General features: G+C 39.8%; 1 protein-coding gene across 1 annotated transcript; it reads right to left on the bottom strand.

The window, feature by feature from the left end:
- Positions 1-25,191: 25,191 nt before the first annotated feature.
- On the bottom strand, positions 25,192-120,671 carry LOC128653729 (calcipressin-3). The gene is made up of 5 exons (XM_053707193.1): positions 120,540-120,671; positions 119,303-119,551; positions 113,241-113,414; positions 46,896-47,067; positions 25,192-27,191 (listed from the first exon to the last, which is right to left on the bottom strand). The coding sequence occupies exons 2-5, from the start codon at positions 119,501-119,503 to the stop codon at positions 27,031-27,033; spliced, it is 708 nt and encodes a 235-aa protein (XP_053563168.1). The 5' UTR covers positions 119,504-119,551; positions 120,540-120,671; the 3' UTR covers positions 25,192-27,030.
- Positions 120,672-144,179: the final 23,508 nt, after the last annotated feature.

The following is a 144,179-nucleotide window of genomic DNA, read 5'->3' as shown; positions in this document are numbered from 1 at the left end:
TGTGGCACAGTCTGGTACTGGAAACACCTCCCCAGGTGAGGGAACATCAAAGTATCAATTTAATTTACTAGACTTTTTAGGGTTGACGATAGGCGTATTGGAGTAGTCCAAAGTAGCTAAAACCTCCTTTAACAAAACATGGAGGTGTTCAAGCTTGAATCTGAAGGAAACCACTTCAGCATCATAAGGAGGAATTATACTATCCGAATCTGAGATTTCATCCTCAGAGGCTACCGAAGTATCCTCCTCTTCCGACTTATGGGAAAAAGCAACTTGGTTAGCCTGTACAGGATCTGATACCTTACTATCTGATTCTCTAAATTTCCTCTTACATTTCCCCTGCAGTAAGGGAATGGCAGCTAGCGCCCAATATACCGCTGAGGACACCTGGCAGCGATTTCTGCCTTGAAAAACACTCCATTAAGAGATTGCGAAGAACCGCAGGGCACTGCCTGCGACGGTAATGTAACTTGGGGCACTAGAGGAGGAGACTGTGGCATTGCCTGAACAGTATCCATCTGAGAGAATGGTGGCTCAGAAACAAATAGTCTGTCTTTATACATCAGAGTTATTTCAATGCAAGAACTACAAAAAGGCAAAGGAGGTTCAACATGGGCATTCAAACAAATTTTGCACTCTATATTAGGCATATACTTGTCCATCTTGCAACAATAAGATTTTACCTCCCAAAAAAATACATTATTTTTAAATTATGTACTGTCCCTTTAACTGGTAACGTTAGATAAACAGACAGGACATTGGTTACAAAAACCACAGTTAAACAAGAATGCCTCTCTTTCGTACAAGCAATTATTTTTAAAAAACAAAACCCCACAATAACTTTTATTACAAAATGCAATGGAAAATAAACAGCCTGGCCCCTCTACACCTCAGCGCTAAGCTGAGGTGCCTACCTGATCCTTGACTGGCACAGAGCTCTGGAGAAACACGCTTAGCTGCTGCATGTGTAAACCGCCGTAAGTCGACAGCAGGGAAAAGGCGCGAAGTCACAGCGCGCCCTGCAGCTGGAACAAGCTCCGCCCCTCGTGACTTCACGGCCAATGCCGTTTAACAGACCGCAATTGCATGGGCTATTGAAACCGTTAAAGTAAAACAACTGCCCATACCAGCAGTCTAAAACACTGAGCCACCAATAAAATAAAAATATAACACATTACATTTTTTAATCTCTCTGACCCACCATTAGAGTGCCCTGCATCCTCTTAAATGTATTCTGAACTCAGGACAACTTAGCCCCCATAATGATGCAGCAGTTAATAAAGTGCCAGGATTTCTAAACGGTCTCCTTCAAAAACTAAAATGGCACTTACCTGCACCATTGACTGTCCGAGAGGACATCTCACCAGGTATGAAAGGAAGCCACTCCTCACAGAGACCTAAGGATTGAGGAAGGAACAGAATAAGCCTACTCTGGCATTCTGTTTGAGGGCAGCAACTTGTCTGGAAAACACAGAGGCACAATCCACAAGTTCCTGACTGCTTAAAAGCTACCACAGCCCTACTAAGGAGACTAATGTGGAGTACAGCTAAACCCAGTATGACAGGGAAGATCAGAGCAAGCCTGTTCTGGCTTCAAAATAAAAAAATCTTGATATAATCTTATACAGACACCTAAACTTCACCTCCTCCTTGCACTGAAGGCAAAGAAAATGACTGGGGGTTGTGGTAAGGGATATTTAACAGCTTTGCTGTGATCCTCTTTGCTGGCCAGGAGTGATATTCCCAGCAGTACTTGATGATCTGTAGACTAACCATGTCTTAAGAAAGAAAATGTTTTTGTTTCAAATTGAAATGCACCTTTATTTTTTTAACCTTTCTATTCTTTAAAGCTCTTGGTGTAGGGTGGTGATGAATTCCCAACAGTAAGGAAAAGTGCAAGAACATATATAGAAAATAGGTTTCAGATTTTATGGGGTGCCATGTTTGGGAGGTTTTAGTAAGGATTGGTAGTCTGAATCTGGTCCTGGGGGATAGTGGAAGCCAAAGACCCTTTTTCATCATTCGCTATTGTTATCCAATTATACCCATCTGCAACACTCAAAATGCTCCACTTTTCTGCAACCGGCTCATTCCTATTTTGCACAGATCGGATATATATTTGTTGGGTCTGTGTAGATTTGTGGCACTTACCTTGTCAAAGAATTTTCCATTCGTAGTTTGTTAAAGAATTTTCCATTTGTACTTTGTTCAAAGTTTGTTGGTCACCTCTGCTGTAATATATTAAATGGCCCAACTATGGTTAATTCTTCCAGAAATCTATTCAAGGTACAATGTACTGTAAAACTACCTTCCCTTTTAGGTGTACCCAATGATCAATTTTACCTGCTGCAGTTTATTAAATTATTTACATATAGCCCCTTTAGTTTGACTATTGAAATAGATGCTTGAATACAATAAATTCTTACCAGAGAAAATTGCCCATTAAGCAACAAAAGGACTTACTACTGGAATGATCTAAAAAAAAACATTTTCAACATGCTAACCTCGATTCATAAGGCATGGAAAGGCCTTGTGTGAAAAAGAATGACACTTCTATGCAGCCTATTAATAAAAGCATAAGAGATTTCTTTTTTATCTTGCTAACATCTACAGAAAAAATAATAGGTTTCTCGCACTACAGAGGCCTATTCATCCCTGCTGTGTTATGGCCAAATATGTTACAAGTTGTAACTGTAACTTTAGTACAATACCGCAAAGTGAAAAAGTTGCTAATCTATTGTTTTAACACACTGAACAAGGAAGTAGGACAATAAACTTTATTACATGTACATTGTACACATTGCAACACACTGTTTAGTCAATAACAAAATGACAGATTTATGACACAATGAATTAAATGTAATCATTTGCCAAAAAAATTTATGTAACTTTGTGGTGAAATTACTTTGGTTCATCAGATATTTTTAATGACAGATTTCCTGGTACAGTCTTAATATGATACTTTTGTAAAAAAAGAATACATTGCATTTTAATACAAGTTTGAAGGAGGTTAAAAACATTTTAACTCTAAAGGCACAGACAAAAAAGAATTGATAGATTACTAGAAGGCAGTTATTGACTATATGCACATTTACATATTTATAGATACTTTTATATAACATAAGGTCATGAAATCTGAAAACAAATCAAGGAATAAACATCCTCCAAATGTATTTGCATTAAAAAGTTAATCTAGATGGCTTGGTCAAATTCAATTAGTCCATTTATTGTGCAAAAATAAAACATAATTTATGCTTACCTGATAAATTCCTTTCTTCTGTTGTGTGATCAGTCCACGGGTCATCATTACTTCTGGGATATAACTCCTCCCCAACAGGAAATGCAAGAGGATTCACCCAGCAGAGCTGCATATAGCTCCTCCCCTCTACGTCAGTCCCAGTCATTCGACCAAGAATCAACGAGAAAGGAGTAACCAAGGGTGAAGTGGTGACTGGAGTATAATTTAAAAAATATTTACCTGCCTTAAAACAGGGCGGGCCGTGGACTGATCACACAACAGAAGAAAGGAATTTATCAGGTAAGCATAAATTATGTTTTCTTCTGTTATGTGTGATCAGTCCACGGGTCATCATTACTTCTGGGATACCAATACCAAAGCAAAAGTACACGGATGACGGGAGGGATAGGCAGGCTCATTATACAGAAGGAACCACTGCCTGAAGAACCTTTCTCCCAAAAATAGCCTCCGAAGAAGCAAAAGTGTCAAATTTGTAAAATTTGGAAAAAGTATGAAGCGAAGACCAAGTTGCAGCCTTGCAAATCTGTTCAACAGAGGCCTCATTCTTAAAGGCCCAAGTGGAAGCCACAGCTCTAGTGGAGTGAGCTGTAATTCTTTCAGGAGGCTGCTGTCCAGCAGTCTCATAGGCTAAACGTATTATGCTACGAAGCCAAAAAGAGAGAGAGGTAGCAGAAGCTTTTTGACCTCTCCTCTGTCCAGAATAAACGACAAACAGGGAAGAAGTTTGGCGAAAATCTTTAGTTGCCTGCAAGTAGAACTTGAGGGCACGAACTACATCCAGATTGTGTAGAAGACGTTCCTTCTTTGAAGAAGGATTTGGACACAGGGATGGAACAACAATCTCTTGATTGATGTTCCTGTTAGTGACTACCTTAGGTAAGAACCCAGGTTTAGTACGCAGAACTACCTTGTCTGAGTGAAAAATCAGATAAGGGGAATCACAATGTAAGGCTGATAACTCAGAGACTCTTCGAGCCGAGGAAATAGCCATTAAAAACAGAACTTTCCAAGATAACAATTTTATATCAATGGAATGAAGGGGTTCAAACGGAACACCCTGTAAAACGTTAAGAACTAAGTTTAAACTCCATGGCGGAGCAACAGCCTTAAACACAGGCTTGATCCTAGCTAAAGCTTGACAAAAAGCCTGGACGTCTGGATTTTCCGACAGACGCTTGTGTAACAAGATGGACAGAGCTGAAATCTGTCCCTTTAATGAGCTAGCTGATAAACCCTTTTCTAAACCTTCTTGTAGAAAAGACAATATCCTAGCGATCCTAACCTTACTCCAGGAGTAACCTTTGGATTCGCACCAGTATAGGTATTTCCGCCATATTTTATGGTAAATCCTTCTGGTAACAGGCTTCCTAGCCTGAATCAGGGTATCAATAACCGACTCAGAAAAACCACGTTTTGATAAAATCAAGCGTTCAATTTCCAAGCAGTCAGCTTCAGAGAAGTTAGATTTTGATGTTTGAATGGACCCTGTATCAGAAGGTCCTGTCTTAGAGGTAGAGACCAAGGCGGACAGGATGACATGTCCACTAGATCTGCATACCAAGTCCTGCGTGGCCATGCAGGTGCTATTAGAATTACTGATGCCCTCTCCTGTTTGATTTTGGCAATCAATCGAGGAAGCAGCGGGAAGGGTGGAAACACATAAGCCATCCCGAAGTTCCAAGGTGCTGTCAAAGCATCTATCAGAACTGCTTCCGGATCCCTGGATCTGGACCCGTAGCGAGGAAGTTTGGCGTTCTGGCGAGACGCCATGAGATCTATCTCTGGTTTGCCCCAACGTCGAAGTATTTGGGCAAAGACCTCCGGATGAAGTTCCCACTCCCCCGGATGAAAAGTCTGGCGACTCAAGAAATCCGCCTCCCAGTTCTCCACTCCCGGGATGTGGATTGCTGACAGGTGGCAAGAGTGAGACTCTGCCCAGCGAATTATCTTTGATACTTCCATCATTGCTAGGGAGCTTCTTGTCCCTCCCTGATGGTTGATGTAAGCTACAGTCGTGATGTTGTCCGACTGAAACCTGATGAACCCCCGAGTTGTTAACTGGGGCCAAGCCAGAAGGGCATTGAGAACTGCTCTCAATTCCAGAATGTTTATTGGCAGGAGACTCTCCTCCTGATTCCATAGTCCCTGAGCCTTCAGAGAATTCCAGACAGCGCCCCAACCTAGTAGGCTGGCGTCTGTTGTTACAATTGTCCAGTCTGGCCTGCTGAATGGCATCCCCCTGGACAGGTGTGGCCGATAAAGCCACCATAGAAGAGAATTTCTGGTCTCTTGATTTAGACTCAGAGTAGGGGACAAATCTGAGTAATCCCCATTCCACTGACTTAGCATGCATAATTGCAGCGGTCTGAGGTGTAGGCGTGCAAAAGGTACTATGTCCATTGCCGCTACCATTAAGCCGATCACCTCCATGCATTGAGCTACTGACGGGTGTTGAATGGAATGAAGGACACGGCATGCATTTTGAAGCTTTGTTAACCTGTCTTCTGTCAGGTAAATCTTCATTTCTACAGAATCTATAAGAGTCCCCAAGAATGGAACTCTTGTGAGAGGAAAGAGAGAACTCTTCTTTTCGTTCACTTTCCATCCATGCGACCTTAGAAATGCCAGAACTAACTCTGTATGAGACTTGGCAGTTTGAAAGCTTGAAGCTTGTATTAGAATGTCGTCTAGGTACGGAGCTACCGAAATCCCTCGCGGTCTTAGTACCGCCAGAAGGGCACCCAGAACCTTTGTGAAGATTCTTGGAGCCGTAGCCAATCCGAATGGAAGAGCTACAAACTGGTAGTGCCTGTCTAAGAAGGCAAACCTTAGATACCGGTGATGATCTTTGTGGATCGGAATGTGAAGGTAAGCATCCTTTAAATCCACAGTGGTCATGTACTGACCCTCTTGGATCATGGGTAAAATTGTCCGAATAGTTTCCATTTTGAACGATGGAACTCTTAGGAATTTGTTTAGAATCTTTAAATCTAAGATTGGCCTGAAAGTTCCCTCTTTTTTGGGAACCACAAACAGGTTTGAGTAGAACCCTTGTCCTTGTTCCGACCGCGGAACCGGATGGATCACTCCCATTAATAACAGATCTTGTACGCAGCGTAGAAACGCTTCTTTCTTTATCTGGTTTGTTGACAACCTTGACAGATGAAATCTCCCTCTTGGGGGAGATAATTTGAAGTCTAGAAGGTATCCCTGAGATATGATCTCTAGTGCCCAGGGATCCTGAACATCTCTTGCCCAGGCCTGGGCGAAGAGAGAGAGTCTGCCCCCCACTAGATCCGGTCCCGGATCGGGGGCTCTCGGTTCATGCTGTCTTTGGGGCAGCAGCAGGTTTCCTGGCCTGCTTGCTCTTGTTCCAGGCCTGGTTAGGCTTCCAGCCTTGCCTGTAACGAGCAACAGCTCCTTCCTGTTTTGGTGCAGTGGAGGTTGATGCTGCTCCTGTTTTGAAATTCCGACAGGGACGAAAATTAGACTGTCTAGCCTTAGCTTTGGCTTTGTCTTGGGGTAGGGCGTGGCCCTTACCTCCTGTAATGTCAGCGATAATTTCTTTCAAACCGGGCCCAAATAAAGACTGCCCCTTGAAAGGTATATTAAGTAATTTGGACTTAGAAGTAACATCTGCTGACCAGGATTTTAGCCACAGTGCCCTACGTGCCTGTATGGCGAATCCTGAGTTCTTAGCCGTAAGTTTGGTTAAATGTACTACGGCCTCCGAAATGAAAGAATTAGCTAGTTTAAGGACTCTAAGCCTGTCCGTAATGTCGTCTAGCGTAGATGAACTAAGGTTCTCTTCCAGCGACTCAATCCAAAATGCTGCCGCAGCCGTAATCGGCGCGATACATGCAAGGGGTTGCAATATAAAACCTTGTTGAACAAACATTTTCTTAAGGTAACCCTCTAATTTTTTATCCATTGGATCTGAGAAAGCACAGCTATCCTCCACCGGGATAGTGGTACGCTTAGCTAAAGTAGAAACTGCTCCCTCCACCTTGGGGACCGTTTGCCATAAGTCCCGAGTGGTGGCGTCTATTGGAAACATCTTTCTAAATATTGGAGGGGGTGAGAACGGCACACCGGGTCTATCCCACTCCTTAGTAACAATTTCAGTTAGTCTCTTAGGTATAGGAAAAACTTCAGTACTCGCCGGTACCGCAAAATATTTATCCAACCTGCACAGTTTCTCTGGTATTGCAACGGTGTTACAATCGTTGAGAGCTGCTAAGACCTCCCCTAGTAATACACGGAGGTTCTCCAATTTAAATTTAAAATTTGAAATATCTGAGTCTAATCTGTTTGGATCAGAACCGTCACCCACAGAATGAAGCTCTCCGTCTTCATGCTCTGCGAGCTGTGACGCAGTATCAGACATGGCCCTAGCATTGTCAGCGCACTCTGTTCTCACCCCAGAGTGATCACGCTTGCCTCTTAGTTCTGGTAATTTAGACAAAACTTCAGTCATAACAGTAGCCATATCTTGTAATGTTATCTGTAATGGCCGCCCAGATGTACTAGGCGCCATAATATCACGCACCTCCCGGGCGGGAGATGCAGGTACTGCCGCGTGAGGCGAGTTAGTCGGCATAACTCTCCCCTCGCAGTTTGGTGAAATTTGTTCACATTGTACAGATTGACTTTTATTTAAAGTAGCATCAATACAGTTAGTACATAAATTTCTATTGGGCTCCACCTTGGCATTGGAACAAATGACACAGACATCTTCCTCTGAGTCAGACATGTTTAACACACTAGCAAAAAACTTACAACTTGGTTATAATCTTTTTTAGCAAAAACGTACTGTGCCTCAAAGAGGTACTAAACGATTAAATGACAGTTGAAATAATGAACTGAAAAACAGTTATAGCATCAACTTTAAAACAACACAACTTTTAGCAAAGGTTTGTTCCCATTAGTAAAATAACAATAATTAAATTTGACATAAAAATACAAAGCAACGTTTTTATTCACAGTCACTCTAAGAATTCTCACAGCTCTGCTGAGAGAAATTACCTCCCTTCAAAGAAGTTTGAAGACCCCTGAGATCTGTCAGAGATGAACCGGATCATGCAGGAAATATAAAAGTAACTGACTGGAATTTTTTGATGCGTAGCAAAGAGCGCCAAAAACGGCCCCTCCCTCTCCCACACAGCAGTGAAGAGAAACGAAACTGTCATAAATAAAAGCAAAAAATGCTGCCAAGTGGAAAATAATGCCCAAATATTTATTCACACAGTACCTCAGCAATGTAAACGATTCTACATTCCAGCAAAAACGTTTAACATGATAAATAGTTAATAAAAGGATTAGTGACCTTTAACAGAGTAGTTCCGGTGAAATACTATTCCCAGAATACTAAAGTGTATACATACATGTCATTTTAACGGTATGGCAGGATTTTCTCATCAATTCCATTCAGAAATAAAAACTGCTACATACCTCAATGCAGATTCATCTGCCCGCTGTCCCCTGATCTGAAGCCTTTACCTCCCTCAGATGGCCGAGAACAGCAATATGATCTTAACAACTCCGGTTAAAATCATAGTAAAAAACTCTGGCAGATTCTTCCTCAAACTCTGCCAGAGAAGTAATAACACGCTCCGGTGCTATTGTAAAATAACAAACTTTTGATTGAAGTCATAAAAACTAAGTATAATCACCATAGTCCTCTCACACATCCTATCTAGTCGTTGGGTGCAAGAGAATGACTGGGACTGACGTAGAGGGGAGGAGCTATATGCAGCTCTGCTGGGTGAATCCTCTTGCATTTCCTGTTGGGGAGGAGTTATATCCCAGAAGTAATGATGACCCGTGGACTGATCACACATAACAGAAGAAATATAGATTTACAGTCACTGTGCTTTTAACCAGGGCGGTAACTGAGTCACTTGAAAAACAATATATGTGATTACATTAATTAAACTGTTCAGTTTTTTTATATATATTTATTTTGAACGCTAACATTTTTTCTTAGCAATCAGATGCAACCATACACATTTCACAGTAAGCTGGTACATTATTGAACTTCATTATATGTGAATGTAGGCCTCTATCTACTTTGTATTTGGATGCAAACTCTCATATGACAAACAGATCAACTACATATAACTAAGGAAGAAGAACATCACTCATAAGTCTTCTCATAACCCATGTAACGCATAAGAAAAAACACAAAGTGATGTTGGATCTCCATGGCGATGGTGGTCTGGCTTGTGTTGTTTCCATGGTAATAGCCAATTTTCAAGAACACAGCCTGGAAAGATTTAAACTAAAAGAAAGGGCAGTTTCCTAAAAGGAAATATTGAGCGACAAAACAGGTAGGCACAGACAATGTCACATAATTAATGCAACTAATTAGCCTTAAAACATGTAATAAATATAATAAATAATTCTTTAAACACACACACATATGGTAATTTAAGGGACATTAAACATATTATTTTGATTATGTGTAGGAAAACAACTTTGCAATATACATTCATTATTTATTTTGTTCCCTTTTCCTGTAATTTAATTCTGTGGGCTTTCTAATTCTTGGTAAAAGTGGAAGTGCAGGCCCCACACTTAACACTGCTATATTCTACACAGTCATTGGTTGCACACACTAGTGTCCCATTTATAACTGTCTCTAATTTGCCTCTGAAGAGAGGGAAACATATGTTAAAACATGGTGCTTTATAGACACCAAAACACATATTTTCAATTTCTAAATAATACAAATTTTAAAAAATACAGCAGCATATTAAGCTCAGGCTAATCTTTGCTTTTAATACTTAACTCTACCTTGCACTGTATGCTGTAATAGACAGACACAGTAGCAATGATCAGACAGTAATACATAACAATAAGAGAGAGATTAGGCAAACTATCCTAAAAATCATAAAGCAGAGAAAGAAGTTTTACAAAATCTCACTAGGATTTTACTTTGCCACTAGGCACCTTCGACCCTATTCATTGATCTTCTTGACTCAAGGCTATTGTCTTAAATGTAATTGTAATCATATGCCCTAATTCTCATACACACATATTTATTATATGAGAACACTAGTGATTCCCCGCCCAAGTAATCTGTTACAAGTACAGCATAATTATTTCGCTTTTTTTATTCAATCTCTTCTCAGTGAGCCTTATCTTTAATTACATTGCTTCAATTATAATACATATATGATGCTGAACAGAGCACTTCATCATTGGTACGCTTCCTTCTAATGTTTTATGACCATTTAACTAATCTCTCCATATTTACTACAGCTTGTTGTTTATTGTTATTTGATTTCAACTTTGTTTGAATAGTGTTTATCGGATAGTGATACCTCATATTTTGATGAAGGTTTGGTTACCTTGGTGGAGTGATGCTATGGCAACGGTATAATAGTTACGTTACCATGAAAAAAGTCACATGCTTTCCCCAGGAAAGTGATCTCCACAGAAAATACTATATATATATATATATATATATATATACATACATATATACACATATATACACACATACATACTGTATGTATATATATATATATATATATATATATAAAACATGCAAATATTATGGTTTAAGTTCAACCAAGCTTCTCAAATGCATTTAATAATTTTAAATGAAGTATCAATTTGATTTATTTTGAAAATACGAGACATTACTAAACAGCTGAAACGTTTTAGCTGAAATTTCGGAGATATTTTTTAAGATATTTACTTAGAAAGTGACAATTAAAAATGTGGAGTCACCCAGTGGAGTCTTGGTGTGCTGAGCATTACTGTGGGAAAATTTGACAAATTGGAATACAAAGAACCTAAAAAAAATATTATATTTAAACTTATCTTGGAAGAGCTTTTTCACCTTTTTCCGCACCATAATTTGTATCCCCCCCCCACATATTTATTACCTGGTCAAAATAAACACCACAGTGTTGGTACTTATACAGAACTTTGAAAACTGTAATCACCAAACCATTGGTGTTTGTATTTTTATTTAATTAAAATGTGGAAAACTTTCAAGTTCCAAGGTTTGTTGTAATATATATATATGTGACATTACTAGTGAATATATAAAATGCACAGAGGCATGTTAATTAGAAATGTTGTGACATTAAATGCACTCTATGGCCTATATTCAATGCAGTTTGCTATAACCGACTTATTAAAATAAAAAAATAGCTTTGGTAACTATGGATATTATTTTAGTGAAAATATATCTAAACCCTTTTATAAAGTTATCTACTATATAGTTGTATATGGTCACCATCTCACTGATCAGCAAGTTCCACAGCTTGGCTTATTCACTAAGAAAAAAACTTTATTATTCTATGTTGAAATCTCTTTCATTTTAGCCTCAAGGAGTAACCTCCTGTTACATTTAACATCCTTAGACAGTAATACAAACAATGCCCCACTGGCAACTCTCTATAAAACTTAAAGTAAAGGTCAATTTTGACGAATTAGTGCCCGGTTTTTAACAATCCTATTAAAAAGAAGGGCACTTTAAGTTATCAAAATTGACATTTCAAGCGTTTTCTTCAGAAACTTACCTTTTAATCCTGAGAGCCGCTGCAGCTATTCCTCCGTCCCATCACAAGCCCTCTTCGTGGGTCCAAAATGACGAATCCGGCTTCATCCAATCACGGCGTTCCCTCCGGCCATGATCCCCCCGGGGGTAACGCCGTGATTAGAGGAAGACGGATTCGTCATTTGTGACATAAGCAGAGGCTTCAGATAGCCGGGGGAATCGATGGAGCAGCTTTCAGGATTAAAAGTTTTTTTGAAGAAAACCCTTGAAATGTCAATTTTGATGAATTAAAGTGCCCTTGTTTTTAATAGGATTATTAAAAACTGGGCACTAATTTGTCAAAATTGACCTTCACTTTAAATATATTTATATAAGGCATTTCCTATCACCTCTTTTATAGAAAGGATTTTACCAATATGCCTAATATTTCCACTTAGCTTAAACCTTCAAACCCTTTATTAATGTTTTTTTCCCTTCTTTGAATCTTTTTGTAATTTTGCTATGCACATTTTAGAGAAGGGGTTCGCCTATTGCAATCTATACTGATGGCAATGTTGTATCAATGATTTATATAGTGGTAGAATTACAGTTTTATCTCTTGCATTTATATTCCTGTATAACATCCATAGATTATTTTCTGATTCCCCATTATTTTTTCCATTTAAAAGGAACACTATTCTCAAAATTAAAATTTAATAATTCAGATAGGGCATGTAATTTTAAACAACTTTCCAATTTACTTTTATCATCAAATTTGCTTTGTTCTCTTGGTATTGTTTGTTGAAAGTTAAGCCTTGGTAGACTCATATGCTAATGTCTAAGCCCTTAAAGACTGCCTCTTATCTCAGTGCATGTCAACAGCTTTTCACAGCTAGACAGCTCTACTTCATGTGTGCCACATGGATAACATTGTGTTCAGTCCCATGGAGTTATTTATGCACCAACACTGATTGGCTAAATTGCAAGTCTGTCAAAAGAACTGAAATAAGGGGGAAGTCTGAAGAGGCTTAGATACAAGGTAATCACAGAGGTAATGCAGGGGTGTAAGGGGCGCCTAAAATGGCTTAAGTGTGCAAAGGGCTATAGATTATATAAATGTGATAATATAAATAGTATACATTTATTAGAACAATAAGTTGCAGTAAAAGTGGAGTGTATATCACACAATGATACAATAAAGGAAATAAAGAAAATAAATATGTAGTTACATAATTGAAAATGAAAAAAATAGCGCGGAGGAAGTGGTATATACCAACAAAAATAAAAAAAAATAAAAAACAAGTGTATACTTAGGGTATTAATGACCCAAATCTACCCAAAAAAAGACAGAAGTAGAAAATATGCAAAAAAAAAAGATAAAAAGTGAGTGGTAATATATTAATATGGTATAGTGATTATAGTCCAGAAGGGATATAGTGATGTGATATCCAGATGAAAACTGTATCCAAAGTCAAGTTAATCGTAGATGTATCATAAATCCAAAGGATATACTTGGGGTAAATAAAAAGTGTGTGGGGTTAAAACCTTCAAAATTAAGTATCCTGGTTTTAGGCGGACCTGTAGGGAAGGAAACAGAAAAGCAAACAATGGTGCGAAATCCTTTAGATAGACTTGCCTAATATGAAAATAGGCTTACCAGGTCTTCTTTCAGTCAGGAAACTCGAGCTGGGTAGTCAATTGGTTGACGCGTTTTGGCCTTAAACAAGCTACTATTTTGAAGCTGGTATTGTAATAGTTGCTACTATTGAAGCTGGTATTGTCTTGATAAAAGCTTTGTTTAAGGTTGAAACGCGTGGACCAATTGACTACCCAGCTCGAGTTTCCTGAATGAAGAAGACCCGGTAAGCCTATTTTCATATTAGGCAGGTCTATCTCCATATCACATCATTGTTTGCTTTTCTGTTTCCTTCCCTACAGGTCCGCCTAAAACCAGGAGGACATACACTGACATACAAAGCCCTTAAAGTGCACTGCCCCCTCTATATCTCAGACCTTGTCTCCAGATACTCTCCCTCCCGTCCCCTTCACTCTGCTCACAACCTCCTACTCTCTTCCTCTCTTATTACCTCCTCACATTCCCGTTTACAGGACTTCTCTAGACTGGCTCCCATCTTGTGGAACTCTCTGCCTTGCTCCACAAAACTCTCCCCTAGTTTTGAAAACTTCAAGCACTCCCTAAAGACTCTACTGTTCAGGGATGCATACAACCTACACTAACCTTTCCTAATAACAGTTCCTCTCCTCCATTGCTATTTGCCATGAACCCCCTTAGAATGTAAGCCTAAGAGCCCAACTGCTTGCAGATCACCTTAACAAGTGCTGACTACAACAGTGTGACTCTAGACAGGGCCCTCTACCCATTTGATCCCTATAATTGCTACCTTGTATACCGCCTATGTTTATAGCGCTGCGGAATCTGTTGGTGCACAATCACAATACCATTAAAAAATATATATCCACTTACTTTTTATAAATTTTTTTGAATATTTTCTACTCCTGTCTTTTTTTGGGTAGATTTGGGTCATTAATACCCTAAGTGTACACTCTTTTTTTTTTTTCTCCTTTATCTTTTTGTTGGTATATACCACTTCCAACACACTATTTTTTCATTTTCTATTATGTAATACATATTTATTTTCTTTATTTCCTTTATTGTATTATGTGATATACACTCCACTTTTACTGCAACTTATTGTTCTAATAAATGTATACTATCTATACTATCACATTTATATAATCTAATAATAATCCCCATCATATGCATGAAAGAGCAGCAAATAAACATGTAGAAATATTTAGTTGCATGTAAAAAAAACATAATTTATGCTTACCTGATAAATTCCTTTCTTCTGTTGTGTGATCAGTCCACGGGTCATCATTACTTCTGGGATATAACTCCTCCCCAACAGGAAATGCAAGAGGATTCACCCAGCAGAGCTGCATATAGCTCCTCCCCTCTACGTCAGTCCCAGTCATTCGACCAAGAATCAACGAGAAAGGAGTAACCAAGGGTGAAGTGGTGACTGGAGTATAATTTAAAAGATATTTACCTGCCTTAAAACAGGGCGGGCCGTGGACTGATCACACAACAGAAGAAAGGAATTTATCAGGTAAGCATAAATTATGTTTTCTTCTGTTATGTGTGATCAGTCCACGGGTCATCATTACTTCTGGGATACCAATACCAAAGCAAAAGTACACGGATGACGGGAGGGATAGGCAGGCTCATTATACAGAAGGAACCACTGCCTGAAGAACCTTTCTCCCAAAAATAGCCTCCGAAGAAGCAAAAGTGTCAAATTTGTAAAATTTGGAAAAAGTATGAAGCGAAGACCAAGTTGCAGCCTTGCAAATCTGTTCAACAGAGGCCTCATTCTTAAAGGCCCAAGTGGAAGCCACAGCTCTAGTGGAGTGAGCTGTAATTCTTTCAGGAGGCTGCTGTCCAGCAGTCTCATAGGCTAAACGTATTATGCTACGAAGCCAAAAAGAGAGAGAGGTAGCAGAAGCTCTTTGACCTCTCCTCTGTCCAGAATAAACGACAAACAGGGAAGAAGTTTGGCGAAAATCTTTAGTTGCCTGCAAGTAGAACTTGAGGGCACGAACTACATCCAGATTGTGTAGAAGACGTTCCTTCTTTGAAGAAGGATTTGGACACAAGGATGGAACAACAATCTCTTGATTGATATTCCTGTTAGTGACTACCTTAGGTAAGAACCCAGGTTTAGTACGCAGAACTACCTTGTCTGAGTGAAAAATCAGATAAGGAGAATCACAATGTAAGGCTGATAACTCAGAGACTCTTCGAGCCGAGGAAATAGCCATTAAAAACAGAACTTTCCAAGATAACAATTTTATATCAATGGAATGAAGGGGTTCAAACGGAACACCCTGTAAAACGTTAAGAACTAAGTTTAAACTCCATGGCGGAGCAACAGCTTTAAACACAGGCTTGATCCTAGCTAAAGCCTGACAAAAGGCCTGGACGTCTGGATTTTCTGACAGACGCCTGTGTAACAAGATGGACAGAGCTGAAATCTGTCCCTTTAATGAACTAGCTGATAGACCCTTTTCTAAACCTTCTTGTAGAAAGGACAATATCCTAGCGATCCTAACCTTACTCCAGGAGTAACCTTTGGATTCGCACCAGTATAGGTATTTACGCCATATTTTATGGTAAATCCTTCTGGTAACAGGCTTCCTAGCCTGTATCAGGGTATCAATAACCGACTCAGAAAAACCACGTTTTGATAAAATCAAGCGTTCAATTTCCAAGCAGTCAGCTTCAGAGAAGTTAGATTTTGATGTTTGAATGGACCCTGTATCAGAAGGTCCTGTCTTAGAGGTAGAGACCAAGGCGGACAGGATGACATGTCCACTAGATCTGCATACCAAGTCCTGCGTGGCCATGCAGGCGCTATTAGAATCACTGATGCTCTCTCCTGTTTGATTTTGGCAATCAATCGAGGAAGCAGCGGGAAGGGTGGAAACACATAAGCCATCCCGAAGTTCCAAGGTGCTGTCAAAGCATCTATCAGAACCGCTCCCGGATCCCTGGATCTGGACCCGTAGAGAGGAAGTTTGGCGTTCTGGCGAGACGCCATGAGATCTATCTCTGGTTTGCCCCATCGTCGAAGTATTTGGGCAAAGACCTCCGGATGAAGTTCCCACTCCCCCGGATGAAAAGTCTGGCGACTCAAGAAATCCGCCTCCCAGTTCTCCACTCCCGGGATGTGGATTGCTGACAGGTGGCAAGAGTGAGACTCTGCCCAGCGAATTATCTTTGATACTTCCATCATTGCTAGGGAGCTTCTTGTCCCTCCCTGATGGTTGATGTAAGCTACAGTCGTGATGTTGTCCGACTGAAACCTGATGAACCCCCGAGTTGTTAATTGGGGCCAAGCCAGAAGGGCATTGAGAACTGCTCTCAATTCCAGGATGTTTATTGGAAGGAGACTCTCCTCCTGATTCCATAGTCCCTGAGCCTTCAGAGAATTCCAGACAGCGCCCCAACCTAGTAGGCTGGCGTCTGTTGTTACAATTGTCCAGTCTGGCCTGCTGAATGGCATCCCCCTGGACAGGTGTGGCCGATAAAGCCACCATAGAAGAGAATTTCTGGTCTCTTGATTCAGATTCAGAGTAGGGGACAAATCTGAGTAATCCCCATTCCACTGACTTAGCATGCACAATTGCAGCGGTCTGAGGTGTAGGCGTGCAAAAGGTACTATGTCCATTGCCGCTACCATTAAGCCGATCACCTCCATGCATTGAGCTACTGACGGGTGTTGAATGGAATGAAGGACACGGCATGCATTTTGAAGCTTTGTTAACCTGTCTTCTGTCAGGTAAATCTTCATTTCTACAGAATCTATAAGAGTCCCCAAGAATGGAACTCTTGTGAGAGGAAAAAGAGAACTCTTCTTTTCGTTCACTTTCCATCCATGCGACCTTAGAAATGCCAGAACTAACTCTGTATGAGACTTGGCAGTTTGAAAGCTTGAAGCTTGTATTAGAATGTCGTCTAGGTACGGAGCTACCGAAATCCCTCGCGGTCTTAGTACCGCCAGAAGGGCACCCAGAACCTTTGTGAAGATTCTTGGAGCCGTAGCCAATCCGAATGGAAGAGCTACAAACTGGTAGTGCCTGTCTAAGAAGGCAAACCTTAGATACCGGTGATGATCTTTGTGAATCGGTATGTGAAGGTAAGCATCTTTTAAATCCACTGTGGTCATGTACTGACCCTTTTGGATCATGGGTAAGATTGTCCGAATAGTTTCCATTTTGAACGATGGAACTCTTAGGAATTTGTTTAGAATCTTTAAATCTAAGATTGGCCTGAAAGTTCCCTCTTTTTTGGGAACCACAAACAGGTTTGAGTAGAACCCTTGTCCTTGTTCCGACCGCGGAACCGGATGGATCACTCCCATTAATAACAGATCTTGTACACAGCGTAGAAACGCTTCTTTCTTTATCTGGTTTGTTGACAACCTTGACAGATGAAATCTCCCTCTTGGGGGAGATAATTTGAAGTCTAGAAGGTATCCCTGAGATATGATCTCTAGCGCCCAGGGATCCTGAACATCTCTTGCCCAGGCCTGGGCGAAGAGAGAAAGTCTGCCCCCCACTAGATCCGGTCCCGGATCGGGGGCTCTCGGTTCATGCTGTCTTTGGGGCAGCAGCAGGTTTCCTGGCCTGCTTGCTCTTGTTCCAGGACTGGTTAGGCTTCCAGCCTTGCCTGTAACGAGCAACAGCTCCCTCCTGTTTTGGTGCAGAGGAGGTTGATGCTGCTCCTGTTTTGAAATTCCGAAAGGGACGAAAATTAGACTGTCTAGCCTTAGCTTTGGCTTTGTCTTGAGGTAGGGCGTGGCCCTTACCTCCTGTAATGTCAGCGATAATTTCTTTCAAACCGGGCCCAAATAAAGACTGCCCCTTGAAAGGTATATTAAGTAATTTGGACTTAGAAGTAACATCAGCTGACCAGGATTTTAGCCACAGCGCCCTACGTGCCTGTATGGCGAATCCTGAGTTCTTAGCCGTAAGTTTGGTTAAATGTACTACGGCCTCCGAAATGAATGAATTAGCTAGTTTAAGGACTCTAAGCCTGTCCGTAATGTCGTCTAGCGTAGATGAACTAAGGTTCTCTTCCAGAGACTCAATCCAAAATGCTGCCGCAGCCGTAATCGGCGCGATACATGCAAGGGGTTGCAATATAAAACCTTGTTGAACAAACATTTTCTTAAGGTAACCCTCTAATTTTTTATCCATTGGATCTGAAAAAGCACAGCTATCCTCCACCGGGATAGTGGTACGCTTAGCTAAAGTAGAAACTGCTCCCTCCACCTTAGGGACCGTTTGCCATAAGTCCCGAGTGGTGGTGTCTATTGGAAACATCTTTCTAAATATTGGAGGGGGTGAGAACGGCACACCGGGTCTATCCCACTCCTTAGTAACAATTTCAGTTAGTCTCTTAGGTATAGGAAAAACGTCAGTACTCGCCGGTACCGCAAAGTATTTATCCAACCTACACAGTTTCTCTGGTATTGCAACGGTGTTACAATCATTGAGAGCTGCTAAGACCTCCCCTAGTAATACACGGAGGTTCTCCTAATTTAAATTTAAAATTTGAAATATCTGAATCCAATCTGTTTGGATCAGAACCGTCACCTACAGAATGAAGCTCTCCGTCCTCATGCTCTGCAAGCTGTGACGCAGTATCAGACATGGCCCTAGTATTGTCAGCGCACTCTGTTCTCACCCCAGAGTGATCACGCTTGCCTCTTAGTTCAGGTAATTTAGACAAAACTTCAGTCATAACAGTAGCCATATCTTGTAATGTTATCTGTAATGGCCGCCCAGATGTACTAGGCGCCATAATATCACGCACCTCCCGGGCGGGAGATGCAGGTACTGCCGCGTGAGGCGAGTTAGTCGGCATAACTCTCCCCTCGCTGTTTGGTGAAATTTGTTCAAATTGTACAGATTGACTTTTATTTAAAGTAGCATCAATACAGTTAGTACATAAATTTCTATTGGGCTCCACCTTGGCATTGGAACAAATGACACAGATATCTTCCTCTGAGTCAGACATGTTTAACACACTAGCAATAAACTTGCAACTTGGTTATAATCTTTTTTAGCAAAAACGTACTGTGCCTCAAAGAGGTACTAAACGATTAAATGACAGTTGAAATAATGAACTGAAAAACAGTTATAGCATCAAACTTTAAAACAACACAACTTTTAGCAAAGGTTTGTTCCCATTAGAAAAATAACAATAATTAAATTTGACATAAAAATTACAGAGCAACGTTTTTATTCACAGTCAATATAAAATTCTCACAGCTCTGCTGAGAGAATCTACCTCCCTCTAAAGAAGTTTGAAGACCCCTGAGATCTGTCAGAGATGAACCGGATCATGCAGGAAATATAAGAGTAACTGACTGGAATTTTTTGATGCGTAGCAAAGAGCGCCAAAAACGGCCCCTCCCCCTCACACACAGCAGTGAAGAGAAACGAAACTGTCATAATTAAAACCAAACAACTGCCAAGTGGAAAATAATGCCCAAATATTTATTCACTCAGTACCTCAGAAATGTAAACGATTCTACATTCCAGCAAAAACGTTTAACATGATAAATACTTATTAAAAGGATTAGTGACTTTTAACAGAGTAGTTCCGGTGAAATACCATCCCCAGAATACTGAAGTGTATACATACATGTCATTATAACGGTATGGCAGGATTTTCTCATCAATTCCATTCAGAAAATAAAAACTGCTACATACCTCAATGCAGATTCATCTGCCCGCTGTCCCCTGATCTGAAGCTTTTACCTCCCTCAGATGGCCGAGAACAGCAATATGATCTTAACTACTCCGGTTAAAATCATAGTAAAAAACTCTGGTAGATTCTTCCTCAAACTCTGCCAGAGAAGTAATAACACGCTCCGGTGCTATTGTAAAATAACAAACTTTTGATTGAAGTCATAAAAACTAAGTATAATCACCATAGTCCTCTCACACATCCTATCTAGTCGTTGGGTGCAAGAGAATGACTGGGACTGACGTAGAGGGGAGGAGCTATATGCAGCTCTGCTGGGTGAATCCTCTTGCATTTCCTGTTGGGGAGGAGTTATATCCCAGAAGTAATGATGACCCGTGGACTGATCACACATAACAGAAGAAATGGAACAATTCAATTGCCTACAAATTGTGTATAAAAAGGAAAAAAAAGGATTCCATTAAAACTTTGTTGACTGGTACAATGCTTCAAATAACATTAACAAAAACATCTTTAAAAATGTAATGAGTCTTTAGCAGCAAAAAAAGAGGTAATATTGCTTTAATTCACATCTCAGCTCTTGCCTCAATTATTTCAACCTTAAAAGTATTTCTAAGACCAACATTTACCCTTTACAGTCTGTCATAAATGGCTCAGCCAAAGTCCCTCCCCTGAGCTTCCCGTTTAACTTTAGCCTTATTTCTCAACCAGCCCTTACAATGGCTCTCTATATGGAAAGAAGAACCTTCAAGACTGACCCCAAGCTATAAATAACCTTATACTCAACTATATTACCACTGCAAATTTACAAAGTCTAACTAAGTAACTTCTACGTCACACCAAAGACTGGTGCCCTTTTCTTCCATTATTACTTCTTGCCTCTCCCACCTTCTAAACCTCTTGTACTGTAACTAATTTGTGTAGTTCTTCCCTTCATGCAAACTGCATCCCACATTTTAATGATGTAATGTGTTTTGAAAATGTATCTATTTAGAGAGCTTACTACCTATACAAAAAAAACATAACACTAGTGCTCATCATTTATCAAACTCTTTTCTCAATGTCACTGCATCTATGACCAACCCTAGAGCAGCCTTCAAACGTTCTCTCTCATGACTAGTTAGCTATATTTTCTGAGAAATTACATTCTATTGTATGTGTGCACCAGATCTAACTAACTCTCCCATTTTTGCTTTTAAATATTACTGTGTGCTTGCTAGAGAGTGCAAGATTTTCTGTGTGTTTATAATATTGTTTTGTAATTTTACCTATGGTCTGGTTACCCAGGATGTTCGGGGGTTAACTGCCTGAGTTGCTGGAAACTGTACAGCTGTCTAAGTATTCAGGGCTGTGGGTTTTACAGTGACTTGGAATGTGTACCCAGTCCAGTCTGAGTGTGCAGTCCATTTCTGTGTTTTGTGTAAATATAGAAGACACTACCATAAGTTTAAAGAGTTGCACAAGAAGAATGGTACTTGCCTATGTTTCTTTTATTGCACCGTCTCCTCACTGTAATAGGGGAAGAAAATATATTTTGTTTCTGCTCTAATAACACTTCAAAATCTAAGCTATTTCTCAAACCGTATTCATATTTAAATCAAATGTTAGGTTGCTGTATTAATCACCCTCTTCTAGCATATAGACTATTTGGAGCAATAAAGGCACATTCCTTGGCTTATAATAAACAAACATTTAAACATTTTCAAGTATACAATTTCTTTTTAAATAACATATTTATCACTTTTAATGAATAGCATAACTGTTAAATGTGTTCATTCTGACTGACAGTTGTATTAACATTTTAAAAATGGGGTTATTACCATTATATAGAAGCTTAACTGTTGAATACAGAGAAAAAAGGTAGCATTTCTGCTTCACCGAGAGCTTAGTGATACAATAAAAATACTTGATCAAGAAACACAAGTAGGGACAGATAGAAAGCACCCTAGATACAGACTACTGACTAATACATAATGCAGATTTAAAGACATATAAGATATCATCAAATATAAAACTAGACACAGTTGTAAGGCATGAAAGATATTAATATATAAACCCTAATTCTTGTTTTAGAAACAGTAGGGCAAATTAAGAATATTCTTTCAGAGAGACCCTTGCAAGAGATAAAGGGATATAAAGCCTAAATATGTTCTTTAATGATTCAGATAGAGCATACAATTGTAAATAACTTTCCAATTTATGTGTATTATCACATTTCCTTTGTTAAAAAAACAGCATTGCACTTTTAGGAACTAGCTGAGCACCTCAGATGTGCCAATGACAACAGATATACTGTATACAGCATACCTATCAGCAGCTAGCTCCAAGAAAGAAACTGCTGCCCGCTGAGCCTACCTAGGTATGCATTTCAACAAAGGATACCAAAAGAATGAAGCAACTTGTATAATAGAAATAAATTAAGATATTTAAAACTTTCTATCTGAATCATGAAAACTTAATTTTGACTTTAACTTTCCATTAAAAAAAAAGAAGAAAAAAACAGTTGACAGGAGCACTTTCTGTATCAAGATGGGTAGTGATAGGGGGTTTGCATATTTTGACATATCAATAATAGAATGATGTCTAACATTCTTTCTGACATTCAAATCATATTATAACCTTGACACTTTTTTTTTTTTTATCTTACAATAAGAGCAGCCAAGCTGTGAAACATACTGACTTGTTACTGATGATTCTGTAAAAAAAGAGGGATTAGATATATTTTTGGCTTAAAACATTATAGACGGTTATGATTGTTAACAGATGCTTAACAATTCTGTGGGGACACGCAAGAAAGAAGGGCGCCTCCTAGTGTAATATAGTTTACACAGTATACAATCAAACACAATGTAAGACAGGTACTTACAATGGAAGCAGCACCCACTTGTGTTTAGTGACACCTACTGGGATCTCTCAGTGTCCCAGCTCACTGCTCCTTGGATCCTGCACACCTCCGTTGTAGGCATCTCCCCAAGGTAAAAACCCAGACTCTCAGTCAAGTGAAAGTATAAAATCCACTTTTAATAAAACCATAGGGTACAACAGTCACCACTATGTAATAAAATGTTGCAACGCATTTCTCAGCTTACACGCTGTTTCATCAGGCATATCAGTACCCCAGTAGGTGTCACTAAGAACAAGTGGGTGCTGCTTCCATTGTAAGTACCTGTCTTACATTGTGTTTGATTGTATACTGTGTAAACTATATTACACTAGGAGGTGCCCTTCTTTCTTGCGTGTCCCCACAGAATTGTTAAGCATCTTCCAACTGGATTGGGAAGGAGCAGCCGACAGTGGAGATTAAAGAACCCAAAAATATAAAGATAAAAAAAAACTGTCCTTATAATATCTGGCTAAACATTAAGGCCTAATTATTGTTTTTATTGATTTGCTATAATGTATTTTATATTGATATTTTGGTGTATTGCGCCCCCTGGAGTGGTGACGAGGGATTGTCACTAGGTTGTTATGATTGTTAACAGGGGGTCCATGAAGAAATTCAGTGTTATTATGGGCCTGATGGTCTAAAGCTCTCAGCTCAGGTGAGATGATCTAAGACGTCTCGTTAGTTCCCCAAGGTCCCTCAATTTTAGAAAGGCAAATTTTATACTGAGAGCAATTTGTCTCACTATATAGGGTTCTGGATGTGAAGGAGAAACACACACATTACAATGGAATGCTCAAAAATAGCCCCCAAAGATTTTGAGTAGTTTCTCTCCCTGCCGGCGAGTTTTAGATCGGGTGCTAAAAATTGATAAGGACCTTGCAGTCAAAGGGACATGAAACCCAATTTTTTCTTTCCTGTTTTATAAAGAGCATTCAATTTTAAACAACTTTCTAATTTATTTCTATTATCTAATTTACTTTATTATCTTGATATGCTTTGCTGAAAAGCATATCTAGATAGGCTTAGTAGCTGCCGATTGGTGGCTGCACATAGATGCCTCGTGTGATTGGCTCACCAGTGTGCATTGCTATATCTTCAACAAAGGATATCTAAAGAATGAAGCAAATTAGATAATAGAAGTAAATTGGAATCTTGTTTAAAATTGTATTCGCTACCTGGGGTTTAGTGTCCCTTTAAATGTGCCGTGTACTATCTGAGCTTATTCCATATAAATTTCATTTGTATCCATCTATATATATTTATACAAATATGGTTAGGGTAATATGACAAAAATATACTGAATAATATGCAACCATAGTTACGTATTGTCTAAAGACACAATATCTACTGGTAACTATTCTGGACTATTGTGTCAGGATAGCCTACACTGTTGTAGCCCTTATTTGGGTTGTCACATAGAATTGGAATGGTGAAACAATATTAAACTGAGCATAGTATCTAGCAGTAGTTCTAGTTAATATTAAAAGGTCTTTCTACTTAAAAGGACAGTAAACACCTTATAATTACAAGACTTTTCTGCAGTCTTGCAATAATTAAAATACTAGAGGCCAGTTTACAAGAAGCATACAAATGATATTGTGTTTATTGCGGCTATTAGCGTGCATCGGAAGTAGTAGTAGTTGAAAGAAAACACTCGTTTATGCGCAATAGAATTTAACGTGTGTCGGAATAGTGTGACCTCAGAGCTCTGGTTAAAGGGATACTAACCCCAGATTTTTTTCAGATTCAGAGAGAGCATGCAATTTTAAGCAACTTTCTAATTTACTCCTATTATCAATTTTTCTTCGTTCTCTTGCTATCATTATAAAAAAGGCAGGAATGTTAAGTTTAGGAGCCAGCCCATTTTAGGATCAGCACCTTGGATAGCGCTTGCTTTTTGGTGGCTATATTTAGCCACCAATAAGCACGTTTCCCCCATGTTAAATTACAGTGCCAAAATAAGTAATGAAAGTGTATTGCAAAATAGTTTTACTATACAACATTAAAGATTTTATATTACAATCTCAAAGTTGTTTAATATCACTTAAGGTCTCTGATGAAGCGTGGGTGTTGAGTTTCTTTAATGTGATCTATTCCATAATGTCCCTTTAACAGTATTTTTATTCTTACATACGTTTATTACATTTGTATTATAGTAATGTTTTTTAGAATGGCAAACGTATATATAAATAAAATCAGGGGTTGTAAAATCTTTTTCAAAAGTATGCCAAGGGTGTCTAAAAGCAAAAAGGTTGGGAAACACTGATTTAATGTAGTTAGAAAAACATACAGTTGCTTAAGACGTTTAATACACTGGCCACTTAAAAAGAATTTAAAACTTCTATACAACTGATTACATTGCTGTTTAACAGACTAATGGTTTTAAGTGGATGACAATGTCTCTTTACATATTTAACAAATGGCTATTCCAAAAATATGTACTATTTCAAGAGCTAAATCTGCAGTTAAAAAAGGCTTAATTTGTGCGTAACCACTCAAACAAACAAATCACAAAATACATAAGACAAATAATACATTTATAATACATTCTGAAATAATAAAGGTTCAAACAACTTACTAACAAATGGGGGATGAAGATGAATATTTTAGAAGCCTTAAAGGCCACATATAAGTTTATGGCTATTAAACACACAAAAAATTCCTTAGATGTCCAGTGGCTCAGGGTAAGATTTAGGTAAGGTTGTAGGGTACCCTAGATCTGCTGTCCTCCCCTCCCCCTCTTTTTAGCTACAAATGATAGTCCTGGTTTTTTCAGGGGCCGCAAAAACTATGGCACACATTAGTTCTACTTTCTCCTGGGGACCACTAAAATTAGTGCAGAGGGCTGTGTGAGGCCTTATAGCTGCCAGTTAGCCATCCATACGGTAGATAAAATAAATTCCATTTCAAGGAATAACCTGCTGAAAAAAACTATTTTCTCCAAATCCATTCCACGATGACTTCTAAAGGCCAAATAAAAAAAAATGGATATATGGCTTATAACTAAGAGGAAGAAACAAATACCAGGGTTAAAAATATTGGACAGCAAACTGCAATCAGTAATACGTCTTAGCTTAAAGGGATATATTACTAAAAAAAAAACTATCATACATACGAAAGAGCAGGATTTATAGTTCTTTTTGCCTGAAATCGGTTACGTAAAAACCGTTTAGAATGAATGTGAAACGTACAGAAAGTGCACGATTATGTAAGCCCTGGGATTCTACTGCTCACTGGGGGACAGGGACAGAAAAAGATGGATTTATTCACCACGGGAACGTCCATTAAAATGCATTTTGAAACATTCACTTTTAAATAGAACAAGAACATTTGAAGTGAATGTGGGAAGTGCAAATCTGTACTTGTCATTGACATAACACTAGACAATTTGTAACACACACTAAATATGGCTAATCTAGAATATTTTAACAGTAAGTCATTTCAATCTGCTATTATAATAAAATTGTGAGGTTGACAAACTAATTTAAAGTGTCCTTTCAAAGGGACTGTCCCATATAGCAGGGTAAAAAGATGTGATATTGTATAAAAAAACTAAATCAGACTATAAATATTTCAAAATATTTGTCTTAGTTCCTCCTTTCATTTCAAACAGAATCTGCCTTACAATATGGTGGGTAAACGATAAAAATCAGCAAAGAAAAATAGGATTCACATTCTGAATTTTTCTTTTTGAATTATTTTTCTCCAAAACTGATCTCATAAATACAATCAAAGATCAAAAAGGAGTTGTGCATATACAGTATCCATACACAGACACATTTACAGAAACGAGCAAACATCCTATACAGTAATAAAAAAACAACTCAAACTTCCCAGCTATGAGGAACTGCCCCTTTAAATTAGTTGTGTGGGTTACAGAGATGCAATTTTACTGCAATTAAAAACACTGATAGTGTCACACAAATAAAAACCTCAAAAGATCCATAAAAATAAATAAAACTTTTATATGACTTCTGATAATATGACCTAGATTGTCTTTAGCTATATACAATATATGAATAATGAATTCTACATTTCCTTTTTTAAAGATATGCTTTCTGCACTCTACAACTTCATTTACAGATATAAAGCTAGTTTAAAATGGTGGTGGGGTTAGCAGGACGCTTTGTATGGGCTATTTTCTGCTTAGGCCCCTTCATTTCGTCTTCATCCTCTTCCGTCTCACTTTCGCACACATGAACCACCACACTAGGTGTGGATTCAGTACCTGCATGCAGTTCATATTTCTCTCCTGAAAAAAGGATTAATCAAAAACAATAAATGAACAAACAACTGCTGAAACGGATAATACCAACCATTATCATATGTCCTTCCTTTACAAATACATCTATGAAAGACTCAATAATAACATTGCTAATCTCATGTACAAAAGATTCTGAACTAACACAATGATATTAAGTAGTATAAAAAAAAATGTCCTTTCATTACCTTGTGGTCATCCACATCAAAATTTTCTTTTTTATCTCAAGCACTAGTGAGAAATACATTATTGTGTTTCTATATAATACAAGACTTCAAATGCATTACAAAATATCCCTTTGTTCAAATAATGTTTATGTATATTAACAGCAAAAAAAATACCTGTATTGCTTGTTTCTTGCTACAGTTGCACTGTATAATCTAGGTAATGTAAGGAATACAGGATAGCGCCAAAGATAAAAGGACCTGGCTGTCACTAATGATTAACCCCTTCTAAGATAATCTAAATGATAAATGCAAAATGTTAGTGAGTGACAGCGCTAAAAGCATAGGTCAAAAAGTTTCTTATATATTCAGTGAGTTATTTGTAATATATGGTAGGTATAAATATATATGGCAGTAAAGAAAATTAAAAAATATAGAGCACTCTAGTGCGGTCAAATAGAAAATGTTTATCCAAATAGCATATATATTAGGTAGATACAAATCTGTGATATATAAAAGCAAATATGTGTATCTGGCGACAAAAAAATAAAGTATATAACACTCAAGTGTGATCAGATAAAAATAGCATATATTTAAAAACACATATTTTCACAAACATACATAAGGGACGTCTCCCTTCAATTAAAACAATGTAGCTAAAATGCCTATTATCAGGGAAAGTGGGCCACGATCTGCGCTCCTTTAATAGGACTCTTATCTCAAAAATGTTTTTTAACAACAGAAAAATATGAAAATAGGATATGAGTCCCAGCAGTTTCCAAATAATACGGGAAACTGATTTATTAAGGCAGTTTATATAGGTGTAAATATAGTTAATAAAGTACCTTATTGATGCAGTGTTTCCTTTAAGCAGTGTTGCGTTAAGCTTTTAACGAAAAAAAGAGATGGTATACCTTCAGCTAGCGTGATATTTCTTCTCTGCTTCCAAACAGCGATCTGTTTGGAGCGTTTATCAGCTAGCTCCCAGTGGTGCAGAGATGGAAGATTTGCCTTATTTATGCAGTGTTTCCTTTAAACAGCGTTGTGTTAAGCTTTTAACAAAAAGACAAAGATGGTATACCTTCAGCTGAGATGATATTTCTTCCCTGCTTACAAGCAGCGATCTGTTTGAAGCGTATATCAGCTAGCTCCCAGTGGTGCATAGGTGAAAGTTTTACCTTCACAGAAATATGAACATCATTCAAATGGATGCAATTGTGAATATACCTTCTAGGCGTTCTATTTCACAGTCCTTTGTGATGGAAGCAACAGGCGACTGTAACAACGGTATGTGCAAATGTAGCACTCTGTGAATGGTGGTCTTCAGATCAAAGGTGTATGCCACTAGTAGTGGTGTGATCATTCATACAGCAATTCCTGTACGATATTTGGAGAGCTGGATGCTCAGTTCGTGGTAATGAGGCTGTTTAGCAAACAGCTAAAAATTTGGATTCCAAAATCAGTAGTAAAAGCTGACTGTGATGCAATCAGTAGTTCAGAGCAAAGTTAGGATTAGTCCTTGACCAGGACTTTGCTAAACAGCCTCATTACCACAAACTGAGCATCCAGCTCTCCAAGTATCGTTCAGGAATTGCTGTATGAATGATCACACCACTACTAGTGGCATACACCTTTGATCTGAAGACCACCATTCACAGAGTGCTACATTTGCACATACCGTTGTTACAGTCGCCTGTTGCTTCCATCACCAAGGACTGTGAAATAGAACGCCTAGAAGGTATATTCACAATTGCATCCATTTGAATGATGTTCATATTTCTGTGAAGGTAAAACTTTCATCTATGCACCACTGGGAGCTAGCTGATATACGCTCCAAACAGATCGCTGCTTGTAAGCAGGGAAGAAATATCATCTTAGCTGAAGGTATACCATCTTTGTCTTTTTGTTAAAAGCTTAACACAACGCTGTTTAAAGGAAATACTGCATAAATAAGGCAAATCTTCCATCTCTGCACCACTGGGAGCTAGCTGATATACGCTCCAAACAGATCGCTGTTTGGAAGCAGAGAAGAAATATCACCCTAGCTGAAGGTATACCATCTCTTTTTTTCATTAAAAGCTTAATGCAACACTGCTTAAAGGAAACACTGCATCAATAAGGTACTTTATTAACTATATTTACACCTATATAAACTGCCTTAATAAATCAGTTCCCAACATTATTTGGAAACCGCTGGGACTCATATCCTATTTTTCTGTTGTTAAAAAACAGAATTTATGCTTACCTGATAAATTACTTTCTCCAACGGTGTGTCCGGTCCACGCGTCATCCTTACTTGTGGGAATATCTCTTCCCCAACAGGAAATGGCAAAGAGTCCCAGCAAAAGCTGGCCATATAGTCCCTCCTAGGCTCCGCCCACCCCAGTCATTCGACCGACGGACAGGAGGAAAAAAAAAACAGGAGAAACTATAGGGCGCCGTGGTGACTGTAGTTAGAGAAAATAATTCATCAAACCTGATTAAAAAACCAGGGCGGGCCGTGGACCGGACACACCGTTGGAGAAAGTAATTTATCAGGTAAGCATAAATTCTGTTTTCTCCAACATTGGTGTGTCCGGTCCACGGCGTCATCCTTACTTGTGGGAACCAATACCAAAGCTTTAGGACACGGATGAAGGGAGGGAGCAAATCAGGTTACCTAAACGGAAGGCACCACGGCTTGCAAAACCTTTCTCCCAAAAATAGCCTCCGAAGAAGCAAAAGTATCAAATTTGTAAAATTTGGCAAAAGTGTGCAGTGAAGACCAAGTCGCTGCCTTACATATCTGATCAACAGAAGCCTCGTTCTTGAAGGCCCATGTGGAAGCCACAGCCTAGTGGAGTGAGCTGTGATTCTTTCAGGAGGCTGCCGTCCGGCAGTCTCGTAAGCCAATCGGATGATGCTTTTAAGCCAAAAGGAAAGAGAGGTAGAAGTCGCTTTTTGACCTCTCCTCTTACCAGAATAGACGACAAACAGAGAAGATGTTTGTCTGAAATCCTTTGTAGCTTCTAAATAGAATTTTAGAGCACGGACTACGTCCAAATTGTGCAACAAACGTTCCTTCTTTGAAACTGGATTCGGACACAAAGAAGGTACAACTATCTCCTGGTTAATATTTTTGTTAGAAACAACCTTTGGAAGAAAACCAGGCTTAGTACGCAAAACCAGCTTATCTGCATGGAACACCAGATAGGGCGGAGAACACTGCAAAGCAGATAACTCAGAAACTCTTCTAGCAGAAGAAATAGCAACCAAAAACAAAACTTTCCAAGATAACAACTTAATATCTATGGAATGTAGAGGTTCAAACGGAAGCCCATGAAGAACTGAAAGAACTAGATTTAGACTCCAAGGAGGAGTCAAAGGTCTGTAAACAGGCTTGATCCTAACCAGAGCCTGAACAAATGCTTGAACATCTGGCACAGCTGCCAGTCATTTGTGTAATAAGACAGATAAAGCAGAAATTTGTCCCTTTAGAGAACTCGCTGATAATCCTTTATCCAAACCTTCTTGTAGAAAGGAAAGGATCTTAGGAATTTTAATCTTATTCCATAAGAATCCCTTGGATTCACACCAGCAGAAATATCTTTTCCATATTTTATGGTAAATTTTTCTAGTTACCGGTTTCCTGGCTTGAACTAGAGTATCTATCACAGAATCTGAAAACCCACGCTTTGATAGAATCAAGCGTTCAATCTCCAAGCCGTCAGCTGAAGGGAGACCAGATTTGGATGTTCGAATGGACCATGTACAAGAAGATCCTGTCTCAAAGGTAGCTTCCATGGTGGAACCGATGACATATTCACCAGGTCTGCATACCAAGTCCTGCGTGGCCACGCAGGAGCTATCAAGATCACCGGAGCCCTCTCCTGCTTGATCCTGGCTACCAGACTGGGAATGAGAGGAAACGGTGGAAACACATAGGCTAGATTGAAGGTCCAAGGCGCTACTAGTGCATCCACTTGGGTCGCCTTGGGATCCCTGGATCTGGACCCGTAGCAAGGAACCTTGGAGTTCTGACGAGACGCCATCAGATCCATGTCTGGAATGCCCCATAATTGAGTCAACTGGGCAAAGATCTCCGGGTGGAGTTCCCACTCCCCCGGATGGAAAGTCTGACGACTCAGGTAATCCGCTTCCCAGTTTTCCACACCTGGGATGTGGATCGCAAATAGGTGGCAGGAGTGATCCTCCGCCCATTGAATTATTTTGGTCACTTCTTTCATCGCCAGGGAACTCCTTGTTCCCCCCTGATGATTGATATAAGCAACAGTCGTCATGTTGTCTGATTGGAATCTTATGAATCTGGCCTTTGCTAGCTGAGGCCAAGCCCTGAGAGCATTGAATATCACTCTCAGTTCCAGAATGTTTATCGGGAGAAGAGACTCTTCCCGAGACCATAGTCCCTGAGCTTTCAGGGATTCCCAGACCGCGCCCCAGCCCACTAGACTGGCGTCGGTCAGGACGATCACCCACTCTGGTCTGCGGAAGCTCATTCCCTGGGACAGGTGGTCCAGGGTTAGCCACCAACGGAGTGAGTCTCTGGTCTTCTGATCTACTTGAATCACTGGAGACAAGTCTGTATAGTCCCCATTCCACTGTTTCAGCATGCACAGTTGTAATGGTCTTAGATGAATTTGCGCAAAAGGAACTATGTCCATTGCTGCAAACATCAACCCTACTACTTCCATGCACTGAGCTACGGAAGGACGAGGAATAGAATGAAGAACTTGACAAGTGTTTAGAAGTTTGACTTTCTGACTTCTGTCAGGAAAATCCTAATTTCTAAAGAATCTATTATTGTTCCCAAGAAAGGAACTCTTGTCGACGGAGACAGGGAACTTTTTTCTATGTTCACCTTCCATCCGTGAGATCTGAGAAAGGCCAGAATGATGTTTGTATGAGCCTTTGCCTTTGAAAGAGACAACGCTTGTATTAGAATGTCGTCCAAGTAAGGTACTACTGCAATGCCCCTCGGTCTTAGAACCTCTAGAAGGGACCCGAGTACCTTTGTGAAAATCCTTGGAGCAGTGGCTAACCCGAATGGGAGGGCCACAAACTGGTAATGTTTGTCCAAATAGGCGAACCTTAGGAACTGATGATGTTCTTTGTGGATAGGGATATGTAGATACGCATCCTTTAGATCCACGGTAGTCATAAATTGACCTTCCTGGATTGTAGGTAGAATCGTTCGAATGGTTTCCATTTTGAACGATGGTACTCTGAGAAATTTGTTTAGGATTTTTAAATCCAGAATTGGTCTGAAGGTTCCCTCTTTTTTGGGAACTATGAACAGATTTGAGTAAAATCCCATTCCTTGTTCCGCCATTGGAACTGGGTGTATCACTCCCATCTTTAACAGGTCTTCTACACAATGTAAGAATGCCTGTCTCTTTATTTGGTTTGAGGATAAGTGAGATATGTGGAACCTTCCCCTTGGGGTTAGTTCCTTGAATTCCAGGAGATAACCCTGAGAAACTATTTCTAGCGTCCAGGGATCCTGAAATCTCTTGCCCAAGCCTGAGCAAAGAGAGAGAGTCTGTCCCCTACTAGATCCGGTCCCGGATCGGGGGCTACTCCTTCATGCTGTTTTGTTAGCAGCAGCAGGCTTCTTGGCCTGCTTACCCTTGTTCCAGCCTTGCATCGGTTTCCAGGCTGGTTTGGTTTGTGAAGCGTTACTCTCTTGTTTAGAGGATGCAGAGTTAGAGGTCGGTCCGTTCCTGAAATTGCTAAAGGAACGAAAATTAGACTTATTCTTGGCTTTGAAAGGTCTATCTTGTGGAAGGGCGTGGCCCTTTCCCCCAGTGATGTCAGAAATAATCTCTTTCAATTCTGGCCCAAAGAGAGTTTTACCCTTGAAGGGGATATTAAGTAATTTTGTCTTGGAAGATACATCCGCTGACCAAGACTTTAGCCAAAGCGCTCTGTGCGCCACAATTGCAAACCCTGAATTTTTCGCCGCTAATCTAGCTAATTGCAAAGCGGCATCTAAAATAAAAGAATTAGCCAACTTGAGTGCGTGAACTCTGTCCATAACCTCCTCATACAGAGTCTCTCTACTGAGCGACTTTTCCAGTTCCTCGAACCAGAACCACGCTGCTGTAGTTACAGGAACAATGCACGAAATGGGTTGCAGGAGGTAACCTTGCTGTACAAAAATTTTTTTAAGCAAACCCTCCAATTTTTTATCCATAGGATCTTTGAAAGCACAATTATCCTCGATAGGGATAGTAGTGCGTTTGTTTAGAGTAGAAACTGCCCCCTCGACCTTAGGGACTGTCTGCCATAAGTCCTTTCTGGGATCGACCATAGGAAATAATTTTTTAAATATAGGAGGGGGGACAAAAGGTATGCCGGGCCTCTCCCACTCCTTATTGACTATGTCCGCCACCCGCTTGGGTATAGGAAAAGCGTCGGGGTGCACCGGAACCTCTAGGAACTTGTCCATCTTGCATAATTTTTCTGGAATGACCAAGTTGTCACAATCATCCAGAGTAGATAACACCTCCTTAAGCAGCGCACGGAGATGCTCTAATTTAAATTTAAATGTCACAACATCAGGTTCAGCCTGTTGAGGAATTCTACCTGAATCTGAAATTTCCCCATCTGACAAAACCTCCCTCATGGCCCCTTCAGATTGGTGTGAGGGTATGACAGAGCAATTATTATCAGCGCCTTCCTGCTCTTCAGTGTTTAAAACAGAGCAATCGCGCTTTCTCTGATATGCAGGCATTTTGGATAAAATATTTGCTATGGAGTTATCCATTACAGCCGTCAATTGTTGCATGGTAATAAGCATTGGCGCGCTAGAAGTACTAGGGGCCTCCTGCGTGGGCAAAACTGGTGTAGACACAGAAGGAGATGATGTAGAACCATGTCTACTCCCTTCATCTGAGGAATCATCTTGGGCAATTTCATTATCTGTGGCAGTATTGTCCTTACTTTGTTTGGACGCTATGGCACAATTATCACACAATTTTGAAGGGGGAGACACATTGGCTTTCATACATATAGAACATAGCTTATCTGAAGGTGCAGACATGTTAAACAGGCTTAAACTTGCCAATAAAGTACAAAAAAACGTTTTAAAACAAAACGTTACTGTCTCTTTAAATTTTAAACAGTACACACTTTATTACTGAATATGTGAAAAAGTATGAAGGAATTGTTCAAAAATTATCAAATTTTCACCACAGTGTCTTAAAGCATTCAAAGTATTGCACACCAATTTTCAAAGCTTTAACCCTTAAAATAACGAAACCAGAGCCGGTTACAGTTTTAACCCCTCTACAGTCCCAGCTACAGCCTTTGCTGCGACTTTACCAAACCCAGAGGGGAATACGATACCAAATGAAGCCTTCTAGGAACTTTTCCAACTACTTTGGGATCCTCACACATTCATCTGCATGTCTGCTCTCAAAAAGTAACTGCGCAGTAATGGCGCGAAAATGAGGCTCAGCCTACAACTGGAAGGCCCTTCCTGACTGGAAAGGTGTCTAACACAGTGCCTGACGTTAAAAAACGTTCCCCAAGCTTATAAGTGTGAATTACAAGCATAAACATGTATAAAATGCCCAAATAAAGCAATCGATTTTGCCCATAAAAGTGTCTATCAGTTTTATAGCCCATATTAAGCCCTTTATTCTGTTTGAGACTAAGAAAATGGCTTACCGGTCCCCATGAGGGGAAATGACAGCCTTCCAGCATTACACAGTCTTGTTAGAAATATGGCTAGTCATACCTTAAGCAGAAAAAGTCTGCCAACTGTTCCCCCAACTGAAGTTACTTCATCTCAACAGTCCTTGTGGAAACAGCACCCGATTTTAGTTACTGTCTGCTAAAATCATCTTCCTCTCACAAACAGAATTCTTCATCTTTTTCTGTTTCAGAGTAAATAGTACATACCAGCACTATTTTAAAACAACAAACTCTTGATAGTAGAATAAAAAACTACAACTAAAACACCACATACTCTTAACCATCTCCGTGAGAATGACTGGGGTGGGCGGAGCCTAGGAGGGACTATATGGCCAGCTTTTGCTGGGACTCTTTGCCATTTACTGTTGGGGAAGAGATATTCCCACAAGTAAGGATGACGCCGTGGACCGGACACACCAATGTTGGAGAAAACATTTTTGAGATAAGAGTCCTATTAAAAGAGCACAGATCGTGGCCCACTTTCCCCGATAATAGGCATTTTAGCTACATTGTTTTAATTGAAGGGAGACGTCCCTTATGTATGTTTGTGAAAATATGTGTTTTTAAATATATGCTATTTTTATCTGATCACACTTGAGTGTTATATACTTTATTTTTTTATCGCCAGATACAAATCTGTGATATATAAAAGCAAATACTGTATGTGTATCTACCTAATATATATATATGCTATTTGGATAAACATTTTCTATTTGACCGCACTAGAGTGCTCTACATTTTTTAATTTTCTTTACTGCCAGTAAACACATCTTTGCTTTCGTATATGATCACAGATTTATACCTACCATATATTACAAATAACTCACTGAATATATAAGAAACTTTTTGACCTATGCTTTTTAGCGCTGTCACTCACTAACATTTTGCACTGTATAATCTAGAGCAGGGGAGCCCAAACTCACTAAGAGCAAGATTTATCATTGATGTTCTCCTATATTTATGGCTAAATATATACGGTTGAGCATTAATGACCTTATTTATCATTTAAAAACGCACCTAACGCACTGATAAATTGATTTATTCTATGATACGAGTCCACGGATTCATCCTTTACTTGTGGGATATTATCCTCCTGCTAACAGGAAGTGGCAAAGAGCACCACAGCAGAGCTGTCTATACAGCTCCTCCCTTGACTCCACCCCCCAGTCATTCGACCGAAGGTACAGGAAGAAAAAGGAGAAACTAAAAGGTGGAGAGGTGACTGAAGTTTTAAATAAAAAAAATATAATCTGTCTTAAATTGACAGGGCGGGCCGTGGACTCGTCGTATCATAGAAGAAATAAATTTATCAGGTAAGCAGAAATGTACTTTTCTTCTATAAGATAAGATGAGGATTCTTCCTTTACTTGTGGGATACAATACCAAAGCTACAGGACACGGATGAACAGAAGGGACAAGACCTAAACAGAAGGCACCACTGCTTGAAGAACTTTTCTCCCAAAAATAGCCTCCGAAGAAGCAAAAGTATCAAATTTGGAAAAGGTATGAAGTGAAGACCAAGTCGCAGCCTTACAAATCTGTTCAACAGAAGCATAATTTTTAAAAGCCCATGTGGAAGCCACCGCTCTAGTAGAGTGAGCTGTAATCCTTTCAGGAGGCTGCTGTCCAGCAGACTCGTATGCCAAACGGATGATGCTTTTCAGCCAAAAAGAAAGAGGTAGCAGTAGATTTTTGACCTCTACGTCTTCCAGAATAGACAACAAACAAAGAAGATGTTTGACAGAAATCTTTGGTTGCTTGCAAGTAAAACTTCAAAGCACGAACCACGTCCAAGTTGTGCAACAGACGCTCCTTCTTAGAGGAATGATTAGGACACAGGGAAGGAACAACAATTTCCTGATTAATATTCTTATTAGTAACAACCTTAGGAAGGAATCCAGGTTTGGTACGCAAAACCACCTTAGAGTGGAAAACAAGATAAGGCGAGTCGCATTGCAATGCAGATAGTTCAGAAACTCTTCAAGCCGAAGAGATAGCAACTAAAAACAGAACTTTCCAAGATAGAAGCTTAATATCTATGGAATGCATAGGTTCAAACGGAACCCCTTGAACAACTTTAAGAACTAAATTCAAACTCCATGGCGGAACAACAGGTTTAAACACAGGCTTAATTCTAACCAAAGCCTGACAAAACAACTGAACGTCTGGAACATCTGCCAGACGCTTGTGCAGTAAAATTGACAAAGCAGATATCTGTCCCTTTAAGAAACTAGAAAGGACAAAATCCTAGGAATCCTGATCTTACTCCATGAGTAGCCTTTGGATTCACACCAATAAAGATATTTACGCCATATCTTATGGTAAATCTTCCTAGTGACAGGCTTTCGAGCCTGAATCAAGGTATCTATGACCGACTCAGAGAATCCTCGCTTAGATAAAATCAAGCGTTCAATTTCCAGACAGTCAGCCGCAGAGAAACTAGATTTGGATGCTGGAACGGAGCTTGAATGAGAAGGTCCTGTCTCAGTGGCAGTGTCCACGGTGGTAGAGATGACATTTCCACCAGGTCTGCATACCAAGTCCTGCGTGGCCACGCAGGTGTTATCAAAATCACTGAAGCCCTCTCCTGTTTGATTCTGGAAATCAGACGAGGAAGGAGAGGAAATGGTGGAAACACATAAGCCAGGTTGGACGACCAAGGTACTGCTAGAGCATCTATCAGTACTTCTTGGGGATCCCTTGATCTGGACCCATAACAAGGAAGTTTGGCATTCTGACGAGATGCCATCAGATCCAATTCTGGTGTGCCCCATTGATGAATCAATTGTGCAAACACCTACGGATGGAGCTCCCACTCCCCCGGATGAAAAGTCTGACGACTTAGAAAATCCGCTTCCCAGTTCTCCACTCCTGGGATATAGATTGCTGATAGATGGCAAGAGTGAGTCTCTGCCTATCGAATTATTTTGAAAACCTCTATCATCGCTAGAGAACTCTTTGTTCCCCCCTGATGATTGATATATGCTACAGATATTGTCCGACTGGAATCTTATGAATCTGGCCGAAGCCAGCTGAGGCCACGCCTGAAGCGCGTTGAATATTGCTCTCAGTTCTAGAATATTTATTGGAAGGAGAGCCTCCTCCTGAGTCCACACACCCTGTGGAATTCCAGACTGCACCCCAGCCCAATGGGCTGGAGTCCGTCGTCACTATGACCCATGCTGGCCTGCGGAAACACATTCCCTGGGACAGATGATCCAGTGACAACCACCAAAGAAGAGAGTCTCTCCAGATTTATCCGAGGAGATACATTTGCATAATCCCCATTCCACTGTCTGAGTAGAACCCCTGCCCCTGTTCTGTTTTCGGAACTGGGCAGATGACTCCCATGGTATATAGGTCTTCTACACAGCGTAAGAACGCCTTTTTGTCTGGTTTACAGACAACCGTGAAAGATGAAATCTCCCCCTTGGAGGAGAATCTTTGAAGTCTAGAAGATACCCCTGGGTCACGATTTCTAAAGCCCAGGAGTCCTGAACGTCTCTTGCCCAAGCCTGAGCAAAGAGAGAAAGTCTGCCCCCTACTAGATCCGGTCCCGGATCGGGGGCTGCCCCTTCATGCTGTCTTGGTGGCAGCAGCGGGCTTCTTGGCCTGTTTACCCTTATTCCAGGTCTGGTTAGGTCTCCAGACTGACATGGATTGAGCAAAATTCCCCTCCTGCTTTGCGGCAGGGGAAGAGGTAGAGGGACCACCTTTGAAGTTTCGAAAGGAACGAAAAATAGGTTTGGTCCTCATCTTATTTGTCTTATCCTGAGGAAGGGCATGGCCTTTTCCTCCAGTGATGTCGGAAATTATCTCTTTCAGTTCAGGCCTGAATAGGGTCTTACCCTTGAAAGGGATGGCTAAAAGCTTAGATTTTGATGACACATCAGCAGACCAGGACTTAAGCCATAACGCTCTATGCGCTAAAATGGCAAAACCTGAATTCTTTGCCGCTAATTTAGCCAGTTGAAAAGCGGCATCTGTAATAAAAGAATTAGCTAGCTTGAGAGCCCTAATTCTGTCCAGAATATCATCTAATTGGGTCTCAACCTGAAGAGCCTCCTCTAGAGACTCGAACCAAAAAGCAGCTGCAGTAGTTACAGGAACAATGCACGCTATAGGTTGCAGAAGAATGATGAATAAGTATTTTCTTTAGAAGACCCTCTAATTTTTTAGCCATAGGATCTTTGAAAGCACAACTGTCCTCAATAGGTATAGTTATACGCTTAGCCAGGGTAGAAATAGCTCCCTCCACCTTAGGGACCATCTGCCACAAATCCCGAATGGTGTCAGATATGGGAAACATTTTCTTAAAAGAAAGGAATACCTGGTCTATCCCACTCCTTAGTAACAATGTCCGAAATCCTCCTAGGGACCGGAAAAACATTAGTGTAAGTAGGAACCTCTAGATATCTATCCATTTTACACAATTTCTCTGGTGGAATTACAATAGGGTCACAATCATCCAGAGTCGCCAAAACCTCCCTGAGCAACAAGCGAAGGTGTTCTAGCTTAAACTTAAAAGCCGTCATATCTGAGTCTGTTTGAGGGAACATCTTTCCTGAATCAGAAAGCTCTCCCTCAGACAGCAATTCCCTCAACCCAACTCAGAACATTGTGAGGGTACATCGGAGATGGCTAATAAAGCGTCAGAGGGCTCAGCATTTACTCTCACACTGGACCTACTGCGCTTCCCCTGCAACCCAGGCAGTTTAGATAAAACCTCAGTGAGGGTAGTAGACATAACTGCAGGGTGAAAGAATTAGACGCACTAGTACTTGGCGTCGCTTGTGCGAGCGTTAACGGTTGTGACATTTGGTGAGAATTAGATGGCTTAACCTGATTCTCTTCTTACTGAGAAACATCCCGCGACATACTTTTATCAGCTAAAATATGTTCTTTGCAATTTAAGGCCCTTTCAGTGCATGAGGGACACATTTTAAGTGGGGGTTCCACAATGGCTTCTAAACACATGGAACATTGGCTTTCCTCAATGTCAGACATGTTAAACAGGCTAGTAATGCCCACAAACAGGCTTGAAAACACTTTATTTAGTGAAAAAATAACAATCTTAAAAAACGGTACTGCGCCTTTAAGAGAAAAAAAGCATTCAAGTTTTCCAAAACTGCTTTAAAACAATCAATATGATAGAAGCATCCAAACTATGCAGCTAAGTTTGCCCCACAAGGAAAGGAACACTTAACCCTTACCAGAAAAAACGGATAATTAAACCTACCTGCCCTCAGGGGTCTGCAAAACCAGGTTAAAGCTTCGATTTGGCCCAATACAGCTCACAAGGGCCCACCGGAGTTGGAGCTTGCTGCTTGCCTGACAAAAACAACTGCGCAACTGAGGCGCGAAAATAGGCCCCGCCCATCTCACTCAATGTCTCTCAGCCCAAATGAACCGCACCAGAGCGGTCTAAAACTAGCCATATGGGTTCCTAAACCCAAAAAGAAAGCCATGTGTACCCTCTCATTAAGCATAAAAAACGTTCCACATAAAAACGTTATCAGCACTCCCAGTTATGTAAACGTTTGCCCACAAACATTCAAAACTCAGTGTCAACCATTTTTTCTTAGCCCATATATGCAAGCTCAGTAATACCCCTCTATATATTTTAGGATTACTGCTTACCCTTTCCCTCATGGGGATACTGTCAGCCAATTCTGAAAACCCACAGTCTCTCCAGAAAAAAAATGACTGAACATACCTCACTGCTTATAGCATGAAAAACGTTCCTCACACTGAAGTTTCTTAAGTACTCCTCAGCCATTCTGTGGGAACTGATCTGGATCTTAGTGACAACTGTTAAGATCATCAGCCTCCAGGCAGAAGTCTTCATCTATCTGCTGCCTGAGGGAAAATAGTACACACCGGTACCATTTAAAATAAAAAACTCTTGCTTGAAGAAAATAAAAACTAAACATTTTATCACCTGTTTCACTTTACCCTTCCTAGTACTTAGAGTAGGCAAAGAGAATGATGGGGGGTGAAGTCAAGGGAGGAGCTGTATAGACAGCTCTGCTGTGGTGCTCTTTGCCACTTCCTGTTAGCAGGAGGATAATATCCCACAAGTAAAGGATGAATCCGTGGACTAATATCTTATAGAAGAAAAGGAAATTTATTCTTACATGATAAATTTGTTTCTTTTACGATACGATGAGTCCACGGATTTCATCCTTACTTGTGGGATATCGCCTCCTGGTCAGCAGGAGGAGGCAAAGAGCACCACAGCAGAGCTGTATATATAGCTCCTCCCTTCCCTCCCACTCCAGTCATTCGACCGAAGTTAGGAAGAGAAAGGAAAAGCCAAGGTGCAGAGGTGACTGAAGTTTAACAAAAATAAAGACCTGTCTCACAAAAAAAGGGTGGGTCGTGGACTCATCGTATCGTAAAAGAAACAAATTTATCAGGTAAGAATAAATTTCCTTTTCTTTTACAAGATACGATGGGTCTACGGATTTCATCCTTACTTGTGGGATACAATACCAAAGCTATAGTACACGGTTGAAATGGGAGGGACAAGACAGGGAACCTAAACAGAAGGCACCACTGCTTGAAGAACTTTCCTCCCAAAAATAGCCTCAGACAAGGCAAAAGTATCAAATTTGGAGAATTTGGAAAAAGTATGAAGAGACGACCAGGTTGCAGCTTTGCTAATCTGCTCAACAGAAGCATTATTTTTGAATGCCTATGAGGAAGCCACAGCCCTAGTGGAATGAGCCGTAATTCGTTCAGGAGGCTGCTGTCCAGCAGTCTCATATGCAAAACGGATGATACTCTTCAGCCAAAAAGAAAGAGAGGTAGCCGTAGCTTTCTGACCCCTACGTTTCCCTGAAAAAACGACAAACAAGGAAGCCGATTAACGAAAATCCTTAGTCTCCTGTAAGTAGAACTTCAAGGCACGGACCACGTCCAAATTATGTAACAGATGCTCCTTCTTAGAAGAAGGATTAGGACACAAGGAAGGAACCACAATTTCCTGATTAATATTCTTATTTGAAGCAACCTCAGGAAGAAAACCAGGTTTGGTACGTAACACTACCTTATCTGAATGAAAAATAAGATAAGGTGAATCACATTGTAATGCCGAAAGCTCAGAAACTCTGCGAGCAGAAGAAATAGCAACCAAAAACAAAACTTTCCAATATAACAATTTAATATCTATGGAATGCATAAGTTCAAACGGAACCCCTTGAAGAGCATTAAGAACTAAATTCAAACTCCAAGGAGGAGCAATTGGTCTAAACACAGGTCTGATTCTAGTTAGAGCCTGACAAAAAGATTGAACATCTGCCACATCTGCCAGACGCTTGTGTAACACAATAGACAAAGCAGAAATGTGTCCCTTTAAGGAACTTGCTGACAACCCTTTCTCCAATCCTTCTTGGACAAAAAAAAAAAAGACAAAATCCTAGGAATCCTAACCCTACTCCATGAGTAGGCCTTGGAGTCTACCAATAAAGATATTTACGCCATATCTTATGGTAAATCTTTCTAGTAACAGGCTTACGTGCCTGAATCAAGGTATCAATGACCGAATCAGAGAACCCTCGCTTCGATAAAAACAAGTGTTCAATCTCCAAGCAGTTAGCTGCAGAGAAACTAGATTTGGATGATGGAAGGGTCCCTGAATGAGAAGGTCTTTCCTCAAAGGAAGCTTCCACGGTGGCTGAGATGACATGTCCATCAGATCGGCATACCAAGTCCTGCGAGGCCACGCAGGAGCGATGAGGATCACCGAAGCCCTCTCCTGTTTGACTCGAGCAATCACCTGGGGAAGGAGGGCAAATGGAGGGAACACATAAGCTAGGTTGAACGACGAAGGCACTGCCAAGGCATCTATCAGTTCGGCCTGGGGATCCCTGGACCCGTATCGCGGAAGCTTGGCATTCTGACAAGATGCCATAAGATCAGGATTGGCAAATAACTCCGGATGGAGTACCCATTCCCCCGGATAAAAAGTCTGTCTGCTCAGAAAATCCGCTTCCCAGTTTTCCACTCCTGGAATGTGGATTGCAGACAGATAACAAGGGTGAGCCTCCGCCCACTGAATTATCTTGGCTACTTCTGTCATCGCTAAGGAACTCCTTGTTCCTCCCTGATGATTGATGTAAGCTACAGTCATAATGTTGTCCGACTGGAATCTGATGAACTTGGCCGAAGCCAACTGAGGCCAAGCCTGAAGTGCATTGAATATTGCTCTCAACTCTAGGATATTGATGGGAAGTAGAGACTCCGATTGAGACCATACACCCTGTTAATAGGACAGCCCTTCCAGAGCCCCAACAGATTAGGAATGCACAGTCAATTCTGAGATATGCTGCAACCCCAGAAAGAAAGACTGCACTTACCTCTATGCTGAGTAATAGCATGAAAGTTTCACAGCTCCAAGAGGTCTTCTTCTCCCCTGCAGCTCTGTGAACACATAAGGGCCTCAGTTAATATTCTCTGAAACCATCAACATAAGGGCGGCACAAGTATGGGAGGCGCAGTGAGGCAAAACCCCACCAGTTCCCATTGCTTTAAAGCCACCTGTAGCTCTACTCTAGAGGCTGACAAGAAATACGGCTAAACCCTAAAGTAAAATAGCACACTTTGGTACCATTTTAAAAATAATAAACTCTTGATTGAAGAATCTAAACTAACACATCACTTTACCTCTTCCTAACACTAACACAGGCAAAGATAATGAATGTAGTGGGAGGGAAGGGAGGAGCTATATATACAGCTCTGCTGTGGTGCTCTTTGCCTCCTCCTGCTTACCAGGAGGCGATATCCCACAAGTAAGGATGAAATCCATGGACTCATCGTATCTTTTAAAAGAAAGGGTTGAATTAGATTGTCTAAGTCATAATTTCTATAGTACGCCTTATCACAATGATTAGTTACTTATTTATCTTTTTTTTGCGCCTATTGAGAACTTAAAGTTGTCCTACAAATGCATGCACTAAAGTTCTCCATAAGTACTGTGGAGAACAGAATTAGAAATTATTTCTTTTGAGCTTGTGTTGTGTGCACATCATGGAATTCTTATTGATGTTAGCAGGAATTTCTTTTGCAAGGCGCCTGGAAAGGCCAAAGGAGGAGGAAGATTTTCCCCTGGAAAGACTAATAATATACACTTCACTAATATGCTTTGTTTTATTATAGATGTTAAAGTAAAATCGATAAAGGTAACCTGTCTTAAAAAAGTAGAAGTAAATAACATGCTTTGTTGTATGGGTATTTCTGTAAGCAAGGTTTACACATAACTAGCGATTCAGCTTATTTCAACTTATAAATTATGTGCATATACTAATTCAACTGTATCATTACTTCAACTGAGCTTGCCTTTGGAAAAGCACAAAAGATTTGGGTGCACAGATGCGCTTCTCCAGAGGGGTGCCGAGGAGAACTCATAGGAGAATAAAAAGAATTGTGATAAATCTTCCTCTAACTGTGAGGTTGGTTGAGGGCCATATTACATTAAATTCATACTTATGCGAAAGCCTCAAAATAAAATGGTTATCATCGCATTTTGGTTAAATATAAAAATTGCATAGGAAACTGGTGACTACCATTTACTTTAATGGTATATACTACTCAAATTCACAAAATGTGACATCTTTACTTACCTTTAGATTGTGATATATTTTATTTTGCATAGTAAAACAACTTTACAATGTACTTTACAATATAATATGTATTATTTATTTGTCCCTTTTCATGTAATGTAAAATGGACATGAAACAATGTTGTTCTTTCATGATTCAGATAAAGTTTATCATTTTAAACAACTTCCCAATTTACTTCTAATATCAAATTGGCTTAATTTTCTGGGTAAGCAATAAAAAGAGGCATATATTTGCAACCACCAACCAGCTTCAATTAGTGCACGGTTGCTCTTGAGCCTACCTAAGTATGATTTTCAACAAAGGCCGCTTGGAAGTAAATTGGAACGTTGTTTAAAATTGCATGTTTTGAATCGTGAAACTTTAATTTTGAATTTACTGTTCCTTTAAAGTTTTGGCTTTTCAAATTCTGAGAAAAGTACACATTGCAGACTTCTCTAGGTTAACCCATCTGTCCCTAACTGGTCTCAGCAGAAATGATCACATAACATAGTGCAAAATAATGCAGGCTTTGCTAATATAATGACCCTGGCTAACCTTGTCGTCTACTCTGATGACAAGCCCGGATTGGCTCCTCCAAATAAGGCAAATGGTGGGTGGAGTTTTTCTATTGAAAAACAACTGCAGAACTGTGTTGATTTGTTCTGAAAAATGTTTACATTTGGTCAATATGTTGTTCTACAGCAACACAACAGAAATGTCTTCTAATTAGAAGTTGTTTCGTGTATGTTAATGGAAAAAAAGGGGAGCTGCTTCCTGGATAGGATATCACTGATGTCTGTATTCTGCTCAGTGTTGCTGAAGGCCACATTAAAAAACAAAGAAACAGATGGCCAAATGCCCAAATGCTGTAGTTTGAGCAACCCTGGGGCTCCATGTACTAAGCCGTCAATCCGACATTGTAGACGCGGATAAACTCGCAGTTACTCGCCACGTCTAGCCCGCCGCGAGCAGTGGCGGATTATTGATAAATTTGATGCCTCGCTCGCCGCGACTAAGCTAATGTACTTAAATGTCAATAGAATTGTATTGCCAATTATTAACACGTGACATGCAAGGTGTCAGAAACGTCATAGTAGTCGCGGGAAAAGAATTTGGCTACTATAAAAGTGCAACTTTTCTAAACAACTTTATTTGTGTTCCAAATTTTTGGAACAGTGACTACATTGCGTTATTTTTGTAATATTGTAACATGGGTACTGTCTATGGCCCCTAGGACATTGGGCATCCCAACCATCCTATAGAAATTTGACTTTATAGATTGCCATTCTTCTGGGGTAGATGGCAAACAAACATATCAAGGAAAAATAACCATCATAGCCCCTATGACTTTTGATAAGTGGCGTGAAAATGCTGATTGACTTATTCCAATAATGACGCTAGAAACTGCCTGAAAGGAGCCTGTTGCCATAAAATGCAATTCAGCTAATAGTTTCAATAGTCCCGGAATAGCTTGTGAACGAGCCGTCATCGGATCTAAATAATCTTCAATCTCTCGATACAGGTGTAATATGGATTCACGATCAAGCGGGAATCTTTGTATGATCTCTCAGTCAGAAAAGCCATGCAAACCAATCTGTGGAAGGAATACACGGGGGACACAAACTTTCCTTCTTCTAACCAATCGATTAGAGACATTTCCAGTATTCTGTCTTCTAAACCGGATTTGCATCACACTGAGAAGAAACAAATACAGAAGTGTCTCCATAGCTGCTGAAACCAATAATGTAAGTACAATGCTGATATTACTGCCTTTTATATATGTCTAGACTGGTGTCTACATTGAATTTCCTATGGTTTTGTACCTTGCCCGCCACGTAAAAGTTGTTGAGGCAAAAATAACGAGGTGGGAGCGGAAAATGTAGCGAGCGGACAAATAGATTTTGTAGTACATTAGTTTAAGGCGAGTTGGTGGTCAAATGTGTCTATTTACAGTGAAAAATGGAGAGGTAGCGAGGTTTGGCGGATAAGTACGCTCGCAATTTTAAATATGCGGGTTTGAACATAGTTGACGACTTTGTACATATCAGTTTGCGAGTTTTGATGCAAGATTATTTGCGGGTAGCTCGCTGACTGATTAGTACATGGAGCCCCTGGTCTAGAGTCTAGAATTCTATCAAGTGTACCATTACATAATTCTTACAGAATTATTAGACCAAATTAAGTTTTATATTAAATGATTTATTGATAGACCAATAAATGTGTTAACATACCTGGGCCAAGTTTGGAAACAGCACACAGTAAATCATAGTTGATAACTGGAGTTGGATCGTCTCTCTGCTTCCATCCTACAGGGGGAGATGCTGGTGGAGATATAAGAAACTGCTTCACTGGTTGTGGGGGGAGTAGGAAAGACTTTTCACCCTCCTCTGTAGACACCTGTGCCTAGGAAGGGCAAAAAGAATGTGAGCAAAGCAACATGTTTATGGGTTTTAGAGAAAGGTAGTCTTGACACATTAAAGGGGTTTGTAAACAGTAATTTATCATAACTTGAATAAATACATGCTCAGTGTGAAACACCAGCAGTAGGGGTCATGGTTAAATTATATATATATATATATATATATATATATATATATATATTCTCCACAGAAATTGGTAGCAGGGTGGCATTAGTCAGTGGGTGGGGGCAAAAAAAATCAGCAGGGTCGTGTGCCCATTAAATAGGCCCTGCTGAGAACACTGTGTGTTTATATATATATATATATATATATATATATATCTATCTATATCTGTGAAAAGTCACATTTTTACTCGGCCAGGACTAGCGGAAATTTCAACCCATATATATATATATATATATATATATATATATATATATATATATCTCCAAAGAGAGCACTCACCGTGTTACAAGTAGTGTAGTGTTTAATCCATATTGTTTTATATATATATATATATATATATATATATATATATATATATATATATATATATATATATACACACACACACATTTGTATGTATATGGCAGAACCTTTGTTCTAACAATATGGACTAATATACAATGAACTTGACTGTACTATAGGCAAGAGAAAGAATGAAGAGATGCACGTTGTAATGAGATCTAGTTAAAATGTAGAGATACAATTGTTTCTTTATTTAATCCTAACATAATATATTTTTTTGTACAAACCTAGCTATAGTGGATATGAGATAAATGTATCTTTGCAGTACAAATCATTACTTTTCTTACCCGTTATATTGCAGCGGTGAGTGTGTTGCAACAATAATTTGTTATTACCTTAAGCCCTAAAAAAACTCCAACCTTTAATAGGTATTCACATGCTCATTCAAATGGTGTGTCTTGTGGATTAAAGTACAAGACTTTCAAAACAAAAACAAAAATAAAAAGCACAACATATAAACACCCCTCTAACAAGCCATCAAAAAAGCCAAGACTCCTTGTCTAAAGGCCCCTTTTAAAAATAAAGCTGTTATATAAGTTTTAATAGCCAGGTAATCACTGTGGTAATAGTGAACACCTGGTTTGAATAAATGTCCATTAATTTGCCTAGAGGGTCATTGGAGCCCCTATGTGCAGGTCAGAGTTACATAACTATACAGAAAGACCCTTATTTATATGAAAATAACCCTTTTAAAATAGTTTAGGGAAAAACACACACACTATTGTTTATAACCTTGTTTATAAACATTTTAATTAAAAATGCATTTCTCACACTTTTTGATGCAAGTTTCTTACATATCATGATCTTTACATAATATAATGGTATTGTTTGAATCTGCAGGGTCTCCAGAAAAATCCCCAACAACAATATATAATGTGTCTGGGTTTCCCACTGTAAAATGACCTACAGTGGGGCTTAAACGTGAGAAGCATCTAAAAACTGCAAAACAGCTCAGCACAGGGGTGAAAATGGCTCAGCAGTTAAAAAAATTAAGCTAAAGTTAGCCAATATTAAAAATGATCAATGTTTATTGTAAACATTATCATTCAATACATTTATGTTAAATTAAGAAATAATTTTTTTGCGTTGGATAAACTGTATATAGCTTTTGCTACTTCATAATGTTACCTGGCTGGCAAAGTTTTCTGTGGAGAAAATTTGTTTTGTAATTTTCCCTAACTGCCTTGCACCCAGACTTGTATGGCGTTAACTGCCTAGGAATCTGGGAAAGGTACAGCAACCTGTGAGTGCTATTGAGCACCCAGGGCTGTGCATGTTGCAGGGTCATAGGATGTTTACCCAGTCCAGTCTGAGAGTGCAGTCCTCTTCAGTGTTTTGCAATTGTCTAGGGTGGTTACATAAGTCTGTTCTCAGTTTGATTGATTAAAGGGACACTAAACCCAAATTTTTTCTTTCAGGATTCAGATAGAGCATGCAATTTTAAGCAACTTTCTAATTTACTCCTATTATCAAATTTTCTTCATTCTCTTGGTATCTTTATTTGAAATGCAAGAATGTAAGTTTAGATGCCGGCCCATTTTTGGTGAATAACCTGGGTTTTTTTGCTGATTGGTGGATAAATTCATCCACCAATAAAAAAAATGCTGTCCAGAGTTCTGAAACTAAAAAAGAAGCTTTTTCAAATAAAGATAGCAAGTGAACGAAGAAAAATTGAGAATAGGAGTAAATTAGTAAATTGCTTAAAATTGCATGCTCTATATGAATCAAGAAAGAAAAAAATTGGGTTCAGTGTCCCTTTAAAAGCTTGAAATGTTTGACTGATTTAGGGACCCAGGTTTTGGGACAGACCTTGACGTGGTACCTGGGCTTTTCCCTGTTGGCCAGATGCGGTAACTAACCCTTTCATTTTTGCTTTTAATCTTAGCTGAGAGCTTGCAAGTGAGTGCCAGACTTCCTCTGTCTGTTGTGTTAATTTGTTTTGTAATTTTCCCTATGGGCCTTGCACCCAGATTAGTCTGGGGTTAACTGCCTGGGACGGTACAGCTACCTGTGAGTGCTATTGAGAACCCAGAGCTGTGCATGTTGCAGGGTCACCCCAAGGCAGAACATAGTGCGATCTGCAATATCGCAGAAAGTGGAGCCTGCCTGCAGAAAGAACGGCCAGGTCTGTTAAACAGATAATTTTTTCTTCAACAGGATTTTTTTTTCTGGCCAGTGCAGTGCTTTCAAATGGACAACCGGCACATTTTTAGTGCAGGCAGTACTTTGAAATTATTGGCTAATGGCTGCTCTGCTCCTGAAATTGATACTTTTTTAGATGCCTATGCCCCTCAGCCTTAGGACCGCCAGAAGGGACCCTAGCACCTTTGTGAAGATTCTTGGCGCCGTGGCCAACCCGAAGGGAAGAGCTACAAACTGGTAATGCCTGTCCAGAAAGGCAAACCTGAGGAACTGGTGATGATCTTTGTGGATAGGAATGTGTAGATACGCATCCTTTAGATCCACAGTAGTCAAATATTGACCCTCCTGGATCATTGGTAAAATAGTCCGAATGGTCTCCATCTTGAAGGATGGAGCTCTTAGGAATTGGTTTAGGATCTTGAGATCTAGAAATGGTCTGAAAGTTCCCTCTTTTTTGGGAACCACAAACAGATTGGAGTAGAAACCTTGCCCCTGTTCTGTTTTCGGAACTGGGCAGATCACTCCCATGGTAAAAAGGTCTTCTACACAGCGTAAGAACGCCTCTCTTTTTGTCTGGTTTACAGACAATTGAGAAAGATGAAACCTCCCCCTTGGAGAAGAATCTTTGAAATCTAGGAGATACCCCTGGGTTACAATTTCTACGGCTCAGGAGTCCTGAACGTCTCTTGCCCATGCCTGAGCAAAGAGAGAAAGTCTGCCCCCTACTTGATCCGGTCCCAGATCGGGGGCTACCCCTTCATGCTGTCTTAGTGGCAGCAGCAGGCTTTTTGGCCTGTTTACCCTTGTTCCAAGCCTGGTTAGGTCTCCAGGTTGGCTTGGATTGAGCAAAGTTCCCCTCTTGCTTTGCAGCAGGGGAAGAGGAAGCGGGACCACCCTTGAAGTTTCAAAAGGAACGAAAATTATTTTGTTTGGTCCTTGTCTTATTTGACTTATCTTGAGGAAGGGCATGACCCTTCCCTCCAGTGATGTCTGAAATGATCTCTTTCAGTGCAGGCCCGAATAGGGTCTTACCTTTGAAAGGGATGGTCAAAAGCTTAGATTTAGATGACACATCAGCTGACCAGGACTTAAGCCATAACACTCTTCGCGCTAAAATGGCAAAACCTGAATTCTTTGCCGCTAACTTAGCAAGATGAAAAGCAGCGTCTGTAATAAAAGAATTAGCCAACTTAAGGGCCTTAATTCTGTCCAAAATATCATCTAGTGGGGTCTCCATCTGAAGAGCCTCTTCTAGAGCCTCAAACCAAAAAGCAGCTGCAGTGGTTACCGAAACAATGCACGCTATAGTTTGAAGAAGAAAACCCTGATGAACAAAAAAATTTTTAAGAGACCCTCTAACTTTTTATCCATAGGATCAATGAAAGCACAACTGTCTTCAATAGGTATAGTTGTACGCTTAGCCAGAGTAGAAATAGCTCCCTCCACCTTAGGGACTGTCTGCCATGAGTCCTTTATGGTGTCAGAAATGGGGAACATTTTCTTAAAAACAGGAGGGGGAGCGAACGGAATACCTGGTCTATCCCACTCCTTAGTAACAATGTCCAAAATCCTCTTAGGGACCGGAAAAACATCAGTGTAAACGGGAACCTCTAAATATTTGTCCATTTTACACAATTTCTCTGGAACGACAATAGGGTCACAATAATCCAAAGTAGCTAAAACCTCCCTGAGCAATAACTGGAGGTGCTCTAGCTTATATTTAAAAGCCGTCATATCTGAATCTGAGGGAACATCTTTCCTGAATCAGAAATCTCTCCCTCAGACAGCAAATCCCTCATCCCTACCTCAGAACATTGTGAGGGAATATCGGATATGGCTACTAAAGAGTCAGAAGACTCAGCATTTGTTCTTAACCCAGAGCTACTGCGCTTCCCTTGCAACCCTGGCAGTTTAGATAAAACCTCTGTGAGGGTAGTATTCATAACTGAAGCCATATCTTGCAAGGTGAAAGAATTAGACGCACTAGAGGTACTTGGCGTCGCTTGTGCGGGCGTAACTGATTTGTGACACTTGGGGAGAACTAGATGGCGAAACCTGATTTTCTTCTGTCTGAAAATCATTTAATGCCAAATTCTTATAAGTCAAAATATGCTGTTTGCAATTTATAGACATATCAGTACAATTGGGACACATTCTTAGAGGGGGTTCCACAATGGCTTCTAAACAAATTGAACAATGAGTTTCCTCAGTGTCAGACATGTTTAACAGACTAGTAATAAAGCAGGCAAGCTTGGAAAACACTTTATTTAATGAAAAAAACACAATTTGCAAAAACGGTACTGTACCTTTAAGAGAAAAAGAGGCATACACAAACTGCAAAACAGGTTAAAATAGCTTCAAAAATTCCGAAATTTTAACAGTGTAGCCACTAAGCTTTAGAAGGATTGCACCACAAGTAAAAAAAGCAATAGACCCCCAAATGAAAAAAACGTATTGATAAGTGTCTAAAACCGGTTAAAACCCCCTAAAGCACCTTGCCACAGCTTTGCAATGGCCCTACCTGCCCTTAGGAAGCGATAATATGGGGTTTAAAGCTTCAATTAGTCCCTCAGAAGACTCTCAGGACCTCAGGAGAAGTTGCTTGCTGCTTGTAAATGTAGGCCCCGCCCACCTCACTCGATGTTGCTGGGGCCTACACAAAACTAACAAACCCTGCCTGAAAGCCATGTGGGTTATAAACAACCCCAAAGAACCCTCAAGCAAATGTCCCATAAAACAGAAAATGTTACTCCCAGACACAAAAACGTTTGTCACAAATTCACATAAACTGAGTGCCCACAAAAAATTAACCCTTTATGCAAGCTAGTAAAAACCTCTGATAACACTAGGATTACTGCTTACCCTTCCCCTAATGGGGACACTGTCAGCCTTTCTGAGTTAACACAGTCTCTGCAGAAAATATGACTGAAGATACATCATTGCTGTATAGCAAGAAACCGTTCCTCACACTGAAGTTTTCCTGTACTCCTCAGCTCATGTGGGAACAGCAGTGGACCTTAATTACAAATGCTAAGATCATCATCCTCCAGGCAGATATCTTCATCTATGTCCTGCCTGAGAGTAAATAGTACAACACCGGTACCATTTAAAAATAACAAACACTTGATTGAAAATAAAATAAAACTAACAGTTTAACACCTCTTCTCTTTACTCTTCCTGCTTAGAGCCAGCAAAGAGAATGACTGGGGGGTGGAGTTAAGGGGGGAGCTATATAGACAGCTCTGCTGTGGTGCTCTCTTTGCTACTTCCTGTCAGGAAGGACAATATCCCACAAGTTAGGATGAATCCGTGGACTCGGTACATCTTGCAAAAGAAATAAGCAGGTTGGTTGATAACACCACGGAAGTGTCAACGTATCCACTGCTTCCGCCTGAGGATCCCTGGACCTGAACAGGTACTTGGGAAGCTTCTTGTTTAGATGAGAAGCCATCAGATCTATTTCTGGAAGACCCCACATCTGAACAACCTGAGAAAACACATCTGGATGGAAGGACCACTCCACCGGATGTAAAGTCTGACGGCTGAGATAATCCGCCTCCCTATTGTCGATACCTGGGATATGAACTGCAGAAATTAGACAGGAGCTGGATTCTGCCCAAACAAGTATCCGAGATACTTCTTTCATAGCTTGGGGACTGTGAGTCCCACTCTGATAATTGACATATGCCACAGTTGTGATATTGTCTGTCTGAAAACAAATGAACGGTTCTCTCTTCAACAGAGGCCAAATCTGAAGAGCCCTGAAAATCGCACGGAGTTCCAAAATATTGATTGGTAATCTCGCCTCTTGAGATTTCCAAACCCCTTGTGCTGTCAGAGATTCCCAAACAGCTCCCAAACCTGAAAGAAATCTTAGCACAAACTTATTTCACCACCTCCATAGGAGGCAAAGTTTGTAAAACTGAATTGTGGGTGTGGTGAGGGGGTGTATTTATAGGCATTTTAAGGTTTGGGAAACTTTACCCCTCCTGGTAGGATTGTATATCCCATACGTCACTAGCTCATGGACTCTTGCCAATTACATGAAAGAAAAGAATAACCAAGTCTTTCTCATTTATTCTTAATAATGTTCGCCATCTTAACGGAACTGGGAAAGTCTGTGGTACAACCCTGTCCTCGTAGACCTTATCTAATTTAGGAATGCAAGGTTCCTCAGGTAATTTAGGTTCTGGAAACTCTAAAGTAGCCAACATCTCCTTTAGCAGAAAACGTAAGTGTTCAATCCTAAATCTCCACAGCTGGAGGCTTAAAGGCAGCAGATTCCGACCCAGAAAGAGCATCCTCTGAAGTATCAGAGGCGTCTTAATCATCGGATAATCCTGTATCAGATAATAGCAATAATTTAGTAGATGACCCCTGGAAAGAATAGCAATATTTAACCTTTCGCTTGCACTTACCAGGGCGAGGTAAAGCACTAAAGGCCGCAGACACTGCCGTCTGTAACTGCTTAGTAAAGTCTGGCGGTAAAAGGGCACCTCCAGATGTAGGCATAGAAGTGCTACGGGAAGCTGCATGTGTATTAGGAGAAGAATGTAGGGTGTGCACCTCATGAGATGGAGACTCCTCAGAGGTCGAAGGCTCAGTAGTACTAAACATATTGGCTTTCTTTGATAAGATTACTTTATCAAGGCAAGAGGAACATAATTGAGCAGGCGGGTATACCGTGGCCTCCTCACAATACAGACAGGCATTAGTTTTAGGTAAAGAAGGAGTACCCTCTAACGTATCAGAGTCCTCCATAGCTTGCGCTTATAAAAAGGACTAACAACAAAGATAAATGGCACCTTTATACCCCCAATGGCTGGGGCACTCACCAACTTCTATGACCCAGGCCCAAGAGAAAACCGCTTTGTCTCTAATCACCGCACGGTCAGGAAGAAGAGAATCACTGTGACCACACCCGGTCACGTGGTGCACCATGCAGGACCGCCCATGCACCACTAAAAGCGCGCCAAGCCTGGCGGGCTGCACAGCACCAAAGTGAAAGTAAAAACCTGTACGTTCCAACATCTGCCTGAGCCACATCTCACACATGTCACAGCATAAACACGATATTGAAAATATGTGATTAATCCCACCTGTTCAATAATCCCCTTCTGGAGATATTAACCCTCAATTCCATTAAGATAAAAGGAGTCCCACTGTGACCCTGTCTTCTTGCATTATCATTGTGTATAAATAAATGAAACAATCTTACCGGAATCTATGCCGTGGAACAGGAACACTGCCTCTCAAGTTTGACAGTCTTGTAGCATCGCTCCTGACATGGACTTGAGTGATAGAAGCAGGCAGTGAAACTTGTCAACACTGATTGCTTAAGGAGCTGTTAATACGAGTCTGGATGGGTTCCCAGAAAGACTCTCCCTGCATCTCCAGACTATAACTTTCATCAATGCTCTCACTGAGAGGCTGACAAGACTACTTAAAACTCCAGTTCCATTCCGAAGAGTACTACCCTCCATAAGGAACTACTCTGTATCTTCTGACACTTCTCTGCCAACCTCCTGTGATGAAAGGCAAAGAATGACTGGGAGATGAGGGGAGTGGGGGAGGTATTTAAGCCTTTGGCTGGGGTGTCTTTGCCTCTTCCTGGTGGCCAGGTTCAGTATCTCCCACAAGTAAGGAATGAAGCCGTGGACTCTCCTCATATTAAGATGGAAATTGCCTGCTCTATCTGAATCATGAAAGTTGTTATCCTACAGCATATGGAAGATAAATCAACAAGGAACTGTAAAATGTATAAGGTGAAAGAGCAGGAAATAATAAACAACTATATTTAAAATCAGAAAACATTTGCAAGCCAATAGTAAAACATTGAACATGTTCTAATTCTTAGAAATAAGGATATTGTATATCTACTGTCAATATTTGCACAATATATAATCATTGTTGCTATATAAATAAGCATTTATTGTAATGTTTTCCATACTTTTAATTAAAGTAGATATTGATTGGTTTATAATGATACATCAGATCGTTTTAACTGATTGTACACCCAACTTCAACAACAACATGTATATAATAGTTTGATTTCTCAGCATGTCAACAAGGATTTTTTTAATGAAATTCAAAATGTCATGTTTTTTAATTCTGATCACTGCAATTAAAGATACAGTGTACTGTAAATTATTCTCCCCTTTAATTTGCTCCCAGTTACCCATTTTGGTCTAGATTTCAAGTAGAGCGCTAATTTATTGTGCTCCCATAAAAGGCCAAATTACAGTGGCAAAATAAATAACCAGACATTACAAGTGGCTGGTTATTGATACCACGAGCTCATGGTAGCAATTAGAGCTCAGAAAATTAACCAGAGGTCAGACATCTGGTTAATTTTCTAAATGTCTCCCAATTACCCCCAAAATAAAAATGTAGTAATCTTTATTAAAAAAATAAAAGTAGCATTTTTTTTTTTTTAAAATAAAGTTATTGCACAAAGCAGTTATAAGGGGCTAAAGTTGGCGGGTGTGAGGTGTTAGAGAAAAAAAAAACGGCACTGAAAAGTGCCTTTACATTGCAGTCTATGGGAACTGTGTGTTCCCTGTAAATATATATATGTATATGCTTACAGTTGCAAGAAAAAGTATGTGAACCCTTTGGAATGATAAGGATTTCTGCACAAATTGGTCATAAAATGTGATCTGATCATCATCTAAGTCACAACAATAGACAATCACAGTCTGCTTAAACTAATAACACACAAAGAATGAAATGTTGCCATGTTTTTATTGAACACACCATGTAAACATTCACAGTGCAGGTGGAAAAAGTATGTGAACCCTTGGATTTAATAACTGGTTGAACCTCCTTTGGCAGCAATAACTTCAACCAAACGTTTCCTGTAGTTGCAGATCAGACGTACACAACGGTCAGGAGTAATTCTTGACCATTCCGCTTTACAGAATTGTTTCAGTTCAGCAATATTCTTGGGATGTCTGGTGTGAATCGCTTTCTTGAGGTCATGCAACAGCATCTCAATCGGGTTGAGGTCAGGACTCTGACTGGGCCACTTCAGAAGGCGTATTTTCTTCTGTTTAAGCCATTCTGTTGTTGATTTACTTCTATGCTTTGGGCCATTGTCCTGTTGCAACACCCATCTTCTGTTGAGCTTCAGCTGGTAGACAGATGGCCTTAAGTTCTCCTGCAAAATGTCTTGATAAACTTGGGAATTCATTTTTCCTTCAATGATAGCAATCCGTCCAGGCCCTGACGCAGCAAAGCAGCCCCAAACCATGATGCCCCCACCACCATACTTCACAGTTGGGATGAGGTTTTGATGTTGGTGTGCTGTGCCTCTTTTTCGCCACACATAGTGTTGTGTGTTTCTTCCAAACAACTCAACTTTGGTTTCATCTGTCCACAGAATATTTTGCCAGTACTGCTGTGGAACATCCAGGTGCTCTTGTGCAAACTGTAAACGTGCAGCAATGTTTTGTTTGGACAGCAGTGGCTTCCTCTGTGGCATCCTCCCAAGAAATCCATTCTTGTTTAGCGTTTTACGTATTGTAGATTCGCTAACAGGGATGTTAGCATTTGCCAGTGACTTTTGTAAGTCTTTAGCCGACACTCTAGGATTCCTCTTCACCTCATTGAGCAGTCTGCGCTGTGCTCTTGCAGTCAGCTTTACAGGACGGCCACTTCTAGGGAGAGTAGCAGCAGTGCTGAACTTTCTCCATTTATAGCCAATTTGTCTTACCATGGACTGATGAACAGCAAGGCTTTTGGAGATACTTTTATAACCCTTTCCAGCTTTATGAAAGTCAACAATTCTTAATCGTAGGTCTTCTGAGAGCTCTTTTGTGCGAGGCATCATTCACATCAGGCAATGCTTCTTGTGAAAAGCCAACCCAGAACCGGTGTGTTTTTTATAGGGCAGGTCAGCTGTAACCAACACCCCCAATCTCATCTCATTGATTGGACTCCAGTTGGCTGACATCTCACTCCAATTAGCTCTTGGAGATGTCATTAGTCTAGGGGTTCACATATTTTTTCCACCTGCACTGTGAATGTTTACATGGTGTGTTCAATAAAAACATGGCAACATTTCATTCTTTGTGTGTTATTAGTTTAAGCAGACTGTGATTGTCTATTGTTGTGACTTAGATGATGATCAGATCACATTTTATGACCAATTTGTGCAGAAATCCATATCATTCCAAAGGGTTCACATACTTTTTCTTGCAACTGTATATAAATATATATTTATGTGTTAATATGTGCATCTACAAATATTAACACATAAATATATATGTATACATATATATTTAAAATTGTTGCCCATCGCTGCGCAACGTACCCCCTTCGCTGTGCTAGGTTCTCATGCCATGTCTCACGGCATTAGTACGAGGCTTCCATTGGAGCCTTTTGAAGTGCGCTCTTGTGAGCTCACGTTCCTATTGCACCTAACTTGTAATACTAGTGCACTTTTGAGTGCGCTGGTATTACTAAGTTAAGCGAAAATATAATTTTTGTGAAAGCGATATTTTGCTCTCAACTTGTAATCTGGCCCTTTACCTGCTGAAGTGTATTAAATTGTTTAGAAACTGTCAGTTTTCCTTTAATTTTGGTATTTGAAAAAGTTGCTTTTAACAGTGGTATTCCCACCTATACTGCATATTTCAATACTTAAATGACCAGTCAACACAGTAATTTTGATTGAGTATTCCTTTAAGAATGGCTACAGAAAAGCTATGTGAACAGAGCCAGCAGAGGAAATTACACTCCCGTGTGTGTGTGTGTGTGTGTGTTTGGGGGGGGGGTGGAGAGATAAGTAATAAAATGTTAATTTTCAATTGTTCTCTCTAAGTATTGGGCTTTGATAAACAGACAGATTAGATAATTAAGCTTTAGATGCATTTGTGTGTATAGAAAGTGATAAGATAAGGAGGTCTGATTTCCTGCAAGCTCGGTCATTTTAATTAGTTGTGGTTTCAAAGATGAAAACACATTATTTCATATGCAAAAACAAACCCAATAGAGCAATTTCTCATACATTTTATTTTCTGCAGCTGGTGCAACATGTTATTGGAAACACATTAAGGAGAAACCAATTTAACAGTACAATGCCCCTTTAAGAAAATAAAACATTTTGACCTTGTATGCTCGTTTTTGCTAGAGGATGTATTCCAAGTTTGTGGCTGGTGAAAACATAATTTATGCTTACCTGATAAATGTATTTCTCTTGTAGTGTATCCAGTCCACGGATCATCCATTACTTATGGGATATTCTCCTTCCCAACAGGAAGTTGCAAGAGGATCACCCACAGCAGAGCTGCTATATAGCTCCTCCCCTAACTGCCATATCCAGTCATTCGACCGAAACAAACAGAGAAAGGAGAAACCATAGGGTGCAGTGGTGACTGTAGTTTAATTAAATTTTAGACCTGCCTTAAAATGACAGGGCGGGCCGTGGACTGGATACACTACAAGAGAAATAAATTTATCAGGTAAGCATAAATTATGTTTTCTCTTGTTAAGTGTATCTAGTCCACGGATCATCCATTACTTATGGGATACCAATACCAAAGCTAAAGTACACGGATGATGGGAGAGACAAGGCAGGGAATTAAGCGGAAGGAACCACTGCCTGAAGAACCTTTCTCCCAAAAACAGCCTCCGAAGAAGCAAAAGTATCAAATTTGTAAAATTTTGAAAAAGTGTGAAGCGAAGACCAAGTCGCAGCCTTGCAAATCTGTTCAACAGAGGCCTCATTTTTAAAGGCCCAGGTGGAAGCCACAGCTCTAGTAGAATGAGCTGTAATTCTTTCAGGGGGCTGCTGTCCAGCAGTCTCATAGGCTAGGCGTATAATACTCCGAAGCCAAAAGGAAAGAGAGGTTGCCGAAGCTTTTTATTTTTAATATTTTTATTGAGGCTGAAAAATATAAGTAGTACACAGTTGTTGCATATACTATTAGTATAAAACAGATGCTAGAAATCAACAAAGTCCTTGTGACACAAAACATTGCGGGATATTCACACTATAGTACTACACATGCAGCAAAGTAAAATGAAATCAACCTCAGATATTTTTTAACATTAGCAAATGAATATCATATATACCCAACATTGATTTAAAAAATAACTTGGACTATTGGATGGTGTTAGTCAGGCATGCTGAGTTAAATAGGGTGGGTATGGGTAACAACATAAGATTACATGAAGATATGTATATACTAGGCGATCTTGTAAAACACATAGGGGAAACTGAAATAAATCGAATGGTAGGCTACAAGATTTGCTTACAAAAAAAAGTGGATGGGATGCGGTACAAACAATATGAACTGTGCATTTAACCCTCTCGGCAAAGGAGGTTTATTATAGCAAACATTTAGGGATTATAACAGAAGAAAAACATGGAGACATGACCAGATTTAATCCCTTTTAACTATTATTGAGTTGGAGGTATATTATATAGTGGGGAGGGGAGGAGGCTGAAATATAAACTCAAGGTAGGAAAGAAAAATTATATTAGTTTGCGCAATTTATAAGTAGTGTTGAGAGTTATACTAAGGGTTGCGACATAGGCAAGAAGAGCCGCGTATTTAGTTCTCCTTAACAAGGGGACACGTTAGAGATTGGGGGGGGGAGGTGAGTATGTGTATATAACAGGGTACACGTGCATTGTTACTGTATATAATAGCACATGGGCATATGGAACCTTTGTGAAGTGCTAGGAAAGAGTGGGTGACATATGAAACCCATAGCTTGTCTAGTGTAGGAAAATGCGGAAGGCGTAGTATAGGCTAGATGAGTTGCATGGATAAATTATTATTATTGTGGAGGGGGAGAGGAGATTGTAAAAGCATATTAAGTATTTTATAGGCCAATAATATGTTGGGTTGATGTTATATCTAGAGCTAAGGAGTCTCAAGGTCAATACTCACAAAAATGGGATAACAAGGAGCTCATTCAGAATATTGTGCAAGATAAGAATAGCAAGAGAATGAACATTAATGTAAGAAAGAGGGACAAACAATTGTACCGTGTAGAACAGCTATAACACTGTGCTTACTAAGTATTTATGTAGGCGTAGCCTCGGCCGCTGGCCACGCCTGCGTTGTAGAAAAATAAGATTCAGCACTCAGGATGTATGGTCCCCAAATGAATAGTATGATAACAAATACCATAATATCACAAAAACGCAAAAATGTGAAATAAATGTGATAAAATTGTGAACAAAAAGTGATCATAAAATATACATAATGTGTGAAACCTAAATACTTATAAAAGTTCATATAAGGATATATGTGTTCTTTCCAAAATCTTCACGCTTCTATTTTTCTTTTGATCCTCATATGAAAAGAAAGCTTATACACAATACCAGAGACCGTGGTAAGGAGCTTTTTAGCGAAACGTACGTCGGATACATTGCTCTTTGGCGTCCTTCCAAGAATCTGCACACCAGTAAGGAGAGCAACATATACTGGACTCTTAAGGGGGAGGTTGTGTGGTTAAATTTCTGCACTCCTTACCACGGTCTCTGGTATTGTGTATAAGCTCAATTTGAGCAAATACTTGATTGTATTGCCAATCCTATTGTATTTGGTGGTCTTTGCAGCTCTTGTGGCGCTTTTTATATTTGTATTTTAAATAAATCTTTTTATTCAAAATCCTGTTCAAGCAACTGTTTACCCAACAGTATAACATTGGGTGTGCGCACTAACCTGAGCTTGGCTATAGCTCCATCCCATGTGAGTAATCATTTGTACATACACATTCTGCATTGAAAAAAGGTTACAGAGTTACGCTATGTGGCATTTCTTCTTTCTTTTCATATGAGGATCAAAAGAAAAAACATAATTTATGCTTACCTGATAAATTCCTTTCTTCTGTTGTGTGATCAGTCCACGGGTCATCATTACTTCTGGGATATAACTCCTCCCCAACAGGAAATGCAAGAGGATTCACCCAGCAGAGCTGCATATAGCTCCTCCCCTCTACGTCAGTCCCAGTCATTCGACCAAGAATCAACGAGAAAGGAGTAACCAAGGGTGAAGTGGTGACTGGAGTATAATTTAAAAAATATTTACCTGCCTTAAAACAGGGCGGGCCGTGGACTGATCACACAACAGAAGAAAGGAATTTATCAGGTAAGCATAAATTATGTTTTCTTCTGTTATGTGTGATCAGTCCACGGGTCATCATTACTTCTGGGATACCAATACCAAAGCAAAAGTACACGGATGACGGGAGGGATAGGCAGGCTCATTATACAGAAGGAACCACTGCCTGAAGAACCTTTCTCCCAAAAATAGCCTCCGAAGAAGCAAAAGTGTCAAATTTGTAAAATTTGGAAAAAGTATGAAGCGAAGACCAAGTTGCAGCCTTGCAAATCTGTTCAACAGAGGCCTCATTCTTAAAGGCCCAAGTGGAAGCCACAGCTCTAGTGGAGTGGGCTGTAATTCTTTCAGGAGGCTGCTGTCCAGCAGTCTCATAGGCTAAACGTATTATGCTACGAAGCCAAAAAGAGAGAGAGGTAGCAGAAGCTTTTTGACCTCTCCTCTGTCCAGAATAAACGACAAACAGGGAAGAAGTTTGGCGAAAATCTTTAGTTGCCTGCAAGTAGAACTTGAGGGCACGAACTACATCCAGATTGTGTAGAAGACGTTCCTTCTTTGAAGAAGGATTTGGACACAAGGATGGAACAATAATCTCTTGATTGATATTCCTGTTAGTGACTACCTTAGGTAAGAACCCAGGTTTAGTACGCAGAACTACCTTGTCTGAGTGAAAAATCAGATAAGGAGAATCACAATGTAAGGCTGATAACTCAGAGACTCTTCGAGCCGAGGAAATAGCCATTAAAAACAGAACTTTCCAAGATAACAATTTTATATCAATGGAATGAAGGGGTTCAAACGGAACACCTTGTAAAACGTTAAGAACTAAGTTTAAACTCCATGGCGGAGCAACAGCTTTAAACACAGGCTTGATCCTAGCTAAAGCCTGACAAAAAGCCTGGACGTCTGGATTTTCTGACAGACGCCTGTGTAACAAGATGGACAGAGCTGAAATCTGTCCCTTTAATGAACTAGCTGATAAACCCTTTTCTAAACCTTCTTGTAGAAAAGACAATATCCTAGCGATCCTAACCTTACTCCAGGAGTAACCTTTGGATTCGCACCAGTATAGGTATTTACGCCATATTTTATGGTAAATCCTTCTGGTAACAGGCTTCCTAGCCTGTATCAGGGTATCAATAACCGACTCAGAAAAACCACGTTTTGATAAAATCAAGCGTTCAATTTCCAAGCAGTCAGCTTCAGAGAAGTTAGATTTTGATGTTTGAATGGACCCTGTATCAGAAGGTCCTGTCTTAGAGGTAGAGACCAAGGCGGACAGGATGACATGTCCACTAGATCTGCATACCAAGTCCTGCGTGGCCATGCAGGCGCTATTAGAATCACTGATGCTCTCTCCTGTTTGATTTTGGCAATCAATCGAGGAAGCAGCGGGAAGGGTGGAAACACATAAGCCATCCCGAAGTTCCAAGGTGCTGTCAAAGCATCTATCAGAACCGCTCCCGGATCCCTGGATCTGGACCCGTAGTGAGGAAGTTTGGCGTTCTGGCGAGACGCCATGAGATCTATCTCTGGTTTGCCCCAACGTCGAAGTATTTGGGCAAAGACCTCCGGATGAAGTTCCCACTCCCCCGGATGAAAAGTCTGGCGACTCAAGAAATCCGCCTCCCAGTTCTCCACTCCCGGGATGTGGATTGCTGACAGGTGGCAAGAGTGAGACTCTGCCCAGCGAATTATCTTTGATACTTCCATCATTGCTAGGGAGCTTCTTGTCCCTCCCTGATGGTTGATGTAAGCTACAGTCGTGATGTTGTCCGACTGAAACCTGATGAACCCCCGAGTTGTTAATTGGGGCCAAGCCAGAAGGGCATTGAGAACTGCTCTCAATTCCAGAATGTTTATTGGAAGGAGACTCTCCTCCTGATTCCATAGTCCCTGAGCCTTCAGAGAATTCCAGACAGCGCCCCAACCTAGTAGGCTGGCGTCTGTTGTTACAATTGTCCAGTCTGGCCTGCTGAATGGCATCCCCCTGGACAGGTGTGGCCGATAAAGCCACCATAGAAGAGAATTTCTGGTCTCTTGATTCAGATTCAGAGTAGGGGACAAATCTGAGTAATCCCCATTCCACTGACTTAGCATGCACAATTGCAGCGGTCTGAGGTGTAGGCGTGCAAAAGGTACTATGTCCATTGCCGCTACCATTAAGCCGATCACCTCCATGCATTGAGCTACTGACGGGTGTTGAATGGAATGAAGGACACGGCATGCATTTTGAAGCTTTGTTAACCTGTCTTCTGTCAGGTAAATCTTCATTTCTACAGAATCTATAAGAGTCCCCAAGAATGGAACTCTTGTGAGAGGAAAAAGAGAACTCTTCTTTTCGTTCACTTTCCATCCATGCGACCTTAGAAATGCCAGAACTAACTCTGTATGAGACTTGGCAGTCTGAAAGCTTGAAGCTTGTATTAGAATGTCGTCTAGGTACGGAGCTACCGAAATCCCTCGCGGTCTTAGTACCGCCAGAAGGGCACCCAGAACCTTTGTGAAGATTCTTGGAGCCGTAGCCAATCCGAATGGAAGAGCTACAAACTGGTAGTGCCTGTCTAAGAAGGCAAACCTTAGATACCGGTGATGATCTTTGTGGATCGGTATGTGAAGGTAAGCATCTTTTAAATCCACTGTGGTCATGTACTGACCCTTTTGGATCATGGGTAAGATTGTCCGAATAGTTTCCATTTTGAAGGATGGAACTCTTAGGAATTTGTTTAGAATCTTTAAATCTAAGATTGGCCTGAAAGTTCCCTCTTTTTTGGGAACCACAAACAGGTTTGAGTAGAACCCTTGTCCTTGTTCCGACCGCGGAACCGGATGGATCACTCCCATTAATAACAGATCTTGTACACAGCGTAGAAACGCCTCTTTCTTTATCTGGTTTGTTGACAACCTTGACAGATGAAATCTCCCTCCTGGGGGAGATAATTTGAAGTCTAGAAGGTATCCCTGAGATATGATCTCTAGTGCCCAGGGATCCTGAACATCTCTTGCCCAGGCCTGGGCGAAGAGAGAAAGTCTGCCCCCCACTAGATCCGGTCCCGGATCGGGGGCTTTCGATTCATGCTGTCTTTGGGGCAGCAGCAGGTTTCCTGGCCTGCTTGCTCTTGTTCCAGGACTGGTTAGGCTTCCAGCCTTGCCTGTAACGAGCAACAGCTCCCTCCTGTTTTGGTGCAGTGGAGGTTGATGCTGCTCCTGTTTTGAAATTCCGAAAGGGACGAAAATTAGACTGTCTAGCCTTAGCTTTGGCTTTGTCTTGAGGTAGGGCGTGGCCCTTACCTCCTGTAATGTCAGCGATAATTTCTTTCAAACCGGGCCCAAATAAAGACTGCCCCTTGAAAGGTATATTAAGTAATTTGGACTTAGAAGTAACATCGGCTGACCAGGATTTTAGCCACAGCGCCCTACGTGCCTGTATGGCGAATCCTGAGTTCTTAGCCGTAAGTTTGGTTAAATGTACTACGGCCTCCGAAATGAAAGAATTAGCTAGTTTAAGGACTCTAAGCCTGTCCGTAATGTCGTCTAGCGTAGATGAACTAAGGTTCTCTTCCAGAGACTCAATCCAAAATGCTGCCGCAGCCGTAATCGGCGCGATACATGCAAGGGGTTGCAATATAAAACCTTGTTGAACAAACATTTTCTTAAGGTAACCCTCTAATTTTTTATCCATTGGATCTGAAAAAGCACAGCTATCCTCCACCGGGATAGTGGTACGCTTAGCTAAAGTAGAAACTGCTCCCTCCACCTTAGGGACCGTTTGCCATAAGTCCCGAGTGGTGGCGTCTATTGGAAACATCTTTCTAAATATTGGAGGGGGTGAGAACGGCACACCGGGTCTATCCCACTCCTTAGTAACAATTTCAGTTAGTCTCTTAGGTATAGGAAAAACGTCAGTACTCGCCGGTACCGCAAAGTATTTATCCAACCTACACAGTTTCTCTGGTATTGCAACGGTGTTACAATCATTAAGAGCTGCTAAGACCTCCCCTAGTAATACACGGAGGTTTTCCAATTTAAATTTAAAATTTGAAATATCTGAATCCAATCTGTTTGGATCAGAACCGTCACCCACAGAATGAAGCTCTCCGTCCTCATGCTCTGCGAGCTGTGACGCAGTATCAGACATGGCCCTAGTATTGTCAGCGCACTCTGTTCTCACCCCAGAGTGATCACGCTTGCCTCTTAGTTCTGGTAATTTAGACAAAACTTCAGTCATAACAGTAGCCATATCTTGTAATGTTATCTGTAATGGCCGCCCAGATGTACTAGGCGCCATAATATCACGCACCTCCCGGGCGGGAGATGCAGGTACTGCCGCGTGAGGCGAGTTAGTCGGCATAACTCTCCCCTCGCTGTTTGGTGAAATTTGTTCACATGGTACAGATTGACTTTTATTTAAAGTAGCATCAATACAGTTAGTACATAAATTTCTATTGGGCTCCACCTTGGCATTGGAACAAATGACACAGATATCTTCCTCTGAGTCAGACATGTTTAACACACTAGCAAAAAAACTTACAACTTGGTTATAATCTTTTTTAGCAAAAACGTACTGTGCCTCAAAGAGGTACTAAACGATTAAATGACAGTTGAAATAATGAACTGAAAAACAGTTATAGCATCAAACTTTAAAACAACACAACTTTTAGCAAAGGTTTGTTCCCATTAGTAAAATAACAATAATTAAATTTGACATAAAAAATACAAAGCAACGATTTTATTCACAGTCACTATAAGAATTCTCACAGCTCTGCTGAGAGAATTTACCTCCCTTCAAGGAAGTTTGAAGACCCCTGAGATCTGTCAGAGATGAACCAGATCATGCAGAAAATATAAAAGTAACTGACTGAAATTTTTTGATGCGTAGCAAAGAGCGCCAAAAACGGCCCCTCCCTCTCCCACACAGCAGTGAAGAGAAACGAAACTGTCACAAATAAAAGCAAAAAAAGGCTGCCAAGTGGAAAATAATGCCCAAATATTTATTCACACAGTACCTCAGCAATGTAAACGATTCTACATTCCAGCAAAAACGTTTAACATGATAAATAGTTATTAAAAGGATTAGTGACCTTTAACAGAGTAGTTCCGGTGAAATACCATCCCCAGAATACTGAAGTGTATACATACATGTCATTTTAACGGTATGGCAGGATTTTCTCATCAATTCCATTCAGAAAATAAAAACTGCTACATACCTCAATGCAGATTCATCTGCCTGCTGTCCCCTGATCTGAAGCCTTTACCTCCCTCAGATGGCCGAGAACAGCAATATGATCTTAACAACTCCGGTTAAAATCATAGTAAAAAACTCTGGCAGATTCTTCCTCAAACTCTGCCAGAGAAGTAATAACACGCTCCGGTGCTATTGTAAAATAACAAACTTTTGATTGAAGTCATAAAAACTAAGTATAATCACCATAGTCCTCTCACACATCCTATCTAGTCGTTGGGTGCAAGAGAATGACTGGGACTGACGTAGAGGGGAGGAGCTATATGCAGCTCTGCTGGGTGAATCCTCTTGCATTTCCTGTTGGGGAGGAGTTATATCCCAGAAGTAATGATGACCCGTGGACTGATCACACATAACAGAAGAAATAGAAGCGTGAAGATTTTGGAAAGAACACATATCCTTATATGAACTTTTATAAGTATTTAGGTTTCACACATTATGTATATTTTATGATCACTTTTTGTTCACAATTTTATCACATTTATTCCCCAAATGAATAGTGATGAGTGCCACTCCCAAATTCTGAGCATACCCGAATAAAACAAAACATCATTCCATACATAAAACAGAACATATTATAGTTATTAATCTGAGACATTTCCTATTAACTTAATGGTGAACAGCAACATCAATATTTAACTAGGAGTGTAAAGCCACATCATAAACATAAGATGGTGCAGACTGTCATGATAGCTTTAGTGTAAGGCAGTCCAGGGGGCAAAATGTAATACCGTCTAATATCCAATGGCAAGTCTATATATAAACACATAAGTAGACATATGTACAATGCAGGCATTTAAAGGAATATGGGCAATAAACTTGGTGTGACAGTGGTAATATTTAGTATATTGCGCAAAGTTCCTAAGCACAAAAACCTGTAGGAATTAGGTTTATCCTTTTTCATAATAATTCAAGCCCACAATCGAGCCTCTAATGTGACCTTCATGGCTGTGTTTGTTGCAGTGTGGCAATCGGTGCATCAGTCGTAACAGGCAGCTGTCAAGGACACCTTCCATCTTACCAGGTGCCCCATGTTGAGCAAAGTGAGCTGGCATATCTCCCAAAACCTCCTCTGTTACATACGAGCAGGACAATGTCTTACCGCTCCCCGGGCTAAATTCAAATGCCGATTCGTGGTCGCGGTCAGAGCCCAGCACATGCAGGCTCCCAGCCAGAGAGGAGAGGGAGCCTTCCTGCCGGTCTACAAATGCGGCGTCAACATCGGTCTGATGCGCAGGTGTAATGGCGGGTGAGTGGTTGTCTGCTGTGTTGCGGGTTTCACTACCGCTTGGGGCCTGGGTACCCGGCATAGGAACATGGGCTGTTGTGGAAAAAAGCTTAGAGAAAAACGCCTCTAGTAGTCTGTGCGAGGCCTCAATATAGCCCCATGCTGTCAGGTCACACTCCGCTTCGGCCGCCATTTTCCTTTATAGATAGATTAAGTCCACTGCTAATGTCCGTACCGCGACCGGTTCTCGACACTTCAATCCAGATGGTTGGGTTCAGGTATTAAGTCGGCATGTAGATATTGTGAGATGTTAGGTTCGCTGTGACAAGCATATGTCCCTCAGAAGGTTCGCCAGAAATCTCCCGCTGCTTGGATGCAGTGTAAGGTTTAAGCTTGGGTCAATTTCGATGTTAGAGTTCCTATACTTGGACCACAGGATCCTTTATGTGGAGAGCTGACAGGGGTCTTCAATCAAATCTTAAAAGTATATATAAAAACTTATAGTTTGACCCCTAAAGCTTAAATTTAGAGCCAGAGCTCCTGTGAAGCACGTCTGATAGCTTGGATAGTTGGCTCCGCCCCCTACATTATACAGCAAACTTTGCCGAAGCTTTTTGACCTCTCCTCTGTCCAGAATAAATGACAAACAGGGAAGATGTTTGACGAAAATCTTTAGTAGCTTGTAAGTAAAACTTCAAGGCACGGACTACGTCCAGATTATGTAAAAGACATTCCTTCTTTGAAGAAGGATTAGGACACAATGATGGAACAACAATCTCTTGATTGATATTCTTGTTAGAAACCACCTTAGGTAAAAACCCAGGTCTGGTACGCAGAACTACCTTATCTGCATGAAAAATCAGATAAGGAGAATCACATTGTAAGGCAGATAGCTCAGAGACTCTCCGAGCCGAGGAAATAGCCATCAAAAACAGAACTTTCCAAGATAAAAGCTTAATATCAATGGAATGAAGGGGTTCAAACGGAACTCCTTGAAGAACTTTAAGAACCAAGTTTAAGCTCCATGGGGGAGCAACAGGTTTAAACACAGGCTTAATTCTAACCAAAGCCTGACAAAATGCCTGGACGTCTGGAACTTCTGCCAGACGCTTGTGCAAAAGAATAGACAGAGCAGAAATCTGTCCCTTTAAGGAACTAGCTGATAATCCTTTGTCCAAACCCTCTTGGAGAAAGGACAATATCCTAGGAATCCTAACCTTACTCCATGAGTAATTCTTGGATTCACACCAGTAAAGATATGTACGCCATATCTTGTGATAGATTTTCCTGGTAACAGGCTTTCGTGCCTGTATTAAAGGTATCAATGACTGACTCGGAGAAGCCACGCTTTGATAGAATCAAGCGTTCAATCTCCATGCAGTCAGTCTCAGAGAAATTAGATTTGGATGATTGAAAGGACCTTGTATTAGAAGGTCCTGTCTTAGAGGCAGAGTCCATGGTGGAAAGGATGACATGTCCACTAGGTCTGCATACCAGGTCCTGCGTGGCCACGCAGGCGCAATTAGAATCACCGATGCTCTCTCCTGTTTGATTTTGGCAATCAGTCGAGGGAGCAGAGGAAACGGTGGAAACACATAAGCCAGGTTGAAGAACCAAGGCGCTGCTAGAGCATCTATCAGCATCGCTTCTGGGTCCCCGGACCTGGATCCGTAACAAGGAAGCTTGACGTTCTGGCGAGACGCCATGAGATCCAACTCTGGTTTGCCCCAACGATGAATCAACTGAGCAAACACCTCCGGATGGAGTTCCTACTCCCCCGGGTGAAAAGTCTGACGACTTAGAAAATCCGCCTCCCAGTTCTCCACGCCTGGGATATGGATTGCTGACAGGTGGCAAGAGTGAGTCTCTGCCCAGCGAATTATTTTTGAGACTTCTAACATCGCTAGGGAACTGCTGGTTCCCCCTTGATGGTTGATGTAAGCCACAGTCGTGATATTGTCCGACTGAAATCTGATGAACCTCAGTGTTGCTAACCGAGGCCAAGCCAGAAGAGCATTGAATATTGCTCTTAACTCCAGAATATTTATCGGAAGGAGTTTCTCCTCCTGAGTTCACGATCCCTGTGCCTTCAGGAAGTTCCAGACTGCACCCCAACCTAGAAGGCTGGCATCTTTAGTTACAATTATCCAATCTGGCCTGCGAAAGGTCATACCCTCGGACAGGTGGACCCGAGAAAACCACCAGAGAAGAGAATCTCTGGTCTCTTGATCCAGATGTAGCAGAGGGGACAAATCTGTGTAATCCCCATTCCACTGACTTAGCATGCATAATTGCAGCGGTCTGAGATGTAGGCGCGCAAATAGCTCTATGTCCATTGCCGCTACCATTAAGCCGATCACCTCCATACACTGAGCCACCGAAGGGCGCGGAATGGAATGAAGAATACGGCAAGCATTTAGAAGCTTTGCTAACCTGGACTCCGTCAGGTAAATTTTCATCTCTACAGAATCTATAAGAGTCCCTAAGAAGGAGACTCTTGTGAGTGGGGATAGAGAACTCTTTTCCTCGTTCACTTTCCATCCGTGCGATCTCAGAAATGCCAGAACTTTCTCTGTATGAGACTTGGCAATTTGAAAGCTTGACGACTGTATCAGGATGTCGTCTAGATACGGAGCCACCGCTATGCCTTGCGGTCTTAGAACCGCCAGAAGTGAGCCCAGAACCTTCGTAAAGATTCTCGGGGCTGCAGCCAACCCGAAGGGAAGAGCTACAAATTGGTAATGCCCGTCTAGAAAGGCAAACCTTAGGAACCGATGATGATCTTTGTGAATCGGTATGTGAAGGTAGGCATCCTTTAAGTCCACTGTGGTCATGTACTGACCCTATTGGATCATGGGTAGGATGGTCCGAATAGTTTCCATTTTGAAAGATGGAACTCTGAGGAATTTGTTTAAGATCTTTAGATCCAAAATTGGCCTGAAGGTTCCCTCTTTTTTGGGAACCACAAACAGATTTGAATAAAAACCCTGTCCTTGTTCCGTCCGCGGAACTGGATGGATCACTCCCATTACTAGGAGATCTTGCACACAGCGTAGGAATGCCTCTTTCTTTATCTGATTTGCAGATAACCTTGAAAGAAGAAATCTCCCTTGTGGAGGGGAAGCTTTTGAAGTTTTTAAGATATCCCTGAGATATGATCTCCAACGCCCAGGGATCCTGAACATCTCTTGCCCACGCCTGGGCGAAGAGAAAAAGTCTGCCTACTACTAGATCCGTCGCCGGATAGGGGGCCGTTCCTTCATGCTGTCTTAGAGGCAGCAGCAGGCTTTCTGGCCTGCTTGCCTTTGTTCCAGGACTGGTTAGGTTTCCAGGCCTGCTTAGATTGAGCAAAAGTTCCCTCTTGTTTTGAAGCGGAGGAAGTTGATGCTGCACCTGCCTTGGAATTTCGAAAGGCACGAAAATTAGACTGTTTGGCCTTTGATTTGGCCCTGTCCTGAGGAAGGGTATGACCCTTACCTCCAGTAATGTCAGCAATAATTTCTTTCAAACCAGGCCCGAATAAGGTCTGCCCCTTGAAAGGAATGTTGAGTAATTTAGACTTTGAAGTCACATCAGCTGACCAGGATTTGAGCCATAGCGCCCTACGCGCCTGGATGGCGAATCCGGAATTCTTAGCCGTTAGTTTAGTCAAATGAACAATGGCATCAGAAACAAATGAGTTAGCTAGCTTAAGAGTTCTAAGCTTGTCAACAATTTCAGTCAATGGAGCTGTATGGATGGCCTCTTCCAGGGCCTCAAACCAGAATGCCGCCGCAGCAGTGACAGGCGCAATGCATGCAAGGGGCTGTAAAATAAAACCTTGTTGAATATACATTTTCTTAAGGTAACCCTCTAATTTTTTATCCATTGGATCTGAAAAAGCACAACTGTCCTCAACCGGGATAGTGGTACGCTTTGCTAAAGTAGAAACTGCTCCCTCCACCTTAGGGACAGTCTGCCATAAGTCCCGTGTAGTGGCATCTATTGGAAACATTTTTCTAAATATAGGAGGTGGGGAAAAGGGCACACCGGGCCTATCCCACTCCTTACTAATAATTTCTGTAAGCCTTTTAGGTATTGGAAAAACATCAGTACTCACCGGCACTGCATAGTATTTATCCAGCCTACACAATTTCTCTGGCACTGCAATTGTGTCACAGTCATTCAGAGCAGCTAATACCTCCCCAAGCAATACACGGAGGTTCTCAAGCTTAAATTTAAAATTAGAAATCTCTGAATCAGGTCTCCCCGAATCAGAGACGTCACCCACAGACTGAAGCTCTCCATCCTCAGGTTCTGCATATTGTGACGCAGTATCAGACATGGCTCTTACAGCATCTACGCACTCTGTATCTCGTCTTACCCCAGAGCTATCGTGCTTGCCTCTCAATTCAGGCAATCTGGATAATACCTCTGACAGGGTATTATTCATGATTGCAGCCATGTCCTGCAAAGTAATCGCTATGGGCGTCCCTGATGTACTTGGCGCCATATTAGCGTGCGTCCCTTGAGCGGGAGGCGAGGGGTCCGACACGTGGGGAGAGTTAGTCGGCATAACTTCCCCCTCGACAGACCCCTCTGGTGACAATTCTTTTATAGATAAAGACTGATCTTTACTGTTTAAGGTGAAATCAATACATTTAGTACACATTCTCCTATGGGGCTCCACCATGGCTTTTAAACATAATGAACAAGTATCCTCTGTTTCAGACATGTTTGTACAGACTAGCAAGCTTGGAAAACACTTTAAAGCAAGTTAACAAGCAATATAAAAAACGTTACTGTGCCTTTAAGAGAAACAAATTTTGACAACATTTGAAATAACAGTGAAAAAAGGCAGTTACACTAACAAAATTTTTACAGTGTATGTAACAAGTCAGCGGAGCATTGCACCCACTTGCAAATGGATGATTAACCCCTTAATAACAAAAACAGAATAATAAATGACAAAAACGTTTTTTAAACACAGTCACAACAACTGCCACAGTCTACTGTGATTGTTACCCTCCTCAAACACGACTTTGAAGCCTTTTGAGCCCTTCAGAGATGTCCTGTATCATGCAGAGGGAAGATGAATGTCTCTGTCAGTATTTTTAGCTGCACAGAAAAGCACTAAAATAGGCCCTTCCCACTCATATTGCAACAGTGGAAAGCTTCAGGAAACTGTCTCTAGGCAGAAATCAAACCAGCCATGTGGAAAAAAACTAGGCCCCAAAAAGTTTTGTCACCAAACATATATAAAAACGATTAACATGCCAGCAAACGTTTTATATTACATTTTTATAAGAGTATGCATCTCTATTAATAAGCCTGATACCAGTAGCTATCACTGCATTTAAGGCTTTACTTACATTAAGCAGCATTTTCTAGCAAATTCCATCCCTAGAAAAATATTAACTGCACATACCTTATTGCAGGAAAACCTGCACGCCATTCCCTCTCTGAAGGTACCTCACTCCTCAGAATATGTGAGAACAGCCATGGATCTTAGTTACTTCTGCTAAGATCATAGAAAATGCAGGCAGATTCTTCTTCTAAATACTGCCTGAGATAAACAGAACACTCCGGTACCATTTAAAAATAACAAACTTTTGATTGAAGAAATAAACTAAGTATAAAACACCACTCTCCTCTTACGACCTCCATCTTTGTTGAGGGTTGCAAGAAAATGACTGGATATGGCAGTTAGGGGAGGAGCTATATAGCAGCTCTGCTGTGGGCGATCCTCTTGCAACTTCCTGTTGGGAAGGAGAATATCCCATAAGTAATGGATGATCCGTGGACTGGATACACTTAACAAGAGAAAAAACTGTTCACAATATCACAGTTGAAAAGAAAATGTATAAAAAACTTTTCATAGAGAATAATTCATATAAGAATATGTATCCAAAGTAGGATCAAACAGGTTAACTTGTGTGGTAAAATGCCTTATTGCAGAGCTGTTGCACTTATTGTTGTATATTAAAGGGCCACACGGTGCACTGCTGGTCCCAAGCAGAACACAGCAGAGTACCACGAGTCCTAAATGGTATTACTACTGTGTGTTTAACCCTATTGCAGGGGTTAAAAACATATTACTGCAAAGACCATAGTCTTAAAATTTTTTACTAAAATGGCCCTTGACATTTTAACGCTATGCATTCACGCTGGAAATTAATGTACAATTATCTAAATTAATTAATTCATTAAAAACACATAAGTATAAAGTAATAAGAAAAAAGTCCATGTAACACTATAGTATATCTGTATACATTCATACATTTTTTTCAAGTATAAATGCTTCTCACAGTTGCTTTTTTAAATCAAATAATTTTTATTCAGTAAAGTATATTAGAACTAAGTTTACAAACACACTGATTACAAGCACCCATGATAAGATACCAATGAAAACTACTGCTCAGCTAACAGACTAGTATATGGTTTGCACATTACCTGTATCCCAGTCCTGCTCTCTGCACTGGGGGGGGGGGGAGTGGATAAAGACAAATACAAAAGGACAAACACGGCTAAACCTGGATACCATCAAGGACTGGTACTAACTGCTACTACTACTAACTGCTAGAGCTACTACTCTCCAAAGGTTACTTCAAGAACAGCCTAGCTGTGATAGTAATAACGTCATGATTTACACAATTATAAGCACAATCAAAGGTTAAATCACAACTCTAATCACATCTACCCAAAACAAAAGTAGTAGTGACTTTGACCCTTACCTGTAAGGAGGTGGGGTCAGCAGCAGGCCACAGGAATAGACTGAAAGAAGGGAGGAACAGCTGCATTGAACCTGTCTGCCAAGTAAAACTGATGAAGCCAGGCTTAATTGACATGACCATGCCAAGAAGGGAGGTGCAGCTGTCAAGAATGCACCTCTTTCAAAGAAGCAGGGGCAGGGCATTTTCATGGACGTCAGTTTCCATTGCAAAGGTACTGCTGGTGCCAGGGTTTATCAAACTGGCAAATTTTATATGAAAATTACATTGTTACACTGAATTAAAAAAAAAAGTTTGTACCAGAAACAGAAATAACTGCTCAAGTGACATGGAAGAGGCAAAATATAATTTGATATATTTCTATACAAGTAACAAAACCATTAACATATTAATAAATAAATAAATAAAAGAATGTAAAATGTCAAATAACAGATTCACTAATAGAATAATGGGCCAAATATTAGTATAACAGTATGAATAAATACATCCTTATATAAGGTAATTCACTTATACTAACTACTAATAATAATAATATGAACATGCTCAATTATATATAATCAAAAATGTTTTCACCTGAATATGCCATACAGAAATAAAAGTCACAACCTAAATATTAGGAAATTTAATAGCCTATATAGAACAAGGTTACGAGTGGAGTGCTAATTGAATGTGTGCCCGTAAAGGGGCAAACATGCCTGTTTACGGGCACACGTTAAATAACCAGCCATTACAAGTGGTTGGTTAATGATACCGCAAGCTCACGGTAGCACTTTGCACACAAGTTCATTAACCAGAGGTCAGACCTCTAGTAAATTAAATAAATGTTGCCAAAATAAAGTGGACAGGTCATTTTATAAATTTAAACTTATGAGCATCTTTATTTTTTTTGTTAAAGGGACACTAAACCCAAATTTTTTCTTTCGTGATTCAGATAGAGCATGCAACTTTAAGCAACTTTCTACTTTACTCCTATTATTAATTTTTCTTAGTTCTCTTGCTATCTTTATTTGAAAAAGAAGGCATCTAAGCTTCAGAACTCTGGACAGCACTTTTTTATTGCTGGATGAATTTATCTGCCAATCAGCAAGGACAACCCAGGTTGTTCACCAAAAATGGGCCGGCATCTAAACTTACATTCTTGCATTTCAAATAAAGATACCAAGAGAATGAAGAAAATTTGATAATAGGAGTAAATTAGAAAGTTGCTTAAAATGTCATGCTCTATCTTAATCACGAAAGAAAAAATTTGGGTTCAGTGTCCCTTTAAGTAACTACACAAAACAGTTATAAGGGGTTAAAGTGAGGGGATGTGGGGTATATTGCCCAATGCTGCGCAACTTACTCCCTTCGCTGAGCTAGGTTCTGTGCCCTGTCTATCAGCATCAGAACGAGGCTTCCATTGGAGCCTATGGAAGCGCGCACTTGTGAGCGCAAAGCTTTCATGCAATGTGAACGCTATTGCACCCAACTTGTAATACCAGCACACATTTGCGTACTATGGGCTAGTTTACGAGTGGAGCGAAAATATCGAGCTCACGAAAGCACAATTTGCGCTCCACTTGTAATCTAGCCCATAGTATCTTGTGTATTTAGCTACCAACCTTTACTGTCTAATTGAAGGAACATGAAACACAATTCTTTCTTTCATGATTCACACACAGCATGCAATTTAGATAACTTTTCAGTTCATTTCTATTAACTAATTCGTTTTGTTTTCTTTCTATCCTTTGTTGAAAGTATACCTAGCTAGGCTCAGAAGATACTGATTGGTGGCTGCACATATATGCCCCTTGTCATTGGCTGTCGGCTAGCTCCCAGTAGTGCATTGCTGCTCCTTTAATAAAGGATACCAAGAGAAAGAAGCAAATTAGAAGTAAATTGGAAAGTTGTTAAAATTGAAAGATCTATCTGAATCATGAATAAACATTTTGGGTTTCATGTCCCTTTAATAAAATAAATTATGTGGCAAAGTGGAAAAAGTATGGCTACAGAAAAGAAAGTACTATAGGAATAAGAAAGAATATTGAAATACAATTTGAATCAGTAAAACATAATCTATGCTTACCAGATAAATTCCTTTCCTTCCTGGCAGTGAGAGTCCACAACTTAATTCCTTACTGTTGGGAAATACAACACCTGGCCACCAGGAGGAGGCAAAGACAACCCAGCCAAATGCTTAAAGGGCCACTAAACCCAAAATCTTTCTTTCATGATTCAGAAAGAACATACAAATTTAAACAACATTACAATTGCTTCATTTTTTAGATATCCTTATATGAAGAAAAAGCAATGCACATGGGTGAGCCAATCACATGAGGCTTCTATGTGCAGCAACCAATCAGCAGCTACTGAGCATATCTAGATATGCTTTTCAGCAATGAATATCAAGAGAATAAAACAAATTAGATAATAGAAGTAAATTAGAAAGATGTTTAAAAATGCATTCTCTTGCTAAATCATGAAAGAAAAAATGTGGGTATCATGGCCCTTTAAATATCCCTCCCACTTCCCCTATTCCTCAGTCATTCTGCCGAGGGAACAAGGAAAAGTAGGAGAAACATCAGGGTATAAAGGTGCCAGAAGAAAAATATAAAAAAAGGGAGTCGCCCATCAAAAAGTAAATTTATGCTTACCTGATAAATTGATTTCTTCTATGATACGACGAGTCAACGGATTCATCCTTTACTTGTGGGATATTATCCTTCCTAACAGGAAGTGGCAAAGAGCACCACAGCAGAGCTATCTATATAGCTCCTCCCTTAGCTCCACCCCCCCAGTCATTCGACCAAAAGGTACAGCAAGAAAAAGTAGAAACTACAAGGTGCAGAGGTGACTGAAGTTGAAATAAAAAAAATGTAATCTGTCTTAAAATGACAGGGCGGGCCGTGGACTCGTCTTACCATAGAAGAAATCAATTTATCAGGTAAGCATAAATTTACTTTTCTTCTATAAAGGTAAGATGAGTCCACGAATTCATCCTTTACTTGTGGGATACAATTCTAAAGCTACAGGACACGGATGAATGGGAGGGACAAGACAGATGTTTAAACAGAAGGCACCACTGCTTGAAGAACTTTTTAAAAGCCCATGTGGAAGCCACCGCTCTAGTAGAGTGAGCCGTAATTCTTTCAGGAGGCTGCTGTCCAGCAGTCTCGTATGCCAAACGGATGATGCTTTTCAGCCAAAAGGCAAGAGAGGTAGCCGTAGCTTTTTGACCTCTACGTTTTCCAGATTAGACAACAAACAAAGAAGATGTTTGACGGAAATCTTTGGTCGCTTGCAAGTAAAACTTTAAAGCACGAACCACATCCAAGTTGTGCAATAGACGCTCCTTCTTAGAGGAAGGATTAGGACACAGAGAAGGAACAACAATTTCCTGATTAATATTCTTATTAGTAACAACCTTAGGAAGGAATCCAGGTTTGGTACGCAAAACCACCTTATCAGCATGGAAAACAAGATAAGGCGAGCCGCATTGCAATGCAGATAGTTCAGAAACTCTTCGAGCCGAAGAGATATCAACTAAAAACAGAACTTTCCAAGATAGAAGCTTAATATCTATGGAATGCATAGGTTCAAACGGAACCCCTTGAAGAACTTTAAGAACTAAATTCAAACTCCATGGCGGAGCAGCAGGGTTAAACACAGGCTTGATTCTAACTAAAGCCTGACAGAACGACTGAACGTCTGGAACATCTGCCAGACGTTTGTGCAGTAGAATTGATAAAGCAGATATCTGTCCCTTTAAGGAACTAGCTGATAGCCCCTTCTCCAATCCTTCATGGCGAAAGGACAAAATCCTAGGAATCCTGATCTTACTCCATGAGTAGCCTTTGGATTCGCACCAATAAAGATATTTACTCCATATCTTATAATAAATTTTCCTAGTGACAGGCTTTGGAGCCTGAATCAAGGTATCTATGACCGACTCAGAGAAACCCCGCTTGGATAAAATCAAGCGTTCAATCTCCGAACAGTCAGCCGCAGAGAAAAGAGATTTGGATGCTGGAACGGACCTTGAATCAGAAGGTCCTGTCTCAGTGGCAGAGTCCATGGTGGAAGAGATGACATGTCCACCAGGTCTGCATACTAAGTCCTGCGTGGCCACGCAGGTGCTATCAAAATCACCGAAGCTCTCTCCTGTTTGATTCTGGCAATCAAACGAGGACGGAGAGGAAAAGGTGGAAACACATAAGCCAGGTTGAACGACCAGGGTACTGCTAGAGCATCTATCAGTACTGCCTGAGGATCCCTTGACCTGGACCCATAACAAGGAAGTTTAGCGTTCTGACGAGACGCCATCAGATCCAATTCTGGTTTGCCCCATTGCTGAATCAATTGTGCAAACACCTCCGGATGGAGTTCCCACTCCCCCGGATGAAAAGTCTGACGACTTAGATAATCCGCTTCCCAGTTCTCCACTCCTGGGATATAGATTGCTGATAGATGGCAAGAGTGAGTCTCTGCCCATCGAATTATTTTGGTAACCTCTATCATCGCTAGAGAACTCTTTGTTCCCCCCTGATGATTGATATATGCTACAGTCGTGATATTGTCCGACTGGAATCTTATGAATCTGGCCGAAGCCAGCTGAGGCCACGCCAGAAGCGCGTTGAATATCGCTCTCAGTTCTAGAATATTTATCGGGAGGAGAGCCTCCTCCTGAGTCCACAAACCCTGTGCTTTCATGGAATTCCAGACTGCACCCCAGCCCAATAGGCTGGCGTCCGTCGTCACTATGACCCATGCTGGCCTGCGGAAACACATTCCCTGGGACAGATGATCCTGTGACAACCACCAAAGAAGAGAGTCTCTGGTCTCTTGATCCAGATTTATCTGAGGAGATAAATCTGCATAATCCCCATTCCACTGTTTGAGCATGCACAGTTGCAGTGGTCTGAGATGCAAGCGAGCAAACGGAACTATGTCCATTGCCGCTACCATTAATCCGAAGAGCTCGGCAGATGGTTAAAATTTTTGATTTCCTGACCTCAGAAAAATTTTCATGTCCACCGAATCTATCAGAGTTCCCAGGAATGGAACTCTTGTGAGAGGAATAAGTGAACTCTTTTTTACGTTCACTTTCCACCCGTGTGATCTTAGAAAAGCCAACACGATGTCCGTGTGAGACTTGGCTAGTTGGTAAGTCGACGCCTGAATTAAGATATCTTCCAGATAAGGCGCCACTGCTATGCCCCGCGGCCTTAGAACCGCCAGAAGGGACCCTAGCACCTTTGTGAAAATTCTGGGAGCTGTGGCCAACCCGAAGGGAAGAGCCACAAACTGGTAATGCTTGTCCAGAAAGGCGAACCTGAGGAACTGGTGATCTTTGTGGATGGGGAGGTGTAGATACGCATCCTTTAAGTCCACGGTGGTCATATATTGACCCTCCTGGATCATTGGTAAAATAGTCTGAATGGTCTCCATCTTGAAGGATGGGACTCTTAGGAATTTGTTTAGGATCTTGAGATCTAAAATTGGTCTGAAGGTTCCCTCTTTTTTGGGAACCACAAACAGATTGGAGTAGAACCCCTGCCCCTGTTCTGTTTTCGGAACTGGACAGATGACTCCCATGGTATATAGGTCTTTTACACAGCATAAGAACGCCTCTCTTTTTGTCTGGTTTACAGACAATTGAGAAAGATGGAATCTCCCCCTTGGAGGAGAATCTTTGAAATCCAGAAGATACCCCTGGTTTACGATTTCTAAAGCCAAGGAGTCCTGAACGTCTCTTGCCCAAGCCTGAGCAAAGAGAGAAAGTCTGCCCTCTACTAGATCCGGTCCCGGATCGGGGGCTACCCCTTCATTCTGTCTTGGTGGCAGCAGCGGGCTTCTTGGCCTGTTTACCCTTGTTCCAAGTCTGGTTAGGTCTCCAGACTGACTTGGATTGAACAAAATTCCCCTCTTGCTTTGCAGCAGGGGAAGAGGTAGAGGGACCACCTTTGAAGTTTCGAAAGGAACGAAAATTATTTTGTTTGGTCCTCATCTTATTTGTTTATCCTGAGGAAGGGCATGGCCTTTCCCTCCAGTGATGTCTTAAATTATCTCTTTCAGTTCAGGCCCGAATAGGGTCTTACCCTTGAAAGGGATGGCTAAAAGCTTAGATTTTGATGACACATCAGCAGACCAGGACTTAAGCCATAACGCTCTACGCGCAAAAATGGCAAAACCTGAATTCTTTGCCGCTAATTTAGCCAGTTGAAAAGCGGCATCTGTAATGAAAGAATTAGCTAGCTTGAGAGCCCTAATTCTATCCAGAATATCATCTAATGGGGTCTCAACCTGAAGAGCCTCCTCCAGAGCCTCGAACCAAAAAGAAGCTGCAGTAGTTACAGGAACAATGCACGCTATAGGTTGGAGAAGAAAACCCTGATGAACAAATATTTTCTTTAGGAGACCCTCAAATTTTTTTATCCATAGGATCTTTGAAAGCACAACTGTCCTCAATAGGTATAGTTGTACGCTTAGCCAGGGTAGAAATAGCTCCCTCCAACTTAGGGACCGTCTGCCACGAGTCCCGCATGGTGTCCGATATGGGAAACATTTTCCTAAAAGTAGGAGGGGGAGCGAACGGAATACCTGGTCTATCCCACTCCTTAGTAACAATGTCCGAAATCCTCTTAGGGACCGGAAAAACATCAGTGTAAGCAGGAACCTCTAGAAATCTGTCCATTTTACACAATTTCTCTGGAACTACAATAGGATCACAATCATCCAGAGTCGCTAAAACTTCCCTGAGCAATAAGCGGAGGTGTTCTAGTTTAAATTTAAAAGCCGTCATATCTGAGGGAACATTGTGAGGGTACATCGGATATGGCTAATAAAGGGGATCAGCATTTGTTCTCACACCAGACCTACTGCGCTTCCCCTGCAACCCAGGCAGCTTAGATAAAACCTCTGTGAGGGTAGTATTCATAACTGCGGCCATATCTTGCAGGGTGAAAGAATTAGACGCACTAGAAGTACTTGGCGTCGCTTGTGCGGGCGTTAATGGTTGCGACACTTGGGGAGAATTAGATGGCAAAACCTGATTCTCTTGTGACTGAGAATCATCCTGTGACATACTTTGAGTAGCTAAAATATGTTCTTTACAATTTATTGACCTTTCAGTGATTGAGGGACACATTCTAAGTGGAGGTTCCACAATGGCTAAACATATTGAACATTGACTTTCCTCAATGTCAGACATGTTGAACAGGCTAGTAATGACTACAAACAAGCATGAAAACACTTTATTTAGTGAAAAAAATAAGAATCTTAAAAAACGGTACTGCGCCTTTAAGAGAAAAAAAAGCATACACATTCTGCAAAACAGCCTAAACATGCACCAATTTTTTCATAATTTTGTATGTAGACACAATATAGGTAGTTAAGATTGCACCACAAATTTTTTTAACAATTTACCCCTTAATTTCCAAACTGGATCGAAATAGGCCCAGATCAGGAAAAAAAACACTCTCAGCACCTTGCCACAGCCGTGCTGTGGCCCTACCTGCCCTCAGGGATCGAAAATGTGAGGTAAAAGCTTTGATTTGGCCCAAAACATACACCAGGGCCCTCAGAAGTTAGAGTTTGCTGCTTGCTGATAAAACTAACTGCGCATCTGAGGCACGAAAGTAGGCCCCGCCCATCTCACTCGATGTCTCCTCAGCCTTAAAGAACCGCACCAGAGCGGTTATAACTAGCCATGTGGGTTCTAAGACCCAAAAGTTAAGCCATGTGTGCCCTTAATAAAGTTTGCCCAAAACGTTATTGCCCACAAAAACGTTAAGCACTCACAAACAATTGCATTCAGTGTCAACCATAATTGTAATTGGCCCCATATGCAAGCTAAGTAATACCCTTCTATTTAGCTCTAGGATTACTGCTTACCCTCCTGGGTATAATGTCGGCCTTTCTGAAATACACAGTCTCTCCAGAAAAATATGACTGAACATACCTCATTGCTGCATAGCATGAAACCGTTCCTCACACTGAAGTTTCCTGTACTCCTCAGCCTTTGTGGGAACCGCAATGGACCTTAGTTACAAATGCTAAGATCAACATCCTCCAGGCAGCAGTCTTCATCCATCTGCTGTCTGAGAGTAAATAGTACACACCGGTACCATTTAAAATAACAAACTCTTGCTTGAAGAAATTAAAACTAATATTTTATCACCTCTTTCACTTTACCCTTCCTAGTACTTAGAGTAGGCAAAGAGAATGACTGGGGGTGGAGCTAAGGGAGGAGCTATATAGACAGCTCTGCTGTGGTGCTCTTAGCCACTTCCTGTTAGGAAGGATAATATCCCACAAGTAAAGGATGAATCCGTGGACTCGTCTTACCTTTATAGAAGAAACATAAATTACGGGCAGGGTCGTGGACTCTCCCTGCCAGGAAGGAAAGGAATTTATCTGGTAAGCATAAATTATGTTTTCCTTACATAAGGCAGGGAGAGTCCACTACTTCATTCCTTACTGTTAAGAAAACTATACCCAAGCTCAAGAGGACACTGAATGAATAACAGGAGGGAACAGAAAAGGGAGGCAGACCCTATTCTGAGGGCACCACAGCCTGCAAAACTTTTCTCCCAAAAGCTGCTTCAGCCGAAGCAAACACATTAAACTTGTAAAATTTTGAAAAAGTGTGTAAGGAGGACCAGGTAGCCGCCTTAAAAATCTGATCCATTGAGGCTTCGTTCTTAAAAGCCCAAGAGGAAGCCACTGCTCTAGTGGCATGAGCCGTTATCCTCTCAGGAGGCTGTCGTCCCGCTGTCTCATAAGCTAAGCGGATGATACTCCTCAACCAGAAAGATAAGGAAGTCGTAGTAGTCTTCTGCCCCTTACGCTTCCCTGTATAGATGAGAAACAAAAAGAGGAAGATTGTCTGAATTCCTTAATAGCCTGAAGATAGAACTTCAGTGCACGAACCACATCTAGATTATGAAGCAAACGTTCCTTCACTGAAGAAGGATTAGGACACAAGGAAGGAACAACAATTTCTTGATTAATGTTACGATTCGACACCACCTTAGGGAGGAACCCTAGTTTAGTACGTAAAACCGCTTTATCAACATGAAAAACCAGATAAGGTGGGTCACATTGCAAAGCAGAGGCAATAACCAACAAAAAAAAAAAAAAAGATCCTTCCAAGATAATTTAATGTCAACAGTATGCATAGGCTCAAACGGAGCCTGCTGCAAAACACTAAGAACAAGATTGAGGCTCCAAGGCGAAGCCCCAGATCTAAACACAGGTCTGATCCTAGCCAGAGACTTAAAAGACTGCAGATCTGGAAGCTCAGCCAATATTTTGTGCAGTAACACCGACAGGGCCGATATCTGTCCCTTCAGTGAACTAGCAAATAAACCCTTCTCCAGTCCATCTTAGAGAAAAGCTTAAATTCTGGCACCCTTAACCTTATGCCAGGAAAAGCCTCCCTCTTCATACCAGTACAAGTAAGTACTCCACACTTTATGGTAGATAAGACGAGTAACTGGCTTACAAGCTTGAACCAGAGTGTCGATAACACTCTCAGAAAAACCTTTCTTGGCTAAGACTAAGCGCTCAATCTCCACGCAGTCAGCCTCAGATAATCTAGATTTTGATGAACGAAGGGACCCTATATCAGCAGATCTATGCGACAAAGTAACCTCCACTGAGATGAGGCCATCCCCACCAGATCTGCAAACCACGTCCTTCGCGACCACAACCTAGTGATCAGAATCACTGATGTTCGCTCCTGCTTGATGCGAGCCACCACACGGGGGGAGAAGCGGTAATGGAGGAAAAATATATACGAGTCTGAACCTCCATGGCACTGATAGGGCATCTATCAGTTTCGCCGGAGGATACCTCGACCCGTACCTGGGTAGCTTGGTATTGAGGCGGGATGCCATAAGATCAATCTCTGGCATCCATCACTCGCTGCATATCTCTGCAAACACCTCGGGGTGGAGAGATAATTCCCCTGGGTAAAAGAATTGCCTGAAGAGGAAGTCTGCTTCCCAGTTGTCCACACCCGGAATGTGGATCGCTGACAGCGTACATCTGTGAGTCTCCGCCCAGTCTAGTATCTGAGATGCTTCTCTCATCGCCAATTAACTTCTAGTTCCCCCCTGATGATTGATGTAGGCAACCGAGGTTATATTGTCTGAGTGGAATATGATAAACTGGGATGAACCCAGAAGGGGCCAAGCCTCCAAAATATTGATTGGAAGGGAGGACTCCTCCTGAGTCCACAGACCTTGTGCCTTCTTGACACCACAAACGGCTCCCCAGCCGGAAAGGGTTGCGTCCGTAGTCACAAACTCCCAGGAAGGTCTCAAGAAGCACATGCCTTGGGACAGATGATCTGGACAGAGCCACCAGGAAAGCGAGTCTCAACAGGTTGTCCAGCATGATCTGTTGAGACAGAATGGTCGCCGTTCCATTGTCTCAGCATGCATAGTTGTAAGGGTCTGAGATGGAATCTGGCAAAAGGAATGATGTCCATACAGGACACCATGAGTCCGATCACCTCCATACACTGAGCCACTGAGGGTCTCAAGGAGGCCTGGAGGGCCAGACATGCAGAGGTTAGCTTGCAAAGTCTCTGATCTGTGGGGAATATTCTCATGGATATGGAGTCTATTATAGTTCCTAGGAAATTCACCCTTGTACTTGGAGTAAGAGAACTCTTTTCCAAGTTTATCTTCCATCCATGTGATCGAAGAAGATTGAGAAGGGACTCTGAATGTTCTTCCGCTAGACGAAAAGATGGTGCCTGTACCAAGATATCGTCCAAGTAAAGCGCTACTGCAATACCTTGCATTCTGGCAATGACTAGAAAAGCTCCCAGAACCTTCGAAAATATTCTTGGAGCAGTAGCTAGGCCAAACGGAAGAGCTATGAACTGGAAGTGCTGGTCCAGAAAAGCAAACCTCAGGAACTGAAAATGTTCCCTGTGTATCGGGACATGAAGGTATGCATCCGTCAGGTCTATTGTGGTCATAAACTGTCCTTCCTGAACCAGAGGAAAGATTGACCGAATTGTCTCCATCTTGAAAGAGGGAACACTCAGAAACTTGTTTAGGCACTTTAGGTCCAGAATTGGACGAAAAGTTCCCACCTTCTTCACAAAAAGGTTTGAATTAAACCCCAAATCTCTTTCTGCTGTAGGTACCGAGACAATTACTCCTAGAGAGGAGAGATCCCATACGCAACCTAAGACGGCAGCCCTCTTTTCAGGTCTTGTAGACAGACTGGAGAGTAGGAATCTGCTTCTGGGCAGATGAGCCTTGAATCCTATCCTGTATCCTTGAGAAACAACCTCCAGGACCCAAGGATCCTGTACATCCTGGAACCAAGCGTCCGAAAAAAACATAATTTATGCTTACCTGATAAATTCCTTTCTTCTGTAGTGTGATCAGTCCACGGGTCATCATTACTTCTGGGATATTACTCCTCCCCAACAGGAAGTGCAAGAGGATTCACCCAGCAGAGCTGCATATAGCTCCTCCCCTCTACGTCACTCCCAGTCATTCGACCAAGGACCAACGAGAAAGGAAAAGCCAAGGGTGAAGTGGTGACTGGAGTATAAATTAAAAAATATTTACCTGCCTTAAAAACAGGGCGGGGCCGTGGACTGATCACACTACAGAAGAAAGGAATTTATCAGGTAAGCATAAATTATGTTTTCTTCTGTTAAGTGTGATCAGTCCACGGGTCATCATTACTTCTGGGATACCAATACCAAAGCAAAAGTACACGGATGACGGGAGGGATAGGCAGGCTCTTTATACAGAAGGAACCACTGCCTGAAGAACCTTTCTCCCAAAAATAGCCTCCGATGAAGCAAAAGTGTCAAATTTGTAAAATTTGGAAAAAGTATGAAGCGAAGACCAAGTTGCAGCCTTGCAAATCTGTTCAACAGAGGCCTCATTCTTGAAGGCCCAAGTGGAAGCCACAGCTCTAGTAGAATGAGCTGTAATTCTTTCAGGAGGCTGCTGTCCAGCAGTCTCATAAGCTAAACGAATTATGCTACGAAGCCAAAAGGAAAGAGAGGTAGCGGAAGCTTTTTGACCTCTCCTCTGCCCAGAGTAAATGACAAACAGAGAAGATGTTTGTCGAAATTCCTTAGTTGCCTGTAAGTAAAATTTTAGAGCACGGACTACATCCAGGTTGTGCAGTAGACGTTCCTTCTTTGAAGAAGGATTTGGGCATAAAGAAGGAACAACAATCTCTTGATTGATATTCCTGTTAGTAACTACCTTAGGTAAGAACCCAGGTTTAGTACGCAGGACTACCTTATCCGAATGAAAAATCAAATAAGGAGAATCACAATGTAAGGCTGATAATTCAGAGACTCTTCGAGCCGAGGAAATAGCCATTAAAAATAGAACTTTCCAAGATAACAACTTTATATCAATGGAATGAAGGGGTTCAAACGGAACGCCCTGTAAAACATTAAGAACAAGGTTTAAACTCCATGGTGGAGCAACAGTTTTTAAACACAGGCTTAATCCTGGCCAAAGCCTGACAAAAAGCCTGGACGTCAGGAACTTCTGACAGACGTTTGTGTAACAGAATGGACAGAGCTGAGATCTGTCCCTTTAATGAACTAGCAGATAAACCCTTTTCTAAACCTTCTTGTAGAAAAGACAATATCCTAGGAATCCTAACCTTACTCCAAGAGTAACCTTTGGATTCACACCAATATAGGTATTTACGCCATATCTTATGGTAAATCTTTCTGGTAACAGGTTTCCTAGCCTGTATTAAGGTATCAATAACTGACTAACTGAGAAGTTAGATTTTGATGTTTGAAGGGACCCTGTATCAGAAGGTCCTGTTTCAGAGGTAGAGACCAAGGTGGACAGGATGACATGTCCACCAGGTCTGCATACCAAGTCCTGCGTGGCCACGCAGGTGCTATTAGAATCACTGATGCTCTCTCTTGTTTGATTCTGGCAATCAATCGAGGAAGCAACGGGAAGGGTGGAAACACGTAAGCCATCCTGAAGTCCCAAGGTGCTGTCAGAGCATCTATCAGGACTGCTCCTGGATCCCTGGATCTGGACCCGTAACGAGGAAGCTTGGCGTTCTGTCGAGACGCCATGAGATCTATCTCTGGTTTGCCCCAACGTCGAAGTATTTGGGCAAAGACCTCCGGATGAAGTTCCCACTCCCCCGGATGAAAAGTCTGACGACTTAAGAAATCCGCCTCCCAGTTCTCCACTCCCGGGATGTGGATTGCTGACAGGTGGCAAGAGTGAGACTCTGCCCAGCGAATTATCTTTGATACTTCCATCATAGCTAGGGAGCTTCTTGTCCCTCCCTGATGGTTGATGTAAGCTACAGTCGTGATGTTGTCCGACTGAAACCTGATGAACCCCCGAGTTGTCAACTGGGGCCAAGCCAGGAGGGCATTGAGAACTGCTCTCAATGCCAGAATGTTTATTGGCAGGAGACTCTCCTCCTGACTCCATTGTCCCTGAGCCTTCAGAGAATTCCAGACGGCACCCCAACCTAGAAGGCTGGCGTCTGTTGTTACAATTGTCCAGTCTGGTCTGCTGAATGGCATCCCCCTGGACAGATGTGGCCGAGAAAGCCACCATAGAAGAGAATTTCTGGTCTCTTGATCCAGATTCAGAGAAGGGGATAAGTCTGAGTAATCCCCATTCCACTGACTTAGCATGCACAGTTGCAGTGGTCTGAGGTGTAAGCGTGCAAAGGGTACTATGTCCATTGCCGCTACCATTAAGCCGATTACCTCCATGCATTGAGCCACTGACGGGTGTTGAATGGAATGAAGGGTGCGGCAAGCACTTTGAAGTCTTATTAGCCTGTCCTCTGTCAGGTAAATCTTCATTTCTACAGAATCTATAAGAGTCCCCAGGAAGGGAACTCTTGTGAGTGGAACGAGTGAACTTTTCTTTTCGTTCACCTTCCATCCATGTGACCTTAGAAATGCCAGCACTAACTCTGTATGAGACTTGGCAGTTTGAAAGCTTGAAGCTTGTATCAGAATGTCGTCTAGGTATGGAGCTACCGAGATTCCCCGCGGTCTTAGTACCGCCAGAAGAGCACCCAGAACCTTTGTGAAGATTCTTGGAGCTGTAGCCAATCCGAATGGAAGAGCCACAAACTGGTAATGCCTGTCTAGGAAGGCAAACCTTAGGTACCGATAATGATCTTTGTGAATCGGTATGTGAAGGTAAGCATCTTTTAAATCTACAGTGGTCATGTACTGACCCTCTTGGATCATAGGTAAAATTGTCCGAATAGTCTCCATCTTGAACGATGGAACTCTTAGGAATTTGTTTAGGATCTTTAAGTCCAGGATTGGTCTGAAAGTTCCCTCTTTTTTGGGAACCACAAACAGATTTGAGTAAAACCCCTGTCCCTGTTCCGATCGTGGAACTGGATGGATTACTCCCATTAACAAGAGCTCTTGTACGCAGCGTAGAAACGCCTCTTTCTTTGTCTGGATTGTTGACAATCTTGACAGATGAAATCTCTCTCTTGGAGGAGAGTATTTGAAGTCCAGAAGGTATCCCTGAGATATTATCTCTAGCGCCCAGGGATCCTGAACATCTCTTGCCCAAGCCTGGGCGAAGAGAGAAAGTCTGCCCCCCACTAGATCCGATCCCGGATCGGGGGCCCTCAATTCATGCTGTTTTAGGGGCAGCAGCAGGTTTCCTAGTCTGCTTGCCCTTGTTCCAGGACTGGTTAGGTTTCCAGCCTTGTCTGTAGCGAGCAACAGCTCCTTCCTGTTTTGGTGCAGAGGAAGTTGATGCTGCTCCTGCTTTGAAATTACGAAAGGAACGAAAATTAGACTGTCTAGTCTTGGCTTTGGCTTTGTCCTGAGGCAGGGCATGGCCTTTACCTCCTGTAATGTCAGCGATAATCTCTTTCAACCCGGGCCCGAATAAGGTCTGCCCTTTGAAAGGTATATTAAGCAATTTAGACTTAGAAGTAACATCAGCTGACCAGGATTTTAGCCACAGCGCCCTGCGTGCCTGAATGGCGAATCCTGAATTCTTCGCCGTAAGTTTAGTAAGATGTACTACGGCCTCCGAAATGAATGAATTAGCTAGTTTAAGGACTCTAAGCCTGTCCGTAATGTCGTCCAGAGTAGCTGAACCAATGTTCTCTTCCAGAGACTCAATCCAGAATGCCGCTGCAGCCGTGATCGGCGCAATGCATGCAAGGGGTTGCAATATAAAACCTTGTTGAACAAACATTTTCTTAAGGTAACCCTCTAATTTTTTATCCATTGGATCTGAAAAAGCACAGCTATCCTCCACCGGGATAGTGGTACGCTTAGCTAAGGTAGAAACTGCTCCCTCCACCTTAGGGACCGTTTGCCATAAGTCCCTTGTGGTGGCGTCTATTGGAAACATTTTTCTAAATATCGGAGGGGGTGAGAACGGCACACCGGGTCTATCCCACTCCTTAGTAACAATTTCAGTAAGTCTCTTAGGTATAGGAAAAACCTCAGTACTCGTCGGTAGAAGCAAAATATTTATCCAACCTACACATTTTCTCTGGTATTGCAACTGTGTTACAATCATTCAGAGCCGCTAACACCTCCCCTAGTAATACACAGAGGTTTTCCAGTTTAAATTTAAAATTTGAAATATCTGAATCCAGTCTGTTTGGATCAGAACCGTCACCCACAGAATGAAGTTCTCCGTCCTCATGTTCTGCCACCTGTGACGCAGTGTCTGACATGGCCCTAATATTATCAGCGCACTCTGTTCTCACCCCAGAGTGATCACGCTTACCTCTTAGTTCTGGTAATTTAGCCAAAACCTCAGTCATAACAGTAGCCATATCCTGTAATGTGATTTGTAATGGCCGCCCAGATGTACTCGGCGCTACAATATCACGCACCTCCCTCTGAGCGGGAGATGTAGGTACTGACACGTGAGGCGAGTTAGTCGGCATAACTCTCCCCTCGTTGTTTGGTGAAATTTGTTCAATTTGTACAGATTGACTTTTATTTAAAGTAGCATCAATACAGTTAGTACATAAATTTCTATTGGGCTCCACTTTGGCATTGCAACAAATGACACAGGTATCATCCTCTGAATCAGACATGTTTAACACACTAGCAAATAAACTTGTAACTTGGAAATACAATTCAATTAGAATAATATTAAAACGTACTGTGCCTTTAAGAAGCACAGAAGATCTATGACAGTTGAAAATTAATAAATTGAAACAGTTATAGCCTCAATCCTTGTAAATAACACAACTTTAGCAAAGGTTTAATCCCATTAGCAAAGATAACAAATTCTGAAAGCAGGAAACAAATTACAGAATAAACGTTTTTTATCTCAGTCAAACTATAATTCTCACAGCTCTGCTGAGAGAAATTACCTCCCTCAAAATAAGTTTTGAAGACCCCTGAGCTCTGTAGAGATGAACCGGATCATGCAGGGAATACAATGAGTTGCTGACTGAAATATTTGATGCGTAGTAAAAGCGCCAAAAAACGGCCCCTCCCCCTCACACACAGCAGTGAGGGAGAACAGAAACTGTCAGAAAACAGATTAAGCAACTGCCAAGTGGAAAAATAGTGCCCAAACATTTATTCACTCAGTACCTCAGTAAATGAAAACGATTTTACATTCCAGCAAAAACGTTAAACATAATCTCTAGTTATTAAACAGCTTTATGTATTTCTTACAGTGTAATTCTAGTGAAGTACCATTCCCCAGAATACTGAAGTGTAAAGTATACATACATGACATTATATCGGTATGGCAGGATTTTCTCATCAATTCCATTGTCAGAAAATAAAAACTGCTACATACCTCTATGCAGATTCATCTGCCCGCTGTCCCCTGATCTGAAGTTTACCTCTCCTCAGATGGCCGAGAAACAGCAATATGATCTTAACTACTCCGGCTAAAATCATAACAAAAACTCTGGTAGATTCTTCTTCAAACTCTGCCAGAGAGATAATAACACACTCCGGTGCTATTTTAAAATAACAAACTTTTGATTGAAGATATAAAACTAAGTATAATCACCATAGTCCTCTCACACATCCTATCTAGTCGTTGGGTGCAAGAGAATGACTGGGAGTGACGTAGAGGGGAGGAGCTATATGCAGCTCTGCTGGGTGAATCCTCTTGCACTTCCTGTTGGGGAGGAGTAATATCCCAGAAGTAATGATGACCCGTGGACTGATCACACTTAACAGAAGAAAAGAGACAGTCTGCCCTCTACTCGATCTGATCCCGCATCGGGGGCCGCCCCCCCCCCCCTTCAAGTTGATTTGTTCTCGGCGGGCTTCTTAGTCTGTTTGGACTTATTACAGGACTAAGCCGGATTCCAAGTACCCTTGGGGTGCTCAGACTTGGATGAGGATTGTCGCCAATGTGATTTGTCAGAACGAAAGGAACGAAAATTAGACAATTGCCGTCCCTTAGGCCTAATTTTCTTGTCCTGCGCTAGGAAGGCACCCTTCCCTCCGGTAACCATAGAAATAATGGAGTCCAGCCCTGGACCGAATAAAATCTTCCCCTTGAAAGGAAGAGAAAGGAGCCTGAATTTGGAAGTCATATCTGAAGACCAAGACTTCAACCAGAGAGCCTGACGGGCTAGGACCGCAAAGCCAGAAGCCTTTGCATTTATGCGAATAATCTGCACATGAAGGAGTTAGCAATTCTCAGAGCCTCAATTCTCTCCTGAATATCCTCATGGGGAGTCTCCACCTCAATGAGCTCCGACAGAGAGTTGCACCAGTAGGTAGCTGCTCCAGCAACCGCGGCTACAGCTGCCGCCGGTTAAAATAAAAACCACCCTGTATGTTGAAACATCTTCCTCAGAAAGGTTTCCATTTTCTTATCCATAGGTTCTCTGAAAGAGAAACTATCCTCCAGGGGTATAGTAGTACACTTAGCCAGCATAGAAATAGCGCCATCCACCTTAGGGATGGAGCCCCACAAATCTAATTGAGAGTCAGGGGCCGGGAATATTTTTTTAAAAGATGAGGGTAAAAAAAAATAGTTCCTATTCTTTCCCATTCATTACTAATGTTTGCCATCTTAACTGGCACAGGAAAAGTCAGAGGGACCTTCTGTCTTCATAAACCCTGTCTAATTTAGGGATCTTAGGGTTCTCAGGGAGAGTAGCCTCTGGAACCTCTAGCGTAGACAGAACCTCCTTTAATAAAAAAACGCAGATGCTCAATTTTAAATCTAAAAAGGAGGGTTCCTCCGCTGAAGAAGGTTTAGAAACTGAAGACTCCGACTCAGAAAGTTCACCCTTTGAAGCTACAGAGGTTAACTCATCCTTGGATAGCTGGGACATAATAGCTAAATCCGACAAATATTTAGAAGACTCTAAGTCAGGAGAACTATGTTTAACCTTTCTCTTGCATTTGATAGAGCGAGGTAAGGCACTCAGGGCCTTGTTTTGTGAGAGTTAAGACTTCTAGCGCTCAAAGCTAATACCCCATATGGAAAGAGTCAAAAGCAACAAGTGAATTGTAATGTCAAAATGTATTTAACTGAGAAGTAATGTAGAATATACAATGTCAGTGGTATATCTTTCTAAAAAACTTAGTTCAAACTAGGTTGGCTAACCTTATAAAATATATGTCAAAAGTGACAATAAAACACCATTCATAAAACAAATAAATAAATACACAGATCCTTAGATAATTAATTGCAGAAATTATCTGGATTGCAACAACTCTAACATCAAAGTTGATCGTTGACAAAAAATGGTTTGAACAATTAATTGTAACGTTTTTGCAGATATCTGGATCGTTGTAGCAATTGTGGCAGCTCACTTGTGATAATTAGATACAACTGTTGCAATCCGTTACAGTCTGTTAAAATTATAAGGAAATAATTTGACACCTCCAACTAAAGGCACTCAGGGCCGCAGACACCGCCGATTGTACTGTGCGGTAAAGTCCGCAGAAAAAAAAGCCCCCTCCAGATGGACTAGTGGTGCTGCGGGGAACTGCATGTGGAGCGAGTAGGGTAGAAAGGGTAGTAATCTCTCAGGATCCAGATTCCTGAGAGGTAGATGGCTCAGAGGGGCTAATAGTGTTAAGAGCATTAGCAGGTTTGTCTCCCTTCTTAGACTTTAGAGCAGTGCTTAGGCAAATGGAACAAAATTGAGCAGGCGGGCAAACCATGGCCTCCTAACAATATAAACAGGAATTCTAATGTAATATCAGAGTCCTCCATAGCTAGGATATATTCACAGAAGGACAGACAAAAAGTAAATATTTATTAAAAAAAAAAAAACCACAGCACTTTTATAATCCCAATGGCTGGGGCATGCACCACCTCCTAGACACAGACAGCTAACAGAGAAAACGCTCTCCTAGGAGCGATGTTCACAGCAAGATCGTAGGAAAAACGAAAAGACCACACCCGGTCACGTAGTGTGTAAGTATCATGAATTTCCTTATTCCTTTCTGTCCCTTTAATTTTTACCTGTGCTCACACCTAGCAAGGTTATTTAAAGCCTGGACACGCCTCCCTCCTTGCTTCAGTATTGTTTCCAGTTTAGCATACAGCTTCACAGACCTGCTGCAGGGATTTACCTCTCTCTGTTCAAGTCTAACTATCTGAAGGTATTTAAACCTTTTCTAATACGGAGCCTACTTGAGCAACTGAAAGAGACTTATATGCTAAGTCTGAACATTTCCTAATTTGGATTAACAAACACCGCTGCTGCATTATTTTCCTGCTCTAATTGCCTCTGGCAGATCGAGTGTTTTCCAAACCGCAACTGCAGTCTCATCCGATATAAGTTGTGAACTTTATAACCTTGTACAGACGCTTAACTTACATTGGACCACACTCACAGGATACCTCCTCATATTCCTCTTCACACGCTTCAGGAGTAGCGTGATAAACTTCAGACTGAACTTTTGTGAGTAACGCTACAGCACAGCACTTAATACCGGCTCCACCCATCTGCCTGTCAGCTCTCACAAACAGCACAGCTATCAGCGTGTATCACACTTCAATTGACTTACAGCCTGCTGCATCTGTACTCACCTAACGCTCCCCCTGTGTGCTCAGTGACTATCAGGAAAAGTGTATCCCATCCACGGTGCGTTTGGTTAACAACTGCTGTGCAACCTGATTCAGAAATACTGATCAGGAATTAAAATCAAATAGTAACTTTCAACTGCCATACAGACAGATACATTGTAACTTCCTCATTGTATCTTAAAGTAAGGCATACAATCATATATTTTCCGCAGTTGAGATCCACAACCACAACCAGCTCGTTACAGTAAGACAGGACTTCCCCTGCTATGAAAAAGGCGCCAAGTTATTATGAGCTGCGCAACACACCAAAACGAAAGTGAAACCTGTTTGTTCCAAGCCAAAAGCACACAGTCTATGAGCCCAAAAAACTTTGACATAAAAGCAGTTATAAATAACCCCTTGCTGTTCAAATAATCTTCCTGAAGGAAATATTAACCCTTGATCCTACTGAGGCATAAAGGAGCCACACTGTGACCCTGTATAGCAATATATATATATATATATATATATATATATATATATATATATATATATATATATAAATAAATATATATATATATAAATAAATATATATATATATATAAATAAATATATATATATAAATACATATATATATATATATATCTATATATATATATATATATATATATATATATATACATACACAATCTTACCTCCAGGATCCATGCTGTGGAACAGGCACAGCCTCTCAAGTGTCAGTCTTGCAGCCTTTGGCTGGGGTGTCTTTGCCTCCTTCTGGTGGCCAGGTGTTTTAATTCCCACAGTAAGGAATGAAGTTGTGGACTCTCCCTGACTTATGGAATGAAATATATAGTTAATTGTGATCTTTTGCTCTCAAATAATACAAGGTACACCATCTACAGCACAGAAGAGTGAGCTGTGGTGCAAGACATCAGTTAATGGTTAAGAGGGAGACTATACCACAAAATATTAATCAAGACATTAAATCCAAAAACACCCACAAGGCAAAGTCTAAAGATACAGACAGAGGGGGTTAACACAGATGTAAAGCATCTGGAGAGCAGCTGCTGAAAACAGATCATCATCAAGAAAAGAAGAAAACTGAATATCTCTTATCTAAACTTTTACATTCTTTTTTTTTTTAACTTCTATTCCTGCTCTCTCTGCTTCCTCGTGTGTAATTACATTTTTGTGCTCTTACTGTTTTCATGGATAGTTTTTCTATTGTTAAATTCTGTTTTTTTCTTGTATATCTTTTATTTACACGACCGCACCATTATACTCAGTGCAGCTCGCTCCCGCTGTCAAACAGAGCAGGAGTGAGCTGCACTGAGTATAATGGCGTGGTCGGGCCGGGTTGTGACTAGACAGCTGGCCAGATGCGCTCTGTGATAAAAACAGACCCGCTCAGAAGAGAGGTCTGAAAAACAGTCTTTTTTATAAAAATTTACAGGGAATATTAGGTTTTATAAAGCTAACGCTAATATAATGTTATATAATTCTACACTATGTGCAGAATTATATAACATTATTTTTTAAGGTTTACTGGCCCTTTAACAAGCTCTATTTATGGAATGTGAAAGCAATACAATTAAAATATCATAAAGGGACACACAACCATTTTTGTTCCTTAAGATTCAGATAGAACATACAATTTTAAACAACTTTCCCATTTAGTTCTAATATCAAATTTGTTTAATTCTCTTTATATCTTTTGTTCAAGAAGCAGCAATGAACTTCTGGCAGCTAGCTCATCACACCTAGTTAGCCAATCTTCAAGAGACAAATATGTGCAAGCACCAATCATCATCAACTCTAGCTCCCACTAGTGTACAATATGTACTTATTCTTTTGAAACAATGGCTACCAAGAGAACAAACTTCATTTCATTATAGAAGTGAATTAAAGTCTCTTAAAGGGATATGGAACTCCAACATATTCTTTTGTGATTCAGAGATCATTTATAAAAAAAAAAAGACTTACATTTTCTTCTATTATCAAACTTGCTTTGTTCCCATGATATTCTGTGTTGAAGAGACACCTAGGTAGCCATCTGGAACACTACATGGCCGGAAATAGTGCTGCCCTCTAGTGCTATTGCAAATGGATAACAATCTTGCAAAACTGCTGCCATATAGTGCTCTAGAAATGGGCTGGCTCCTTTGCATACTTTTTAACAAAGGATACCAAGAGAATGAAGAACAATTTATAATAGAAGAAAATTAGAAAGTTGTTTAAAAACGCATGCTCTATCTGAAATATATATATATATATATACACACACATACACACACACACACACACACACACACACAGAGAAGCACACTCACAGGAACGAACAACTGGCTCAATACTATTGTTAGCCTGTTCTATGGCGATTTACCACCAAGTACAGCTTCTTTTTAGCCCAGTAATGCTTTTCACAGAGTAGAACTTTCCTGTAGTATATCAGTCTGATCCCGCCTATTACGGTCAGTCCAGCGCAGAAATACCAGGCAATTCCTCTCTGAACAAGGAACACAGCAACCCCAGATGATCGTTTCGGCCTTCATTGGGCCTCGTCAGTGAGGTGTAGCCATATTCATCTAAGCACACTGAGCAAGGAGTCCACGTCTGGTTTCCCCTTTTTCCCATAGGAACGAACAACTGGCTCAATACTATTGTTAGCCTGTTCTATGGCGATTTACCACCTGCGTGCAGATTCTTTTATATATATATATATATATATATATATATATATATATATATATATATATATATATATTTATTTATTTAATTTTTACTTCAAAACTCTGTGACCCATCATGGTTATAAAATTTGTTCCCTGATTTGTGTGGACATAAACAGCAATTTAATCTTTTACATGTATATAAACCATTGCTCAAAGATAACCACCCTGACAGCGAACTATCCCTTTTGGTACCTAAGGTCTTTTTCACTATCAATTTCATACACTATGATTGTTGGCTAATATCAGTAGGAAATACTCCATACAGCGTTACACGTTACTATAGAACCGGTATTAGACGATTCTTATTGGCCGTAACGTCACATGTGGTAACTAATGGGAAAAGAGGGTGTGTCAGTTTACAGATAGAAGGCGGTTCTAATTGGCTGCTACGCCACACATGTTATCCAATGAGAAAGGGGGTGTGTTTCCCCTATATCGCATTTAAACCCGGCTCAGTAGGTTAAGAGTATACACACTCTTTTAAAAAAAAAAAAAAAAACTCTTGAGAGTCTGCTTAGTGCAGAGGAAATGCGTTGAGTCAGAGGAGCAGCTTCAACCAGTTGGAGAGTGATTTTTCCTTTGCCTTATCCAGGCCAGTACTTTTGCCTGTGATCAGTACATTTCAACAGAGGGCTTGGAACGAATCACAGAAGATAGCAGTGATCAGACAAAGCCAAGGAATGTATTGAAAGCCATATTCTAACTTCCCTTTTGTAAGTGCATATATATGCGCAGTGGGATTTTGCAATAAAGTTTGTCTACTACCTTAAATCTGGGTTGCGCTTGTTTATATATATATACACATACACACACACACACAATATGTTATTATACCAACATATATGTATAGAATAAGACAAAATAATTTGTTTATATGTGAAGCCATAGTCATATCAGATATTTATTATAAGGTTACAATTCTGATGTCAGGAATTGACTTGAAACTCATGTAATCTGAATACACATCTCAAAGCACAATGCAGATAAGATGTCCCAAAAAACTTCAAAAGACAGCATTTGCTCCCTAGCTGGAAGTGCAAACTTCAAAACATTCTTTACCCCATACAGTGAATAAAGACGAAATGTCTGGGATTTTTCTTTTAGGCCTAATGAAATTCGTAAAAAGTAAATTTATGCTTACCTGATAAATTAATTTCTTCTATATATATATATATATATATATATTCTATGTATATTATCCTCCTGCTAACAGGAAGTGGAAAAGAGCACCACAGCAGAGCTTTCTATATAGCTCCTCCCTTAGCTCCACCCCCCCAGTCATTCAACCAAAGGTACAGGAAGAAAAAGGAGAAACTAAAAGGTGCAGAGGTGACTGAAGTTTAAAACCAAAAAATAAAATCTGTCTTAAAATGACAGAGCGGGCCGTGGACTCGTCGTACCATAGAAGAAATTAATTTATCAGGTAAGCATAAATTTACTTTTCTTCTATAAGGTACGACGAGTCCACGGATTCATCCTTTACTTGTGGGATACAATACGAAAGCTACAGGACACGGATGAACGGGAGGGACAAGACAGATGGTTAAACAGAAGGCACCACTGCTTGAAGAACTTTTCTCCCAAAAATAGCCTCAGAAGAAGCAAAAGTATCAAATTTGTAAAATTTGGAAAAGGTATGAAGCGAAGACCAAGTCGCAGCCTTACAAATCTGTTCAACAGAAGCATAATTTTTAAAAGCCCATGTGGAAGCCACCGCTCTAGTAGAGTGAGCTGTAATCCTTTCAGGAGGCTGCTGTCCAGCAGTCTCATATGCCAAACGGATGATGCTTTTCAGCCAAAAAGAAAGAGAGGTAGCCGTAACTTTTTGACCTCAACGTTTTCCAGAATAGACAACAAACAAAGAAGATGTTTGACGGAAATCTTTGGTTGCTTGCAAGTAAAACTTCAAAGCATGAACCACGTCCAAGTTGTGCAACAGACGCTCCTTCTTAGAGGAAGGATTAGGACACAGAAGGAACAACAATTTCCTGATTGATATTCCTATTAGTAACAACCTTAGGAAGGAATCCAGGTTTGGTACGCAAAACCACCTTATCAGCATGGAAAACAAGGTAAGGCGAGTCGCATTGCAATGCAGATAGTTCGGAAACTCTTCAAGCCGAAGAGATAGCAACTAAAAACAGAACTTTCCAAGATAGAAGCTTAATATCTATGGAATGCATAGGTTCAAACGGAACCCCTTGAAGAACTTTAAGAACTAAATTCAAACTCCATGGCGGAGCAACAGGTTTAAACACAGGCTTGATTCTAACTAAAGCCTGACAGAACGACTGAACGTCTGGAACATCTGCCAGACGCTTGTGCAGTAGAATTGATAAAGCAGATATCTGTCCCTTTAAGGAACTAGCTGATAGCCCCTTCGCCAATCCTTCTTGGAGCAAGGACAAAATCCTAGTGATCCTGATCTTACTCCATGGGTAGCCTTTGGATTTGCACCAATAAAGATATTTACGCCATATCTTATGATAAATTTTCCTGGTGACAGGCTTTCGAGCCTGAATCAAGGTATCTATGACCGACTCAGAGAAACCCCGCTTGGATAAAATCAAGCGTTCAATCTCTAAGCAGTCAGCCGCAGAGAAACTAGATTTGGATGCTGGAACGGACCTTGAATCAGAAGGTCCTGTCTCAGTGGCAGAGTCCATGGTGGAAGAGATGACATGTCCACCAGGTGCTATCAAAATCACCGAAGCTCTCTCCTGTTTGATTCTGGCAATCAAACGAGGAAGGAGAGGAAATGGTGGAAACACATAAGCCAGGTTGAACGACCAGGGTACTGCTAGAGCATCTATCAGTACTGCCTGAGGATCCCTTGACCTGGACCCGTAACAAGGAAGTTTGGCGTTCTGACGAGACGCCATCAGATCCAATTCTGGTGTGCCCCATTGCTGAATCAATTGTGCAAACACCTCCGGATGGAGTTCCCACTCCCCCGGATGAAAAGTCTGACGACTTAGAAAATCCGCTTCCCAGTTCTCCACGCCTGGGATATAGATTGCTGATAGATGGCAAGAGTGAGTCTCTGCCCATCAAATTATTTTGGTAACCTCTATCATCGCTAGAGAACTCTTTGTTCCCCCCTGATGATTGATATTTGCTACAGCCGTGATATTGTCCGACTGGAACCTTATGAATCTGGCCGAAGCCAGATGAGGCCACGCCTGTAGCGCGTTGAATATCGCTCTCAGTTCTAGAATATTATTTCAGCTTAGATAAATTAGCATAGGAATTGGTTGTTTGCACAAATAATAGATACTATTTTGATGCTTTAAATTAGAATTTTATTAGAATCAATTGTGGCTATATAGCTGATTGTACTGCTTGAATGTTAGTAGCTAATATCTTGGAATCTCATTGTGTTAATTGAATGAAATTCAATTGTGAATAAGGCTAGTTATAAGGTTAACAAATAAGGTAAACTTTTATGATCTTTGCATAGCATATTTTAATAATTTAAACGTGAATAGTATTGATTCATATCTGGCTTCCTACAAATATATTTCAATGTGTTTATAAATATTAACTAATAAAAAAGAACTTAGGAATTTATATAAATTTTTTTGTTTTGGTATATGTATTTTTATTGGGGTTTATTTTAAAGAATAATTATTAAATATATTGTGTTATAACCCGGCCATATACTGACAGGGGATACCCAAATCCTATACAACACCAAAGATGTTGACTATGTACACGGAAAAGATCCCAAAAGGAGTGGGAACATGAGAACACATAAGGGGTATGAAAAGAAATTGAAACGTTTATTCCCCCTTACTTGATTATCCACATGGTGCTATCGTCTGGGCCATTTCCAGTTGGCACAATGCTCCTCGTTTGCCACACACATCCTCAGTAACAGAACAGCATTCACAGAGAAGTGCATGGGAACTGCTATGCTGGATGTGAGGTTAAAGCTGGAGTGGGCTAAAGCGATGGTTACTGTACCCGCGTTCGGGCCGTACTCCAAGCGAACTGGAACTCGCTTGGAGTATTTTCCCCACACTTGCAAGTGAGATGCCTGGCGTTTTTTTGAGCGCTCTGCTGACGTAAGTCTCAGCGCTTCCAGCATGCTGGAAAAGCTGGGACTTTTCAGAGCAAGCTCAGACGCTTGGAAACATGGCAGCCTCCACACACGTGTTGCTTGTGGAGACTGCCATGTTTTTATATATATATATATATATATATATATATATATATATATATGATTTTTTGTGTGCTTTAGAGAATATAGCCCATTTCTTTTCACTTCATGCGTAGCGTATGAAGTGAAAATAAATGGGCTACATTCTCTATACGAAAAATCATATTATATATACAGTATATAAAAACATAAACCTGACGTTTAAACAATGTGCCTACTATTTCCCTCACAGGGTGGGATGGCGACAGTATTGGCAAAAAGTGGGGGTATTTTGTATTTATTCATAGTATCACTGTTTGTTTCCGTGAATTCAGGGGTGACAGGGCTACTTGAGTTTCGCTACACACATGCTCAACCCTCTGCAGCCCATTGGCTATTTATTAGCCCTATTTAGTAATAAATAGCCAATGGGCTGCAGAGGGTTGAGCATGTAATACACAAGGGAGCTTAAACGTTTGCATGCGTAAAGTCCATTATTGTGCAGCAGATCCCTTTGCGCATGTAAATGTTTTCTCTAAGCTCCCTTGCTTGTGACGTCACCTAGCGTCACATCATCGCTGGAAGCGCAGTGCCTCCACTAGCTCCTGAGCGTTGCCCGAACGCGCACTAAGTAAGGATGGAACGGTCCGCTCTTATGTCCCTCCTTAACTACTCTAAATTTTTTCAGTGATATATACACATCCTGTAAGACGTCCTTAACATGAAGACTCTTCTGAGTCTGATACTTTCCTCGATCATTTATTTGTTTTTACACCCATAATGAAAATGTATTAATAAAGTGGTTCTCTTTTTGCAATGACTACAATTACAGTGGGACTGTACTACACTTTTCCTTTACTCAATGAGCTGAATGCTTACTTTTTCATTTTGCAGTCTGCATTGTAATATATTTATGGGTGCTCTGTGTTCTGTTTATTTTACTTTGGTTGGAGACCCTGTAGGATATAGCCTCTATATGTAATGTTCCCTTTTAGAGCCAATTACCACCTATTACTGAATGTACAGTACTTATAATTTAATTAAAGATATCTTTAATAGTAAGCCTCCAACTTTTCCTAGATATAAAGAGTGCAGTAGTGTCCGGAAAAAGAAATAAATATAGCGGCCAACTTCAGAGTAGTAGTGTTGTTCTTACTATTTCATTTATATATTGGTCTGGTTAAATGTATGGTATAACATGGGGCTAGATGTAAATCTGTATACAAATACTATGCTTATGATCTTATGTCATACTTGTAGCTCTTACTTCATTTAATCTGCATGCATATTATATATCTCTTAGAATTTGAATGCTACTTGGTATCAATCGAGTTAACAATCATTACTTTATATATCTGAAAGATATTATATTACTTCCTGACATGATACCTAAATGTTTTGAATATCATACTTTATGTCACTGACAGACTGTTAACATAAGCACACTTTGCTGCAAAGAAGAATAGCTTTTCCCAATGTTTTAGTCCCTATTTAGTATTTTAGTATTTAGCGTATTCCGTTTACCCTTCTCATGCCTCATGATACAGACTGTGCAATATTTAGTTATGTTACATAGAGATCATTTTAGCTAATAGTGGTTTTGGAGTAACCCTTGTACATTCTTAATTTAACTCTCATTAGCACCATATAATGAGATGAGATATATCTTCCCACCTAAACTAGGCTCAATATGTATATACAGGCCCTCTTAAGCAACAACTACGGATTAATATGGTGGTGTTATGGTATGTTTATACAGCTAGTTTTAAGAGACCACTGAACTCTTGATATTTTTATACTACTGTTATTTAATTATTATTATCTCGCAAAAAGCCCAATAGCTCACTCTTTATAAAATGGCCCTATAAAAGATATCTCATATAGCGAATTGGCTGGGCTCCCTCCTTATAGTACTCTGGTTTTCTTTGATCCTAACCAGAGACTTATGTTGTGGTTTACCTCAATATATACCACACCAAATATTATATTTTTCCAACTATATATCTTAAGCTACTAATTTATGTCCACAGCTACTTTCTTTTAAGGTGTGTTGTCTGTACCCTTGTCTGAGTAGTGTTGAAAACTGGTGCCAACCCAAGAGCCCTGGGTGGCATAGAATTCTGAGAATATTCTTTATTTAGACTACTATAATCTTACACCACCTAAAAGGTAGCTGTGTTGTAATAGATTATTTTCTCTTGTCTACCTTATATGTGTACATGTACTACATAACTCTGTAAACAAATGCAGTATCATTAGCAATGTTTATATGCTATTTATAATAACTGTAGGACAACATAAGAGTGATTATTCTGCCTAAGTATATCTATATTCTTGTTTTTATTGTACGTATGGAATGGAGGTCACCTATATATTTATTTGTATTGATGTCTACGTTGAACATATCTCTCCATATGCTTTATAATTTTTAGGATAATTGCTGATCATATTAGTTGGGTCCTCCTAATTATATAACTCATCACTAGCAAGTTGAGGTCCAAAGGATACCTCTAAGATTAAAGGAGAACCTTCCCATCCCTTAAACTAAAAGTAAAAATGAGGTTTACTTTATTTTATTCCTACAGAAATGTAATTGTGATGTAACAGATCTGTCTGTATGTTTGCATTAACATTTTTTTGTTACCTATGCTTTAAGAATTATAAAATGTAATGCTATCTTTTCAACCTCAATAAAAATTATATAACAAAAAAAAAAAAGTGCATTATAAATATATACTTTGGACCCGCAACCCCCACCTTCGGGTCCTAGTTTACTTATTGCCCTAGCTGCCATGTTCTTTTTTTTTTTTTAAATTCTGACACGAGGGGCAGAACAGCCAATAATAAGCCATAAATTTGTTGCTATTGACAAAAAAAAAATGTGTTTGCTATCTACAGCTGCTTTTATACTACTGGGTCAAACATCAAAAATATGTGTAAAAAGTTTTCTGAAGGCTTGGAATGGCTTTAAAATAAAAATAGCTTACAAATAAAACAAAAATGGAAAGCACATGGCGCATCTAATGAATATATATATATACCCAAAAATACTAGAGGCTGCTTAACCTATACAACTAAAAAATGTACTATAGATATACCAAAGGTCACCCAAGTTTGTAAATTAAATCCAAAGTTAAAAGCATTTAAAAAAACGATTGTATAATGCAATGTACCAACTTCTAAAAGTGAGCAAAAAGCATTTTTTTTTATTATTCATAGGAAGAATGTTCTCACTTTACGGCTGCAGTGTTGCAAGAATAAAATGTTTAACATTTGCAAAAAGCACTGGTTGGCGTTTGCTGCCATTTAATGCTCTAGTCATATGCACACTTCTTACCTAAAGATCTCTTTAACAAAGGGTACCAAAATAACAAAAGCAATTTTGATAAATAGAAGTTAAATTTTATCACATGCTCTGTTTGAATCCCAAATTAAAAGTGATGAGTTTCATACCCACTTAAAGGGACAGTGTACTGTGATTCTTTTCTCTTCTTTAATGTATTTCCCCAATTATCCATATTACCTGCTATAGTGGATTACATTTTTACAAATATCTAATTTACTTTTATTTTGTCATTTGAAATAGCTGTTTTTGCCAATTGAATCTCAACCTATACAGACAAGTGCGCCAGTACAAGCTATAGAAAAGCTACATAAAAAAGAAGGTTTAGACAAACTCACTCCCCAGGGGGGAGGTGGGAGAGAGGTACTAAAATGTTAATTTTCCATTGTTCTTTCTAAGGGCTTGATTCTCAAAAAAAGAGAGAAAGCATCAACTTATTTCACTGAGCATCATATTGTAACGTATCTCTCCTTAAAAGTAAAGCATATTAGTGAACTGTCCTAAAAGATGCAAAGTTTCCAAGGTAAAAATTTAATTTAAAACAATCCCTAAAGGGCCTCATAATACTGACAAGACATCTTATAGAATCTTGCCAGGCCAGAATTGGGAGAATCGGGCCCTAAATATGATTTGATTGGGTTATAATTTCAATCAGTATGAACAGCTATTTAAAATGTATATAAAAAAAATCTAAAAGGATCAATTTCTCATACAAGCTAGGGATAGACCGATATAGTTTTTCAGGGCTGATACCGATAACGATTATTGAGCGCCTTTCAGGATGATAACCGATAGCAGGGACCGATATTCTGTACATTTAACACAATTTCTACACAAATCTGGTATAAACTGAGCATGCTTATTAAAATTTTAAACATTAAAAGTAAACAACTTGGAAAAATAAAGTCCTTGAAAATTAACTTATTAAATGGCTTCACAAAACATAGAAAAATGGCATACATTCCTTTTAAACTGCACACTGATATAAAATTAAATTTAAGTCACTACTGCAAAGCTATTCAGCAAATGCAAATAAAAGCAGCAGCAACTTAATAATGCATCAAAAGTTATCTTTTATTTGTGAGACATCACAGCTTACAGTAACGACGTTTCGGTCAGTCAATCGAAAGCAGAAAAATATTATAGTGCAGACATAACATTTCAGCATGTTCTTCTGTTTTTTTCATATATTGCTGAAACTTCACTAAAAACACGCTCACTTTGTACACTTTACAGATAAGGGTTAAAAGTAAATTATATATATATACACATACACGTGTATATATGTGTTCAATTAGCCAGTGGCCCAGCACTCCAACCTTGGTGGTGTTTAATCAACCTGGGTGCAATCCTACAGGAAACTTGTATGTGAAGAAGGGCACTCTCCGGATTTTTAGTAAGACAACAGAATGTTTTTATTTTGACAAATGCAAAACATGTCATAGGTAGAAAATCTACTGTCAACGTTTCGGCTCATGTATGAGCCTTCATCAAGTCGAAGCTAATCTTAGTCGGCGTCGTAGCCGTGCTCCCAATCAAGAGTTTTGGGAACAAGGGAAGGGTGCACAGGCTTATGTAATCACCCCAGTAATATACAAAACACGGAAGGGGACTGCACTGGGGTGATTACATAAGCCTGTGCACCCTTCCCTTGTTCCCAGTTTGTTTGGATTTGAGAGCTTGCATTGTGTGGCTGTTTTAGGGTCCCAGGTATTGGAAAGGACCTTGACGTGGTACCTGGGCTTGTCCCATTTGGCCAGATGCGGTAACTAACCTTTCCATTTTTGCTTTTAAATCTTAGCTGTGAGCATGCTAGTGAGTGCAGGGTTTTCTCTGTGTGTTGTATTAATTTGTTTTGTTATTTCTCCTATGGTTCTTGCACCCAGACCTGTCTGGGGTTAACTGCCTGCGATTCTGGGGACAGCACAGCTTCTTGTGAGTGCCACTGAGCACCCAGGGCTGAGCATGTTGCAGGGTCATGGGATGTGTAACCGGTCCGGTCTAGGAGTGCCGTCCCCTTCCGTGTTTGGGCTGATTACATAAGCCTGTGCACCCTTCCCTTGTTCCCAGTTTGATTTGATTGGATTTGAGAGCTTGCATTGTGTGGCTGTTTTAGGGTCCCAGGTATTGGAAAGGACCTTGACGTGGTACCTGGGCTTGTCCCATTTGGCCAGATGGTTTTCTCTGTATGTATATATATATATATATATATATATAAATAAAAAAGAAAATGTAGCCTGGGCGCTGTGATATAGAAATTAAAAAACTAAATGCTGCCACCTATTGTATTTCCAGATTCCCTCAAATCTAGATACACAATATAAAAGTTAACTGGAAAGAAAGAAGGGTGTTTGTGAATTAGCACATGAACTTAAAATATATAAACAGAAGATGTATAAAAAAAATTATCACATAGAAATAATAATAGTTCACTACAATAAAAACAATACAATAGAAACAATAAATATTGATTTACAATTGCTGAAATAACGAGTTAAAAATGATGAATTAATAACTGTTAAAAATTCTGTATAAATATATATAAAACAAGATGTAGTATATTAAAAATATAAAAATATAAAAAGAGAGTCCCAGTAAAAGAGAGAGCATAAATTACTCCTGGTTTTAGATAAAAATAGACAAGTAGTAGTCAAAAGTTCATAATATCAAAAAATAGGAAAATCAAAAATCCTGGTCCCTTTTGGGCATCTACTTACACTCTTCTACCTCAATCTATATGAGGTAAGGGCCGCACAGTGTAGAGAAGATCTTTGTTATAGATAGCTTGTCTTCACTTTGTATAATGATAGTATCCAACGTTGTCCAAAAATGCAGTCACAGATCACATGTAATACAAATGGAAGTGACAGATGAAGAAATTGATGTCTTTTCCTATATGGATGTAGATGCGTCCAGAATTACAGCCTTAGCAAGAGGCTCAAGAGAATTTCTCAGAGGTACATCTAAAATCAACGATTTTTATCAGCTTTTCTCAGTTCAGCTGCAATGTGTCTCTCTCCTAGTCAGAAACACTCTGGAGGCTCTCTCTCTCTATTATTATTTCTATGTGATAAAATATATAAACAGAAGATGTATAAAAAATTAAGTTCTTATAAACCCTTGCTGATGGGTTTAGCCACCTGAACAGAGTTAATGTTAACATTACAGATTATCCAGAAACTTTGGCCCTCCTGCACCTGGTGAGATTTGAGGGATTGCTCACAAGGACCTTTTAATTGACTTGGCAACTCTTGATATAGACACTGTTTACTGAATCGCAACATGTAAGAACTGTTTCATTTTTTCTCTGTATGTTACTTTGTATCTCAATAAAAGAAATTTAAAATAAAAAAATAAATAAAAAAAAAAATGAAGTTCATGCGCTAATTCACAAACACCCTTCTTTCTTTCCATACATACATACATACATATATTATATATATATATATATATATACACACACATACACACACATACTGCCACTTGACAGAGAACGAAAGGACATGCTGGAATATCAGTGCTTGATTTATTTATTTGCTTTCATTTTTAATATGCTCATATATTTACTGGATTGCAAATACCTTCCCTGGTACTGAGGAGTGGACTATAAGTTTCTTTAGTTTCCCTGAAGTACACAGAGCTAAATTTCTTTTGATTTGCTCCATATAAATAAGTTTCTGGCCGATACCGATATTTCAGAAATTCCAAATATCAGCTCTAATATTCGTCCGCCCCGATATATCGGTCTATCCCTAATACAAGCATTTAAAAGAACCGTTAAACTGCCAGGGAAGTTACACATTATTGTAACCCATCAAGATACCTCATCTAAACTGTTTAGTAATCCAGTTGCACAGAATAACAGACTCTGGGGAAGCTGGAAAGGTTGATGAGACAGAAAAAAACAGTGCATTTTAGTCACTGGCATTTATATAGTTGCTGAGGAGGAGGAGTTGAAACTTGCACAAATGGGTGTCAAAAAGTTAAATAATAATAGAACAGTGGTCAGATCACAGAACAAGTTTGTCAACCAGAATTTTTATTGTTTAAAAAGATAATCCCTTTATTACACATTCCCTAGTTTTGCAGAACCACCACAGTTATATTAATATACTTTTTTACCTCTGGGATTACCTTGTATCTAAGTCTCTGCAAACTGCCCCCTTATTTCAGTTCTTTTGACAGACATCCATTTTAGCCAATCAGTGCTGGCTCACTGGAACTCCACGTGCGTGAGCAGTGTTATCTATATGACTCATATGAACTAACACCCTCTAGTGGTGAAAACTGTCAAAATGCCCTGAGAGAAGAGGCGGCCTTCAAGGGCTTAGAAATTAGCATATGAACCTCCTAGGTTTAGCTTTCAACTAAGAATACCAAGAGAACAAAGCAAAATAAGTGATAAAAGTAAATTGAAAAATTGTTTAAAATTACATTCTCTATCTGAATCATGAAAGTTTATTTTGGACTAGACTGTCCCTTTAAAGGAGAGTTTCTCTTCATCATTGTTTTGTTTTTATTCAATTAAAGTGACAAGGAAGTCAAAATGAAATGATTCAACATACAAATTAATTTAAAAAAAAACAACAACAAAAAACAACATTCCAATCTCTCTTTCTTTCAGTATTATTTGATTTAACTTTCCTTTATATGATAGCATACTGAAGTAGGCTTTTCTTGTAGCAATTTTACAGAAGGAACCTGTAGCTTCAGCCATTCTGTGGTACAACTCTATGGCAAATTAAGCTGCATAACTGAAAGCCGAGTTTCTATAACTAAGACTGGGAGTACATCTTTCTTGGATAGGGGGCATGTACACAGTGTACAAGCAGTTGTAAGTGAAGACAGAGCTGTGTGTGCTCCCCGCTGTCACCCAGCACTGCCTTTTGCAGCCTAACAACAAACAGACAAGCAATCACCCTTCCAATGTCTCCGTGCTCGTTTCCAACTGCAAGGAATACAAAGGTGCTTGCCACAGTGGTGAAACAAACTGCCAATAGAACTAAAACGCAGAAAGAGGCTACACTCAAAACAAGGCAAACATTAAAAAAAAAATGATATGCTTTATTATAAATCCATTTAAAAATTAGCACTTGTGAACATTGCAAATCTTAAAAGACCACTAAATGCAGTAGAATTACATGATTAACCAGTGCATAATAAAAAGACAATACTAGAACACCTACTATAAATTTCAAAAAAGCAGTACAATTTTCTGGCAAATTTATTTTTTCTCCCATTTTCTGGACCTCTGCATTATGCGACAGACATCAACCAATCACAGACTAATATATGTATACCCTGTGAGCTTGTGCACATGCTCAGTAGGATCTTGTTCCACAGAAAGTATATAGAAAGGCTGTGCAAAAATTGATAACGGAAGTCAATTGGAAAGGGTCTTAAAATTGCATGCTCTTTCTGAATTATAAAAGTTTACTTTGACTTGAGTGTCCCTTTAAGCATTTTACAATGAAGACGGGTGCTTAAAGTGATATGAAACCCCAAACTTTTCTTTTGAGATTCTAACAGAGTATACCATTTTAAAAGTATCCAATTTACTTCTATTATCAAATTTGCTTCGTTCCCATGATATTCTGTGTTGAAGACTAGGTAGACATCTGGAGCACTAATTAGCAGGAAATAAAGCTCTTGCAAAGGAGATACCGAAGAAAAATTGATAATAGTAAAGTAAATTAGAAAGTTGTTTAAAAATCACATGCTTGTGTCCCTTTAATAAATGACTATTGATGTAACTGTTTTTATGTTTTTTTGTAACTTACTGTATGAAGCAGTTAGTGTTGCGATTTCCACACCTTGTTATTTTATTGTTTTTTTTTAAATGTAAATAATAACCTATATTCGTATTTCAGACATTTAGGACCAGATTACAAGTGGATTGCTATTACTAGTGCAGGATGCGCTATCAATATTGCACGCCTGCACTAAGAATAGAGCACAATCTGGTTTAGCTTGACCTATGCTTTCATTTAACACAGCTGCGCTAAACATCACTCATATTACAAGTTGTGAGTTATGTGTTGCGGCAAGTACAGCACATAATAGTGTAGAAAAAAACATAAGGTGGCCTATCATAATGGAGCTTGATGCCCCGTGTTTCTGGCGAGCCTGCAGCAGTTATGAAGCAGCTGTCACAAAGACCGCGGCTCCATAACCTGTCCGCCTGCTCTGAGCAGGCGGACAGACATCGCCAAAAATCAACCCCATCGAGTACGATCGGGTTGATTGACACCCCTGCTGGCGGCCGATTGCCCGCGAGTCTGCAGGGGGCTGTGTTGCACCAGCAGCTCTTGTGAGCTGCTGGTGCAATGCTGAATACGACGAGCATATTGCTCGCTGTATTCAGCGAGGTCTGGCGGACCTGATCCGCAGTGTCGGATCAGGTCCGCCAGACTTTCTTAAATAGGGGCCATTGTGACTTGGCACCTGAATTAAATCGTTAGGGCTGAAACAAAAGTATATACAAAAACTGGTGAAACATATTAAAGTATATATATATATATGTGTTTTAAAGGGATATGGTATGACAAGGTGTTTATACACACACATATACATCATTTTTTCTTACCTGATAAATTCCTTTCTTTCTTGGAGGTGAGAGAGCACGATTCATAACTGTGGGGAATTAATCACCTGGCTGCCAGGAGGAGGCAAAGAAACCTACACCAAGTGCTTTAATATCCATCAAGTGCTTTAATATCCATCATACTTCCCTGGCCCTCCCAGTATTATGTATAGACAAGAAAAGGAGGAAAAGTAAGAAAGATAGTAGGCTATAGAGAAAGAAAAGGAATTTATCAGGTAAGAATTATGTTTTTCTGCTGAGTGAAGAACAATTCTATTTTTATTATTAAAAATCTTTCTTATGGTGGTGAGAGTCCAAGATTCATAACTGTTGGGAACCAAAACCCACGCTGTGGAGTCAATGAAAAAAAATGGGTTCACAAACTTTGGGTCTCTCACAGAAATAATTTACACACAACTACTGTAGTCATATGACAAATTGTTGTAAAAGCTTCTCTGGGATCCTCTTTGTTCAGAAATAGAACACATGAATGGCTTTGCCATTGCTTTTTAAAATTAGAATGCTGATCGTGCTCCGTTACCATATGTAGATAGATGCCTGCAGCTCAGAAACAGCAGCGTTTCCTAAAGTGTGACATAGATCTACGTTATGCAGTACAATGGGCTTAGTACTGCATGAGGTAGATCTACGTCAAATTGGGTTAAAGCTCTTAGTGTAGTGTTCTTTGCCTCTTACTGGTTGCCAGGTGAAAATTCCAAACAGTTATCACCATTAGAAAGAAAATTATATATATATATATATATATATATATATATATATATATATATATATATATATATATATATATATATATATATATATATACACATACACACACACACACACGTATATATATATATATATATATATATATATATATATATATACACATATATATATACACACACACACACATATACACACACATATATATATATAATATTAAAAATAACATTGTCTTCTTAGTGAAGAAAAATACTATTTAAAATATTTGTTAACACACCTTCAGTTTTAGCGTACATGGCCCCTTCGGGTTAGCGCTTGAGCAAATGTCAGAACATCAATAATCTATAATTAAACACCCATTTCCCCATAAGCTTATTTTTATTGGATTTGTAATAATCCTTATATAGCACTGCTACACACACTGCTGACACACTAAGGGCACACTCCGTCCTCAGTCCTCATGAAAAGGGGCCATGTTTCAACTAAAGAAGCCAAGATAAAGATGAATTAGTAAACTGGAATATTTTCTTTAAATTGCATGCTCTATTTAATAAAACATTGGTGCATTAAAAACTCTAAAACCTGATTATGAAGTACAATTATTTAAGCTGCTAAAAAGGTATTATTAATCGCATCCCACAAAAAGGTTTAGTAAAATAACATGCACACAATATTTGCAGCTTGCTTATTTCTCCTGTGCACTATGTGACTAGCTACATATACAGAACTTGTTGTGTTGTACTTTACCTGTGCAAAATATAATTTTAACTTCTTTCCATTGAAATCAGACTCATGCAGCTCAATTCTAGCCCGTGCTGCTGCTTCAGGATTGCTGAAGTTAATTCTTACTCTTCTAAAGCTTTTGAACATCTGGAATGAGACCTGCTCATCATATATTGTGAAAAGTGCTTGAAATCGTTCCTGTGGAAGACAAAAAGGGACACTGAAAATACAATAAAATGCTAATATTTTCCTTGAACATATTTAATTAACCCTTTGAATGTAGGCTGAAATTAAGACGGTAGGAAAATAATGTAAACTGACTATTTAAAGATTGTTGATTCTCCTGTTTTATTGTCTAATTTTATTTTCCTGGTTAAAGGGAAATTAAACAGATTTCATGCACCTCCCTCTAATTATGGGTGCCGCCATGTTGAAACTTAGGTTACACTGAAGGTATCTGAAGGAGAGTTACTGCACACACATCGGCACTGGAATACAATATAAAACCATTTTCAACATGGCGGCATCCATGACTAGTAGGAGGCAGAGAATAAACTTAATACTATGCATATAAAACGTATTTAGTGTTTAAAGTCCCTTTAATGCTAATATTTATGTATGAAGAATAAAAGACAAACAAACTGAGATTGAGCCTTGGGAGCTTTGTGGGAATGGCTTTCTTTTATTTTAACCCCTTAAGGACCAGCGACGTACCCTGTATGTCGCTGGCCTTTTTTTGGGACTTGTTTGTTTTATAGCGCGGTCTTGCCACCAGCGTTGAGACTGCTCTATTCCACAAAGCCTGCTGGAGGGAGGGAGGGCATTAATAGCGTGTTCTTGCTAGACTTGTGCTATTATGCCCTGAAAAAACCCTTAATGACCAGTGACATACAGGGTACATTGTGGTCATTAAGGGGTTAAAGATGTAGTGGATTCTCCATCCTTATACTTTAATGTGATATGGGAAAGCCTAGCACATTAGATTCATAATGCAAGGAATTAAATACAACAGAAAGCTGGATTATAATGAGCAAGATGATCCTATCAGGGTTCATTATATTTACTATTACCCTTTTATGTAAATGTAGCTTTAGGGAAGAAATTACTTACAACTTTATGTCCACACTACTTACTATAAATTTCAAACAATTACAATAAGCCTTTAATCATTCTGAACTAAGCTTAGGTTACCCTGCAATTATATGCACATTAGCAATTCTCCAACCCACTGTTAACCTCAAAATAACCACTTATATTACTGCCTGATTTTGGTTTCTTATATACTTAGTGATGCAGAAAATGGCACATTAATCAGAGACAGTCTAGGGGAATGCAACTTTATATATGAAAACAATACTCATTTAATTGTCATTAGGTATATTTCACACTTTAAAGGGACATGAAACCCAAATTTTTTGTTTCATGGTTTAGAAAGAGTATGCGATTTTAAACACCTTTGCAATTTACTTATACTATCTCATTTGCTTCATTCTCTTTAGATCCTTTGTTCAAAAACATATCTAGGCTCAGCAGCTGCTGATTGGTGGCTGCACATAGGCGCCTCTTGTGATTGGCTCACCCATGTGCATTGATTATATATATAATATCTGAAGAATGAAGAAAATTAAATAATAGAAGTTAGTGATGCACCGAAATGAAAATTCTGGACCGAAACTGAATCTGAAAATCAGGGATGCACTTGGCCGAAAACCGAAACTGATACCGAAAATGTATTTATTCAAATTAATCTTTTTTATTTTATTTTTTTTGCATAATTAGAGCCAATAAAAAAGCCCACCCTTTTATTGAAAGTAACACACTAAAATTGGACAAAAATATCTTAAAACAATAATATGCTACACAATAATTTTACCAAGAAAAAAAAAAAAACAGGCAAACAATAATGCCATTTTCGGCCAAAATGTTTCTGCAACCAAAATGTTGGTGCATCCCTACTTAAAACAATTATAAATATCAATATACTGTATTATTCTTCATTTAGTTCTATGTAATAGAATCATATTTAACAGTTTTTTTTTTTACCAATTATCCAAATAAAGTATAGTTCTAGAAAACTCATTATATGCAGAACAGTAAGTCAAGTAATAAACTTAAACAGCAGCTCTAGGCTAGCATCAAATTTGAAACACGCTACACAATAATTTTACCGAAAATAACAGGCAAAAAAACCAAAATAGCCAAAAATGCCATTTTCGGCCGAAACTTTCTGCGGCCGAAATTTCGGTGCATCCCTAATAGAAGTAAATTGGAATTTTTTGGGTTTCATGTCCCTTATATATATTTCCTTAAATGTGCTTTTTATTAATACAAACTAAATTAAATTAAGTCAAAATTCACATATTACTGCTACACATTCATACATATGCAAACACACACTAGAGCTGTACGATAGTGAAGAAAAAAACCCCACAATTTTTTTATGAAATATTGCGATTATAGCAAAATATTTTTTAAACATACAATTTGCATTCAATTTTTCATTTAACTGTTCAAAACAGCGACTTGTTCCCTTTGCAGTTTGCACTGCAGACTGAATAGGCCAGAGAAAAGAGCCCTGCCAGTCCGCCAACTTCCATGTCTGTGCACACTTCAGAACTAGAGCAACAAACCATGAGGCAAGTAAAATGGTGGTGGAATTACGTGCTATGACACTGATGTGACACTTCCTGGTCTGCCCCCTGGAGGAGTGATCAATGCTGCTGCTGGGCTGCAGGGTTTTGACATAACATTATGGAAGCCGTTTTGAGCTGGGGGGTTTTATGTGTTCTTTTGATAAAAAAAATTGAAGCCTCATGCGATTTAGATATTGCACAGCCTCATTAATTGCATCATGTGATTAATTGCACAGCCCTAATACACACACACTGAATGTATGTTTCTTGTGGTCTTAAAGACTTTTTTTTTTATCTAAGCGTCTTAAAAAGCTTGATATAAGTTTTATAGACAAATATAAATTGCTAAGTTGATGCCAATGTATGAATTTCTTTACAAAATTAAAATTTTAATTTATTAAAAAAAATAAAGGTTTTTGAAATGCAACAAGTAGAAGGCTGAAACTTACAGGTGGAGAATACTGAACTACAATCATTAAAGGGACATGAAACACAAAATGTTTCTTTCATGATTCAGATAGAATACTTTACAATTTTTAACAACATTCCAATTTACTTCTATTATCTAATTTTCTTTATTGTTTAGATATCCTTTGTTGAAGAAAGAGCAATGTACATTGGGTGTGCAAATCACAAGGCATCTATGTGCAGCCACCAATCAGCAGCCTATCTAGATATGCGTTTCAACAAAGGATATCAAGAGAATGAAGCAAATTAGATAATAGAAGTAAATTGGAAAGTTGTTTAAAACTGTATTCTCTATCTGAATCATGAAAGAAAAAAAAATTGTGTTTCATGTCCATTTAAACCATCAGTTTAAAGTCAAATGTGTAACCCACAGTTCAACTAATCAAAGGAAATCAACAGCCCATCATTACTTTAAGGTCAGAAAATTTCAACTTTAAAATGTATTTCCAAATGCAGAGGCACTAAGCGTTAAAGGGATAGTAAACCCAAATATTTTCTTTCATGATTCAGATAGAGCATGCAATTTTAAGCAACTTTGTAATTTACTCCTATTATCAAATGTTCTTCATTCTCTTGCTATCTTTATTTGAAAAAGCAGGAATGAAAGCTTTGGAGCTGGCCTATTTTTGGTTCAGTGCCCTGGATGGAGCTTGCTGATTGGTGGCTACATTTAGCCACCCAATCAGCAAGTGCAACCCAGGTTCTCAACCTAAAATGGGTCAGCTCCAAAGCTTTTATTTCTGCTTTTTTAAATAAAGATACCAAGAGAACTAAGAAAAATTGATAATAGGCGTAAATTAGAAAGTTGCTTAAAATTGCATGCTCTATCTGAATCACGAAAGAAAATATTTGAGTTTACTATCCTTTTAAGCTCCATGATAAAAACAGACTCGCATAAGAATAACCACAAGAAAGGCAGACAGAGTTATGTCTGCTGCACTCAAGTTTATTAGTCACCTGTTTCAGAATTTAACAGCACCTCAGATTAGAGACTGAATAAAATGTTCACTTAATTTATGCAGCAGAGAGATCTCAGCATCTGCTGTTCAGAGGGGACTGCGTGAATCAGGCCTTCATGGCATAACTGGTGCAAGGAAACCATTATTGAGTACAATAAATAGAGAGACATGTTGCTTTGCTAGTACTACAGTTGGTGATTTAGTTAGAATTGAAGGCAGCAACACACCATCCCATCTAGTTTGTGCTTAGTTGGCCGATATTTGTTTTTGAACAGGACAATGACCCAAAACACACTTCTAAGCTACCTGACAAAAAGAGTGATAAAGTGTTGCATCAATCAGATGGCCTGGCCTCCACAGTAACCTTACCTAAATCAGATACCTAAACCCAAAGAAGTGCCCAGCATATATGAGAATTTATTAATGACCACATGAAGTTAGTTAACAAAAATTACCAAGGGTGCACAAAGTGGTTATTAAAATAAAGGGTGTCTATTATGAGGAATCAAAAGTATAAAATAATTTTAAATTTGTTTAATATTGTTTTAGTCAATCTTTATAATGACTTTACTATTCTTCTAAAATGTGAAATAAGTATTACTGCTCTGTACTTGCTGCTCTGTTGAACTATTCCACCTCTTAGTTCCAGGACATACTATGCGTAATATATTTTCTTCTTTTTTTTTTTTTTAAAATACAATTTCAAATAACCCCCTCCCACCCTTTTTCTCTATATTTTCACCCTGCCAAAGGATTGGATTAATATTTCAGAATTCAGTGATCTTAACATTTTGAGCTGCTACAGTCCTGTCCAAACACACAAGTACTTTCCAAACACACAAGGCTGACAAGATTTTGCTATGTGTATATAATCTCATGGCCTTAAATTTTGACATTCTGTTACTAGTATGCATGTTTGGATTTTCCTGACATTTAATAAGATCTGGTAACTCCTAAGGATGGACAGATGTCTTGTTTATGCCTTGTCTCCAAGGCTCATGAGTTTTAAGCAAGAGATGTTTGGGGTCTCCTATATCCTTCTGATATACTGTTGTGTAATCTAAAAGATAACAAAAGTATTTCAGTCTAATAACTGATGTTATTGTCTAATTATCTCTTAATAAACCATTATATTATTTGAAAGCAAGTGTAAGTTTCTACCCACTTTTCAACCACATTTCATGATCCAAAAGAACACACAGTTAAAAACCCCTTACCTCTCCCATTCTCCTCTTCCCTTCCAGTTTCCTATCATATAATGTGTATCCTCTCTTAAAGGGACACTGAACCCAATTTTTTTCTTTTGTGATTCAGATAGAGCATGGAATTGTAAGCAACTTTCTAATTTACTCCTATTATCAAATGTTCTTTATTCTTTTGGTATCTTTATTTGAAATCCAAGAATGTAAGTTTAGATGCCGGCCCATTTTTGGTGAACAACCTAGGTTGTCCTTGCTGATTGGTGGATAAATTCATCCACCAATCAAAAACTGCTGTCCAGAGTTCTGAACCAAGAAAAAAAGCTTAGATGCCTTCTTTTTCATAGAAAGATACCAAGAGAACAAAGAAAAATTGATAATAGGAGTAAATTAGAAAGTTGCTTAAATTTGCTGCTCTACCTGGATCACAAAATAAAAATTTTGGGTTCAGTGTCCCTCTAACCCACAGTACTCACTTTGACTTAACTCACATCATTTGTCCTCTCTCACACAATTTGTCAACTTCCATTATTCACCTATCCACCTCTCTATTATTTCACCCTCTGTCCACTTATAACCCCCCCCCCAGTTCAATTTCATCTTCCTCTATGGTTGTGTAATCCCTTTTCCTTCTGTCCTCTCTAATTCCCATTTTTACCCCCCCCCCCCCCATTTTATGTGTAGCCTTACACTGTCCAATGTAACCAAGCTAAAAGCGGACAAAGCTGTGGGGCTTCATTCCATATTTCTATAAGCATGAAGAAAAAAAACATAGGCAGTCTAACAATGCCATAATATTGCAAGCAATGTCTTTAATGTATACATACCTTCTGTTCTTCTAACTCAAAAACAGACTCGTGAACACTACATGCAAAGAGAGACATTGGGAGATCACTAAGATCCATAAGTTCTTCAAGATCATCATCATTTTCTCCAAATATCATTTCCTCCTCCTCTTCTTCTTCCTCTTGGTCACTGCTGTAGACGTCTGAGCTCTCATTCCAAGATTTCATGGTGTCCCTCAACATGACTCTTACTTGTAATTCACTCTGACACACAGAGAGCTCAAGAAAAACCTACAGAATACTTACAGTTAGAAACCACTGACGGACATGTACCACACAAATTGACATAGAAATCATATAAGACATCAAACTGAATAGTGTATGTACATCTGTTTTCCTTGATAGTGTGGACACTAAGAACTTTATTGAAATTAACATAATACACTTTTCATTAATAGTAAGCAGACTGATCTAAACTGTGGTCATGGTCAGTATATATGAGCAAATTAAACTGTTGTTATTCACACAAGTAAATATCTTCAATGGTGATAATTACTAAATAGCTGAACATTATTGGATAGATTGTAGAGGTGAATTGTGCTGTTGCTTTTAGTTTAGGAATCAATAACCAAAGGATGTTCTATAATTCTATTACTATTTTCTCTAAGGTCTTCAATTGCCTATTTGGCCATGTTTTTTTTTTTGGGGGGGGGGGGTTTCAATTAAAGCCAATTACTAGTATTTCCTTGCAATATTAAAATGGAAGTATGTACAGTGTGTGTTTATTCCAATATTGGTCTCATTTTCCCCTTTCCAAAGGTTGCTCATGTTGTTGTTTTTTCCAGAATACATTTATAAGTTTTTTTTCTAACATTCTCTTTGTAACTTTACAATTGTCATAAGTATTGTACAGGTATTATACAATTAGCATAATCTTCTAGGCAGCATATATGGGCGGCTGACCTAGCATCATTTAATGCACTGTGTTAATATTTATGTGAAATTGTTATGATTACCTTTCTATAATGGCTAGCATGTTGTGCTACGTATAAAATACTAATTGAGATGCCTGATAGTGTTGATATATGCACTACAGGTACCCTAACAGCTCCTTGAGCGACCCCCCCTCCCATGTCTGAGCCCTGGTAAACAGTTTGTACCTCTGCAGCCTCGCACTATATAACTGTTATGCTTATTAGCCGACACTGCACCCGGAAACTGACTGACACCCACCTTTTAGCACAGGCAGTCTGGACAGAGTACATTATATTGTTATTACCTGATAACCCAACCCCTACAGTGCAGCCTTTTGCACTGCATCCCACAACTCCGTCCTCTGTCTGAAGGGATACGGTTGCCAAGTGCCTTTTTGGTAGACAACACAAATATCCAATAGGAGAAAAATACGAACGCTTCTCCTCCAGTCGCTAGAGCTCTACTCTAAATGGGCGGGATTTCTAGCAGAAACCAGGTAGTGTAGCTAAAAGACCCTCGAGCCTGTGAGCGTGCCTCCTGTTGGCTCTTCCTTACACGGTGACTCATTGGATATATTTTCGCGCACTCAGATTGGTTACTGTTTTTATCTTTCGTTGTGTTGATTGGTTAATGTTATTATATTGCTATTTGTATTTTTACCTTTTGACAAATGCGCTAATTGCGATTTGCGAACTGTGCATTCAACATTCAAGTGTTAATCTACACTGGCTGAACTAATCCATTTCTAATATATAGCATTCGATATGGTGATAAGAGATAATACAAACTCATTTACCAGATATGTTCCACAGGTACAGTAGCATATTCTGAAAGTGAGATTACGTCAGATTATAGCAGCTTTCTATGGAATGACAAGGGTGAATGACATAATGGAATGCCCATAAACTATAATGGGGATACATTTAAAAGTGCTATAGAAACTAAAATATGAGACATATCAAATAGATAATTACCAGATATGTTCCCCAGGTACAGTAGCATATTCTGAAAGTGAGATTACATCACATTATAGCTGCTTTCTATGGAATGACAAGGGTGAATGACATAATGGAATGCCCATAGACTATAATGGGGATACATTTGAAAGTGCTGTAGGGACTAAACTATGATACATATCAACTAGATATTGACCAGATATGTTCCCCAGGTACAGTAGCATATTCTGAAAGTGAGATTATACCTTTTTTCTATGGAATGACAAGGGTGAATGGCATAATGGAATGCCCATAGACTATAATGGGATTACATTTAAAAGTGCTATAGAAACTAAAATATCAGACATATCAAATAGATAATTACCAGATATGTTCCCCAGGTAAGTAGCATATTCTGAAAGTGAGATTACATGAGATTAAAGCTGCTTTCTATAGAATGACAAGGGTGAATGACAAGATGGAATGCCCATAGACTATAATGGGATTACATTAAAAAGTGCTATAGCAACAAAAATATGAGACATATGAAGTAGCTATTTACCAGATATGTTCCCCAGGTACAGTAGCATATTCTGAAAGTGAGATTACATCAGATTATAGTTTCTTTCTATGGAATGACAAGGGTGAATGACAAAATGGAATGCCCATAGACTATAATGGGATTACATTAAAAAGTGCTATAGAAACTAAAATATGAGACATATCAAATAGATATTTACCAGATATGTTCCCCAGGTACAGTAGCATATTCTGAAAGTGAGATTACATCAGATTATAGTTGCTTTCTATGGAATAACAAGGGTAATGACAAAATGGAATGCCCATAGACTATAATGGGATTACATTTAGTGCTATAGCAACAGAAATATGAGACATAAGAAGTAGCTATTTACCAGATATGTTCCCCAGGTACAGTAGCATATTCTGAAAGTGAGATTACGTCAGATTATAGCTGCTTTCTATGGAATGACAAGGGTGAATGACAAAATGGAATGCCTATAGACTATAATAGGATTACATTTAGTCCTATATATATTTTAATTTTTGGCCATTTTTTGACTGTCTTTCACAGTATATCACCTTTTATTGCATGTGAATACGTTTGTTACTGGTATCCGATTCCTAAACGGATATCTATTTAGACAATTGCACTGAAAAGTGAGCAACCGGTATTGCTCAAGACAAAGTTCAGGACTGTGCTGTGTGCTGAGAGAGACTGTCACCTTCGCGACATGTAGTGTTAGATGGAGAATACATATATATATAGTACCGTTCCGTACAAAGGCAAACCAGGAAACAATACAGCGTGTTCACCTAACTTTAGACGCTGAGCAAAAACGAGCAGGCAATGTAAATTTCCTAGACCACTAGTGGGGCGTGCAAGTAATGTACCTTCAAGCAGTTACTTCAAATGTAAGCATCAATGCCCCTAGTACTTCTGAGTAGCCCAGCTGTAAAAAATGATCTCACAGGCAGCCCGCTATTAAACATGCAGGAGAAAATGGTGTAGCAAATAATAATAATACCGGCCTGTCAGCTCGTATATCCGTAGCGTTAATCAGGCTCGCAACAAAGCACAGTTCCACATCTCCGCGGCTTAGAGCTGGGTCATAACAGATCATTTCAAAAAGTCACATGCAAGCATAGAAAAGCATACTCACAGTGCCGGGGTTCCGCTGTTAGCAACTTTTGTATTCCTAGGTGTCAGTCACAGTTGTTTAACATTCGTACCAAAATAACACTACTCAGCCTCTCTCCATCACGCACGCCTTCTCCAATCAGCTGGAGTCATCCGGGTCAGCTGTAATCCGTGTCGGCCAGGACGTGCTGGCGGAAGTGGAGTCCCTGTACGCCACAGTAAATAAAGAACAAAAGTGTATCCAGAGCTCGTCCAAGGTGGGGAAAAGAATCACTTGATATCCAAATCCGTAGGTATAAAAAGCAAGCCTTTATTGTTTTATCCAATAGAATTTCTACAATAAAGGCTTGCTTTTTATACCTACGGATTTGGATATCAAGTGATTCTTTTCCCCACCTTGGACGAGCTCTGGATACACTTTTGTTCTTTAGTCAATTGCACTATTTGATCTTTTGAGATTGTCTCTTCTATTAGTGTATTCATCATTTGCATTGCACTATATATCTATTACATTGTATAACAATTGTATATTATGTATTTCTATACATTGAATCTGATTGTATTGTATATTATCTGAATAGTTTTTGACCTTACTTAATTTATATATATATAATCCTAAATCACTCCTTTTTTTAAGAAAATGTTTATATAAGTTTTTAATATAAATAAATTGTTTTAAGTATTTTTGAAAGTACCAGTTTCTAAACTTTATTACATATATAGCAAGACCACTGTAGGTGTTATATTATATATATTATTAGATAAACCATTGAAAATATCACCCTCCTTTTCAGTCAGCTTTGTCCCGGAATTATCCTGTTTATATATACTTTAGCCAACCTTGGCGCTCCTATTCCCTTTTACGTGTTCTAATATTTTTAATCATAAGCGTTTTATTTATTATTACTGAATTTTTTACATTGTACCCCTTTTACAGTGTTACATAATACATGCTTGTATAGGTATAGCTATATAAGTAGTGTCCAATAGCTAGGTTACGGTATATGCCTTCTTAGCACTTTATATATTATATCACATATCGCTATGACAGCTGCTTGGGAGGATTTAATTGGCGTTCAGTAGCCAATCATTAAGTGACACATAGTCAGCCAATCAGACGCTGCAACGTACCTAACCTTTGACAGCCCGCTGAATTCAAAAGGTTCTAAGCTGTTTGTTGATACATCACCTCTTGACAAAGTCGGGTCGGATTCCGATGAAACGCGTTGAGGAGCTATATCTTAGTCACATGAGATCCACACACAGGCTATTACAACTTTGAGTAGCCCCGCACATCCCAGTCTTCATGGCATTCCGGTTGCACTTAGACTGTAGGAAGGGCCGAGTGGCACAAGTCAATACTCATCTGGCCTGCAACAGGGTTTCTGTGGTGATATGCACTATATGCTTTGTTGTTTTTAATTCCTGTACATATATTTTTTACTTGCACTTTACAATTTGCATTAAATACTTTTACTCTTAGAGTGGTTTGCGCTCTCTGTTTTTTGTTTTACAATTTCCATTTGGGAGGAGGATCACAGTCCTCTCAGTATAATAAGAGCAGCATCCATTGACAGGTTTTTTGTGAGGCCACTGCTTGGAATTGTCCACACCTCTATCCAGGGACATATATTGGAAAATACTTTTTCCTCTGCTTCCATCATATGCAGGAACTTACATACCAACAGGGGTGATATACACTTTTCTGATCTGGTTATAAGTATACAGCTCACTTTGAAGTTTTACCATATATTTTCTGTATTATATAGTGTACGTACAACTATATACCACTAGTCTATGGGCATTCCATTTTGTCATTCACCCTTGCCATTCCATAGAAAACAGCTATAATCTTACGTAATCTCACTTTTAGAATATGCTACTGTACCTTGGGAACATATCTGGTAAATATCTAGTTGATATGTCTCATATTTTCGTTGCTATAGCACTTTTAATTGTAATCCCATTATAGTCTATGGGCATTCCATTTTGTCATTCACCCTTGTCATTCCATACAAAGCAACTATAATCTGATGTAATCTCACTTTCAGAATATGCTACTCTACCTGGGGAACATATCTGGTAAATAGCTACTTCATATGTCTCATATTGTTGTTGCTATAGCACTTTTTAATGTAATCCCATTAAAGTTTATGGGCATTCAATTTTGTCATTCACCCTTGTCATTCCATAGAAAACAGCTATAATTTGACCTAATCTCACTTTCAGAATATGCTACTGTACATGGAGAACATATCTGGTAAATATCTACTTGATATGTCTCATAATTGTGTTGCTATAGCACTAAATGTTATCCTATTATAGTCTATGGGCATTCCATTATGTAATTCACCCTTGTCATTCCATAGAAAGCAGCTATAATCTGACATTATCTCACTTTTAAAATATTCTACTGTACCTGGGGAACATATCTGGTAAATAGCTACTTCATATGTCTCATATTTTTGTTGCTATAGCACTTTTTAATGTAATCCCATTTTAGTCTATGAGCATTCCATTTTGTCATTCACCATTGTCATTCCATAGAAAGCAACTATAATCTGACGTAATCTCACTTTCAGAATATGATACTGTACCTGGGGAACATATCTGGTAAATAGCTACTTCATATGTCTCATTTTTGTTGCTATAGCACTAAATGTAATCCCATTATAGTCTATGGGCATTCCATTTTGTTATTCACCCTTGTCATTCCATAGAAAGCAGCTATAATCTGACGTAATATCAATTTCAGAATATGCTACTGTCCCGGGTGGAAAATATCTGGTAAATATCTATTTGATGTGTATCATATTTTAGTTTCTATAGCACTTTTAAATGTATCCCTATTATAATCTATGGGCATGCCATTATGTCATTCACCCTTGTCATTCCATAGAAAATAGCTATAATCGCACATAATCTCACTTTCAGAATATGCTACTGTACCTGGGGAACATATCTGGTAAATATCTACTTGATATGTCTCATAATTTTGTAACTTTTGTTGCTTCAACACTTTTAATTTTACATCCTATTAAAGTCTATGGGCATTCCATTTTGTCATTCACCCTTGTCATTCCATAGAAAACATCTATAATCTGATGTAATCTCACTTTCAGAATATGCTACTGTACCTGGGGAACATATCTGGTAAATATCTACTTAATATGTCTCATATTTGTGTTGCTATAGCACTAAATGTAATCCTATTCTAGTCTATGGGCATTCCATTTTGTCATTCACCCTTGTCATAAATCATTCCATAGAAAGCAGCTATAAACTGACATAATCTCACTTTCAGAATATGCTACTGTACCTAGGGAACATATCTGGTAAATAGCTACTTCATATGTCTCATATTTTTGTTGCTATAGCACTTTTTAATGTAATCCCATTATAGTCTATGGGTATTCCATTATGTCATTCACCCTTGTCATTCCATAGAAAGCAGCTATAATCTGATGTAATCTCACTTTCAGAATATGCTACTGTACCTGGGGAATATATCTGGTAATTATCTATTTGATATGTATCATAGTTTAGTTTCTATAGCACTTTTAAATGTATCCCCATTATAGTTTATGGGCATTCCATTATGTCATTCACCCTTGTCATTCCATAGAAAGCAACTATAATCTGATGTAATCTCACTTTCAGAATATGCTACTGTACCTGGGGAACATATCTGGTAAATATCTATTTGATATGTCTCATAGTTTTGTTTCTATAGCTCTTTTAAATGTATCCCCATTATAGTCTATGTGCATTCCATTTTGTCATTCAACCTTGTCATTCCATAGAAAACAGCTATATTTTGACATAATCTCACTTTCAGAATATGCTACTGTAACTGGGGAACATATCTGGTAAATATCTACGTGATATGTCTAATATTTTTGTTGCTATAGCACTAAATGTAATCCCATTATAGTCTATGGGCATTCCATTTTGTCATTCACCCTTGTCATTTTATAGAAAGCAGCTATAATCTGACTTAATCTCACTTTCAGAATATGCTACTGTACCTGGGGAACATATCTGGTAAATATCTAGTTGATATGTCTCATAGTTTTGTTGCTTCAACACTTTTAATTTTACATCACATTAAAGTCTATGGGCATTCCATTTTGTCATTTACCCTTGTCATTCCATAGAAAACAGCTATAATTTGACGTAATCTCACTTTCAGAATATGCTACTGTACCTGGGGAACATATCTGGTAAATATCTACTTGATATGTCTGATATTTTTGTTGCTATAGCACTAAATGTAATCCCATTATAGTCTAGGGGCATTCCATTTTGTCATTCACCCTTGTTATTCCATAGAAAGCAACTATAATCTGATGTAATATCACTTTCAGAATATGCTACTGTACCTGGGGAACATATCTGGTAAATATCTATTTGATGTGTATCATATTTTAGTTTCTATAGCACTTTTAAATGTATCCCTATTATAGTCTATGGGCATTCCATTATGTCATTCACCCTTGTCATTCCATAGAAAATAGCTATAATCTCACTTAATCTCACTTTAAGAATATGCTACTGTTCCTGGGGAACATATCTGGTAAATATCTACTTGATATGTCTCATATTTGTGTTGCTATAGCACTAAATGTAAATCCTATTCTAGTCTATGGGCATTCCATTTTGTCATTCACCCTTGTCATAAATCATTCCATGGAAAGCAGCTATAATCTGACATAATCTCACTTTCAGAATATGCTACTGTACCTGGGGAACATATATGGTAAATAGCTACTTCATATGTATCATATTTTTGTTGCTATAGCACTAAATGTAATCCTATTATAGTCTAGGGGCATTCCATTTTGTCATTCACCCTTGTCATTCCATAGAAAGCAGCTATAATCTGATGTAATATCACTTTCAGAATATGATACTGTACCTGTGGAACATATCTGGTAATTATCTATTTGATATGTCTCATAGTTTAGTTTCTATAGCACTTTTAAATGTATCCCCATTATAGTTTATGGGCATTCCATTATGTCATTCACCCTTGTCATTCCATAGAAAACAGATATAATCTCACTTAATCTCACTTTCAGAATATGCTACTGTACCTGGGGAACATATCTGGTAAATATATATTTGATATGTCTCTTATTTTAGTTTCTATAACACTTTTCAATTTAATCCCATTATAGTATATGGGCATTCCATTATGTCATTCACCCTTGTCATTCCATAGAAAGCAGCTATAATCTGATGTAATCTCACTTTCAGAATATGCTACTGTACTTGGGGAACATATCTGGTAAATATCTATTTGATATGTCTCATAGTTTTGTTTTTATAGCTCTTTTAAATGTATCCCCATTATAGGCTATGGGCATTCCATCTTGTCATTCACCCTTGTCATTCCATAAAAGCAGCTATAATCTGATGTAATCTCACTTTCAGAAAATGCTACTGTACCTGGGGAACATATCTGGTAAATATCTATTTGATATGTCTCATATTTTCGTTGCTATAGCACTTTTAAATGTAATCCCATTATAGTCTATGGGCATTCCATTTTGAAATTCACCCTTGTCATTCCATAGAAAACAGCTATATTTTGACGTAATCTCACTTTCAGAATATGCTACTGTAACTGGGGAGCATATCTGGTAAATATCTACTTGATATGTCTCGTATTTGTGTTGCTATAGCACTAAATGTAATCCCATTATAGTCTATGGGCATTCCATTTTGTCATTCACCCTTGTCATTCCATCGAAAGCAGCTATAATATGATGTAATCTCACTTTCAGAATATGCTACTGTACCTGGGGAACATATCTGTTAAATATCTATTTGATATGTATCATAGTTTAGTTTCTATAGCACTTTTAAATGCATCCCTATTATAGTCTATGGGCATTCCATTATGTCATTCACCCTTGTCATTCCATAGAAAGCAGCTATAATCTCACGTAATCTCACTTTCAGAATATGCTACTGTACCTGGGGAACATATCTGGTAAATATCTAGTTGATATGTCTCATAGTTTTGTTGCTTCAACACTTTTAATTTTAAATCCCATTAAAGTCTATGGGCATTCCATTTTGTCATTCACCCTTGTCATTCCTTTTAGTACATCCCATATAAAGTTAACAGTACTATAGCACAAAAACAGTGATAAATATCATATATATATTTATCAGATATGTTCACCAAATACAGTAGCATATTCTGAAAGTGAAATTATATGGAATTATATCTGCTTTCTATGGAATGACAAGGTTGAATGACAAAATGTAATGCCATAGACTAGTCTAGTCAAAATCAAACTTTCATGATTCAGATAAAGCATGCAATTTTAAGCATCTTTCTAATTTACTCCTATTATAACATTTTCTTCATTCTCTTGGTATCTTTATTTGAAAAGGCAAGAATGTAAGCCCCTTTTTGGTTCAGCACCTGGGTAGCGCTTGCTGATTGGTGGCTACATTTAGATACCAATCAGAAAGCGCTACCCAGGTTCTGAACCAAAAATGGTCCGGCTCCTATAAATTTACATTCTTGCTTTTTCAAATAAAGATACCAAGAGAACGAAGAAAAATGGATAATAGGAGTAAATTAGAAAGTAGCTTAAAATTGCATGATTTATCTGAATCATGAAAGTTTAATTTTGACTAGACTATCCCTTTAATGGAATGTAAAGTTAAAACTTTGAAACATATCACATAGATAGTTACCAGAAATATTCCCCAACTACAATAGCAGATTCTAAAAGTGAGACTATGTGAAATTATAGTTGCTTTCTATGGAATGACAATGGTGAATGACAAAATGTAGTGCCCATAGACTTCAATGGGATGTAAAGTTAAAAGTGATGTAGAAACAAAAATATGAGACATATGACATATATATATATTTAATTACCAGATATATTCTAAATGTGAGATTATGTTGGATTATAGCTGCTCTGTATGGAATGACAAGGGTGAATGACAAAATGGAATGCCTGTAGACTTCAATTGGATGTAAAACTGAAAGTGCTATTGCAACAGAACTGTGAGGCATATCACATAGATATTTATCAGATATATTCCCCAAGTATAGTAGCCAAATCTGAATGTGAAATTACATGGCATTAAAGTTGCTTTCTATGGAATGACAAGGATGGATGACAAAATGGAATGTCCTTAGATTTTGATGGATTGTAAAGTTAAAAGTGTTATAACAACAAAACTATGATACTTATCACATAGATATTTACCAGATATATTCCTCAAGTGAAAAAGTAAATTCTGAAAGAGATATTAGGTAGGATCATAGCTGTTTTCTATGAAAAAACAAGAGTGAATGATAAAGTGGAATGCCCATAGACTTTAAAGGGACATGAAGCCCACATTTTTTTCTAACATTATTCAGATAGAAAATAACATTTTAAACAACTTTTTATTTTGCTTCTACTATCTAATTAGTTTCATTATCTTCGTATCCTTTGTTGAAGAAGAAGCAATGTGCTACTGGAAGCTAACTGAATGCATTGTTTGAGCCAATAAAATAAGGCATATATGTAAAGCAACCAATTAGCAGTTCATGAGCATACCTAGGTATCCTTTAAAAAAAAAAGACAACAAAACAAATTAGACAATAGAAGTAAAATTGGAAAATTGTTTAAAATTACATGCTTTATCTGAATCATGAAAGAAAAAATGTATGTTTCATGTCCCCTTAATAGGATATAAAGTAAAAGTGCTATAGCAACACAACTATGAGATAGATGACATAGATATTTACCAGATATATTCCCCATATACAGTAGCATATTCTAAAACTGATAGTTTGTTGGAATATAGCTGTTTTCTATGAAATGAAAACAGTAAATGACAAAAAGTTAGTGGAAAGCCCTGCAATGGGCTTGCAGCACCCTAAGGGTTAAGGCTTGTAGGGAGTGGGATAGAAGAAGAGGTATAGCTGGAGAGATGCAACATTGTTGCATTTGGAAGGGAGTGTCTTACCTTTATAATTTGCAGTCTACAGTCCCTGTTCCTCTTCTCCTCCTAGACGTAAAGCTGCCAAGTTCAATGTTCTTGGATGGCGGTTTATGATTAATAGGTGACTATGGCTGGGATAGGGTTAGTCAATCTAGTCTTCGTAAGCCCATAGCTTTAATTTATGACCTCCTTCTTCTGACTAGCCTGATTGAGTGGTCTGGTGGTCTCAGAGCCTTTAGGGTGGAGTGTCAATTTTTCACCCTCGCTGTGGGAGTTCACGACCTTGTGCGCATGGAGAGGGAGAATGGCTGGAGTTATGACCAGGCTGATTGGGAGGGGAGGATTGCTTCAGGTGACACCTGGGGCCCCATTACATATGCAGCGTCGCCCGCAAAAGCCGGTGACGCTAGTTTTTGCGTGTTTTTGGTATTACATATACGGCGTAGCATACAAGCTACGCCCGTATATTTCACCAGTCACTCGCCATTTTTACTCCCATAAGCTAACATGGGACCGCGTCGTAAATCGGTATCCAATATCCAGCGCTAGGCCTTACGTGGCGAAAATGGAGAAATCTTACTCCATTTTTACCTCGCCATAAAAAGCAGCCGTAGCAGGCCTTGCGCTGAGTATGGGAGCACCGTAACTCCCTAAAATGCCTGCAAAAATAAACTAACACCTAATGCATGCACAATGTCTATCTACCTGTCAACCACAATCCCCCACAGCAATAACTAATAAACTGTATTAACCAATCGGAATTAAGGTATGAAAAATCCGATTGGCTGATGCAATCCAATAGGATTGAGCTTGCATTCTATTGGCTGATTGGAACAGCCAATAGAATGCGAGGTCAATCCGATTGGCTGATTGCATCAGCCAATCTGATTTTTCCTACCTTAATTCCGATTGGCTGATAAAATCCTATCTGCCAATCGGAATTCAAGGGACGCCATCTTGGATGACGTCATTTAAAGGAACCTTCATTCGTCGTTAGTCCATCGGCCAGGAAGGATGCTCCGTGTCGGATGTCTTCAAGATGGTGCCGCCCCTCGTCGGATGGAGGAAGATAGAAGATGCCGCTTGGATGAAGACTTCTGCCTGGATGGAGGACCTCTTCTGCCCGGATCGGATGAAGACTTCTGCCCTGCTGGAGGACCACTTGTGCCCGGATCGGATGAAGACTTCTGCCCGGCTGGGTGAAGACGACTCAAGGTAGGGTGATCTTCAATGGGGTAGTGTTAGGTTTTTTTAAGGGGGGATTGGGTGGGTTTTAGAGTAAGGTTGGGTGTGGGTGGTGGGTTTTAATGTGGGGGGGGGTTGTATTTCTTTTTTTACAGGTAAAAGAGCTGATTACTTTGGGGCAATGCCCCGCAAAAAGCCCTTTTAAGGGTTAGACTTAGGTTAAGGGGTTAATAACTTTATTATAGTGGCGGCGACGTTGGCGGCGGCGGCAGATTATGGATTAATAGATTTAATAGGCTATGTGGGGTATGGCGGTTTAGGGGTTAATACTATAATAGGTTTATTGCGGTGTGGGCTATGGCGGTTTAGGGGTTAATACTAGAATAGGTTTATTGCGGTGTGGGCTATGGCGGTTTAGGGGTTAATAATTAGGCTTATTGTGTTGTGGGGGGTTGTCGGTCTAGGGGTTAATATATTTATTAGTAGTAGTGAGAGGGGGGATTGCGGATATAGGGGTTTTACGTGTCGGGCTATTTTTGGGAGGCAGGTTAGACTTTTAAGGGGAAATGTGATATTTACTTTTCTTAGGCGCCGGCAGTTTCTAAAGTGCTGTAAGTCACTAGCGACTCCAGAAATTTGTATTTACGCTCATTTCTGGACATCGCTAGTTTATCAGACTTACGGCACTTTAGGAACTGCCGGCGGGGTATATGTAATACCCCGATGTGCAAGGTGAAATTACGGGCAGCGCGGGTTCCCTCGCTTGAGCCGAAACCTGCGCCGTATATCGGATCGCGCCCCTCCTCCATGTAGGTAGGCCAGAAGATCTTGTAATCTCCTCAGTATCATCTCCTTGGACAGAGTTTTGTTGGGGCTGCTGACCTCTGTGGTTTTGCATCTCACTTGCCGCCATCCTAGTTAGTAATTTGTCAGTTTATAGTTAAAGGGACAGTCTAGTCAAAATAAAACTTTCATGATTCAGATAGGGCATGCAATTTTAAACAACTTTCTAATTTACTTTTTCTTTTTTTTTCTAGTTTTAAAGTTTTTATTGAGGTTTCAATAAACATTACAACGAAATGATATGCAGGGTCATGATACATAAATGATCATATCACACAAATCTTACATATCGCTTGTTGACAAACTAATGATAAAAACAGGCATATTAGAGACACGAACATCTGTGTAACATATAGGAAGCTAAAACGAAGGAGATCACTAGTGCACTAATAAGACAATATTTGAAAAAACAGTATCTGCAACATAAACATCTAAATGAAATAAATATTAGTGACCCAGAAAAATTCAAACCTCTAATTAAATATATTTGGTTCTTACACCTCCGTTGGCACACTAGGTCACTCTTGGACTTTCAACTTATTATATGATAAATAACGGAGGTGGGTATTTGATGATATAGGGACACTTTTGGACCCTCTAGGACAGGACTATGTGAATTTATAGTATTAATGAAAAGAAAAAAGGAAACTAAGGAACTGTGGAGATTGGAGACAATCTAAATAGGCTAATACCAATTTACTTCCAGCTTGGCATACTTAAATACGAGCCCATAGGCTATTGGTCAGTGTTTTCCATTGAAAGAATAAAAATTGTACACCTAAATAATAATTAAGATTTTTGGGCAGCTGAAAATTGGATTGTACTATTGGAGGAGATTTAATGGACTAAGAAGGCCTCTGTGGGAAATAAAGTAGAGCAGATACATGTTATTTAACCTTTGTTGTACATAAGATTACCCAGTAATATAACAATTAATATACAGATTAATGCAGTTAATGACTGTTCAATATTACTCTTCAGTGCTAGGAATAGTGGGCCCCAGCGCCACGGCCGCCGGCACCAAGGCCGCCGGCACCAAGGCCACCAATAAGAGAACTTAAGATGCTCGATAATGTATCCAGCTTTGTAAAAGAAAAATACAGTCATATTATCATTACCTTTGAGTATGGATATACCACGTAGAGAACAAAGGTGTCATTTCTTAACCTAGCAGAGCCTTAGGAAATATAGAGCTTGGACTAGTTGGCAGGGACTGAATCCTATAAAAGAAATATATAACCTGTATGTGCAGGTGATGTAACTGGGAGGAACATAAACCTTCAGCTCTAATATTAATTTTATATATATATATATATATATATATATATATATATATATATAAAATAAACAATAAACCATTTGGCTCAATTTGTGGGAATTGGCACATATGATCTATAAGGACTTTAGCCTACTCCGACCTGCAGGCCCTTTGAGAGGGAGATATTAAGATTAGGGGTACAGTATGGAGACACACAGTCCAAGTAAAGCGACTGCACCCACAAGTAAGGAACCAAAGTCTGAGGTGGTACTATATAAATAGTAGTCCCCTTTAAGAAACTGAACATTAGGAGCAGTATGGGTTCCCCTTGTCAAGAATAATGGTTATTGATGGACAATCCAGAATAGGGATCAAGCTGATAAGTGAGGAGCTGGGGGGATAAGGCAAAATAGGGCACTTTTTATTTAACCCAGCAGAGATCAACCCTATTGTCTGATCTACCTAAGCATGTGAAACCTGCATGGGCAGTGGAACATTCTGTACTGTACTACCATCTAGAGGTAAAAAACTGACACTGCACTAGATCTCTGTCTGAGCCACTTGTGATCGTCCATTTTAGCTACTGCAAAACAGACGTTATATCTACAGTGCTTGCTACTAAACTATGAATATACAACCCTACTATGGGAGATATGCTAGCAGAATTATTGGTCTATTCTAGACAACATAATGAACCTCATTCACATGAGCAGATATTAATAATCAGTACTTACATATATACCAGTGAAAGGGCCTTAAACGGACATAGTAATTCACAAGACATCGATGAGCAGGTGTTATGACCAGGGTTTACAAGCAAATCATAAAACTGCTCTGAACAAACCTGATGTAGTACAAACTTATGTGCGTAGAACCAATGAGCTTGTGCTAGGAGTCACTAACTTATATATAATGATACTTCCCAAGGGGGAGCAAAAACAGACAAATTAATTTAGTGCAAGCTTTTAGCTGAGAAAAAAAAAAAAAAAAAGAGAAATGGGGAAACTTGAGAAAGAAAGTACGAACAACATGTAGCAGTCCTCTTAGCCATGGCAATCTAAACTCCGCTGTGAACTTAAAGCTTCAGACTGCATAGTCCTCATAGTAAGTTCCCTCTGTGGACAGGAGTGCCATTTAAATAAACAGGTAGTCGTGACTGCGGGTATTGCTATGGGAAAAATAAAAATAGAACCGGAAGAAGAGAAGTTCAGGAACGCTGTGATTGTCCATTAGCATAGGTGGAAATAAAGGCTAATATGGTAGTAGATATAGCCACTATGTAAGGCATACAAAGTTTAGTGTCTATGTCGAGCCACAGTAACCCTATACCGGATTTTAGGTAGTACTTGTGAAAGTTTGTATAAGCGCCAAGACCTAGCGCCTTCACGGTCTGGTAAGCCTCCGGTAGTGTGTCAGTTTCATCAGTTTTCCTTGGGGACCCCACGATATCCAGCCGCATTATCTTGGAGGAATGGATATCTTTTGTCTGTTCCGTTGTGCAGACCCTGTCCCTAAATTGGGTAGACTCCGCAATGCATTCGCTGTTGGTTTCCACAAACCGGATCATCAGGTAAGTTGGTGTCTGCAACTCAGATGCCGTGTTGATTGGAGCTGAGAGTACTTCGGCTCTGAGATGTAACCCCCCTCTAGGTCTCTGCTCAGCCGCTTGTTCTGCTCCAAAGGAGCGCCTATAGGTAGCTATAGAGTCAGCTGCAACTCGTGGCGTATCAGGAGCCACTTCCTGCTGATTCAGTTGTAGATATTTAGTAGCCCGTAATGGATTAATAATATTTTTCAGGCTCCCCCATTCTGTTTCTATCAGTGTGCATAACTGGTGAAAGTGGTGGTTCAGTATGTCTTCTATGTCGCTTAGGAGGAGCTGGGTGGCGTTCGCCATCTTAGTAGAAGGACGTTCTCACTATTGATGTATTTCCCCCACAGTCCTCTCCTAGTATTGTTCAATTTGTGTTGCACTAAGTAATGAGCTGTTCTCAAAAGCGAGAATTATTATCCTGTTACAGGATAGTGTAACCCCGGTGTACAGGGGGGGGGGTATTTTGCGGCAGCCCCAGACCTGCACTGTATAACCTGCACAGAGTCCACTTTTGGTTATCACTGCGTGGTTACAAGAAGTTTCAAGATGGCTTCTAGGCTTGTGTGCAGAACTGTAGTGTAGCTGACTCAAAGAACATAGGCAGAACACAGTCACTTCATCCGCTCTTAGAAGCTGCTGAATCTCAGGAACGCAATCCTGCTTAGATGTGCAAATAATTATTAGTTTGCTGCTGAAAACTCATAAATATCTGTTCCAACTTCTGGAGCTTCACCAAGACGCGTCCTGCCGCTTTGAGTGTAGGCTCCGCCCCCTTTCTAATTTACTTTTACCATCAAATTTTATTTCTTCTTTTTGTATTCTTTGTTGAAAACTAAACCTAGGTAGGCTCGTATGCTAATTTCTAAGCCCTTGAAGGCCACCTCTTATCTCAGGGCATTTTGACAGTTTGTCACAGCTAGAGGGCGGTAGTTCATGTGTGCCACATAGATAACATTTTGCTCACGCACGTGGAGTTACCTAGGAGTCAGTACTGATTGGCTAAAATGCATGTCTGTTAAAAGAACTAAAATAAGAGGGCAGTCTGCAGAGGCTTAGATACAAGGTAATCACAGAGGTAAAAAGTCTAGTAATATAACTGTGTTGGTTATGCAAAACTGGGGAATGGGTAATAAAGGGATTGTCTATCTTTTTAACCCCTTGAGTGCTAACGACGGCTCTGAGCCGTCGCAGAGTTTCTCACTCAGGTGCTAACGACGGCTCAGAGTTCAACTCTGCCTTTTTTTTGTGTGTTTTCTTATAATAACAAGAACATGACAGAGACGCTAGGGCCGGCCCTAGCAAGTCAGAATGTCAGTGTGGTGGCCTCTACCCAGAACAAAAAATACTTGGGCAATGCACTGTACCACACAGATATAATACACACACAGAGATACATATATACACATACATCCATACACAGGTACACAGATATATACATACACAGGTGTACACACACACAGACAGCCCACACACAAATAGCCCACACACAGACAGCCCACACGCACACAGACAGAAACAGCCCACGTGCACACAGACAGCCCACACACCCACACAGCCCACACACCCACACAGCCCCCCCCCACACACACACAGACAGCCTACGCACAAAGCACACACACACAGCCCACACACACACAGCCCACACACCACACACACAGCCCACACACACACACACCCACACACAGACAGCCCACACACACACACACAGCCAGCCCACGCACGCACACACACACACAGCCAGCCCCCCCACTCACGCAGCACACACACACACAGCCCCCCCCACACACAAGCAGAAGAAACCCTCTGTAAATGTAGTTAAGAATCTGGAACAAATTTAGTTAATAGCCCACACATACACACACAGACAACACAGATAGCACACACTAAACACACACACACTACAAACACACACACAACCCCCCCCACACACACAGCCCACACACACACCCTACACACACACAGCCCACACACAGCAAGCCCACACACAGACAGCCCACACACACACAATGCACACAAACACACAGCCCACACACACACAAGCAGAAAAAACCCTCTGTAAATGTGGAAAAGAATCTGGCACACATTTAGTTAATAGCCCACACACACACACACACACACACACAGACAGCACACACTACACACACTACAAACACACACACAGTACAAACACACAGTACACAAGAGTAATGGAAATACTTGTAAACATTTTTTTTTTTAAAGATGTTAATGCTTTTTTTTAGAAAACCAAGGTATAGCAACTACCTGTTGTATAAATATAAAAAGAGAGAGAGATACACTCAGCTGAGACAGAACAAAAGCTAGAAAAACTTCTGTGCCTGTTCATTTTAGGGTGCCACTCAGGGTGCATACTCTTTTAGCACACTATGCCCCTTCACAGAGAAAAAATATCCTGTAGCATATCAGTCTGACCCTGCCCAATGACAGTCCAGCACCAAAATACCAGGCAATTCTTCTCTGAACAACAAAACAACAACCCCAGACGATCGTTTCGGCCTTCTGTGGGCCTCGTCAGTGAGGTGCAGTCGCATCTCTCTAAGGGCACGTGTGCAAGGAGTCCACGTCTGGTTTCCCCTTTTACTCTTAGGGAGACCCAAGAGCAATTTGCATAAATATAAAAAAAGAGAGAGATGCACTTAGCTGAGACAGAACAAAAGCTAGAAAAACTTCTGTGCCTGTTCATTTTAGGGTGCCACTCAGGGTGCATACTCTTTTAGCACACTATGCCCCTTCACAGAGAAAAAATATCCTGTAGCATATCAGTCTGACCCTGCCCAATGACAGTCCAGCACCGAAATACCAGGCAATTCTTCTCTGAACAAGAGAAACAACAACTCCAGACGATCGTTTCGGCCTTCTGTGGGCCTCGTCAGTGAGGTGCAATCGCATCTCTCTAAGGGCACGTGTGCAAGGAGTCCACATCTGGTTTCCCCTTTTACTCTTAGGGAGACCCAAGAGCAATTTGCATAAATATAAAAAGAGAGAGAGATGCACTCAGCTGAGACAGAACAAAAGCTAGAAAAACTTCTGTGCCTGTTCATTTTAGGGTGCCCCTCAGGGTGCATACTCTTTTAGCACACTATGCCCCTTCACAGAGAAAAAATATCCTGTAGCATATCAGTCTGACCCTGCCAATGACAGTCCAGCACCAAAATACCAGGCAATTCTTCTCTGAACAAGAGAAACAACAACCCCAGACGATCGTTTCGTAATTCTTTTATTAGAAAAATAATCATATATGCATATATACAAAATAAAATCATAATAACAAATGCAAACAAAATATCTCTTGTTACAAAACAACTGAAATATTGACCCAAACTTTTGTCATCAGAAAAAATCAAACAGCAAACATAAAACTTAAATAATCACACAAAATAAAATTAAACATATTTCGAATACAGACAAAAACAAACTGGAGAAAAAAAAAATAATAAAAATAAAAATAATAATAAAAAAAATCCAATCCTTCCACTTCTTTGTCTTCCAGATGCCTTCAGAATCTAATTCCCCATATTGCCTCCTATCAAAAGAAAAATACAAAAACAACTTCCCACGGATCATACCCACACAATTACCTACAGTAACTACCTCTTTCTTAAAAATCAAAATATTACGCACATCCGACAACACCTCCTTCACACAACATGCCAATAACCATATCAATCTTGCTTTCTCCTTTTCCACACGACTTCCACACAAACCATACATCATCATATTAAAAGTAAAAAACTGCACTCCAGTCAGACCCTTAATCATCTTTTTCAAACTTCTCCAAACATCCCTAGCATACTCACAATTCCAAAACAAATGAATAACACTCTCGCTTTGACAACAACCATCTCTAGGACACACTTCTGAAGCCACTAAACGACGCATTCTCTGAAAATCCCTTGTCAGCAAACACTTATGCACACTCATCCAACTAATATCTTTCTGCCTATTCATCAAATACTTACTACACACATTTTTTCATACCAACACACTTTGATTTTCATTCAAACCCCCAATCAACTCAAGACCTTACTTCTTCTCCAACATTTTCAACACCATTCTGTTTGCACACCACATCTCCCTACTAACATTCTCCAAACCATATTTTTTAATCCAACATTCCACCCTTACATAAAACCACGGAAGAGCAAAACATACCGGTTTCTTTCTATCAATCTCAAACAAACCATATTGTCTTAAAACATTTCCACTAGCATACTTTACCATACAATCAGCCATGCTATTCTTACCACTCAGAACCACACACCTACTAACATATTTCACAGCCAAAAATCTCTCCACATTTGGAAAACCGTTACCACAAACATTCTTACTCTTAACAACAACATCTCTTTTCAAGCTCTCCATACCAGAACTCCAGAAAAAAGAAAACAACACTCTCAAAATTTTCCGAAATGTCCTCTCAGGAGGCAGAAAAACTAACGCCAAATATAACATAATAGGGATCAAAACCGATTTAATAACTAACATTTTTCCTTCCAAAGATAAAGTTCTTAAAGACAAAACTGAAGTTTTCTACTCACTTTATCAAAAAAATTCTCCCAACTTTCCAAGCCTTTCAAATCCACATCAAATTTCACACCCAACACCTCAATTGCACCGTCAGTCACAGGCCATCCACAGGAATCAATCTCCCTATCATTACCAAAAACTTTAACTTTACACTTCCAATTAACTCTGAAACCACTTGCCATACAAAAACATTCAACTAAAGTTTTCACCCTCCGCAAACCAGCTTGAGTCTCACATACCACACTCACATCATCCATATACCCAATCACTTTTAAACACCTTCCATCACTACCAGGAACACTCACACCTCTAACTAATTTATCCTTCCTCAATGACACAAACAAATAACACAGGAGACAAAGGACATCCTTGACGAACTCCAGATTTAACACAAAATTCCTCAGTCAAAAAACCATTAACCTGAAGTTGACTCACAATATCACAATACAAACATTTAAACCATCCAATAATCTTACCAGAAAAACCTAAACATTCTAAAACATGAAACATAAAATCATGCACTACCCTATCATATGCTTTTTCAAAATCTACAATAGCAACAGCAACAGACCTCATCCTCTCCCTCACATTCCACAGTACATCACGTAGTAACAACAAACTTTCAGAAATCTGACGCCCAGGAACAGCACACACTTGCTCTTCACCCACAACCTTAGCAATCACTCCACGTATTCTATTTGCCAGCACCTTTGCAATAACCTTATAGTCAACATTCAACAACGTAATCGGCCTCCAATTCCTCAAATCTCTCTTATCACTCTTTTTAAATAACAAAACAATCAAACCTTTCCTCATTGAAACAGGCAAAACATTCATTCTCAAAACAAAAATCCAACATATCCACCCCAATCAAATTCCAAAAACAAGTATAAAATTCAATAGGCAAACCATCACAACCAGGTACCTTCCCATTCTTAAAACTCCTAACAACCTCTGCAATCTCATCCAAACTTAGATCCCTTTCTAACAAATCATTATCATATTTTTCCAACTTAACCTCAATGTCTTCCAACAACTCCTTTTCCAATAAAACATCTCTTGTCTTTTCTTTATACAGCTCACTATAAAACACATGAAATTCACGCAAAACACTATCCGTACTATCAATTTCACACTCAACCTTATCAAAAACACTAACAAAACCAGTCTTTCCTTCAAAAGCTTTCTTAAAAAAATATTTACTACAAGACTCATCCTTTTCCATTTTCTCCAATCTTGCCATAAAAACAATTTTCTTTCCTTTTTCATGCATACACTTTTTAATTATCTTTCTTGCTTCAGCAATTTCCTCATGCACATCAATACCACAATTTCTCAATTCATACAAATACAACAACCTCAGATAGTGTCCATATCCTCCTCAGAACCAGAGGACACAACAGCAGACCAATCAATGTTCTCCCCTTCACCAAGAACAGCATCAGGAGCAGGATCACAAGATGACTGACTCAGTGAAGGAAAAATTCTCTGTCCAGGAACAGCAACAGTATCATCCACAGAATTGGGCAACAGGGCTTCAAGAACATCAGAAGCAGCTATCACATTAGATGTAGCAAGCTCCACCTCCTGAAGATTAGATTGAGCTTCCTCCACCTTCTCAGCCACAGGAACTACCACAGGAGCATCAGACACCTCTCCGACAGGGACTCCAACTGCAGTTTTCTTACACAAAAGAGGTAATATAGAGATCAATGCCTCATCAGACACCTCCTCCTCATTCACAGATGGCTCAACCATAACTGAAGATGTTTTTTTTGTAACATCAGAGTAGGAAGGCTTCACTCTATCAAGCCCCTGCAACATCATCAAAGGACACATCCTGCACAGATGACATGAAGAACCACACAAGTCACAGGTCCGGCGTTTACTACAGTGGGCAACAAGCTGATCCTCCTAACCGCAATTTCGACATCTGGCACCTGGGCAATTTTCAGCAATGTGACCAAACAGGTTGCAACTACCGCAAAACAGAGGCATGTCATCATAGTATAGGAAACCTCTATTTCCACCAATGGCGAAAGTCTGTGGAGGGTGTTTCTTTCCACCAATACCTAATTCATCTAGCACAAACCGCACCCAGAACCTGCGCTTTCCATTGAAAGTCCCAAATTGATTCTTTAGCTTGCTACCTCCTTGAACATCATCAAAGTAGCGACAAAGAAACAGACTAATTTCCACATCAGTGACCCAAGGGTTGTACATATGTACTGTCACCGGGATTCTTCTCTCCCTCTGCACACAGGCAACAAATCTCATGCCCACCAACTCTGGAGCAGCAGCCATATCAATAGTCCATTGATAGCAGGTCTGTAAATGATGCTCATCAGTGAAAGCCACATCAAAAATCCCTCTTGAAGGGAAAGACTTAACACAATGCAAACTTGCTCTTGGCATCTTCAAAACGCCCTCCAAAACAACCTGCTGGACATGAGCCACACCAATCTTCTCTCGGAAGTCCTCAGAAATCAACACCCGAAGTGTATGGGGAACGTTTGGCACATTGGTAGCCATAATTGTCCTATTGCCTCTTTAGGCTGGATTTCAGAGTGCCCCCCCCCCCAAAGCAGCATGTTTCTGAAGTCCAGGGACAATGCCACAAGGTTAAGGGGACGGCCCTACTACCCAGTTGCTCTATGCCTAAGGAGTAGCCACCCCCCCAATAGCAGCAGGAGCCCAAACCCCGAAGGGAAAGGACCCCAGGCCAAAGGAGCAGGTCTCCAGGCAGCAAATCTTTAAACCAAGACCAAGCACAGAAAACTGCACTTGATCCCAGCCAAGGCCCGAGAAGCGACCTCAGACGTACGTTTCGGCCTATTGTGGGCCTCGTCAGTGAGGTGCAGTCGCATCTCTCTAAGGGCACGTGTGCAAGGAGTCCACGTCTCGTTTCCCCTTTTACTCTTAGGGAGACCCAAGAGCAATTTGCATAAATATAAAAAGAGAGAGAGAGATGCACTCAGCTGAGACACAACAAAAGCTAGAAAAACTTCCGTGCCTGTTCATTTTAGGGTGCCACTCAGGGTGCATACTCTTTTAGCACACTATGCCCCTTCACAGAGAAAAAATATCCTGTAGCATATCAGTCTGACCCTGCCCAATGACAGTCCAGCACCGAAATACCAGGCAATTCTTCTCTGAACAAGAGAAACAACAACCCCAGACGATCGTTTCGGCCTTCTGTGGGCCTCGTCAGTGAGGTGCAGTCGCATCTCTCTAAGGGCATGTGTGCAAGGAGTGCATGTCTGGTTTCCCCTTTTACTCTTAGGGAGACCCAAGAGCAATTTGCATAAATATAAAAAGAGAGAGAGATGCACTCAGCTGAGACAGAACAAAAGCTAGAAAAACTTCTGTGCCTGTTCATTTTAGGGTGCCACTCAGGGTGCATACTCTTTTAGCACACTATGCCCCTTCACAGAGAAAAAATATCCTGTAGCATATCAGTCTGACCCTGCCCAATGACAGTCCAGCACCGAAATACCAGGCAATTCTTCTCTGAACAAGAGAAACAACAACCCCAGACGATCGTTTCGGCCTTCTGTGGGCCTCGTCAGTGAGGTGCAGTCGCATCTCTCTAAGGGCACGTGTGCAAGGAGTCCACATCTGTTTTCCCCTTTTACTCTTAGGGAGACCCAAGGTTTGATTCATAGCCCCAGCCATTATAGAAAGTAGTTAGGTAAAGTACATTGGCATGCCTTCTCATAAGTGTGCATTTTATATGCAACTGAAAACAAATCTGGCTTTACATTTGAACAAAAAGTACCTTAGTTACACCAAGTTATAATGAAAGTAAAGTTTAACTTTGCAGTTACATTCTTTGCTGTAGACATTAGACATTGATGTCCAATATTCACATAATCTTACAGATGTTAATACCATGAAAACCCAAAGCAAAAATGTATAGAAATTGGAAGCAACTGAAATGGTGTCAATTGCTTAAGTTT

The sequence above is a fragment of the Bombina bombina genome, chromosome 3 (genome assembly GCF_027579735.1).
Source record: "Bombina bombina isolate aBomBom1 chromosome 3, aBomBom1.pri, whole genome shotgun sequence".
Taxonomy (NCBI): Eukaryota; Metazoa; Chordata; class Amphibia; order Anura; family Bombinatoridae; genus Bombina; species Bombina bombina.
Note: the sequence above shows the minus strand (reverse complement) of the source record. Positions and strands in the feature narration are given on the sequence as shown.

What these genes read in the sequence shown, in the direction of transcription:
- LOC128653729 (XM_053707193.1), bottom strand. Translation starts at nt 119,503, where the DNA reads ATGTTGAGGGACACCATGAAATCTTGGAATGAGAGCTCAGACGTCTAC. An exon ending in TTGAGTTAGAAGAACAGAAG is followed by an intron (nt 113,415 to 119,302) that starts GTATGTATACAT and finishes TGTCTTCCACAG; the next exon opens with GAACGATTTCAAGCACTTTT. An exon ending in TAAAATTATATTTTGCACAG is followed by an intron (nt 47,068 to 113,240) that starts GTAAAGTACAAC and finishes TGCCCTTCCTAG; the next exon opens with GCACAGGTGTCTACAGAGGA.